This window comes from Acartia tonsa, chromosome 10 (genome assembly GCF_053477335.1).
Source record: "Acartia tonsa isolate MP-2025a chromosome 10, ASM5347733v1, whole genome shotgun sequence".
Classification (NCBI taxonomy): domain Eukaryota; kingdom Metazoa; phylum Arthropoda; class Copepoda; order Calanoida; family Acartiidae; genus Acartia; species Acartia tonsa.
In genome coordinates, this window is record NC_137269.1 from 8,382,938 (window position 1) to 8,501,058 (window position 118,121).

Sequence of the window (118,121 nt, forward strand, 5' to 3'; positions counted from 1 at the left end):
ACCCAGTAATAGTGTCGGACTGATTATGACGTAAAAAAATAGCCAATGAGAGGCCATTATTGACCAATGGTAAAATTTATAGTGGCCTCTCATTGGCTAATTATTTTTTTTACGTCATAATCAGTCCGACACTTTTACTGGGTTCGCAATTCATACTCGTTTAACTGCAATTATTTCTTATCTACCCTACTAGAAAATCTTGAATTATATGAATATAATGCTTTTCTTATAAGATAGGAAATGCGCTTTTCGCAAAAAGAACTTCTACAATGGATGTTTTTTTTAAGCAAACATTTTACATTTTGGAGTTTTAAAACCAAAACAAGTTTATAATTGTTGTCAAAAATGAGTTTGGATTAAAAGAATAAAATAGCCTAAAACTATCGGGTGACTTAAGTGAATCTGCCCTAAAAAGAAAACTCAGGAGAATCAGTTTAGTAGTTATTGAAAACTAACTAACACAGACAGACACATATCCTGTTAAAGAGGTAGTTAGAAAAAAAAATTACCTCTGGTGCTGCAACCACTAATTTTAAATTAACTGCCTTAAAAAAATGGGGAAAGATTGTTTTTTTTTTTTTTTGGGGGGGGGGTGTGCCCCCCAAGAAAATAGCCTAAACTACCACAGGACCAATATGAATATACCCTGATGAGTAGAATCCAATCGGTTCAGTGGTTACCGAGATCTTAAGGGACGGACGGACTGGCAGACAGACGGATAGACATCAAGCTACTTTGTATTAAATATATCAAAATGAATTTAAATAAACCAATGAATCAACAGGTCTTTAAAAAAAACAAGGATGACAACATCCATAAATGCGAAGCTCTAAAACAGTAGGACAAACTGACATTAACATTCGTAGAGTGTCAAACTTATTAATTAAAAATTAAATGTATTAAAGTCAAAAAAATGTAAGTAAATTTGTTGGAAACTGTTTAAATACAGGATAATAAAAAAGGACATAATTTTTTTTGAAATTAGATCATATAAAAATTTGTTGTTAAAAAGTAAAAAAATCAGCATGTTGAAAATGGACGTTCGGACATTCTGGTATTGATTTTAGAGTTGCTACGCTTTCTAAATCGTACCTAACTACTACAGGAATCACCATGTAAAGTTTGAAATCGATAGGATAATTCTAACATGCCTAAATTAACGAAAAAAGCTATCCGTTCTATACGGACGATTGGATAGATCGACCCTAATTATAGAAAAGCTTCGCTTTTAAAAATTAATAATAGATATGTAACTCCACAAACTTTTATACATATATGTATTTGTCAATGATTAAAAAGGGCTTGGTAACTGGGAGGGAGGCGACATTGGGCTGTTTTATTCAACTGGTCCCAAAAGTTATATAAAATCGTTTTCTTATTCGTTGGATCAACAACTTTTGGGACTTTAATTAGATTTTGATTGGTTGGTTTTCAAACGTTTCAACCACTATCTCTAATCTACAGAAAGGGTACTTTTGTGTATCATCATAGGGGATGTATATCAATTTATTGGCCATTGTCTTATCCCTTTATAGATCCCTGGAATGGTAATGTGTAAATGAATGTGCTGTGTTTGTATGTGTGTGCGTTCGTGTGTATGTGTGTGCGTGTGTGTATTTCTGTATGTGTGTGTGTATGTATGTGTATGTGTGTATGTAGGAATTTCTGTGTATGTATGTGTATACATATGTGTGTGTGTGTTTATGTGTGTGTATGTGCGTATGTTCTGTGTGTGTGTGTATGCAAGTGTGTATGTCTGTGCATGTGTGTGTGTTTGTGTGTGTGTGTGTAGGTTTGAGTATGTGTACGGAAAATACATTACTAGGCAACCAAAAACCCACAATTGCACCCTGCACAGTCTTTAAGTATGGAGTTAAAATACTATGTATACAATACATTGTACAGGGTGTCACAAATATTATTCAATAAAAATTTTAATTGAAAATACTATTTATATATAGTTAAGGTTTAGATTATTAATAATTGGAATAATATCAAATGTTGATAAAATTAGGAAATCTAAATTAAAAATGTGTATGGTAATAAAATTTGTATAAAAAAAGGACAAATTTTGATGAAGCTAAAGTGAAAGTAATTTTTTTAAAGAATTGAAAATTAACTGCTGAAACAAATATTAATGGTAGTTTTTAGAAATATTTTATTCTTAAATTTCTTGATTTTTTTGGGTGGTAACCCTGTATTTTAATATATAAAAATGGTATTTACAAACAGTATTATAAAAGCCACAATACATAAATGATCAACTTTATGTGTAGCGGGACAAAGTGTCTCAAATATCAGCTAAGCTACGTCATAATAATGACGGAGATGAGAGGAGAAATGGGAAAGAAAACCTCCCAAAAAAAGATGGAAAATCCCTCATTTTTATGACGTCACATGGCTGATTTCTGAGACACTTTGTTCCGCTATCTTTATGTACAAAATTTATAGATGTAGGTGCTAAAATCGCGAATATTTTATTTGTACCATAAAATTTTTTATGGATAACCCTGTACTTTTTATATAGAATATATGGGTACACACAAACAGTATTATAGAAGCCACAATACATAAATGTATACTTGTAGTTCAGAGTCGATATTTACGATCATGGTTCCTCAGGATATACAGTAAGATACATGTTTGGATTTTTATATTAAGGGAGTGCTAGTGAACTATAACAAAGATATGCAGTAAGATACATGTTTGGATTTTTATATTACGGGAGTAATAGTGTTCTAAACCGCGACCGTGGCTCAACACGTAGCGCATCAGCTCGTCGTCGGGAAGGTGATAGGTTCGAACTCGGTCCGACACCGCGTCATGACTAAAGACGTTAAAAATGGTTCCCACTGCTACTATGTCAGATGTGTGACGTAAATAGTTAGAGTGGGGGGAATGCCTTGGCCAAAAACAGGCGCAACTCGCTATCATGCACAGTTGGGACTTCTCAGACAAAGGTCGTGCATCTCAGAGAGTTGGTTGTCTGATGGGTGAATGGACGCTTTACAACGCAATCATAAGTATTGCATGTATGTTTCAAGGTGCGAGGAGGTCTAGTACCCGAAGCGACACCTAGCCCCTAGAGTCTGAACAATAGTGTACTAAAACAAAGATATACAGTATGATATATGTTTGGATTTTTATATTTCGGGAGTGCTAGTGAACTATAACAAAGATATAAAGTATGATACGTGTTTGGATTTTTATATTTCGGGAGTAATAGTGTACTAAAACAAAGATATAAAGTATGATACGTGTTTGGATTTTTATATTTCGGGAGTAATAGTGTACTAAAACAAAGATATACAGTATGATATATGTTTAGATTTTTATATTTTGGGAGTGCTAGTGAACTATAACAAAGATATACAGTATGATATATGTTTGGATTTTTATATTAAGGAAGTGCTAGTGTACTAAAACAAAGATATACAGTATGATATATGTTTGGATTTTTATATTTTGGGAGTGCTAGTGAACTATAACAAAGATATACAGTATGATATATGTTTGGATTTTTATATTAAGGGAGTGCTAGTGTACTAAAACAAAGATATACAGTATGATACATGTTTGGATTATATATTTGTGTAGTGCTAGTAAACAAAAACAATGATATACAGTATGATACATGTTTGGATTTTTATTTTAAGGGAGTTTAATTGAACTAAAACAAAGATATACAGTATGATACATGTTTGGATTATATATATGTGTATTGCTAGTAAACAAAAACAAAGATATACAGTATTATACATGTTTGGATTTTTATATTACGAAAGTGCTAGTGTACTAAAACATCTTAAAACCTCATTAGTTTTTCATTATCTTTTTTATCAGTCTAGAAATAAGAATCTCATCTACTTGAATCTACATTGATTTAATACCTATATTCAAGACAACTTTTGTTTAACAGAATCTTCCAATTTTCAACATGTACGAAAGGCCTTGCCTCGTTGCTTCAAAATCCCTGTCCTTTTTATGTAGGTAATAATCGTATATGGTTGAGCTCGAGTTTTCCAACTGTAGTTTGTTTAAACCCGTATTGGATGGTTTTAGGCTGTTTAATATCTGTATATAAGTTTGGTTTTAGACTATTTTCCTACTTTCCTTACTCCTTCGATTACAGAGCTCCTAGATGCTAGGAGAGCCCCTGCCAGTACATTATAATCCATTTATGTTCTTGTATAGCAATGCATTCACATGTGTATAGTTTTATATTTACACATTTAGATGCAAGCCAGTAAATTAAGACATTGAAGATGTGTTATATAAATTTGTGTGTAATAGTACAGTTTATTAACAAGCAAGGCTGGTTGAAAACATCAAGATAATCTAAATTTTAAAAATCAGATTGTTCATAAAGGACTTCATTACAAAAAGTGTATAGAAATAGTTATTTCTTAGTATTATAGACAGCTTTCCACGGATATAAAAATTAAAAATTATGAGATTATAAGATGTGTTATATAAATTTGTGTGTAATAGTACAGTTTATTAACAAGCAAGGCTGGTTGAAAACATCAAGATAATCTAAATTTTAAAAATCAGATTGTTCATAAAGGACTTCATTACAAAAAGTGTATAGAAATAGTTATTTCTTAGTATTATAGACAGCTTTCCACGGATATAAAAATTAAAAATTATGAGATTATAACCAGTTTGTTGGCCCTAAGAAGCCAAATGCTTGGGCTAACAAAACTGGTATTTATTATATAATTTTTAATTTTCGTGGAAAATTGTCTCTAATACAATGCTATAAATGATTTTTCAGTATGGCTGATTTTAATTGGGTTCAAAGCCATACTGGAAAAAAATTATTCTTGCTCTCTTTAAGTTGTCCCAACTTACCCTTATCAAAAAAAATTTGCAATATGCAATGCATGCCAACCTTATTGAGTGGTGGTAATGGCAACATTTTTTAAAGCGAAGCTTTTCTATAATTAGGGTCGGTCCATACGTCCGTCCGTCCATCCGTACATAACGGATAGCTCTTTTCATTAATTTAGGCATGTTAGAACTGTCCTATCGATTTCAAACTTTGCATGATGATTCCTATAGGAGTTAGGTACGAGTTAGAAAGCGAAGCAACTCTATAATCGTTACCAGAAAGTCCGTACGTAAACGTCCATTTTAAACATGTTGTTTTTTTATAACTTATTCAACATCAAATTCTTATGTGATAAGATTATCCGATTGGTCTGATTTTTGGAATAATGATTCCTAGGACAACAAAGTACATTGTTATAAGCGAAGCATCTCTTTAATCAAGTCCATAAAATGTAAGTATAGTCCTTAAATAATATCCAGTATTAAGCAGTTTTTCAACATATTTACTTATTTTGTTTCGTTCGACTTTTATACATTTTTATTCTGATTTTTCAGTTATGACACTCTATTAATGTTAATGTTTGTTTGTCCTACCGCTTCAGAGCTTCGCTTTTATGGATGTTGTCATCCTTGTTCCCCTCACAACAATCATTATTACACTCTCTTTCTTGTCTTTCTTGCACATTGAATACTAATTTCAGATGAATATGTAGCCCAATTTTATAACAGGGTTATGTTATTATACATAACAATAGAGAATGTGGATCAACTATAAATTGATTACCCAGATAACCCAACTATTGCAAAAGCTATTTTCAGCTACTCCGGTCAAAGGGAAAAGCGATATAATGTATAAACGATTTATACATTATACATTCAAAATTTTAATTTTTCTTTTGGAAATTTGAAGCTTTTTCTAGCTAGTAGTAAATATTGAGATATTATGAGGGTGCTATGTACACAATCGGAAACTAGAATTCAGCTGACCAGAATGTGGCCATAGCATCTACAGGGAGAGGGAGAAAGCAGAAAAGTAGCCTTAAACCATCAAATTAAACCAATCAGTCCAAAAATTACTAGTTTTTCAAAAAATCAAAAAATCTAATACCTTATGTATATGTTATGATTATGTCTTATGGTACATAAAAAAAAGGAATAGTCCTTTTCGTGGCAACGCCCCTTAAGGGGCGATTCGTTGTATTTTGAAAATGGCTTTTGATATTTTATTTTAAGTTAGGTTAGGTTATGCTGGGTTAGGTGATAGCCCCACAGGTTTAGGTAATTGGCCCCGCAGGAGCTAGAAATAGGAGAAAAGCTACTGTGAAAATACAAAGAAACGCCCCTAAAGGGGCGTTGCAGCGAAAGAGACTATACCAAAAAAATCATACATCGATTAACAAAATTAATTGACGGTTACGTGATGGAGTGTTTAACTGGAATTCCTATTTATAATTTAAATTTTGAAACAACTCAATATAAAGAAGTCTACCCAAGCCCTCATTAAAGGGGATATTTCAATATAATTCAAAAATGCAACTTTTATAAAAATGAATCATTTTTCATTGATCAAATTTTTATAATCCAATAAATTGATACTCATGGCGCGAGTGAACAACCTACCCCCCCTCCCCCCCCCCCCACTCAGATATTTTTCAATGGTAAAATTTCAAACATGATAATAAAGTCAGGGGGTAAATTTATTGTTCATTATCCATTCCCTGTAACCCTTGTTATTGTTGCAGTATAAACAAGGATGATAACATCCATAAAAGCAAACATCTGAAACGGTAGAACAAACGAACATTAACACTTGTCGAGTACCCAGAACTTAATCATTAGAATATAAATGTATAAAAGTAGAAAATAATTGTAAGTATATTTGTTGAAAAACTATAGGATGATAAATAAGGACATACTTACATTTTTTGGAGTTGATTATAGAGATGCTTCGCTTATAACATTGTACTTCGTTTTCCTAAGAATAAATATTCCAAAAATCAGATAAATAGGATAATTACATCAGATAAAAATGATGTTAAAATTTTAAAAAATTAGCATTTTTTAAAGGACGTACGTAAGGATTCTGGTAAGAATTAAAGAGTTGCTACGCTTTCTAAATCGTACCTAACTACTATAGGAATGCAAAGTTTTAAATCGATATTACAACTATAACATGGCTAAATTAACGTAAAAAGCTATACATTCCAAACGAACGAATGGACGGACAGACGGATATCATAGAAAAGCTTCGCTTTTAAATAGTGTTGGATAAATAGTTTCATTATGATTTAATCCCATCGGTTAGAGTTAGCTAGTCAAAAAGAACATACCTGAAATATTTTTGTACCAGGCCAGGCCATCTTCTTATCTATATATCTTATTAATTTTACAGATGTAAGAAATTCAATGAATTGTTGTTTTGACTCGGCATGCTAGCATAGATTTAGCTCCCAAAGCCTTTTTTATTACTGCAATTTAGGATTAAAAAGCAACCTAAAAATAAATCCATTTACTTTCCCATTTTTTTTAAAAATCCACAGAATTTATTGAGGTCATAGATTTAATGAAGGCTTGTTTTGCATCTGTTTTAGTTTTATTTAATGGTGAGGTACTTTCCCACAAGTGGCTGGTTGAGCACTCATGACTCCTCCCCCTCCTTTTAATAAAAAAAGAAAATAAGGGGATAGTTTTTTTCCATTGACTTATTCCTTCGGGGTGCCCTAACCCTGCTGGGGTAACCAGTGCCCAATATAACATTACCTTCAAGACATAGTACACACCTTAACAGCTACCTGTCCAGACTGGATCAGCAAATCTCTGACCGCTGCCCAGACTGCAATGTACGAGGCCACACCACCAAACATCTTTTTAGATGTAAAAACCGTCCAACACACATACTTAAGTAATATACAAATAAATAAAAAAAACTCCTCCCCTCCCTCCATTATTTCAAAATAAGGGAGGGTGGGGAATGGAGGTTACCAGTGTTTAAATGGGTACTTTTAGAGAAAGCGCCAGTTGTAATGTCGATATTTTGGTTTTATGTCATTTCTAATCCCCGTAATATATTGGTGGCGAGTATAACAACCTTTACTTTTTTTTACTATTTTTATTATCTATTTCTTAATCTAAAAGAATTTAAGGCTTTAACTTCAGTCAAAAATGTCAATTCAAACTTTAACATATGGCCCCTAACGCTGGCCAAATTAGCAGGAGGATAAAATATAGAAATTTTTTTTTATATTATTCCATGAGTAAAATATACATTTTTTTAAATTCAGATTTAGGCATATTTGTGACCAATAAGGCCTCCAAGCTTCATATAGGTCCCTGGTGGTTTTTTTCTAGTTTGCAGGAGGGTACTTTTCCACCCTCTCAAGAAATGTTTATAAGACCTGGGGTCAACCATTAGGGGTAAGTGGCCCTAGAGGCTCTTAGTGGCGTAGCAAACTGTTAATGTTCCAAAAAAGAAACAGCTTGATTTTATTAAATTATGGTTTGCAAACTTTATTAGTTGGTCAATAATGAATTAAAGGGAAGCTACCAAATTTCTATTTCATAAATGCATAGCGTGAAATTTCCAATACAGTAATACATCTATCTATCAAAAATACCACACCTCTCTAGAACAAAATCTTTGTTTATCCTTATAATAAAGTAACAGGGTGTGTGTTTGTCTGTGTGTCTGTACCGAAGGATCTCACTAACCGCTCAACCGATCGGGTTCTCCTTAACAGGGTAGCTTCTCATAGGTCCCGGGAAGGTTTATAACTATTTTGGGGGAGGGTATCATCACTCTCCCTAGAGAAATCAACAAAAAGAAAAAGAAAAAACTGCCCTTCGGACAAATCTTGCAATCTGCTAAAAACATAACTAACACCATCTATCGGCGAAACAATATTTTAGGTAAATAGTTAATTTAAAAATAGAAACAATTTTACGTGTCACTAGAGGCCTCTAGGGGCCTATCCGCTAGTTTATAATATTACTAGTGGCTTCGCCCCTAGCCTCTAGGGGCTTTGCCCCAAGAGGTGATAAAAAAATTAAGGCGAAATTCGTTAAAGGACCAAGGAAATCTTCTACAAAACATAAAGGACCAAGGAAATCTTCTACAAAACATAAAAGACCAAGGAAATTTTCAGCAAAAAAAAAAAATAAATAAAAAAAAAAAAAAAAAAATGGGGGTGGGATTTTTTTGTTTTTTGGGGGGTTGGGGGTGTCCCACCCCCCAAGAAAATAGCTTAAAACCACCACAGGACCAATAGGTATATACCCTGAAGAGTAGAATCCGATCGGTTGAGTGGTTACCGAGATCTTAAGCTTCAGACGGACGGACAGATGGACGGACAAACAGACGGACGGACGGACAGACATTAAGCTACTTTGTATTATAGATATTAAAATGTTGAATTTTGCTTATAAAATAGTGCCTGCAAGATTTTATGCTGGATTTTTCTATATGTATACTAGTAATCAATTGTTTCCAATTGGACAAATTTAGTGGACAATTCTCATAATAGTGCTTTTACTTTATATATTTAGTTTATGAAAGGTGTGATCCTATAGTGTAATTAAAATGCAAAACTGGTCAAGCTTTATTAATGTGCAGCTAGTATTATTATTTGGCTGGGATAAAACAAAATTTTATATGAATTTGTTGCAAATTTTTAGGGATATACTTATATTTTAAGGACTTGATTCTTGATGTTTCGTTTATATGTATAATTGTATCTTGTATCAATATACAATTTAATTTAAGTAGGTTTGACGTTAGCAAAACATTTGATAAAAAAATCCAATTCAGACTATAATTGTCAGTTAACAGAAGTTAACAGAAAAATAAAATGAAGAAAAAGAAAGCTACCCTTTTGTAGATTACAAGCGGCTTCTTCACCTTGAGTCCTTTAGGGGCACTTAAGGGGGGGGGGGGGATTTGAATTACCCAATTTCTAAATTTAGATGTAAAAACAAATAGTAAAAAAAATTGGTTTTATTTTGGGTTAGGGGTGGTACTTTTTCTTTGGGTGATTTCTCTTGGGAGGGTTGTTGTACCCTCGCCCAAAATAGTTATAAACTTGTGTGCTTGATCATTTGGTACAAACAGACATACAGACATACATTCTGTTACTTTATTACAAGGATAATTATTGATTGAAAAGTTTATACTAATCAATCAAATTCAATAAAAGTTTTTTAAGCCAACAAGTAAGTTAAAGAGGAAACCCACAACATAACGTATCCGCTCGTCGTCGGGGAGTAGTATGTTTGAATCTCGTCATGACTAAAGACGTTAAAAATGATTCCTACTGCTGGTATGACAGGTTTGTAAAAATATGAATTTAATTGCTTTGACCAAAACAGGCTCAACTCATTACCATGCACAGTTCTACAATTACAGACAAAGGTATTGTTATCAAAGGGTTGGTTGTCTGCTGGATGTTACTTCACCTAATACATGTGTGTTTGGACAGAAAAGGAAAGAATTGGCTCCTTTTAGTTATCCTTGGTTGTTGAACCTAACGTTAAAGTGTCAAACACAGCCTCTTTGCCCGTATGAGGTATTTGATGGTAAGAAAATGAGGTTATGAAACTTTGGGTACCAGTCTAATTTACAATCCTTGATTATTGTCCACAATGGGTCCACTAACACCAAACTAACAACATATAGATTCAAAATAACAGTAAACTAAACTACAGTAAAAGTTTAAAGATTTTTGTTCAAAATTAAGCTAGATGAATATACATGTGTGTGTGTATACTGTATATGCATATGATATGACTTATTGGTAAAATATTAAACTTTAATTTATATGAAATCAAATTTATAGACTTAATTACTTGTTTTAATTAGGAACTGACATTGCTGTTAATATAAAACTCTATTTTCAGAAAATTTAAATGATTTACTGAATAATTATTACTGGTTGAAAACGTAGAAAAAAATGTACAGCGACTCACCACCAAAATATGATGAGGGATCTAATGCTCCTCCAGGTAACTAGTCTGATTATGAAATTGTCCTACTTATTTAAAACCTAAATTTTTAGACTGACACACTGATACTAAAAGAAATTATAAAAGCAAAGCTTTTCAATAATTAGGGTAGGTCCATCCGGAACAGTTAATCTTTTTGAGTTAATCTAAACATGTTTAAATTGTCCTATCAATTTCAAACTTTGAATTATGATTCCTACAATAATTAGATAAGATTAAGGAAGCGTAGCAACTCTATAATCGTTACCAGAAAGTAAATACATCCATTTTAAACATGCTAACTTTTTACTTTTTTGACAACAATTTTTGTATGTTAAAATTATCCTATACATCTGATTTTTGGAATACTGATTTCGTATTGTCCAGCTGTTTCGGAGCTTTGCTTTTATGGATGTTGTCATCCTTGTTTATGTGTTTATTTAGGTATGGTGCCTCTGGAACTGTACACCCCCGCACAACACCCCACAATTCTTGTTTTTTTAGGTATGGTGCTAGTGGAACCATACACCCCATCACAACCCCCCTCAATTCTTGTTTATTTAGGTATGGTGCCAGTGGAACCATACACCCCAGCACAAACCCCAACAACTCTTGTTTATTTAGGTATGTTGCCAGTGGAACCATACACCCCAGCATAACCTCCAAAAATCTTGTTTATTTAGGTATGGTGCCAGTGGAACCATACACCCCATACAACCTCCCATAGTTCTTGTTTATTTAGGTATGGTACCAGTGGAACCATACACCCCAGCACAACCTACCAAAATTCTTGTTTATTTAGGTATGGTGCCAGTGGAACCATACACCCCAGCACAACCTACCAAAATTTTTGTTTATTTAGGTATGGTGCCAGTGGAACCATACACCCCAGCACAATCTCTCAAAATTCTTGTATATTTAGGTATGGTGCCAGTGGAACCGTACACCCCCGCACAACCCCCCACAATTCTTGTTGTCAACAAGGTAAATCAGATACAAGATAGTTATACTTATTTTATACAATACTTATTTGGGAAGCTCTTTATAATGTCTATAAAAAAATGACATCATATAGTTCAGATGACGAGTGTTAGGCCAATACACAGAATAAATTACCAATGGCAGGCCAGTATACATTTTAATTGACCAATGGTATGCAGGTATGACGTCATTTTTTATAGGCACTATAAAAACTTCTTATTTTTGAGATATAACTATAAACCAAATTTTAACACAAGACGGATTTCTAGAATTGAAAGCTACTTCAAGCTATTATCTTGAAGTCCTAACTTTGCAAATGAAAATTTGATCTCACTGTTCATGCACAATGACATTCTATATAATCTGACTATTGAAAACACTCATTATGCAATTTATTGACAACATTTGCCAAAATCAAACTTTAATGTTCTTTTTTAAAGATAGTTTAGTTAATGTAACTTAAAACTTATACATTTATATTTTTACATAAGCAGTAAACAAAATATAAAGATTTTTTAAAAGTTTGGTTTTCACTGTCAAAACTTATTGAAAGTCAAGTAAGAGTACACAAATATAGATTTATATTACATTTTTGTTTTTACAAAAAAAATACATTTCAAAAAAAACATCATGCACTTTATGTTTCGGAGCCAAAAATTCAAAAATAAAAAGGCATGAGAGGTAAGTGGTACATATTTATTGCAACATAACTCTACAAAGTGTCTCAAAAATCATCCACTTGACGTCATAAAAAAAGGAAGATGAGAGGAGAAGTGAGAAAGAAAACCCCTAAAATGGTTGTATAATCCCTCATTTTTATGACGTCATATGGCTGATTTCTAAGACACTTTGTATAGGTACATTGCATTGAATATGTATCCAACCCAGCATCTACTGAAGTGGTTTTGTTTCTTTAGAAAGGTTGCATTGACATGTCGTTAATTTTCAATACCTCTTTTTTGTGACGTATTAAAAGAAAATGACTTATTAATATGGCCTTAATTGTTTTTTATTTGACATTATTTTTCTTAAAAAAAGAAATTACAAATTAATGCCTGATTAAATATAAAAATTAAGGTTGTTTCAATACATCATATTCTATTTTTTCCACATATTAATATATGTTATAGAATTACATATTAATGTCACAGAAAATAAAATAAATAATGTGGAATCAAAACGTCCTTTATTTGTAATAAGTCATCTTTATTAATTAAACAATTTAAATGACATATTGATAAATAAGGACGCATTAAAATGATCTTATATAAATTTAAAAAGGAAATGGATCAAATAGTTACTGATTTTGACACCAGATGGCAGTTGAAATCACTAATTGTTTAGCTTTGTTTTCTCAATGTTTTGACCTTATTTTTAGTTTGACAATTATTATTTTGTAATGAAATGAAGGATTTTAATACTACAGACACCACTATGAATTTATATTTTAGTTCCTTTGTGCATGTATATTATGAAAACTAATTTTTTTGGTGAGACCTTCTAGTAAGAATAGAACCATATATATAGGTCATGAAACTTTTCAGTAAGCAATAAAATAATAGAAACATATTATGTGTTTGATTCAAAATTGTTAGATTAATTTTAACCCTGAATTATTTATACTATTTTGTTTGTAAGTAAATAATACATTACCTAATTTGGTAGCCATCTTGTTTTTCTGGACGTTTTAAAGGAAAAATTGACGTGTCAATGTGTCTTTATTTAAGATAAAATGTCATTAAATTCAAAATATTGTTATTATTTATAATTTTTGTTACGTTTTTTTAAAGATAACGACGTGTTTTTGGTACACAATACGGCCTTAAAAAAATATGAAACGTCATTTGTATAATAATAAAAAAGTTACGTCATTAAGGACGTATTAATGCAACATGTTTCTTAAAATAATGCGATAAAAGTATATGCTGGAAAAGCAACTCTGGCATAATATGTGTTTGGGTTACCACGCTATTGCATCAATGCTTGCTAGAGAACATTCAATGCTTATCCTAAATCTTTATGTTTCTAGACTGCCACTCCATTGTATTCGAGATCAATGCTGGGAACCTATTCAATGCAACTCTTGCATGATATGTGGTTATGTTACCATGCTATTGTATCAATGCTTGTAAAAGAACATTCAATGCAACTCTTATATGTTAATGTTTCTAGGCTGCCACACCATTGTATTCAAGATCAATGCTGGGAACCTATTCAATGCAAAAATTGGATAATATGTATTTAGATTACCTCCCCATTGTATCAATGCTTGTTAGAGAACATTCAATGCAACTCTTATATGTTAATGTTTCTAGGCTGCCACACCATTGTATTCAAGATCAATGCTGGGAACCCATTCAATGCAACTCAGTTGTCCCCATTGCAGCAGACAGGTAAAAACTAGACCTAGTGTCTCAGCTGGAGTTTCTCAGCTGTTATGTCAAATAGATATTTATTCTTAGAAAAAAATTTAAATCAAAATTGCTTTTACTAATAATTATACTAGCGGCTTCGCCCGAAAAAGTTGGATAAAATTTTTTTTGTATTTTAGAAAGAAAAATTAAAAAAGATTTTTTTTTACTCTTGGGGGGGGGGGGAATTTTTTTTTTGGGGGATGGTTTAAGTCGACCCCACTATTTTAATTTTAGTTTTAAAAAGAAATTTTTATTTGGCTGGGGGGTATTTTTCATTTTTTGGGGTGGTTGGGGGTGTCCTACCCCCCAAGAAAATAGGGAATAGTCCCTTTCGTAACATCGCCCCATAAGGGACGATTCGTCGTATTTTTAAAATGGCTTTTTATAGGTTATTTTAGGTTAGGTTATATTGGGTTAGGTGATTGCCCCACAGGGTTAGGTAATTGGCTCCGCAGGGTTAGAGCCCCCGCAGGGGCTAGAAATAGGAGAAAAGCTACTGTGAAAAATACGAAGAATCGCCCCATAAGGTGCGATGTTACGAAAGGGACTATACCCGAAAATAGTTTTAAACCTTCCTTGAGAAGCTGCCCTGTTAAGGAGAACCATATCGGTTCAGTGGTTAGCGAGATCCTTCGTTACAAACAGAAAAACAAACAAACAGACAGACATACATCGTTCTACTTTGTATTATAGATTACAGATAGCAACCGCAGTTGACGACAATCTAAGCATAACTAGATGGATAGCCTCACTTCGTAACTGGACACAGTGTATAAAAAATCAGCCATGTTACGTCATAAAAATGAGGGATATGAGAGGAGAAGTGGAAAAGAAAACCCCTAAAAAAGAGATGGATAATCCTTCATTTTTATGACGTCACATGGCTGATTTTTGAGACACTTTGTCCAGCTACCTCACTTCTTTTTTTTTCTGTCTTGCATAAGTCTTATTCAACACTTCCCTGACAAGAACCTTTTGTGTTTAGATAACTACACGAGTGGATGACAATTTGAGTATTGTTGGATGGGTTAGCTCCCTTGTCCTATGTCTTTTCACGTAAGTCTATTAAGGGGCTCGTAAAATGTTTTATTTTCAATCTATGTTGAGATGGGGCTAGCTATGTTTTATGTCTATCCTGCAATTTTTCTTGGGAGGTTGGTTATACACTCCCTAAAAATATCTATAAACCTTCTAAGGACCTATGAAAAGCTTCACTCTAAAGGAGAACCATATTTGTTAAGCAGTTGGCGAGATCCTACTATTCACAACGACAGATATCCTGTTACTTTATTATATGGATTTAATGGTAAAAAGCATAACTAACTAACTAACTTTAATTGTTATTAATATTAAGATAAATATTTATTTGCCTCGCTTCTTATGAATGTTGTCATCCTCGTTTTCTATTTTCAGTGGATGCTGTTGCTGTATCCCCTGCTGTATGGACTCCTGCAAGGATTTTGAACATACCTGTCCTGAGTGCAACTGTCTTATTGGCACTAAAAAGGCTTTTAACTAATAAATGCTTTTATTTCACAGAGAGAAAGGGGACATTGTGCTGTTTATTACAATAATGTTTTCTTATATTCGATGGCTTAACAAATTTGGGGACTTTATTGAATTAAGTGTCCAAACCTTTTAGCAACTAATTGTTATATACAATTACAGAAGGGGTAATTTTGTGTATTAACATTATGGATGTAAATCAATTTATCGGCCCTTGTCCTATCCCTTTAGATCCCAGATAAAGAATAATCATTAAATCTCAGGGATCTTAAGGGATAAGACAATGGACGATAAATTGATATACAATACATCCCCAATAATGATAAACAAAATCAAACATGTAGATCCAATTTTTGGTTGAAATGTTACGATACTATTAGTTTGAAATCTGTTTATAGTGCCTATAAAAAAATGACCAATGATAGGCCAATACAAAAACTAAATTTCCTATGACAGGTCAGTATACTTTTCTATTGACCAATGGAAGGACAGTATAGCGTCTTTTTTTATAGGCACAATAAAAAGCTTCTTATTTATTTTTTTTGTACCTTAAAATTAAATATTTCTACCACTTCAAACCTTTATCAATTATCGATCTTGCTATAAGCTCTAATTAATTAAACAACTAAATAAACATTAACATCGATTTTTATAGAATAAACACAACATAAAATTGGAAAATATATAAGAGTTTATTTTTTTATTCTAAATTATTTTTTCTATATATTTGTATTATAATGTTATTTTTTTTGCATAAGTTCATAGACAGTTGTCATCGTATATAGGCTCTTTAAAAGACCGCAAAACATAGGATTTTTTACTATTAAGGTCAATCGCGATGTATTTTTTGTCCAATTTTCAGCCAAATTTAAATAATTTTTATCTGCGAAAACTAAAACCATACAAGAAATGTGTATTATAAATGAAATCCCTAAAATGAATATTTTAGGACTAAAAATCAAAATTTGCAAATTTTTTACAATTTTACACTAAATTAAAAATTCGGATGCTAAAAATCATGTTATTCAAAAAATATTTTTGTGTCAATTTATTAAAATAAATGTTTTAAATTTTTCATTAATCAACACTCTGTTCGAAATTGATTAAATTGCATTGATTTTAAGGAACCCTGCAAAAAAAACACCGCTTTAATTTGGGGGAATTGGGTATACTTCTACTTTAGCAGTTAGGGCGGTGCATTTCTTCCAGGCTTCCTTTAAAACCTGTGGCGTGCACAGGAAACGTCACCCGAAACCCCCCTTAAAACAAGGATTAAGGGAAAGTGTAAGGGGGGGGGAGTATGTTATTGACAGGTGGATTGATTCAACCCCTACAGAATTCATGTATACTCAGTCCAAAAAGCGTCCTTTGATTTGAATATTTAGTCTAATTGGGGGTGTCGGTAATTTTTTTTAACTCGCCTTCCATTTTGCTATTTATTGCCAAACCTGCCCCTCCTCTACCCCTTTCATGAATACACAAAAAATGCCTCCTTTTCCTCCCGTTGAAAAACAAAAATGCTCCTGGTAATAATTATAGAATTGCTACGCTTTCTAAATAGATATAATCATGCAAAGTATCAAATCAATAGAAAATTTTTAACATATCTTATTTAACGAAAAGGGCTAATCGTTCCGGACGTACAGGCTTACGGACCGACCATGATTATAAGAAAGCTTTTTTCCTTCCTGTCCCCTTATTTAAAATACACAGGGTCCCATTTCCTTATATCAACTTTCTCTAAATGTTCGTTTACTAAAAGCCGAAGTAAACAAAAATCGTGGCAGACGGTCAATTTCTACTGCGTCAAAACTTCCTTTTATTTCAGATAAAAAATATGCTGTTTTGGGCTAAAATATTCCGTCGAATTTTCAAAAATAAAAGAAGAAACAATTTCTTATTGTTGTATAAAAGATATTCACATTTTTAAATTCTAATGATAAAACTTTATAATTAAACTTAAAAAAGGTGAAAAAAACAAGAAAATAATTGTATCTAATTGGGAAATGTGCTTATATTGAGTTGCCATGCATTTAATATGCTTTTTAATGCATTTAAAAAAAACTTCAGCATTTATGAATTATACTTATTTCAATTTATAAGAACTATTTGAAAACTTAGGATTGTTTTTTTTTGCTATTTAGGGCTATAAATTAAACAAAAATATATCCCTTTTCTATAATATTACAATTTTTTGCTATATATGAATAGATTAAATGATGCAGTATATGAGTATACAATAGGGTTTTTATAATTTATAATATTTTTTAGTGGTTTAATACAATTTACATACTATTAATTTGCCGAAAATTGCTAAAAATACATTATTTGAAGAAAGCAGTGTTATTAATATTCGAATTCGACAACGCTGTTTGTATATTATAAAGAATGCCACGTAAAATTATTTGCCATATGTTTATTCCCCTCCTCTCTCTCTCTCTCTCCTCTATCTCCCTCTCTCTCTCTCTCTCTCTGTGTCTCTCCTTCTATTCCACCTCGTTGCAAGCAATGCATGTTTGCTAGGGGGAAACAGGGTAGAATGTGGAATTTCACTGTTTTACTCTAATTTTATGAATTTTTTAAAAGTGAACTTGTGAAGTTTATTTATAATTAACGTTAATTTAGGCTTGATAAAATTGTCTTATCAATTTCAAACTTGTAAAGAATCAAAGATTTTTAATGTAAATCACCATGGTGGTTATATTTTTTTTAGTTTGATGGCTTTATGTTATTTTTTTATTCCTTAAAATTATGTTTTAAATCACCTTCTGGATGTTTTTTCTGAACAGCCTCCTAAAACACCATTTATCCCCCCACCCCTCATCGATCAACAAAATCTATCTTAAAATAAAGTTTTTTTATTAGTAATTAAAGATTTTTTATGTGTATTTTAAAAATATCCTTTTATACATTAATTTCTAGAAATCATTCGTTACTTAAAAAAATAAATCACCTAATTTATCAAAGATTTTTAAGTTTAAAACCTTTCTGTAATTTCAGAATAATCTCTATATTAAAATATAACAAAATGACCACCTGGGTAAATGTAAGTGTAGATGAGTCTGAAGAACCTGTTGAGGTCCCAGCCGAGGACGACGGAACCATCAACCTCTCCTCAATCCTAGCCCAGTTCCCCAACACCATCGGGCTAAAATACCGCAACCCTGAGACCCAAAAATGGCGCGGTGTGCGTATTCAGGAAAATGTGCTGTATCCTCCATCGGATGTAAGCGGCTGGGGACAGGAGACGTATGTTTGTGTCCGAAACAAGGCGGCAGAGTCGCCCAAACGGGATGAGTCCGGGCTGAAGCGTAAGACAGACAGCGAGGGTGAAATGTACAGCAAGAATATCCGCTACGATGAATCGGAAGAGGACAGCGAACCCTCGGATTTGATTATTCTCGGCCTTCCGTACAAGACTACAGAAGAAGGGGTCAAAGAATTCTTCAGCCAATTTGGCGAATTGGCTCTGTGTGCCCTGAAAACGAAGCCCAGCGGAGAATCTAGAGGTTTTGCGTTCATTAGATTTGCAGACAAAGCAGTGGAGCGCAAGGTTACAATGCAGAAGCATTTGATTGACGGACGTTGGTGTGATGTTCGAATTCCTGAAAGCAAGGATGGCACAAAGTCGGGGGAAAGTGAGAAGGCGGCCAGTAAAATTTTTGTTGGTAGAATTACAGAAGATATTACTGAACAAGATCTGAGGGAACATTTTGAAGAATTTGGCCAGGTTCGCGATGTTTACATACCCACACCATTCAGGCATTTTGCTTTTGTACAGTTTACAGATTCCAAGACAGCTAAAAGCCTACGCGGTAAAGAACATGAAATTAAGGGTGTGTCAATTAGAATTGGGCAGGCGACACCAAAGGGCAAAAACGAGGATAACAATCAGGGCGGCGGCTATGGCGGCGGTTGGGGCGGTGGATTCGGCGGCGCAGGGCCCATGGGACCGCAGTCGGGATTTAGCGGCGGCGGAAGCGGTGCCCCACCCAATATTGACTTTGCCGACATTGCCCGTTGGGCCATTGAGATGCAGTATAGTGGGGCACGGCCCCCTATGGGAGGAGGGCCAAGCTCTGGCTGGGGACAGCAGCCTGGGCATAGTGGGCATAGAATGATGGGCGGTGGTGGCGGCAGCCACCACAATCACCACCACCGAGGACATCATAGCGGTGGCCACCATAGTGGAGGCAACCATGGGTATTACGGCGGCGGTGGTAACAGGTCATCTAGAGACAGAGGATATAACATGTAACATGTATGTGAGATGAAATATGAAAAACAATGAGTTCTGATGTGCTGCGCTTCTGTGGCTGCTTGTTGGGGCTGGATGTTTTCATATTATCATGTGTGGCATACATAAAAAATATTTACACTATTGTATATAATTATCTACAATGAATGTCTGTGCGTAATTCTTAATGGTATGATCGGATCCTGTCTGAACGAACTGAACAAATGGAAGAATTTTCGTGTTTTTGAAAATTTGAATGTCTAATTTATTTTGTTTACCTTGGAAGTATCTGAAAATTATAACTTTAACTACTTTTTCTTTGAGACAACAAATCATTACTGAATACCTAGGTACCAAATCATTTCTTATTTTAATTCCCATGTGAAAAAAATAATTTTTTTTGAAGTGTGGCCAAGTAAATTGTTTGTGCGACTCCCCAAGTTTTAACTTATTAATTTTTATGTGTGTTTATAATATTGTAATAATATTACCCTATTTGTTTGTGTTCGTGTTATCATATTTGTTTTATTTCGTGAATAGTATATCGTGATTAAAAACCTGCATATATTGATTGCTTTATATGATCCTTTGTGCGAATTTTGATAAATGAATGGTTGGAAATTTTTGGGACGTCAAATTGAAGTGTTGTCTTTTATGAGAAAAATATGTATTGCTTATGTTTTATGTCAAGTATAAGAACGTATGTAAGATTTGTATCTATAGTGTGTCTCAATTTCAAATTTTAATTCAGGTTCAGGTAAGTATTCTCATTCAAATATATTTTTACTAAAAAAATACTCCAAAAGGGACTTTCTATGAAAGGGTGTTACTGTTAAGCTTTATTACCGAAAACGATATTTTTTCCATATCAATAATCGACCATTTATTCCCCTTCATGAATGTCCTTTTTATACCTAGTGTTAGATTTTAAAATAAATTTTAAAATATTTACTCTTAGCATTTAATCACGATATTTTAATATGTTAATTTGGCGCAAAAAAAATAAAATTCACAGAAGAGGCATTTTGTGGAAAAAATCTCAAATATTCAACAACATAAAATAATGCAACTTTGCAGGGAGAGAGAGAGGAAGGCAAAGATTCAGATAAAAAACGTTAACTGTGTTTCAGAGTAGAACATCAGGCTATTAGAATGGTATTTACTCGGCGCAGATCCGCCGTCGTTCAGGAGGATGTTAACGCCGCCATGGAAGCGATGGATGCCGCTGCACCGCCAAGGCGCGCCAAACGCCTTTCTGAGGTAATCCATGTTTTTTTTTCTAGCACTTTTTAAGTTTAGCTTTTCTTAATTTAGGATATGTTCGACGTAATATTAGTGTTGCTTCAGAGAGATGGGACAATGGGTTGTTAATTATTAAGTCCCCAAAGTTTTATAGTGTTTTTTATTCGTTGGCTTAACAGCTTTGGTGAATTTTGATAAGTTGATTTATTAAATTGAGTGTTCAAACGTTTCAACTACTAATTGTAATTTAAAGAAGGGACAATTTTGTGTATTAACATTTTATCAATTTATCGGACATTGTCTTATCCCTTATAAACGTTCCCGGGAAGCTTCACTGTAAAGGACAATCTTATCGGTTCAGCGGTTTGCGAGTTCCTTAGCTACAGCCAACAATCTCACTACTTCTTATAATTGTATTTAATCTTTTAATAAAACTTTTATCATTAGGTAACCCAACTTAAGGAATCTTTTCTTAAACATTTATAATTTAATTTAGGTTGGTTCAGAATCTTCTGTAACCTCCAGAACTCGGAGTCCCAGAGTGTCTACTTCCAGTAGTACCTCGAAAACCAGGTAGAAAGGGAAAATCAGCTGTTTATTAAACTAGTCCCCAAAGTTTTTAAAGACGTTCTCGGTATTATCCTCTTAGGATTTTTTTTTATTTTGAAAAATTTTATTGATATGTCGGATGGGGAGGGGGGAGGGGGTTGTGCTATAATTCCGTAAAGGTGCGAGTTTTAAGGCTTAAAAGCAGTAGCTAGTATAACGATAATATCAATGTTAACTTTGACAACAAATTTCTTTGTCTATAGTTCTGTTTAATAAGGAACACACATGTGAATATTATCGTTCTACTACCTACTGTTTTTAAGCCTAAAACTCACACTTTTACGGAATTTTAGCACAATATACCTCCCCTTTTCTAAGAGAACAGCGCCATGTTTTCTACGTTGCTTTAACAACTTTGGGGACTTTTAATGAATTTTGATTGGTTGATTTATTAAGTCGAGTGTCCTAACGTTTCAACCAATAATTGTAATCTGCTTAAGAAAAATTTTTGTGTACTCATTGGGGAGTTACTTCGTTTCATCGACCATTGTCTTATCCCTTTAGATCCCTGGGTAGGTTTTCTTTAATGTTATCGATTAAATGAATTTTTAGCAGTGAAGCTACTCTATAATTCATTGTTTCCATCCATCAGGCAGTCCGTAAATTAATTATATAATTTACTTTGTCCGTTGGTCCGTAAGATATGCTACAAAAAGTAAATATTAGATCATAATAGCATAGGTATTTTAAAAGTTTCGTGATTATTTTCTTATTTTATTCTTGATTTATAAAGCAGATCTTAGTATAGATGCATATTTAGATAACTGCCTGTCTCCCTTACCTAAGGACCTTTTTCGTCTGCTAGCAAAATGTTTTCTGCTACTTGGCTGTGATAATATTCCCAAAATTATTTTTGATCTACAAAGACCCAATAAAGAGTCGGCATAATGTCCTTCTTAAAAAATCTTAAATCTGGGGAAAGTTCATCATATAAGAAAGATTTTATCTCTAATAACCTATCCTCTCAGTCCAAAGATAAAGCCTATACACCAGGTTTACGCAAATGTGTCAAAATCCCCCCCCCCCTGATGAAATGTAAAACTAAAATTTTTTAATGCAACAAGAAATTTATCAATTGTAAACTTGCTCTTCTTTCTTATTTTTTTTAACTAGTTGAAAAAAAGTAATATTATACTAATAAAAACTAAGAAATATTTAGCAATATCCAGTTTCTCAAGTACTTTTTCCAAACTTTGGCTTTAAAAATCTCGGCTGTTAATTGATGTAAAAAAAATATTTTGATATCCTTTGATGTGAAAATTTATAGAGATTTATATACTGTATTTTGTTAATTATTGATAATTTTAAAGACATACTATTGATTTCAGGTACATATAAATATTCCCAAAATCATACATAAGATTTAATATAATCTTAAGGGGGGAGGCGGATGTGCCACTTTTTGAAACCAAAACTAAAAGTCAAAGGAACTCAACTAAAAAAAGAGTTACAGGTCTGAGATTTTGCATGGCAGTTGCTTTATAGGGTTACAATATGGAACAGTGAAGAAACGGCGGTGCAACCGACGAAAACCGCCGAGAAATTGCAAAAAAAATTCGGCGGGAAACGGCGGTTTTCGGCGGTTGCGCCGCCGTTTCTTCACAGTTCCATATTGTACCCCTATAAAGCAACTGCCATGCAAAATCTCAGACCTGTAACTCTTTTTTTAGTCGAGTTCATTTGTTGTCTTTTAGTTTTGGTTTCAAAAAGTGGCACATCCGCCTCCCCCCTTTTTATAACCCCTAATTTTTGTGTTTTCATTTTAGCACAGAGAACAAGCATTTAGCGGCTGCTCTGTCTAGCGAATTGGGACTTTCAGCTGCGTCTCCCGCGGCTAGAATCCGCAGTCCGAGAACGTCCGCCTCTTCAAAGGCATCAGAAGCCGTTGCTCCGGATTCGCGGCCGTCAACCCCTACTCGTGGGGTAGCTGCTAGGTGAGATTATTATTGATTGTTAATAAAAACAAAATCTTAAAAGCAAAGCTCATCAAATCATAATGTCATAGGGGTGTATAAAAAAATCTAGCCTTTACAGTGGCCATTACTTACTTATCCTAACCTAACCTAAAATAAGCATGAAAAGCTACTGTGAAAATAAAATACAAAAAAAACTGGATGCTACCCACCATTTTATATGAATTTAATATTCAATAATATCCTTTTTTGTTTTGTTTTCTGCCACATTTTAGATATTTTTTAAAAGTTCAACAAAGGGGGGGGGGTTTTAATGCAACCATCTCGTAATCAGTGAGCAAATGGCACTTAGAATTCGAATTTCCATCTATAATTTTGCATGAGTAATCCTTGGTAGGTCTATTTTCCCTAAATCGAACAAAAAGTTGGAAAAGTAACGGCTAACGGCTGGCGGCTCATCTGTTTTGCCATTTGTTTGATATCTATATTGCAAATTAGTCACGAAACCTTTCTCAACATAATACTCTTTTCTACTCCAAAACGCTATCAAACGGTTCTAGACGGTAGCTGTTGGTACTAGAAGTTTTAAAATTGGTTATTGCTATCATTTAACATGAATTAAATCAAAAATATGTTTTAAAAAGTTGATTCCTACGTAATTGATGATGGATTTACCCTGAAAATAGGCAAAAAACGGCTGAGCCGCTAGCCGTTACTTTTCCAACTTTTTGTTCGATTTAGGGAAAATAGACCTACCAAGGATTACTCATGCAAAAGTTCAGATCGAAATTCGAATTCTAAGTGTCATTTGCTCACTGATTACGAGATGGTTGCATTAAAAAACCCCCCCTTATATAAAAATTAACAATCCGAATCCGCAATTTTAAATAGCGAATACGGAATCGGATGTTAGGTCTAAAATGTGTCCAAAAATTTTACGGATTTCGGATACTGATTGCCAACCCTACCCATTAGTTTTCTGCATATAAACAGACACACACACATATACATCCAGCTACTTTCTTTGGTTGTATATTTTAACTATCAAAATAATTCTTTTCAAGGTTGACAGAAGGTGGAAGGCCCGGCACCCCGACAAGACTAAAGAGATTGAGCGAGAGTATGAGTGTAACTCCAACTAGGAAGAGTAGAAGACTAAGTGGAAGCGCCCCTGAAGAGGTATTTTAGTTTTTGTCCGGCAACAAAATTTCTCAAATTTCTTCTGTGATAAAAACCGAAATAAATCTTGGATTTAGAGTAGTTGTCTATTGGCTATGCCCCTAGAGGCCTCTAGGGCCATTTTCAATTGTAGTTTTAAATAAATTTTTTTTTTTAATTTTGGGGGTAATTTTTTCTATGGGTGATTTCTCTTTGGCGGGTGGTATCCTCTCCCAAAATAGTTTAAAACCTTTCTAGGGATTACATGAAGCTACCCTGTAAATGAGAACCATGTCAGTTTTTTGGTTAGCGAGCTCCTTCGGTACACACTAGACCGACTCAAAATACAAATTTTTTACTGTCACACACACATACAGACACAGACACCATTTACTTTATTATTATAAGGTTCGAACATGCTTTAAAAAATGTTTACTCAATTTTCGACTGAGGGTAGAAAAAAGCTGTTTTCCACTCAAACTTTAAAAAATATGGCTTAACTGATTTGTAGCTCTAAAAAGCTAATAAAGAGTAAAAATATAGCTAGGGGGGTTAAACATTTTATGCACCTGGGTAAAAAATGAATTTTGTGCAGAATATACATTATACATCCTTGCTTTCCAATAAGTTGAACTTGCTTTAAATATTTGTATTTTTTAGGTTGATAATACGGTCGTTTTACCGTTAAAGAAACGCAGGGCTTCCATTGGTCTCGCTGAAGAAAACACAAGGTATTATTATTGATAAGTTGAAGATGGGGGGGGGGGGGGGCGCGCTATTAAAATATCCTGTAAAACAAATGTATTGAATCTTTTTGTTTAACATGAATGCTTGTAATAGCAATACTTGTATTACTCGATTTAGACTTAACTTGTATGCATGGGATCCCCCCCCCCCCCCGTAATAAAAATATTTAGTAGGGGGAAAATATGAACAAATAAACAGACATGAAAATATATTTTCCATTTTTCGCACTCCTTGTGGGGGGGGGGGGGGACAAGAAAAATATGTGGGAGAGGGAAAAGGTGAATTAAGTTAAGAGTACTAAGTTCTTTGGAGCTAAAACTGGGAGGGAGGGGGGGGGGGAGGGTTAGGAAATATTTTGCAGCGGAAAAAATCTTGTGCAGAATATACACCCGTGAGTTTTCAAGAAGGAGTGCTGAAATTGACCTATGTCACTTTACTCTATTTTTTAATATTACAGGGAGAACGAACCAACCGAAAGTGAGCCCACTAATGACACTGAACTAACCACCCTGGAATCAAATCTTGAAGTTATCGACGAAAAAGAAGAAGATGAAATTAGTCCAAAAAAGAAACATACAACTCCCGCCAAAACTCCATCAAAAACGCCCGAAAATAAATCCTCAAAAAAAACATCAGCTTCGTCCAGACAAACTCCTAAAGAATCCACAAAGCCCACCCCAGATAAATCCCCCAAAAAGGAATCCGAAAAATCCTCCAAAACCCCAACAAAAGCAACCACCCCCAAAAAGACTGGTGCCAGTCCTAAAGTTGTTGTTGAAGAGTCTAGTGGCGACGAATATGAAACTGCTAAGGAGTCGCTAGCGAGCAGTGTCGATGAAAATGATCAAACTATTCAAGCTGAACAAGCCAGCATAGAAGTCGATGAAACAGAACAGGAGGTTTTTGCAGAGGGTAAAGACAGTAAGCAAGTTGAAGAAATGGCAACTGAAATGGTTGAAAAGTTAGAAAAGGCTGTTGATAAAGAGAACGAACCTACTATTATGACAGAAGAAGAGATTTTAAGAAGAATTGCTTTGAGTCTTGTCAAAACGGTAATTTTAATTTTTCATAAAGATTAAAACAAAGCAGTGTTGTATTTAGTACATAATTGTCATTGTATTTACAATTTGTTCTACTAAAAGTATTAGAAAATAATGTTTTATTCAGTAACTAGCGGCTACGCCCCTAGAGGCCTCTAATGGCACTTAAGTTTTTAAAAAAATAATACGTAACATGTCTATTTTACTCACCATTTTTCTTGTATTTAAGAAACAAAATACTTTTTTGGAATTTGTCAGTCACTTTTTAAATAAAAAATTTAAGCGCTACGAAAGTCATAAAAATTAACAATCCGAATCCGTTAATTAAATTGCGGATTCGGATTCTGGGTTCAAAAATTGTCCAAGAATGGGACGAATTGTTGATTTCGGATTCCGGATTCGGATCTCTATATCAATTCCTGGAATGTAATTTTCCAGCAAATTTACTTACAATTTTGCTTCGACTTTTATACATTTATGTTCTGATTATTCAGTTTTCACACTCTACAAGTGTTAATCTTCTTTTGTCCTACCGTTCCGAGCTTTGCTTTTATGAATGTTCTCATCCTTGTTTATTGATAGGATAACTAATCTTAATTATTTTAGATTCCCAGACAGAAGTGTAAGTCTGGAAGGTTTTGGAAATCTGAAAGATCACATTTTGGTAGTTTAAAGAAAGATGCAGGGAAAAAGTAAGTTCATTGATTCTCTTGGCGTTCAATGCCCCTAGAGGCTTCTAGAGACACGATTTATCTTTTAAATCTATCTTAAAAATCATCTCTTTACAAAGAAATATTTTTTTCGCCGTTAGATGGTGTTAGTTGTGTTTTTTTGTGTTTTTTTTGGCTATTTTCTTAGGTTGGTGTACTGCCACCGGTGGTGGTAACCAGCCCCAAAATAGCTATGAACCTTCCCAGGACCTATGAGAAGCTACACTGTAAAGGAGCACCATATCGGTTCAGCTGTTAGCGATATCCTTCGATACAAACAGACAGACAAAAAGACATCCTGTTACTTTAATATAAGAATTGCTTTACAGAAATTCAACACAAGAATTTCAAGAAGAAACTTAGTTTATCTCAAATGATTAAAAATGGTTTAATTTAGTGTGAAAACGCAAGAAATTAATATCTTATTTCCAGTTCTACATTATACCTCATTAAAACAAAGCAACTGCCATGCCAAAGTCTTTGCAGTAACGCTTTATTTTTTGGTTGAGTTCCTTTGAGTTTTTGGTTTGATTACAAAACATAAGAAATGCCTATCCTAAATTGGAAATTAACTTAAAAGGGAATAAAACATGCGGATGCCTGAAATGAAGATAGATAAACTCTCATCCTATTATTTGAAATTAAAACATAATTTTTTATTCTAGGTTGGATCTTGATAGAAAGCTAAAATTGAAAGAGGAGAAGGAAAGAAACAGAGACGAAGCTAATGCCTTAATCATTGCTAAAAATAAGAAGAAAGAGGTAACTTAGTTAAAGAACGAAGCTCCTCTACAACTCGTTGTGTATGTCAGTCTGTCAGGAATAACCGGTATAGAAAAAAAAGAATGAGATTTACCAAAGACGAAATTAATTCGAAAAGAAAAATCAGGGAATCTGCGTAATTTTCATCTGCCGTTGGGTGTCAACAGATAGTATAATTGACGACCTTCTTATCTGCCCCCCAAATATTATTTCAGATTTATTTCGCTTGTTGGTTATTTATACCCTGTTCCGTTGTAGAGGCTCTATATTTGAAAGTAGAGGAAGGGGGCAGAAAAAAAGGCCTAAAACAATCTCGGTAGCTTTGTGAACCTTTCCCATAATAAAGAGCTTAATTGTTATAGTTGTTAGCTAGCTCCTAACGAGTTTTTTTTTAACTTTTATCAATCAAATTATTTGTAGGAGTTCCGGCTAAAAATCGAGGAGGCTAAAAAGCGAAAAGCAGAAAACCGGCGCCGGGCTGAGGTGGTTCAAATTGTTAAGAATCCCAACAAAATCAAGAAAATGAAAAAGAAAGACCTGGTTCGCAGAGACATACTTACCAAATAAGCATGCTCAACATTTTTTTTTATTATTTGGGAGATTTTTTCTAAATCTGGAAGACATTTTGTTCATTCAAATTTTGAAGATTTCATCTAAAAAAAATTAAATTACATTCTGGCATTTTTTTTATTCAGATATTTAAAAAAAAAAAAATGCCGAGAACAGTATTTTTAGATCCTGGTGTCAATTTGGAAAATATTGAAGGTACTACCAGAAATTTTTGATCATGGAAAGAAAACGAAGTAGCGGGTTACGTCGTAATTTCACAGTAGCTTTTGATAGGTTATTTTAGGTAAGTTAGGGTAAGTAAATGATAATGATTGTCCCGCAGGGTTAGGCAATAGGTCCCACAGGGGCTAGAATAGGAAAAATGTACTTTGAAAATATGTCGAAACCAACTATTCAGTTTTCTTTCCATGATCCGGATTTTTTGTTATATTGCTCCGAATTCGATTAATTTTCGTTGGATTAAAACCGGTTCTGACCATAAACTAAAAAATAGTGTAATTTTTTTTGGAGGTACTTTAAAAAATAAAATAAAGCTAAATAAAAAAATAGGTTTTTGGGATTCAACAACCCCATCCTCAAGTGCCCCTAGAGGCCTCTAGGGGCTTAGCCGCTAGAATTACAATAAATTGCTCCCTTTTTATTTGCCAGGGCCTTCGGATCCTCTAGGCCAACAAACCGCAAATTAATCTCAGTTTTATTTTACCTTACGCGTGAAGCTGTCTATAATACGAAGCAATTCATAACTATAAATTGATAATATTTTAAATTAAAGGTACTGGCGCACTTATTGGAGGGTATCTCCCCGCACATGTTCTTGGAGTGTACGCTGCCCCTACCCCTGTGGAGGAGGGGGATGACGGGGCGGATCAAGTTGCAGGTATTAAAGGGATAGTTGCATGTAGTGCATTTAAAAAGTTTGATTGCAAGCATAAGTTACAGGAATAGCTAGCATCTAACATATGTAATTTTGTATGACAATGAATAGCTATTAATTAGGCAACACTAGAATAGTCATCATGCTGTTTTTGTGAAAACAGGACGGCCATTTATGTTGCATATATCCAAAAAATATGATTTTCAAGTCATGATATTTTTAAAACTACCTGGTAGAAAATATATGTGAGAGGGGAAAAACAGAAAAAATACAGAGTTCTGATAATGGTTTTTCAATGTTTTTCCTCTCCTTGGGGGAAAAAAACTCGAAAAAAGATGTGGGAGGGGAAAAAAATGAACGAAAAAAAGGGGGGGGGGGGGGTAATGCAACCATCTCGTAATCAATGTATAAATGGCACTTAAAATTTGAATTTCGATCTAAAATTTTGCATGAGTAATCCTTGGTAGGTATATTTTCCCTAAATCGAACAAAATGTGAAATGATACAAAAACATTTTTTAGATTTCTAGTACCAGCAACTACCGGCTAGAATCGTTTGAATATGTTTTGGAGCAGCAAAAAGTATTATGTGGAGATAGGTTACGTGATGGATTTGCATAGAAAAAAGCAAAAAAATGGCTAAACGGCTGAGACGCCAGCCGATAGCCGTTACTTTTCTAACTTTTTGTTCGATTTAGGGAAAATAGACCTACCAAGGATTACACATGCAAAATTTCAGATCGAAATTCGAATTCTAAGTGCCATTTATACATTGATTACGAGATGTTTGCATTATAACACCCCCTCCCCTCCCCTTAAGAGTACTTAAAATATATTTTGATTGTTTCCCTCCTTGGTGTAAAAACAAGGGAGGGGGGGGGGGGGGTTAAATATTTTGCGGCCGTGGTAATAAATGAGTCTTGTGCAGAACATACAGTACACCCCTGTTAGTATTTCAGAAAGAAGGCGTCTTTAAGAATATTTGTAAATTTTTTTTCAGGCGAAGGACCACCAAAATTAGACGTTCCCTGGATGATTGAACATTATAAACAAGTTTTAAGATTGCTTCCAGGTAGTATTATCACAATTAGGGTTGGCAATCCGAATCCGGGATCCGTCCAATTATTGGAAATTTTTAACCCAGTGCAGAATCCGCAATTTTGATAACGGATTCGGATTGTTAATTTTTATGACTTTTGTAGCAATTACAAATTATAAAAACCAATAAAGTATTTTATTGTTTTCTAACTACAAATAAAATGGTGGGTAGCATCCAAATTTATTTGTATTTTATTTTTACAGTAGCTTTTGGTGATTGGTTTAGGTTAAATGTCCTCTGTAGGGACTAGATTTTTTTCATTTATAAAAAGACCTTTTAAAATATTATATTAAAGGGAATATACCTACTGGTCCTGCAATGGATTTAAGCTATTTTCTTTGGGGCTGGGACAACCCCCCCCCCCCCCCTCAAAAAAAAGATACCCGTTTCCCTCCAAATTAAAAAAAAACTAATTAAAAAGGAGTAGGCCGACTAACCCCCCTCCTACCTCCCCAAAAAATATTCCCCCCTCAAAAAAAAGAAAAATATTTTTACTCCTTAAATCTAAAATATAAAAAATCTGGTTCATCAGACCCCATTGAATTTCAAGAGGCTATGGGCGAAGCTACAATTTTTATACAATAGAATATTCATCTGTTTGTCAAAAGGCATGCGGAAAATTTATCGCGGCCTTTTATCTTTTTTGCCTTGTTTAAAGTTTTAATTTTATGTCAATTCAGCTATCCTTTGACATAGTCCAACTTCCTATTAAAACATTAACTTTTGTTGTATGTTGTCTCAAGTTTAATTTATTGTCAAAAGGGTAGCTTTTCTGTATTTATAGTCTATACGTCAGACATAGTAAGGTCTGACGTAAAATGACGTTTTCCTAACATTGGAATGTTAGTTACAGTGGTTCCCAAATATAAACTGGTGCTTTTATATAACTTTGATTGGTTGGTTCAAAACCAGTAGTGTCCAAACTATTCAGCCAATATTTTTTTGACTTAGCGTTTGATGTTGAAAAAATGTAGGTATAGAAAACAACAAATAACGATAAATTGCGTTATTTGAACGGTCAATTTATTTTTCCTATGGTTTTTGTTATTCTTGTTATGAAAATCTCAATTATACCCTTCACATACAAACATACAAGTCTGGCTTATTCAAAAAAACTAATTAAGTTTTCAAGGTCCTTGATCTATTTTTAATTATTTTTTTAAAAAGCAGATAATAATTTCAGGTATCAAAAGGACAAGATAATGGCCGATAAATTGATACACATCCCCAATTAATGATGATACACAAAATTTTCCCTTCTGTTGGTTGTTGGTTAAAACGTTAGGACATTAAACTTAATGAACCAATCAAAATGCACTGAAGTCTTCAAAGTTGTAAAGCCAACGAAAAAGAAAACGTTATTATAAAACTTTGGGGACTAGTGTTATACCGAATACCTGCCTATATAAAACAATCGATCATTATTATCAGTTTACTAGAGTTATTTAAAAACATTGCCAGTTTTCCTATTGTTATAATTCATCCCTAAGCAGATGAATAGTTATTAATTACATCGTATTATAAACAGCTACCATAAGATATAAAAATGTACAATTATAAGATTAAAACTAGTTTTGTAAGCCCCGAGATACAGAATGCACTGCACAGTCTAACAAAACTTGTGTTTAGCTTATGATTGTTCATTTTTATAATATTCGTAGAAAACTGGATATCATACGATACATGATTTTTCAGTATTGCTTAGAACCGGTTCTAATCTAGCGGATATTAAACGGTTTCGAAGCCATAATGGAATATTTTATTCCACACCTTGACATATTAAACTTCAGGTGGCCTTCATGTGGTCGGTTTTATCATTAATGCAACATCAGAAAGTGTTTCTTCCAAATATGAATCTAAAATTAGAAAACTATTGACAAGTAAGTTTTTATTTTCAAAGAAGCGCAGCTACTTAGTAGTTGACGTTGAATCAACTGTCACGTTACGTCGCACTCTAAATTAATTGTATTCGTTTCTGTAAAACAGCCTACCTACTTATTTTTTTTTATTTAAATTAATCTACAGCCAATAAACAACTAACAATGAGTACTGAAAACATATTTTCATTTTTCACTCACTCTGGAGGGCAAAAAAGTTAAAAAATGTGTGGGAGGGGTAAAAAAAAAACTTAAAATATTTTTCAATTCCCCCACTGCCACCACATAAGGAAAAAAAAAATAGGGAGGGAGGGGGATAAAATATTCATTAGCTGTACAGTTGCTCTCATCGTAGTTCTGTCCATATGCCTTTATTTTCAGCTTTTTTAGAAAATCATTTGACTGTTCTTATTACATGCTTTTTCATGCTCCTCATTTACAATTTATTATTATTTTCCGTATTATAAACTATATTCTTTTATGTTTACAGGTATTCGAACTTATGACCCCCTTGTAGAAGAACCATTCCTTTTGTATACCAAGTCTATGAAAACCAGTTCTTTGGTGACAGAAAATACAATCTCAAGTCTCGAAGTAAAGGTAAAAAAAGAGCAGGAGGTTTTCACCCCACATAAAATAGCCTAAAACCGTCGCAGGATATGGAAAGACATATAACTGAAGCCAGCACTGCTCTTAAATCTGTTCTGTACCTATCAAGTTTCCATCGGCGAATTTTAAGTTTAACAATTTTCTTACTGATTGCTTAAAAGCAACAGAATTAGTTTCTTTATTATATATGCTCCTAGCAACTACAAAATTGAAAAAAATTGAAAAAAAAATTTCTAAGAGGATAACGCCAAAAGGAGAACTCAACCAGTTCAGTAGTGAAAAATCGAACTTCAGATAATGAAATCTTTCTACTTTATATAATTTAAATAGGATGTATAATTAAATCAACAAGTATTTTTCTTTATATGTCCCATTGAATGTACAACAACTAGCAATCTTTAAATCTTGTAGGTATACGACAGCAAGTTAGAATTTATCCAGCTGGATACAAAGCTGATACTAGATTGTCCTGTCGCATTGAAATGCGGAGAAAATTCTGATAGAATGCTGTTAGCCCATGCTGAAAAAGGTAGAGTAATTACTATTTTCTTTACAGTTTCATATTGTACCCCTTTAAAGCAACTGCCATGTCAAATCTCAGAGCTGTAACTCTTTATTTTGTTCAGTTCCTTTGACTTTTAGTTTTGGTTTTAAAAAGTGTCACTTCCGCCTCCCGCCTTTGTTGTTAAAAAAGTAAAAAATCAACATGAATAAAATGGACTTACGGACATGCTGGTAACGATTATAGAGATGCTACGCTTTCTAAATCGTACCTAACTACTACAGAAATCACCATGCAAAGTTTGAAATCGATAGGATAATTCTAATATGCCTAAATTAACAAAAAAAAGCTCTCCTTTCCAGGCGGACGGACGGAGGCTTTTAAAAATATAAAATAAACAAAATCATATAATATTACAGGTATAGAAAAATTGGAGCGCTCAATGTCAACCAGCCTCTGTCTGTTTAACAATCAAATTTTACAACCTGACCAACCTATCTGCCCTCCACAAATCAAGGATTCAGCCAAAAAAGGAGGAAAAGGTAAAATAGTTTGATAGTTGAATTATAGACTACTTCATAGAAAGGGCGGAGAAAATAAAAAATATGTATAAGGGGGAGGGGGAATAATATAGAAGGTACTGAAAACTTTTTTCTATTTTTTCCCTCTACTTTGATGAAAAACTATGGGGGGGGGGGGGGGTGATGAAATATTTTGCAGCCCGGCAAGAAAAATGAATCTTGTGTAGAATATACTGAAGAACTTTCCTGAATGGGAGCGCAGTGGCAGAAATGACAGGTGTCCCAACTATTGATAGAATAACATTAACACACACATCTCTTCTGAAATATAAACAGACTTGATGTAATTTACAACCACAGAGTAAGCTATAACCCCAGAATCTTAATTTTAGAAAGTGGAATGAATATAAAGAATAAATAAAAAAACACAAATAAACAATACAAAAATATATTAACTTGGTGTATTTTTAACTATAACAACTTGGTGTTTCCAGCTTGATGTAGATCTTGGCTTGGTGTAGATTAACCTAAACAGGTCACAGATTAATCATATTAATCTTAACATATACACCCCGGGACTTTTTTTTGGATTAAATTATCGTGTAATACTTTGTCTTATAATTATATATGAACCTACCCATCCCCCCACTCATACAAACACACATTAAATAGCCTAAAACCTGCTTTGCTACACTTGGCCAATTCTTAGTGAGCACAAGAAAGGAAGAAACCCAGAAAATACATCTAGTTTCGCAGATTTTTATAAATCTTCAAAATGTTTATTTTAGGAAAATCTACCAAAGCTAATCTTGACGATACCATTGAGTCCGAAGATGGCGAGATTGTGCAATATAAAGTTACTGTTCTGACAAAGGTTACTTTTTTAGTTTTATTCATTTATATTAAGGGATAAGACAATGGACGATAAACTATTGTACATTGTACATCCTCAATAATGATAATCAAAATTCCCCTTCTGTACATTAAAATTTTGGGTTTGGTAAGTTTTTGAGTACGGATGATATAGCGGAATTTTAAAATGTAGTTTTGTTTATCAGTGTAATTGACACCCCTCCCTCCATGGGAATTTGGTTGATATTTCGTAATCCCAGTAATAGACAGGTGTAATGAAACAAAGAGGGGGGGCGGATGTGCCACTTTTTGAAACCAAAAATAAAACGCGCATGATCTCATCCCCTAAAAGAGTTACAGCTCTAAAATTCGGCACAGCAGTTGCTTTTGTGGAGAACAATATGGAACTGTGAAGAAACGGCCGCGAAACCGCCACTCCCGCCGAAAGCTGCCGTTCCCCGCCAAAATTTTTATGCCTTTTTTTCGCCAAATTAGACATTTCTCAATTATCTGAGATAAACTTTTTTTTCCCATAAAAATTTCCCTTATAGTTTCACGTGACACTTAATATTTCAAACATGTTTTTATGAAAAAAAAGGTTATCTCAGATGGTTAAAAATTGTCTATTATGTCGAGAAAAGGTAAAAAAAATTCGGCGGCTTTTGGCGGGAGCGGCAGTTCCACCGCCGTTTCTACACAGTTCCATATTGTTCTCCACATAAGCAACTGCTGTGCCGAATTTTAGAGCTGTAACTCTTTTATGGGCTGAGATCATGCGCGTTTTTCTTTTGGTTTCAAAAAGTGGCACATCCGCCTCTTCCCTTTGAAATTATTATATCCTATCCTATTATATAAAGTAGTAAGCGTTTTTAGTTTGTCCCGAAGGATCTCGCTAACCGCTGAACCGATATTATTCTCCTTTACACTTATAGGTCCTGGGAAGGTTTTAAACTATTTTTAGGGAGGGTGTCTTCAACTCCCCACCCCCCCCCCTAAAAAATATTTTTTTACTCTTATAAAACTCAAATTTAAAATGGGATGAGGTCGACTTTTCCCCCTCCTACCTTAAGTGCCCCTAGAGGCTTCTAGGGGGCGTAGCCGCTAGTTTATTATAAGATAATTTTAATTATGAAACATATTTTAGGATGACTTAAATGTTCCCGAAGATGTTGTTATTGAAGATAACAATGTTAGACTTAAATTGTTAGGTAATTGTGTTTTTTTTAATAGAAAATATTTTTTTTAACCAATTAATTATTGCCTGAAATTAATAATTAATATCTTATTTTCATGGGCGTGGGGAGATTTGTACCAGAAAAAAATATTTAACAGTTTTCAACAAATGAAATCATGCCTCAAACGACAGGCATCAATTCATTGGACTGGCGCAGCAGACCAAAATGCGCGACATTAAAAAGTTATGAACCATTGAGTTCTCCTTATTCACATAGATCCCTGGATGGGTTAAGGCCATTTTCATACTGGACTGTTAAATATACAAACAATATCTGTGGTAAAACAAAGGTACTGGGTGCCAAAAAGGTAATAGTTGCTTTCGCAATATTCCATAAAATTGTGAGCATGCTCAGTCAAATGCGCTTATTAAGTCTAGCTGTTCTTAATGCGCATAGTATAATTAAACGCACATTAAACAGTTTGACATAACAAGCGCATTTGACTGGAATCTTACTCACAACTTTACTGAATTTTGCGAAAGCTATTATTAACTTTGTAACATTCAGTACCTTTTTTACCCCAGATATTGTTTGTACATAGTCCAGTATGAAAATGGCCTAAACCCATCCCGGGATCTATGTGAATGAGGAGTACTCAGTGGTTCATAACTTATCGAGCGATAAATTATCGAGCATTTTAGTCTGTTGCGCTATTTCTAACTATTATGTCGACCAGGTGAAATGAAGAGTAGATGTTATGTGCCTGCTGGAACCAGCATCAAAGCTTGCAGGGAATATATTATCCAAGATGTTAGCAGAACAATCAGGTAGATTACTTTTTTTTTAGATTAGTGTGCCTACCAGGATTGTTAACCCGTTTTTTTAAATCAAAACCCACAACCCAACCCGTAAAAAAACCGGTTTTTTTTTCTCAATAAACCAATTATGTATTTTGTTGGTTAATTATAATTTTAGAAAAAAATAAGTAGTAATTTAAATTGGGTTTTTAGGCGTGTTACCCTATTCCCTCCCCCTAAAATATTATTGGGTGAGGTAAAAACTACCATCTTTTGTGTTATAATGAAAATGAGAAAAAATATTTAACTAAATGTAAATAATTGTAGGTATACATCATCATTTACTCCTAATTATCATAGATTGAAAAAAAAACATGGGTTTTAAATAACCATCTATTTTTATTAAAGCTTATTTGAGTAAATTTTATGACACTAGTGGCTGCGTCCCTTGTATCTAAGGGGACTCTTGTCTTCCAAGGGGTAAGGAGGCAGCAGAAAAATAGCCTAAAACCATCCCGGAACCTAAGTGAGGCTTGGCTGTAAAGGAGAACCATATCAGTTCAGCGGTTAGTGAGATCCTTCAATGTAAAGGAGGACCATATCGTTTTAGCGGTTAGCGAGATCCTTCGCCACAGACAAAAAAAATCTTACTACTTTATATGATAGGATGTGTCAATGATTTTTACCAAGTTTGCGTACTATTTTATATTTAACAAAAATTGGGTCATGGAAAGAAAAAAAAATGCGGGATTCATCGTAGTTTTACAGTAGCTTTTGAAGGGTTATTTTAGGTTAGGTTATAATTAATCAATGCCTCGCAGGTGCTAGCAATAAGAGAATAGCAGTGTGAAAAATGTGACGAAACCTGATACTTCGTGTTCTTTTCATGATTCCAAAATTGTTTTTTTTTAGGGGAAGAATACAATTGCACTGTGACGTGCTTGTTGGTGAAGAGGTGGAGGCGAGCCACATTCCGGTTATCCATGAACCTCCGCGCAGGGTCTTCACACGTCTACCTGCTACAGCTGGCCTTGCTGTCTCGGACTACCTCTACCCGGGGGAAGGTAGGAAGATCTTAGTATCATAGACAGCTTTCCGCGGATATTAAAAATGTAAGGTTAAAACCCGTTTTGTAAGACCCGAGGGGCCTAAGGCCCTTGCTAACAAAGCTGGTACTAATATTATGAGTTTCAATTTGATATTCGTGGAAATTTGTCTGTAATACAATTTGATACATAATTTTGTAATACGGCTGAGAACCGGTTCTAATTCAGCGGATATTAATCGGTTTCAAAGCCATACTGGAATATTTCATAAAGTAGCGTAGCAAATACAAAATGTAAAGTTCCACATGAAAACAATAATTTTGGTAATGTTAAATATTTTTTTTCTGATATTAAATGAATAAAATCGATCTCTTGCATTCTAATAATCAAAGCAACTCTTATATTTGCTTAAATTCACCAAATCAACAAGACGAAATTATCATTTCCATTTCCATTTATTTTCAAAATGAAGATTCTAGGTATTGTAAATGACTTCTATCTATTATTGAACTTTTTAGAACAACTTAAAGTTAAAAACAAAGTCAATCTGTTACTTTAGCTATTCTATCTGATAAGTATAATACAACTTTAGTGAAAATACCCCTATTATCGTAGGTCCCGAAGATAGTATTGAGTCGATCAAAGAGATATTTGGTTTCACACCTACAGAGGATGAGATAGAAGATGATCTGGAGATAGTTGCTGCTGTGGGCGACGTCAAACCAGACGTAGATTCCAAGAAGGAGGATAAGAAGAAATCTTTCTTAGGTATACCTAAGTAAAATCCGCAATTTTTTACTAAAGTGATAGTTGCATCAAGTGCATTTAACAAGTTTGATTGCAAGCATAAATTACAAGAATACCATATGATCTAACATATGTAATTTTTTATTACAATAAATAGCAATCAATTTGGCACCAACAAAATAGTTAGTATGATGTTTTGTGAAAACAGGACAGCCATTTTTTTATGATGCATATAACCAAAAAATATGCAGTTCACTAAATTCAATTTTAAATGCTTTTTGTGCAACTACCCCTTGTTAACACACCCGCTTTTTGAAAAGATAATTTAATTGATTCTAAACAGGGTTGTCGAATTGGGCACTTTTTTTGATATTGGGCGGCCTAATTGCCTAAAAGGGTTTTAGGCGGGTTTTGGGCGCCCAAAAGTGGTTTTGGGCACCCTTTTTGGGCAAATGTCGTAAAAAGCATATAAAAAGGATATAAAAAGGATATAAAATAGCCTAAAACCATACCTAGACTTATTATTATAAATAAAATAGCCTAAAACCACCTCAGGACCTATAAAGGCTCCACTGGAAAGGAGAACCATATCGGTTCAGCAGTTAGCGAAATCCTTCTCTAGATACAAAAAATTTATATAGTTAACTAGCGGCTACGGCCCTAGAGGCCTCTAGGGGCACTTGAGGAGGGGAGAGTCAAATTTGATAATCCAATTATTATATTAGATTTAAAAAGAAAAAGTAAAAAACATTGGGGGGGGGGAATAATTTTTTTTGGGGGGGGAGTGTAATTTTTTTTTCTAGGGGCAATCTCTTTTAGGGTGGTGGTACCCTCCCTCAAAATAGTTATAAATCTTCCCAGAACCTATGAGAAGCTACCCTGTTAAGGAGAACCCGATCGGTTCAGCGGTTAGCGAGATCCTTCGGTACAAACACACAGACACACAAACAAACAGACACACATCCTGTTACTTTAGTGTAAGGATATCACCCAAAAAATAGGCCCGCCCCCCCTCTTTTTTAACCCCCTTCCCTTTTCCTCTTCCCATAAAAGGGGGGTGCCCAAAACTGCTCAAAAGGACCTTATATTGGGCGGCCCAAAACCGCCCGCCTAAAACTGCCCGCCCAAAAGCGCCCGCTCAATATGACAACCCTGATTCTAAACCGTTCCGAAGGTGTTTCACACTAAATCAACCTAGCGAATATTCCCGTCATTTTATTAGTTAGCTTAAAGACTTTGGGTACTTTTATTGAATTCGGGTTATTTTTTGTTCCGAACTAAAGTATCCAAACTTTTCAACCAATAATTTTTATTTACAGGAAGTAGTCATTATATTTTTCTCCTACTTCTAGCCCCTCTTGGGGTTTTTAACCATGCGGTGCAAATTTCCTAACCTAACCTAACCTAAAATAACAAATCAAAAGCTACTGTGAAAATACGACAAAACTTATTAGTTCATTTTCTTCAGCACAGTTATGGAATCTCGACCACAAAGATTTTTTTATCCAATCTTGACAAGTGAGGTATTTTTGGAAAGAGGAATATATACAGAAAATGTTTATGTAAATTAGAAAATCCGCAGAAATCATATTTGCAAGTTATTTGCAAAAATCTGCAATGTTAATTTGCAAATTTAATTTCATGCCTTAAATGACAGATTTAGAAAAAAATCTTTTTATGAATCATGTTTATTTATAAGTTTAGAACATAATTAAGGCAAAACAATTTTCTTTAGTGTTACTTTTTTCACCCTATATCAGAAAAAAGCAGTTTCTCACATTTTATGATAAAAAAAAGGTGTAGGAACAAAAAATATGTTTTTTCTTGATGTAAACACAATTATTGGCATAAAATCTATCATCCTAAATGTAAAAATCAGATATAGAATCCTTTTTAGAGGAAATATAGTGCAAAAAGTAACTAAGACATTTTTGCAAAGTATGAAAATCTAAAGAAAATAGTTCTTTTTGCTTTTGATATACATATTAGATAAATGTATATAGAATTAGTGATCAAAAACTATAAAACATGTTATAAGTTTTTTCAACACTGTCATTGATTAAATTGCACTTTTAGGTTTAAGAATTACCAAAGTAGTGCATAAAAACTCTTTTTATGAAGTAATAAAACAAAATAAATGCCAAAAAACCAACTACATAATGGCCTACTGCATTATAAAAAACGCCTAATTGTTGATTTGAATTTATTTTGTTTAATAACTTAATAAAAAGAGTTTTTATGTGCAACTTTGGTAATGAGTAAACCTAAAAGTGCATTTTAATCAATGATAGGGCTAAAAAACTTATAACATGTTTTATAGTTTTTGATCACTAATTCTATATACATTTATCTGATATATATATCAAAAGCAAAAAGAACTATTTTCTTTATATTTTCATACTTTGCAAAAATGTCTTAGTTACTTTTTGCACTATATTTCCTCTAAAAAGGATTCTTTATCTGATTTTTACATTTAGGATGATAGATTTTATGCCAATAATTGTGTTTACACCGAGAAAAAACATATTTTTTTGTTCCTATACCTTTTTTTTATAATAAAATGTGAGAAACTGTTTTTTTCATATATAGGGTGAAAAAAGTAACACTAAAGAAAATTTTTTTGCCTTAAGTATGTTCTAAACTTATAGATAAACATATTTCATAAAAGATTTATTTATAAATAAGTCATTTAAGGCAAGAAATTAATTTTGCAAATAACCATTGCAGATTTTTGCAAATAACTTGCAAATATGATTTCTGCGGATTTCTAATTTACATAGGCGTTTTCTATGTATATTCCTCTTTCCAAAAATACCTCACTTGTCAAGATTGGATAAAAAAATCTTTGTGGTCGAGATTCCATAACTGTGTCAGGAAGGGAACGGACATTGGGCTGTTAAATACACTAGCCCCCAAAGTTTTATAATAACGTTTTATTATTCGTTGACTTAACAACTATAGGGACTTTAATTAAATTTTGAATGCTTGGTTTATTAAGTTCAGTGTTCAAACGTTTCAACCACGTATTGTAATCTACGAAAGGGACAATTTTATTTATTATCATTGTGGATGTACATCAATTTATCGGCCATTGTCTTATCCCTTTCAATTCCTGATAAGTTATACTTTTTAGGATCTTCTCGTCAAGTACTGCTGTCCGTCGGTGTAGCAGCTATCAGCGCTGGTCTGGCCTGGTTTAGATTCAAACAATCGGCGGAAGACGGCGAAGGAGAAAAAGAATAATATCAGTATCGCTTCAAAACCGATTAATATCCGCTGGATGAGAACTGGTTTTCAGAAATTTTGTGTAGTATCGTATTATATCCAGTTTTCAACGAATATAGAAATGAACAATCATAGGATTGAAGCCTGTTTTTCTAGCCGGTGCCTTCGGCATCACGGGGCTAAAAAAAACATTGATACGTCGAAGCTAGGTACTCAAAAAAAATTCTTCAAACTTATACATTTCCAGCTGTTCTAAAACAAAAATTTAATTTTTATCTAAATTTTTCTACATGAATTCTTATTGTAAATGTATGTATATTACTTTTTTTATACCAATAATTTTCACGAAGAGCGTGGTTTATTCGGGCGACAAACTTTCTAAAAACATCACAAATATATTATTATTATATATTTCTTTTCAAATTTTCTTTTCATTTCAAATTCTTTTGAAAACTATGTTTATGTAATTTTTCATAAGTTCAGTCAATAATCAAGTTATTAATTTCATAACATATACTTATCTTTGATCACAAAATTAAAAAGCATTTAAAACTATCTATAAAAAGTCAAGAATCTCATAGAGTTCATAGAAAAAAATTATCTAATATAACAGAAATATTTTATTAAAAGTTACCATTTAATAATTTGAATAGTAATATCACATGTTTTAAATGAATTATAGATTTTTACAACTTACCTCTCCCTGCACCCATGCTACATCCAGGGAGGGAGGGGACATTGGGCTATTTGTTAGCCGAGTCCCCAAAGGTTTATTATTACTTTTTCTTATTTACTGAATTTTAATTGGTTATTTCATTAAGATATGTGTCCAAACGTTTTAACCTCAAACAGAAAGTACAAAAGGGCTATTTATGTGTATCATCATTGGGGATGTATATCAATTTCTCTGCTATTGTCTTATCCCTTTAGGTCCCTGACTAATATCCCATAATTATACAGAATTCAATTTGTATATTTAGCTGTGCGATCAATGCCGCTTTTTTTCAACAGCTTAAGCAACCAGGGATCTAAAGGGATAAGACAATGACCGATATATTGATGTACATTACAAATGATAAAACACAAAATTACGCCTTCTTTAGATTGTTATTATTGGTTGAAACGTTTGGACACTCAACTTAATGAATCTACCAATAAAAATTCATTAAAAGTTCCCAAAGTTGTTAGGCCAACAAATAAGGAAACGTTGTAATAAAACTTCTGGGACTATGCTAATAAATAGTCCATTGTCCCCTCTCTAAATGAACAAAGAGACAGGGTGACCGAAAAAATTTTGTTTTTCGGCTTTGTTTAGGTATACCTTAAGATTTAGAACCGTTTTTTCGCATAGGTGAATTGTAAATTTATAAATCTGGTGTTTATTTGGAAATGATGCGACACCATATATTTAAAACTTCTTTAAAAAGCTCCAAAGTTAATTAAGTTTGCTCAGAAAAAGTTTGAAAACAAACTTTTTATTATCGAAGCTTCTCTATTAGTTTAATATTGTCCCTAAAGTAGTAAGTTTTTTTTGTCTGAAGCTTAAGATCTTAATATCTACTGAATCGTATGGATTCTCTATTTTAGATAAGCATCATATAGATCCTTTAACGGTTTTAGGCTATTTTATTATCAGATTTAATTCTTGTGAAGGTTTTCAGCTATTTAAAAGCTCCAAGTTGCCCATTTGAATGCAGAGCCTCTAGATGCTAGGGGCGTAACCGCTTGTATAAAAATATTTAAGTATAAAAACAATTTGCTTGGCAGCTGTCAAAGAAAGATGTCTTGGTTTTCTTTAGAATATTCCCATAAATATTGATGATCTTCTTAACTAACTTTGTCCATGTGTCCTCCATTCCTCTGTGATAAAAATGATAATTCTATGTAAGGAATGTGATTTTCTCCAATGCTATTTAAGATATTGGTCTTTTTGAGATTATTGTTACCAATAACTATACTCAATTTGTTGTGTCTTTGTAATATTTTTTAAAAAAATTTTCTATCCTCGCTATTTATAGTTGTTTTCGTACTTGTTTTCTGCATAATTTATATTTTATAAATTCTAGTTAATTACTTCTTCTTTTCTTTTAAACTTTGTAAAACATTTTATATTATTTTTTATCAAAATTTGAGGTTTCTCGTATTTATTCGAAACCGATAAATATCCGGTGGATTAGAACCCGTTCTCATCCATATGTCTAGCATCGTATTACATCCAGTTTTCTACAAATATAAAAATATACAATCATAAGATTAAAACCAGTTTTTTGATTCTTACCCAAGATATTGTACATGTTATATCCGCGGAAAGCTGTTTATAATACGATGAAAGAAACAACTTTTATTAAAAAAAAAAGATACAACATTTTTTATCCATTTACAGAGGAGCTGCTTATATTTATATTTATTATCTTTTTTTGTATTGAAAAAATTTTATACTTTTATATAATATTGTAATTAATATACCTAGATCTATGTAAGAAATTCTTAAGCATTTATTTTTATATGACCCACTTTATTTGTTTATTTGTCATAGTTTTCAATTGTTAAATGTTTATCTAATGAAATAAATATTTATTTTTGTTATTTTCTTTAAAAATGTGAAGTTTTAAAAGCGAAGTTTTTGTATAAAAGGGTCAGTCCGTACTTCTGGAATGGATATAGCTTTTTAAGGTGCGAGTTTTAAGGCTTAAAAACAGTAGTAGAACGATTAAATGTATGTTAACTGGACAATTTTTTTTTCTTTCAATAAGCAATATTTAATTTAGTGAATATTATCGTTCTATTGTTGTTTTTAAGCCTTAAAACTCACACCATTATGGAATTTTAACACAACCTACCTCCACCTTTTTCCTCCAGTAATTTTCATCTTTAGATACAGGGATGCGGAGCCGTTTGATTTTTGTTGCGGCTCCGGCTTCTACTTACATAAAATCATGAAAAATTCAAACAATAGCCTATTTTTTACTTTTGAAGGTTATAAAGTTCAATTTTTGAGAAAAATGGACTTGAGACAATGGTTTCCAAATTATAAAATTTAAGCATTATGTTTAATCAAGGTATTTTTTCAGATAATTTTATAGCTACCCCCGGAGCCACTTTGAAAATAACTGCTTCAGCAAAATATGGTGGCTCTGGCTTGTTTTACACAATGCATTTTATCCATTGTCTCATCCCTTCAGGTTCTATCATAAAAGTTATATTTTGTGAAGATAAGATAACATTCATTGAAACAATATGTAGTTGTATTTTATTATGAGCTAAGCTATTCTATAATGTAATCTAGTATGGGGGCTAAGTTTACTTATAAAGTATTCTGGATTTCTATCCGTAATAGATGGTGCGGTGAGGTTGAAACAATCTTTTCCATTTTGGCTTCGAACAACGAATAATCTCCGCTAGATTATAATCAGTTTTCAGCCGTACTAAAAAAATACTGTATAGCATCGTATTACAGACAATTTCCCACGAGTATTATAATTAAAAAAACATAACTTAACTAGGATCAGAGTGAGCAAGATGCTCCAAATATTGAGCTAGATTCTTGAAACTTGGTACACAAGCCTAGTCTCATAGGTACTACATCTAAATGGCAAAAAAATACAAAAAAAGTTTTAGGTTAGGTTAGGCAAGAAAAACCCTGCGGAAATGGGGTGTTTAGGCCTTTTTGGGTCTATTTTGATGTAGGGGTTTAGTCCATTTTTTCTAAAGTCTGTGTTAGTTATAGTTTTTTTTTTGAGTTTCCTTCCCCAACTTGATGAATCATCTTAAATAATGTCCTTATGAATATGAATATATAATCAAGGAAAAACTTAAGAAAAAAACAATAAAAGTAAATTTTCAAAATAGACCAAAAAGGTCTAAAAATCCCGTTTCCGCAAGGTTTTCTTACCTGACCTAAAAAAAAAAAAAATTTGCATTTTTTTCATTTTGATGTAGTACCTATTGGACTAGGCTTATGTACCAAGTTTGAAGAATCTAGCTCAATATTTAGACCATTTTGCTCACTGTTTAAGTAAAGATGTCATTAAGCCCCCCCCCCCCTCTTTTTATGCCTTTTATGAAGGAAAGCATGTAGTTTTCACTTCTTTAATGAATTAAAAAAAATACCTAGTCCTTTCTCGTTATTAAGTTTTAATACTTAAAACGAGAATGATGTGTAGATAGAGCGTGTGATGGATTTGCCCTGAAAATAGTAAAAAAAAAATGGCAAAACGGCTGAGCCGTTACTTTTCTAACTTTTTGTTTGATAGAAAATAGACCTACCAAGGATTTCTCATGCAAAGTTTCATAAAGAAATTCGGACTCTAAGTGCCATTTGCGCATTGATTACGAGATGGTTGCATTACCCCCCCGCCCCCCCCCCCTATTAAAAAATCAGAGGAACTTCGGTTTATGGTTTATTCTGTCCTTATTTAGAAAACGTATTTACCTGTGTTTAGTTAAATGTATTTTTTTCAGATGCATAGAATGATATAAGAAATTTAAAGAGTAAAACTGCAATCAAATAGTCTTGGTTTATTTAGAAAATGTCTGGTTAATTATTTAAGGTAAATAAAAATGAATCAAACTAAAATGTTCTTGTAGACTTTTTTTTATTTTATTTATTTTAACAAAAATGTACAGTTTGCTTAAAATAAGCTACCGGAAGATAATCATAATCATGTTTATTTGATATATAATAATTTTATTTTCAGACTTGCGGTAGAAAAGTATATTGAAGTGGAGTAAGCAAACAAAAAGTACCTAAGGAAATTGATAGAAATAATGGATAATATTGAAAAAGAACATTCTTGTCTGATATGTTTTAAAACATTTGCTACTGCTTACAGAAGAGACAGACATATGCGAACACATACCAGAGAGAAGCCATATTCATGTGGAATATGTGGAAAATCATTCTCTCATTCTGGTGATAAAAACAGACATATGATAACACATACTGAAGAGAAGCCATATTCATGTGGAATATGTGGTAAATCATTCTCTCATTCTGGTGATAAAAACAGACATATGATAACACATACTGGTGAGAAACCATATTCATGTGGAATATGTGGTAAATCATTCTCACATAAAAGTAATAAAGATGTTCATATGAGAACACATACAGGTGAGAAACTATATTCATGTGAAATATGTGGTAAATCATTCTCTCAGTCTAAAAATAAAAACAGACATATGATAACACATACTGAAGAGAAGCCATATTCATGTGGAATATGTGGTAAATCATTCTCACATAAAAGTAATAAAGATGTTCATATGAGAACACATACAGGTGAGAAACATATATGTAATATATGTAATAAATCATTTAGTCGTTCTCAGCATAAAAATGTACATATGAAAACACATACTGGTGAGAAACCATATTCATGTGGAATATGTGGTAAAACATTCTCTCTGTCTGGTGAGAAAAACAGACATATGAGAACACACACAGGCGAGAACCCAAATCCATGTGATGTTTGTGGTCAATCATTCACCACTTTAATTTCGAAAATTATACACATGAATGCACACAAGAAAATTAATGATAACTTACTATCAACAATGAAACCTGTTTGTGTAAAGATAAAGAATCTTTCTTCAACAGAAATAAGATCATTGTCTGAACCAAACATTGTTGATTTTATTAGTGAAGAAGAAACTGATATAAAAGATCCTCTCACAGTTCAGATAGATGAGGATTGTATGGTTGTAAATGAAGATAAAGATTCACCTGCCTACTTCTCAAACACTGTAACCATAAAAGAAGATAATATCAAGGAGGAATATATAGAAACAAACATGGAAGATAAGGATGCTACAGTTATAAATATTGAAGATGAGGAATTTGTAGAAACCAATATTGATGATCCTATCTCAATAAAAGTGAAACCTGTCTTGAGTGATATAACTTCTCAAGTTGTAAACATGACTGAAGTGATAAAAGAAGAATCTGATGATTATTCTTCTGAAAGTATTAACAAAGATTGTGATGATATTAATATTAAAGAATAATCTCTGATTATGAAAATATTTATGATTCAGAGATTTATGACAAAATTGATATACAAGAATTTAAACTTGAAGAACCCGACGTCTGAGATTAAAATTCTAAATTAAACTTAAGACATTTTTTTCAATTCAAAGCTCAAAAATAGAAATTTTATATCAATTTAAATGTTATTGATCACTGTTTGTAATTTTTGGATGACTTTGATTCTGCACATATATATATGCAGGGGTGTATATTCTGCATGGGATCCCCGGCTAAAGGGGGGGGGGGGGGGGGAAATAAAAAATAAGTGGTTGGAGGGAAAAAAAATGTAAAAATTAAGAAAACTGAAAACATTTTGTCCATTTCCCCCCCTCCTTGGAGAAAAAAACTAAAAAAATGTGTGGTAGGAAGGATAAAATAAATAAAATATAGAGTTCTTTAAATATTTTTTCATTTTCCCCCTACTTGGAGAGAAAAAACTAGGGGGGAAAAAAATAAAAAACTTTGTAGCTGGGGAAAAAAAAAAATCTTGTGCAGAATATACACCCCTGTATATATGTCTAGGTATTCTTTTCATTTATTGTCTTAAACTTTGGGTTTTCAATTTATATCAATATACCTAAATATGTTATTTACTATTGATTCTTATTTTCAATGAATATTAGAATTAATCTAACTTTTTGTTTTATCAGTTTTTAAAAATCTAACAGATCATTATGAATTAATTTCATTTTTTTTAAAAGTCTTCATTCTACAGGCTAGGCAGGCAAGGGGGCCGAGCGCTGCGGCTAGGCAGGCTAGGGAGCCGAGCGCAGCGGCCAGAGTTCATAGATCGCTGTCGGGGGGGGGGGGGGGGGGGACTCAAATTTTCAAAATTTTACTTTGCTCTTTAATGCCAGTATAACATGTGTAATTTCGAAGCTGTACCTCATTTCAGCTGACTTTTTCATGATTTTGGGGGACAATGTTTCTTAGTAAAGACGACCTTTTTATCTGCCCCCCAAATATCATTACATAAATTTCACTTTTTGGCTATACCTAATTCTCTGTAATTTTAGTTTATGATCTAGCTATGCTGTATTAATTTACCCGTATATATTTCATGTATTTTTTTTCAGATGCATAGAATGCAAAATATGTCCTTTTGAATAGACAGTGTCTATTAGACGCAGTGTATTTAAGAAAAAAACCTAAGAAAGAACAATTTAAGGTAAGTTTCTACATCAAAATAGTCCAAAAAAAAGGTCTAAAAACCTCATTTCCGCAGGGTTTTTCTTGCCCAACCTAACCTAAAAATGAAAATGACTAGGCTAATGTTCCAAGTTTCAAGAATCTAGCTCAATATTTAGACATTTTGATCACTGTTTAACGTAGAGGTCATTGCGCACCCTACCCCCCCCCCTTCTTACAACCAGTTTTATTAGAACGGTTCTTCGGCCCACTTGGGTCTAACAAAACTGGTTTTAATCTTATGATTGTAAAATTTTATATATGTAGAAAACGGGATACAATACGTTTCTATTGTACGCCTCAGAACTGGTTTTAATCCACCGAATATTATTTCGAATGAATACGAGAAATAAAGGGAGGGGTTTTAATGCAACCATCTCGTAATCAATGCGCAAATGGCATTTAGAATCCGAATTTCAGAATTAAATTTGGTATGAGTGATCCTTGGTAGGTTTCCTAAATCGAATAAAAAGTTAGAAAAAGTAACGGCTGGCGGCTCAGCTGTTAAGCCGGATTTTGGCTATTTTCAGGGCAAATCAATCATTAATTACAGAGGAATCAACTTTTGAATGATAGTTTTACATTATTCAGTCTAAAAATGATACTCTTGGCATTTTATAGCTTCTACCAGCCTTTTTCAGTCGATTCTAGCGGTTAAACAGCTGGTACTAGAAATTTTTAAAAAGTTTATTGGTATCATTATCGATAATTTTGCCCTAAAAAAAGTCCTAAAATGGCTAAACGGCTGAACCGGAAGGCCGTTAGCCTTTACTTTTCCAAATTTTTATTTGATTAAGGGAAAATAGACCTATTAAGGATTACTCATACCAAAGGGAACTATTCATGAACGAGAGCAAGGGATTCTAAGCACCTTCCAGCATTGATCCATAGTATTTTTTAGTAAATATACTAGTTTTATTTTTAATATTTGGTTTACCGACTAAAAAGTTCACCATGGTTTTTTATGAAAAAAATCTTTGAAATTAAAAGCATCTTTTGATGCAATATCTTCAAATGCTTTGATGAGTTTAAAGGACAAAATAAAATAACACGGCAGAAAAGCATCAAATGCTGTAAATTGCAAAAGTAAATTAATTTAACTGTTTACAATATTACAAGTTACCAACCATTTTTCTAAATATACTTTTTAAATCTAAATAATATTTATTTTGTGTCAAACTTTTAAACAACAGTTTGCACTCATCAAAACAATTGAAGAATGATGAAATTGCACAAATAAATGCTTAACATTTCAAAGTTTTTTTCATATAAAACCATGGTGAAAACTTACTTTTTAGTCGATAAACCAAATACTAAACTACGAAATACTATGGATCAATGCTAGAAGGTGCTTAGAATCACTTGCTTTTGTTCGTGGATAGTTTCCCCTTCATTCTGAAATTCGGATTCTAAGTGCCATTTGCACATTGATTACGAGATGGTTGCATTGACCCCCCCCCCCCTTTCCGAGGTTGCTTTTCGAGAAAGAGTTAAATATGTTTTCTATATGTACGGGTTTAAGTAAGATTTTTTTGACAATTTTAAATAATTTCCTTATTTTATTTGTTTAGCTATCTATTGATGTTGCTATACTTGTTAAGAATCTTAATTTTTATTTGAGATAAGAGTTTTCTTGCAAGTTTAAACAGCTGGGAGAAATAAGACAAAGCTATTTGTTAACTTGCTATAGCTTTTCAAAATAGAATAAAGTAAATGGATGGCTGTGTGCAGATAGAGATTAGTAAACCTTCAATTTTATAAGTTTGTAATATAGAATTAGATAGTTCAACTGTGCAATACAAGATATAGTTTGTACGCTTTTTCTATAGAGAGAAGAGGGTATTAGGCTGTTGTTGTTTTTTTCAAAAATTGAGGGTAACATGCATCTATAATACAAAGTCAAATTATGTCTGTCTGTCTGTCTGTTTGTTTGTTTGTTTGTTTGTAGCAAAGGATCTCGCTAACAGGGTAGTCTCATAGGTCCCGGGAAGGTTTATAACTATTTTGGGGGAGGGTAACACCACCCTCCCAAGAGAAATCGCCCCGAGAAGCAAACAAAATTCCCCCCCCCCAAAAAAAAAAAAATATTTAAATTTTTTTTTGAACTTAAATAATGGGATAGAGGGGAGTAACCCCTATAACTCCCCCCCCCCCCCTAATTTTTTATTTTATTTTTTAAAATTTTGATATTAAAAATCTTAATTTAAAAGTGGGTTTTGGGATTCAATTCCCAATATCCAATATGGTTCTCCTTTACTGCCAAGCTTTTTACAGGTCCTGAGATGGTTTTAGGCTATTTTATTTTTATAAATAAGTCTGGATATGGTTTTAGGCTATTTTTCTGCCCTTAATTATTCATTCGAATATAGAGCCCCTAGATGCTAGGGACGCATTCACTAGTGTGTAAAATGCTAAATAATAAAATACTATGGAGAATTTAGTGAGAAATACTTGTACTTGTTAAGACTAAAGTAGTAACTAGGCTGTTTTGTCGTGTCGGGTCATAAAAAAAGTTGAAAATTCAATTTAAGTTCTTGTTTTCTGCTCAGACTGTTAACATGTGTTTTTTACATTTTTTTGTTTGAATATTGAATTTTTATTTTCAAGTGATTGTTATAAATCAACAAGGATGATAATGTCTATAGAAGCTAATAAATATAGTTTTGGAGTATCTGCGCTGAGATCAAGTCTGGACAATACCTCATCATACTAAAGACTTTAAAATCTTGCACATGACACTAATAGTGAGAATATCAGGAATGTCTCGACCAATAAACAGGCGCAACGCATTGCAATGCATTACACAGCACAGTTAGGACTAAGGTTAAGGTCGTGCAATTTAAAGGGTTGATTGTCTGTTGGATGTTAATATTAGCCTAACATCCTATGGTGAGCGTTAGTGTAATGCATCCTATTACAAGGGGATGATGTGTTGGGTTAAGATTTTCACTTGAAATCGAAGTTGAACCCTGCGTTTATGAGGTTATTAATAGGAAGGTAGCGGCGTTATGAAGAATATTTTTGTAGGTGAAGACCAGATGGAAATGTTAACTTTACCAGTAGCAGCGCAACCTAATAACTACAATATTTAAATTACAGAATGTATGCTCTTGTACGCTACTACATAGTACCTCCGATATTTGTCGTCCTGTTCACAGTGGCCACCCAGGTTCTGGTACACCTCGGTAATTCTACCAGGTATAAATATTTACAGTAGGGCTTACAAACCGGTTGAAATCCGCTGGATTTTAACTGGTTCTCAGCCATATTGAAAAATAATTTATAGCATTGTATAACAGACAATTGTCCATTTAATTAATAACAGTTAATTATGCGTCATAAATAAAGATGATAATATGGGTTTTTTTACTGTTGATACATTTCTTCTAGAAAGGGAAGGCATACCTCTTTTAAAAGCCGTAACTCATTAAAAGGGATTTATTGACTTTCCAAAAATATACATGCATTTAGTCGAAGCTTACTTTTTATCCAATCTTTTAAACAGTGTTGTGGAGCGGGAGCCGTGGAGCCGCCATATTTTGCCGGAGCCGTAATTTTCGTTAAAAACGGCTCCGGACTAGATAAATAAAGAGATTTTTTTATAAATTATAATTTGGTAACTCTGTTTTGTCATGTGCAAATGCGCCTTTTAAGTTTTTCAAGTCCATTTTTATCAAAAATTTAACTTTTAAACCTTCAAAAGTCAAAAATAGACGCGGGGGAAAAAATATGTCGAGTTTTTCTTGATGTTAGGTCGGAGCCGGAGCCGCCATCATCACAGACGGCTCCGCGGAGCCAGAACCGGAGCCGCACTAAAATCAAACGGCTCCGCAACGCTGCTTTAAAATAATATTGTTAGTTTGAGTTTGATGTCATTTACCTTATATAATATGTTATTTTAGTGAAATATATTTTGAAACATTTCTGAATGTTGGAACTGCCTATTCCTGGACTGTTGTTGGCATTTTTATGGTGACTTTTTATAATGCGTAGCAATTCTTATAGGGCATGTCTATACGTCCATCAACTCTAGTATAGGTAAAGTTAATGTGTATGGAGTCTTTAAAATTCTTTTCTATCCCCTCCATTGTTGGTATAGATTAACTAGCTCTTTCCATCATGTTAGAATTGTTCTATTGATATAAAACTTAACATGAAGATTCCTATAACTAACAGTTAGGTACGATTTAGGAACCGTAGCAACTTTATAATAGTAACCAGATAGTCAGTACGTCCATTTAAAACATGCTGATTTTTAAACTTTTTTCAATTTTTCATGGGATATAATTATCTTATTTATCTGATTTTTGTATTACTGATTCCTTAAACTACAAGGTACAATTATATTATAAGTGATGCATCTTTACAATCATGACCTAAAAATGTACTTACATTCTTAAACAGTATCCTATTTTTATTCAGTTTTGCAACAAATTTACTAACAATTTTGTTTTGACTTATACATTTATATTATGCTTATTCAGTTTTGACACTCTACAAGTGTTAATGTTTGTTTGTCTTAATGTTTCAGAGCATCGCTTTTTGTCTTAGTCAAATTTCAATCTTTTCCCAAACGATCATTTTTATGGTAGACAATTTCCAGCTTTAAATTCATTTGAAAGTATGTCAAACAGCTATTATTTTCTTTACTTAAAACTTTTTAACGGTTGGCTGCACAGCCTGTGTCTGACTGCAAACCAGACAAACTGAAACAGTCAAAAAGCAGTTATAATGTAAATTGCGCATGGCTTACAAATGAAAAATTCACGTTTCGAGACATGTCTTTTATCAGGTCTCAGCTATTTAATACATTAAACTATATTATTGTTAGCTATGGGCGTACTTGTCCTTGATTGTACCATCCAAAGTATTTCTGGGCCCCACAACACCTGCTGGTTATATCCCAAGGTAATGATATTAACACCAAGTACCTTATGGAACAGGTTCTTTATACGCTGCCAACGCCAATACTTTATTCTCTCATCTTTAAGCACTCTCAAGTATAATCTGTAATATGACAATAAATTAAAACCCCAAACAAGTTGGTTTCACTTCTGCAATATGTATATGTGTAATAATAATCAATCAAATCATAGATAAATATAATTTTATTAAACATAAAATTACACAGCACATATATAAATTAAACATTGACAATCAGCATTCTTGTGATCACAAAGACCTAAACATAATAAAAACATATCAATATACAAAATACAAGCATTAACTACCACTCCTCCTGTTTCTTTCTTCTCCTCCTCTTTCTACTCCATCTTCTCCAGCCTCTCCTTCTTGCTCAACCTCTCCTTCTTACTCTCAAACTGCTTACCATGCATGACCTCCAACATCTCCATAAAACTCTTCCTCTCAGACCTCCATTCTTCTCTCTGCCTCTTCCACTCTTCAGTATCAAGCCACTGCTGTTCTCTCTCTCGCCTAATAGCCCGGGAATCATCCCTAGCCCTCGCCTCAAACACCGACACCATACTCTCTTTACGCCGCACATCATCTCTGGCCAACTCAAGCTCCTTCTTGACATTGTCACGCTCCTTACGGACACGTGCCAAGTCCGCCTCCACCTGCTGCACCTGCGATTTCAGGCTTGAAATCTGCAGCACCATAGACCTGGCAGTCCCAGCCTCCAGCTCAACAGTGGTTATTAAATTACCGCTGGAGTCTCTAGGCGCACGTCCTCTGCCCCGGCCTCTACCCTTCGCCGGCCTCGCAGAAACTGCCGCCTCCGCCTTGTCCTTTCCACACGACATGGAACGGCCCCTCTTGGCACCTCTACCCGCCTTCACAACAGGCGCCACAGCCGTCTGGGCAACAGACACACCGCCCCCGTTGACCACCGCACTCTCCTGCACCTCCTGGACATCCTCCACGGCCTTCACCACCTTCTTTGCCTTCTTGGGAACAGACATGGTGTACCCCAAGGATTCCAAGAGTTCACAGCTGCTACGGCTCTGGCAATAAGCCGCCGTAGCCCATAGTGGCAACGGCATCACGTCCTGGAAAGGAACGGATGGCGTGTGCTCCACGTCGAAGCCGCCAGCATGTAAACGCAGAAGTCTACCTTCATAACGTTTCATGCCCTCAACCGACATCTGCGCCCCTAGGCCCGCGTCCGCGGAAAATTCCGCATAGCAGGGACCATAGACCACCCACTGACGGGATTGGCGCACCATAAAGGTACGGTGCAAATTAAGTACACCGTACCCATGGGAGACCGATTGAGTCCAGATGTGGCTGTTGACGGCCTGGACGTGTTCCCAGTACATAAAGCTGGCGGGTATAAACCTCAAGGTTGGTATTACAACCTGATGTTTAGTCCCCAAGAACAGCTTCAGACTGGCCAGAGTGTACGTTTTGTACGTTTTGTACGTTACGCATCGAATCTGTGTACGTTCTGGACGTTATTTTGATATGTGTACGTAACGTATTTTGAAATTTGTATTTTTGTACGTTTTACGTTTTTTTTAAAAATAATAAGAATCAAATATTAGCAGAAAAGTAATTTGTATGTTTTGTTAGAAAATTTTTGCAAAAACAATAGGTGTATTATTTAAATAAATTCAATAATATCTTCAATTTTCATAGAACAAAAATATGTATGTTATTAGAACTTACAGTTTAAATTTATGGATTTGAAATATATGTCCTATAGATATAGTTTAAACTAATGAACAGAAAGAGATATGCAGTTGACTAAATTCAAGTTTAAATGCATTTCATGCTACTACCCCTTTAATAGATTTTACGATAATTTTTTTCAAATTCTTTATATACTTGGGTAAATTTTCCGAGATATCATATGGTGCACAGTGTAGGATTAAGAAGTCTTATTTTTTGGTATCTTCAGTTTTTAAAGAATAAGAATCAAATACAAGTATAAAAGTATTTGTATATTTATTGTATTTGTACAAAAAGTATTACAAAAATAGTATATTATCTATAATGCAAAGTAGAATGATGTCTGTCCGTCTGCTTGTCCGTCTGTATATCAGAAGCTTAATATCTCAGTAACCACTGAACCTATTGTGCTCTACTCTTCATGGAATATACCTAATAGTCCTGTGATGGTTTTTGCTATCTTCTTTAGGGGAGGGACACTTAAAGCTTTTTACTTTCTACTAGGATTAGAGGCTTCGTATCCCTCTTTTATAGAATCGTTTGTTGGAAATTTGTCAAAAAAAAAATATAAAAAAAGATTGTGATTATTTTTTTCATTTAGGCTTCGCCCCAGGTTGCGGTGGGGGTTCCCCCACCCCGCTGATTTGCATTAGTTTACAAAAATAAATTGAGGGGTGGTTGATTTTTTTTGAGGGGGGGGGGGGTGGGTTTCCCACACTCTAAGAAAATAGCCTAAAACTACCACAGGACTAGTAGATATATTCCCTGAAGATTAGAATTTAGAACCCAATCTGTTCAGCGGTTACCAAGATCTTAAGCTTTAGACAGACAGGCATTGATTTACTTTGTATTAAAGACTAGTATTTTCTGAGATCTTTAGCAATAGACAAAATAACCCTATATCCTATTATATGTTTATCCTATAAATCCTTTTTTTTTCTGTAACAAAGAATCTCGCTAACTGCTGAACCGACATGATCTTTGTGAGGTTGTAGGCTATTTTCTCTGTCCTTCCATATCCCTTCAAGAACCTGTATTCAAAATGGTAGAAAAATAGCCTAAAACCATCTCGGTAACTGTGTGAAGTAGTTATGAAAATCTTAAGCATCAGACAAAAAACTTACTACTTTATTTAATAGAATATACTTAGTACGTAATAACAGGATGTATGTCTCTCTGTCAGTTTATTTGTACCGAAGGTTCTCGCTAACCGCTAAACCGATATGGTTCTCTTTTACAGGTTAGCTTCTCATAGGTCCTGGGAGAGGGTACAACCACCCTCCCAAGAAAAAAATCACAACCCTTCCACTATTTTTTCTTTCTTTTTAAAATTGATATCAGAAATGGGGGTGGTCTACTCCCCCTTCCCTCACTAAAAAAATTATTAGCGAAGCTACTCTATAATCACTTAGTCAGTCCGTTATGCTATCGGAGAAACGTGATTTTCTTGGCTCCTGTTTTTTGATTGAGTAAGTTCACATTCTACATATTTTCATTGAGATTTGCCTTTTGGTTGGGTGCTAGATCTATTCCTAGATTTTCTTTTTTTCATGGTTTTCTCGACTTCTATTCAAGATAGACGGCTGAAATTTTCAGGGAATAAATAAATTCACATTCTACATATTTTCAAAAAGTTTCTTTAAGGTTTGTCTATTTGTTGCAGTGCTAGATCGATTCCTAGATGTATAGGTTTTTGTGATTTTCACAACTCATATTCCTGATAGACGGTTGTAATTTTCAGGGATTGTATTAGTTTTCATTCTTAATACTTCCACTAAATTTCATTGAGATTTGCTTATTGGTTGGGGGGATGAATTTATTCCTAGATTTTCACGTTATTATATATTTTTAAAAGGTTTTGTGATTTATTTAAATAAGTTAAATGCTTATTTTTTACGACACTACTCTATAGTTTATATAGTTCCCAGATTTCCATCCATAACTTTTGAGCTTCGCTACTTAAGGATGTTGTCATCCTTGTTTTTTACTTTTTATTTTTAAATAAAAAAATGGGTTTTTGAATTCAACTCCGATATGGTTCTCCTTAACAGGATAGCTTCTCATAGGTTTTTGGAAGTTTTATAACTATTTTGGGGAAGAGTATCACCATCCACCCTCCCAAGAGAAATTGACTTTAGAAAAAAAACTACCTCCTCCCCCCAAAAATGAATTTTAATTGCGATTTTAAGTTAATTTTTTTCCAGATGTCTATAAATAACTTTTGAGCTTCGCTACTTATGTATGTTGTCATCCATGTTTTTTTTATTGAATTCAACTCTCCCCTCCTTAAGTGCCCCTAGAGGCCTTTAGGAGCGTAGACGCTAGTTCTTTTGAATAGAGTAATAGGATATCTTGTGTGTCAGTTTGCTATGGTTCTCCTTTACAGGTAGCTGCTAGTAGACTTAAATGTATTGATAATAGGTAACTAGGATATTATTTAACTTATTTTTATTAGGAATGTACGTTTTTGTACGTTTTTTTACTTTTTTTTATGTACGTAACGTATTTTTTTTGTGTACGTTATGTACGTTTTTTATTTTCAAAATTGGCTGGCCAGTCTGCAGCTTTATGACCTTGTCGACAAGACCACAGATCTTGTCGACGGGAAGCACTCCAATTAGATATTGGACGCCAGGTATAGACACCCGCTGGGGTGTACTTCTACCAACTATGGACTGAACTAAGTCCAGTAACTGAGACTCGGACCGCTCACAACATGTGATCCATGTGACGTCCACCGGCCAGCCAAACCCCTCTTCGACGTCGCTGATGGTTGTGTGCGTGGTGCCCTCCATCAATTGCACCTCTCTTTGAATCATAGAATCCATGGCGAGCTAAAAATTAGAATAACACTATTTAATGTGTCACAAAAATAAAGATTCTCGTCCGATGGTATGAGTCTTAAAAACTGAGTTATGCTTGTAGAAAAAAATTAAGTTAGATTTAAAAACAAAACTTAAAACACAAGAAATGATAGTAAATTCGTCGTGAAACTATGGTTTTTAATTACTTTAATTACTAAAAGATAAAATAAAAACACATATAAAGTCATTTTTAAAGAAACTATTTCACTTTTACGAAATAAAATAAATTTACCAATTGTGTATTTATAAAAGCAAGTATTTAACATTGCTCGTAAACAAAAAATCATGATATTAGAACTTATATTTAAAAAGTCGATAAAATTGCAGTTTATTACCTTAGAACAGTCAAGAAAAGACTAGTGAATTATTCTAGTGTGTAAACTGGAATGATTTATTATTGAAAAAATACACAAAAAGTAAAATATTCTATTTAATTCACATTTTTAAAAGAATTTTAACTGTTTCCGTAATTTTTAATACACGTAAACTGATTTTTACGCGCTTCATGCCGCGTTCATTTTTTATGCGTATTTGAGCATAAAGATACAGACATTCTTGCATCTATTTATTTGATAAGAATGAAAGTTGTCGCCTAATATTTGTTGAGCCTTAAAAATAAAATACGTTTCTAAACACATATTCGTAAAACGAAAATTGTTAATGTATTAAATAACAAAATATTCATAAAATGGATTTTTATTTACAACAAAAGAAATACTTTTATGTACTTTAGGCTTAAAAAGAAACTTGACATGCATTCAGTGACTTTTTAGAGTCCCTTGATTGCATTGAAGATTTCTTTTGGAATCTTCCCACTTTGCATAGATTCTACCAGATTCTGACTGTTAGCTCCAAGCTTTGTCAGCGGATCTGCAATCTGATATTTTCCTTCAAGCCAAATCAATTGCTTCAACTCATTTGCTTTCAACATCTGCTTGATCACACCAATCTCTCTCCTCAACTTTCTCTCTTGCACATCTGTAGTAGAATGCACACTCTCAAAAGTGTCCTTGTTGTCTATGATAGCTCTAACTGGTATGATACCTTCCTTGCCCAACAACTGCTCTAGGGTCCATTTAAAAGCAATTGCAGCATCAAGACCTTTTGTCAGACTGATGGCTTCTGCTGCCAATGTGGATGTGACCACTCTATCAATCTTGTTTGCCCTCCAGTCAATAGGAGCACATCTTCCATCTTCTGGTCTCACTAGGAATAACACATATCCTTGTGTGCTATCAGTGCCTCCATTCAAGTTTCCATATGATGCGTCTGTAAACAACCAGATCTCTGATTTGCTTATATCCTCCATGTTTGAGAAACGAAGTACTGCCTCATTCTTTTTCAAATTAACTAATGAGGTCTTTGCATACTTCAGATCAGCAACAGTGCCTCCTTTAAAATGAGTAGAGCATGCAATCATGTTGAAAGAAAGATCTGGACGTGTGGAACGCACAGTCCAGTTTAGTTGACCTGTCATCTTTCTCAGCAAAGACAGTTCATCAAAAGTCATGTCTGCCTTTGTCTGCTTCATTCTCTGTGGATCAAACACTGGAATTGTTATTCCTTCTACATAATCAGACTGGTCTAAGGTTACACCATTCTTGTCTTGATTAAGCTGAAAACCTGTGTACATGAAACTTCCACGCTCAGATTTGCCAACCATAAAGGTGTTCAGAATTTGTGGCAATATAGTGGTGTGAAAATATTCACCTCCAGCGTTCAAAAAATCATCCACGTGAAGACCAACCAAAGCTTCCAGTTCTCCATCTTTCATTAGAAAGAATAGTCCTGAATCATAAGTACACTTCTGGAAACCTAATTTCGTAAGTACATCTTCTACTCTTGTGTACCATTGTCTGCTTGCATCTCTCAAACCATACAGACATTTGTTTAGGAGCCACAAAATGTCAATTGCATTTGCTTCTTTTGGAGGTTTAACATACACTTTTCTTTCCAATCGTGTACCTTGAAGGAAAGCACTTTTCACATCAACAGTTTCTATAGTCCAACCTTTAGCTGAAGCAATGGTTAGAAGAATCCTCAAAGAATATTTCTGCATTGTTGGCGATTCCTTGGGATGCTCATCTTCCTCTTGAAATCCCCTAGCTGTCAGCCTGGCTTTGACCTCCTTGCCTTTCATGGTCAATACCCATGTGGTGGTAATCCTATTTTGACCTTCATCCTTGACCTCTTGATAAGTGTCAAAATCTTTTAGCTTTTGCAGTTCTAAGTCTTTAGCTGCTATGCATTCCGGAGAATCTTTCATCTCCTTTGGCATCATTACTGCTAAAACTTCTTCATGCACCCAAGTTGCAAGCACTTGTTCTTCATTTAGACTGACTAAGTTATCATTGGCTTCTGCAGTTATCTCTTTTCCATTATCAAGTCTTATATCATAAGCCTCTTCTTGTTCTTCTGGTGGATTCTGCGTTTCTTTGCGCACTTCTTGTCTTGCAAAATCAGCTGAGAACTGCTTGCCTGAATCCAGTTTTACATTGTACCAATGCTTATATTTACCTACTCTCTTGCCAGCTTGTCCCAGAACAATGCCTCTTTCCCATTTACCATTTTCCTTAAACTCAATCCTTTGATTGGTTTTAAACTTTTCTGGACTTGCTAGGGCTTGGCTAGGTTCACTACCACTTGTTGAATTAGTTGGGTCATTTGCAACTGTTGTTGTTGTATTTTCTGTAGCAACTTCGTTACTATTATCCTCTGTAACGTTTTCTGCTTCGTTTTCTGCTTCATTTTCAGCTTCCTCACTAGCTTCCTCCCTTGCTTCTTGAAAGTTCTCATTATCTTCATCAGATGATTCCTCCATTTTGAATTGTTCTCTCTGATCTTTCAATGGTGATTTCTGCTCTGATATCTCACCCCTCTTGATCTTCTCAAGTTGCTCTTCCTCATCCTTAAGCCTTTCAGACAGGGTCTGTCCTGCTGGCCAAAGCCTGTTTGCACTAACTCTGACATAACTTGATGATGTCCTGATTCCAATTACCTTTCCATCCTGGAAGATAACTTTAGCTGGTCCCAGCCACTTGTCATCCTTGTCTCTTCTGTAATATACTAGCTCTCCAGGCTTGTAATCTCTGTTCACTGCTCTCATTTTTAGCCTCAATGCCAGTTTCAACTTTTCACACTTCTCTGCCTTAGCAAAAGCAGCTCTTGTAGCATGTAGTGCTTTTATGTTTTCTATCAAAGCTCTACTTGTTGGCTCAACCTGAGATGCTGGGATGGGATCTGTCATAATACTAGGCAGTCTTGGTGCTCTTCCAAATGTTAGTTCAAAGGCTGTATAGCCATAAACATTTGTCAACGAGTTCTTTACTGCACATGCCCAAGCAATCACTTGCTCCAATGGCATTTCCGGATGATCTCTTTCTAGACATTCACCCACATTGTCAACAGTTGAGTGTGCCTTTTCCTGATGCCCGTTTTGCCAGGGGCTGCAAGCGGCTGTGGTTGCATGATATATGTTCATCATTGCACATGCTTCTTGTACTGCTTCATTTACAAATTCGCCTCCATTATCCGTTAGAATTATATCAGGTGCAGTAAAATACCTGATCCAATCCGTAAACAATTTGTCAACAATTGTTTCAGGTTTCTTGTTTCTAATTACTGAGCCCACTGTATACCTTGTAAACATGTCCACAAAGTATAGCACATAATGCTTGTCATCCCATTTCTTCAAATCCATTGTGAGAATGTGATTGAAATCCTTTGCCATAGGAAGGCTAACTGCTGGCCTGTCTGGATTGCGTTTTCTCAATATACAACCCTCACATCCATCTATTATTTTGTCAATCATTGCACTGAATTTTGGATCCCATTGCTCTGCTGACTTCAACAGATTCACAAATACTCTCTTCGGCCTGTGGCCAAACTGCTTATGCAGTTTCTGCAAAAGTTTCAGCTGGCTTTCTGTATTCTCTTTCAACATATTAACCGCGTATATCTCCTGCATTAGCATTGTATCATGATGTTCATTGTCTCCAAACAAATTGAGAATGAAATGCCCTGCTGATGTTGTATCTACTCTTATGGGCTTGCCGTTGACTGTGGCTGTATCATCTGCCATGTTCAGTGAGATACCCAACTGTTTCATGTGAGTCTTGGACATGAGCAATGGTATATCGGAGTCAATTATATCAACTGAGATGAGATGACGTTCTCCTGCCACTATGATAGGGATTGTGTAAGCTTGCATTGTTGGAAGTATTCCTTGGTTTCCAAATTGAAAAGTTTTCTTACTTTTATAAGGACCTTGGATTTGATTCTTGAGCTCACTGGGAACTGACGACAGAAATATGTCCATCCACTTCTTTCCAGCCACGGATGCCGTGCAACAGGAGTCTAATGCAGCACAATTAATGGATTCTGCTGTAAACCTGCTTAGCTCTTCTTTGTTCGTTGTGAACAGCACTTTTTCAATCTGATCTGGTTGACTGTCGTCATTATCATCCTCTGGTTCTTGCACAACTTTCTCAAATTGCGATAAAAGTGCGTCTTCTTCGTCTGAATTTTGTGTTTGTATTAAAAACACCCTTCCCTTTTTACGGTTCGTGTTATTTGCGCTATTTTGTCCGCTGTTTCCGCTATTTTGTCCATTTAACGATTTCTTATAATCTGGACAATCCCTCTGAAAGTGCCTGAATGAACCACAATATTTACATTTAAGTGGTTTACCAGTAGCGGGATTTAGCTGATTAACGTTGGCATCCCTGTTATTGGGAACATTGCGCGCGCCATTTTGAGCTGTATTGGACGACGACTTTCGCGTATTATTATTATAATTGTTATTATTATAATTGCTTGTGTAATTCTTTTTATATGAATTATTCTTTTGCCAAGCGGCGAAAGCTTCCTGGTGGTCCGCAATAAACGCATCGGCGTTTGACTGCACTGGCTCACCCGTACAAATATTGCCAAGGCTATCTGACAACATTTCCTTTATCTTTTTCTTAACTGCGTTGTACATTGTCCCTTTTCCAGCTTCTTTTTCGATATCCATCACGGCTTTAACTAACGTAGCCTGTGTATGATCGAGTTTAGCTGCTACCGCTACGATAAATGCGCTACACGTATCCGTAAAAGTTATTCCAGATTGCTTACATTTATTGTAGTATCTCTCATGTTCTTTCAAATAATCCAAAATTGTCTGTCCTGGACGTCTTCTGTAGTTAAAAATCTTTTCAAACGCTTCAAGTTCGTCTATCCTTGCCTCTTTACCTATGTGCCCATCGAGAAAGGCAATGACCTTGTCTACACCCTGCGGATCTCCTATTAGAGACTCAACAGGGTGGACGTTAAAAAGGTCAGTCTGAATCAAATTACCGAAAGTAATTGATTCATCAGGGACTGCGTATGCCAACATCGCCCCTTGCTTCTCGGGCTTATAGTCCGTTATCCCCTTCCATAGTATCACATTATTCTTGTACGCCTGGTAGGTTTGAAAATTATTCAGATTCGGCGCCTCCGCCCCTACCTTACAGTTTTCCGCCATTTTTGCTTCCCTGCTTGGGGTTTTTGCACACCTTTTTACAGGCTAGTTAACACAATCCTTATTAGCACACTACTTTTTATTGTAGTTGTTATTGTTGCGCTACTTACACCTAGCTATACACCTTTATTTAGTAAGGATAGATAGGCTATTATTATTGTTGCGCTATTTATAGCATCAATCTGATAAAAGAAACAAACACTAGTTTACTAGCTGCGCTACCTATTCTTTATTATAGGCTTGTTAACAATATTAAAAACACACTCTTTGCGAGCTCTAATAAGGATTTATTATACTTAATAACACTATTATCTTTATTCAATAGTTTAGCTCACTGGACAAAAGACATAAAGTATGGTTCATAAAATACTTGGAGTAGTTCAAATAGTGCCGTAGATCTTTTTCTTATAATTCTCCCTTTATAGAAAATTATAAAAATAAAACGCTCTGCTACTACTGATATTAACACCAAGTACCTTATGGAACAGGTTCTTTATACGCTGCCAACGCCAATACTTTATTCTCTCATCTTTAAGCACTCTCAAGTATAATCTGTAATATGACAATAAATTAAAACCCCAAACAAGTTGGTTTCACTTCTGCAATATGTATATGTGTAATAATAATCAATCAAATCATAGATAAATATAATTTTATTAAACATAAAATTACACAGCACATATATAAATTAAACATTGACAATCAGCATTCTTGTGATCACAAAGACCTAAACATAATAAAAACATATCAATATACAAAATACAAGCAGGTAATGATAGATAGATAGATGGATGGATTGATATACATTAGACTATAAAAGTTTTAAAGATTTTTAATCAATATAATAGATTTGAAATCTGCATAAAAATTTAAGGATTTTTTATAAAATTCGTTTTTTATATAATTCTTTATTTAAAGGCGCAAATACGATTTAAGTTAATAAATTTTGACCAATAGGATAGCTGGATTGGAAACTACCTACGCTCTAATTGGTTGAATGATGTACGTCACTTAAGCTTCTCCAATCAGAGCGCAGATAGTTTTCAATCCACCAATCACAGATCTCAAAATTATTTAACTTAATTTGTATTTGCGCCTTTAAATAAAGAATTATATAAAAAACTAATTTTATAAAAAATCCTTAAAATTTTATGCAGATTTCAAATCTATTATATTGATTAAAAATCTTTAAAACTTTTATAGTCTAATATACATACATACAGACAGACTGAAATAGAGTAGCTAAAAAAAAGATAAATAGCACTAGTTTCTCGTTAAAGTTAAGTTGAAGGGGGGGGGGGTTCTATGGAACCACTTTCCTCATGTTCATTCGATACCGATTAATATCCGGTTCTTAGCCATACGGAAAGATTATGTCTAGCATTGTATTATATCCAGTTTTTTTTACAAATATAAAAATAAATAACCATTTTTTAGCCCGTGCCTTTAGCATCTCTAGGCTAAAAAAAACTCGTTTTAATCTTACAATTGTACATTTTATATCCGCGGAAAGCTGTTTATATAAAACGATGCGAAGTCACCACTTATAGCCCCCCCCCCCCCCTGTTGGTTCAAAACCCCGTAAATAAACCTGATAAAATAATACATCATGCATTTGGATAAAAAAATGCAGGTAAAAGAAAAGTACTAATAACAATATTTTCATTACTTAGGTATTCTGCAAATGGAACTCAATACTACCTCATCTCCTTACTTGTGTACCTGATTATAGGTCAGTTGTTGTACAGCAGCTACGCTTCATTAAGGGGGGGGGGGGTGTTCTGACACTTTTGCGTTAACAGTGATTATAGGCTTTGTCTTTGGAGTGGTGAGAGGATAGGTTATTTCACAAAAAAAGTTTCCTTGTGTGAAGTAGTTTCCCTATATTTACAAAGAATTTTGGATTTGGCCTCCAGGTTCAGGTGCTGCAGGCAAAAACAACAAAAAAAATTTAGAGTTAGAGTTAAACAAAATCAAAATATGCATCTTTTATATTCAAATATGTAAATAACATTCAAAAAGATGCATATTTTTTTTATAAGTTGACCTCTAACTAGGCATAGTTTCTTAGGGTTTGGACCTAAGTCGTCATGGAGTAGGTTGAGGCATTTTTGTAAAGCCACTTGGGCCAACTCAAGCTTCACGTTCAAGCATATTATTACTTGACCCGCTATCTCATGAGAACAATATTACCTCACCCTTGCTGAGTATGGCGGCAGGTGTCCCATATTAAGTCACCGTAATCATGAATGACGCTCTCAGTTGGGATTAAGGGATGTGCTGGTAATATACACTTGATTATTTGGCCTCCCAAACTACCTAACAATCTACCTTCTACCGCAACTAGGGGAGGCTGCTTGAATTGATAGGAGAATTTGAGACAACAGTGCTATTGTAATAGCAACACATTGGGTTTGAACTCGAATTCTCATCACCGTAACTCAGTGCGTTACCTCAAAGCTACATTGCGTCTCTACGCCTTGCCTTCAAATAGGTTGCATCGCAGTCCTATAAATGAGATTGAAAACACTTGGCCAACCAAACAAAAATATAATATTATTGCTTTATCCAGAGATATAGGCTGGGGACAATTCGTTGTTAATTACACTAGTATCCAAAGTTTTATAATAACGTTTTCTTATTCGTTAACTTAACTATTTTAGAGACTGTTACTGAATTTTGATTGGTTGCATTATTAAGTTGAGTGTCCAGACATCAATTTATCTGCCATTGTCTGATCCCTTTAGATCCCTCGTTGGTTTCATCCCATCTCTAGAAACGAGAAAATATTAAAAATTATTCAAACTTTATTTGTTTTAGTGTATTTGAAACCAACGCTTCCTGTGGAGATATTTGAAAATTTTGGCGACATTATTGCAACACTCAATATTTTTTCATTGGTCTTCTGTATGTTTCTCATTTTTAAAGGTAATTAATCAGTAAAAAAAGCGGTGGATTCTGAAAAAGAAATTTTGGTCGATGCTAGCTGGTGAGGCAAAATTGTTTTTGTGAAAAATCTTTCAAAATCACATAAAAATCTAAAAAAATCAAATAAAATCTTATGGTAATAGGCCTACTATGATTTTATTTGATTTCTATAGATTTTTTATGTGATTTTGGAGGATTTTTCACAAAAACAATTTTGCCTCACCAGCAAATTTTTAAAAAAAGAATCCACCTCAGTTTATGTTCGAAATAAGACACTTTTTAAATTTCATAGCAGCTCGCTCAGCTCAGGGCGGGGAGGTGGACTTTTTGCTGTTTATTACACTGGTCCCCAAAGTTTTTTAATAACGTTTTTTTTATTCATTAGATTAACAACCATTGGGACTTTTATTGAATTTTGATTGGTTGATTCATTTAGTTGAGTGTCCAAACGTTTCAACCACAAATTGTAATCTACATAATTTTGTGTATCATTATTAGGGAGGTACATCAATTAATCGGCCATTGTCTTATCCCTTTAGATCACTGAGCTCAGCTACTGTGTAACTAAAGCATGTAAGTACGTCCTATTGACTGTACGTAACTAGGAGATTCTAAGAAATCTAGTTTTTATATACAGTTTTTTTTTTTTTAAGCGAAGCTTTTCTATGATTAGGGTCGGTCCGTCATTAAGTCCGACCATCCGTTCGTCTGAAACAGATAGCTAGGTACAAATTAGAAAGCTTAGAACCTTATAAACGTTAACAGAATGTCCGTACGCCCATTTTAAAATTTTTTAACAACAAATTTTATTGTGATATAAAAATCCGATTGATCTGATTTTTGAAGTAGTGATTCCTATTACAACAAGGTACACTATTATAATCATTATGTAATTTAAGAAGTTTTGTCAATCTTTTATATTCATATCTTGCATATTCAGTTTTCTGATTAATTACAAGTTTGTTTTTTCAAAGCTCGCTTTTATGGATATTGTCATCCTTGTTCTCTGAGCTCTTAATCCTAGTCCTTATGGCTTTAAGTTTATGCCAGAACATTTTAGGGTCCTGATAAAAAGACAAAACTTTTACAAATAAATATTTTAAATGTTTCTTAATTAGATATTAATTTTAATGTTTAGGTTATACATTTCCTGAAGTGAAAGAGGGAGCATTGGACAAACCCCTCCCCTACCAATTCTATGCTGGCATTGAACTTCATCCCAGGTATTAAAAAAAAATTAAAATCATGAAATCAATTAAGCATTGTTATTTATTACAGCTTTCCGCGGATATAAAAATGTACAATTATAAGATTTAAATAAGTTTTGTTAGCCCCGAGATGCCGAAAGCACGGACTAACAAAACTGGTTTTAATAATATAGGTTTACATTTTTATATTCGTGGAAAACTATATATAATACATTATTATACATTATATTTCAGTGTGGCTGAGAACCGGTTCTTTTCCACCGGATATTAACCGGTTTCGGAGCCATATTGGAAATTGTTTTTAGAACATTTTTTTTGGAAGTTTTTAATTACCTAATGTACTTTCGACTTTATAAAAGTATTTTAATTGCAATATAAAGTGTAATGAAGAATACATGGTACCAGCAATTTTTGTTGTTGTTGTTTCTTTCATAGTTTAAAGACAAAATAGCCTAAAACTTGGCGATCGACAGCCACGTCGAAGCCTTAAATTAAAACCCATTTGGATGCATCAAAAAATATAAATATTGTTTAGACTTCCTGCTCATTTTTAAAAGGTTATTTTCCCTAAGGCTTATATGTGGCTGACGCGCGGCTGCAGAGCCCCGCAAAAACGCATGTGATAATATTTTTTGAAAAATTTACTCTATTTCTAAAAGTGGTAGATATTAATAAAGCTTCCACAATATTCCGTAAAATTGTGAGCAAGCTTCCAGTCAAATGCGCCCATTAAGTCTAACTGTTCTTAATGTTGACCAAACGCATTTTATAATTTAACACAGATTTAAAAACAGTTTGACCTAATAAGTGCATTTGTCTGGAATCTTACTAACAACTTTACTGAATTTTGAGCAAGCTACTATTCCCTTTTTAGTCTTCTAGGTGTTGATGTTAAACAGTGGACTAACTGCAGGTTAAGAAATAACAAGGATGACAACATCCATAAAAGCGAAGCTCTGAAATGGTATGACAGAGTGTCAGAACTAAATATACAAAATTAAAATATATAAGTTTTGACCTTAAAAAACAGAATACTGTTAAGGGACATACTGACATTTTTAGAACTTGATTATAAATCTTCTTTGCTTATAAACGGTGGGAGCGGCGGGGACCGATAATTTCAAAAGTTACTTTGGCCCTATAAAAGCTTAGGTAAATCCGAAGTTAGCACAATTTTGGTCAAAGAATTCTCGAGAAAAAAAACGTCACTTATACTATTTTCAAGGGTTGGGCTGGATACCGGATATCCGGCTGATTTCTAATGCCGGATGCCAACGCCGGATATATGACTAATTACCGGATATCCGGCCGGATAATCTGATATCCGGTATTATAAATCCGCCGGTATCCGGATAGTTTCAATATCCGGTATCCGGTCGGATATTGAAAATGGCCGGATATTTGGCCAAACCCTACTATTGTCTCACAAATTTCCTTAACTATTTATCCTTTTTATTTAATGAAATATTTTCTATCTAGAGTTGGTATGCTGGGTTGGGCCCTGCTTGTGTTGAACTTCAGTATTGCCGCTGTGTCCCTCAATGACTTCTCCTTCGCCCCCTTCACTAACTCACTTCTCATCAATATTTATCTTCTAAAGTTAGTATTTTTTTCCAAGTATCATGGCTTTGAAACCGATTAATATCCGCTGGATTGGAACCGGTTGTCAGTCATACGGAAATATTATGTATATTACCGTATTACAGACAATTTTCTACGAATATTAAAATAAAAATCATAAAATTAGAATAAATAAATAAATTTAATCTTATGATTTTGCATTTTAATGTCCGCGGAAAGATGTCTATAATACGATGCGATAAATAACTGTTATAAACGCTGCTATTCTACAACGAGGGTATACCCGTAAGTACATCTGTACATCCATCTGTTCGTGAAATTAATGAGACTGCATGATTTTACAATTAACAAGGATGATAACATCCATAAAAGCAAAGCACTGAAACGGTAGGACAAACAGACAATAACACTTATATAGTGTCAGAACTGAATAATCAGAATACAAATGTTTAAGAAGAAAAATTGTAAGTAAATTTGTTGAGAATCTGCTTGATACAGGATAATGTTTATGGACATACTTACATTTTTAGGACTTGATTATAGAGTTGCTTCGCTTATAATATTGTACTTTGTTGTCCCAGGAATCTATATACCAAAAATCAGATCAAACGGATAATTAGATCACATAAAAATTTGTTGTTAAAAAAGTAGAAAAATCAACATGTTTAAAATGGACGTACGGACACTCTGGTAATGATTATAGAGTTGCTACGCTTTCTTAATCGTACCAAACTACTACAAGAATGACCATGTAATGTTTGAAATCGATAGGACAATTCTAACATGCCTAAATTAACGAAAAAGAGATATCTATCTCGGACGGACGGACGGACCGACCCTAATTATAGAAAAGCTTCGCTTTTACAAAGATACTAAATTGAAGAACACAATGACGTATATTATTTCTAAGATATATCTAAAGAATTTTTAAAAACGTGTTTTTAATATATAAAATGTAGTTATTGTTGCTTTCCTTTACGATATAACCGTTTTTGTAAGCATAAAATGAAAAAAAAATTATTTGAAAGGATATGTAAGGGCAGGAAAAATAGCCTGAAACCATATCCAGACTTATTTAAAAAATAAAATAACCTAAAGTCATCTCAGAACCTATTAGAAGCTTCACTGTATATTGGTTCAGCTGTTCGCGAGATCCTTCGCTACAGACAAACAAAGCTTACTATTTTATATAATTGGACTACCGTTTAGGTTTTTCTACTGGGAGACAGGCTACTTCAACACTCTCGACATAACTCTAGACAGGGCGGGATATTATCTCTGCTGGGGGTGCTTAACCTGGGTCCAGGTGAGAGATAGATAGATAGATAGATAGATAGATAGATAGATAGATAGATAGATAGATAGATAGATAGATAGATAGATAGATAGATAGATAGATAGATAGATAGATAGATAGATAGATAGATAGATAGATAGATAGATAGATAGATAGATAGATAGATAGATAGATAGATAGATAGATAGATAGATAGATAGATAGATAGATAGATAGATAGATAGATAGATAGATAGATAGATAGATAGATAGATAGATAGATAGATAGATAGATAGATAGATAGATAGATAGATAGATAGACAGATAGACAGATAGACAGATAGACAGATAGACAGATAGACAGATAGACAGATAGACAGATAGACAGATAGACAGATAGACAGATAGACAGATAGACAGATAGACAGATAGACAGATAGACAGATAGACAGATAGACAGATAGACAGATAGACAGATAGACAGATAGACAGATAGACAGATAGACAGATAGACAGATAGACAGATAGACAGATAGACAGATAGACAGATAGACAGATAGACAGATAGACAGATAGACAGATAGACAGATAGACAGATAGACAGATAGACAGATAGACAGATAGACAGATAGACAGATAGACAGATAGACAGATAGACAGATAGACAGATAGACAGATAGACAGATAGACAGATAGACAGATAGACAGATAGACAGATAGACAGATAGACAGATAGACAGATAGACAGATAGACAGATAGACAGATAGACAGATAGACAGATAGACAGATAGACAGATAGACAGATAGACAGATAGACAGATAGACAGATAGACAGATAGACAGATAGACAGATAGACAGATAGACAGATAGACAGATAGACAGATAGACAGATAGACAGATAAACAGATAGACAGATAGACAGATAGACAGATAGACAGATAGACAGATAGATAGACAGATAGACAGATAGACAGATAGACAGATAGACAGATAGACAGATAGACAGATAGACAGATAGACAGATAGACAGACAGACAGACAGACAGACAGACAGACAGACAGACAGACAGACAGACAGACAGACAGACAGACAGACAGACAGACAGACAGACAGACAGACAGATAGGCAGGCAGACAGGCAGACATTTGTATGTATAACAGACAAATAAATATAATCAAGCTTAGATGGATTGGATAGTTTTTTCGTTTTTATTGGATTTTGGAGCATATGTTTTTCTACTGGGAGTCAGGGTACTTCAACACCTTGGATATAACTTTAGACAGGGCGGGATATTATCTTTGCTGGGGTTGCTTAACCTGGGTCCAGGTGAAAGATAAATAGATAGATAGACAGACAGACATACAACCCTAGATATAACTCTAGAAAGGGCGGGATATTAAATATCTTTGCTGGGGGTGCTTAACTTGGGTTTAGGTGAGAGATAGGTAGATAGGTAGACAGACAGATAAACAGACAGACAACCCTGGATATAACTTTAGACAGGGCGGGATATGATCTCTGCTGGGGGTGCTTAACCTAGGTCCAGGTGAGAGATAGATAGATAGATAGATAGATAGATAGATAGATAGATAGATAGATAGATAGATAGATAGATAGATAGATAGATAGACAGACAGACAGACAGACAGACATACAACCCTAGATATAACTCTAGACATACAGATAGTTGGATACACAGACAAATAGATAATAGTCCTGAAATCGGGCTAAAGCTGAAACTGATGGCCTTATATTAGATTAATATTGTATTTTAGTGCATTTGTCACATGTGTATATATGATTTGTGTTTTTAGATTTTCTACACATTTTCTGCTTACTACCTCGTTGATCATCCGTCAAAGGTAATTTTAGAAGCAGAGTTACTATACAACTCTCTTGTTCTTGTATGTTTAGTTTTTTAACAACTCATACAATCATATGTGAAATAATAGATTTGAAAATCCTTTAATATAAAGTATTAAGGATTTGTTTTGTCTGAAGCTTACGATTTCCATAACTAATGAACTGATTGAGTTCTGTTTTTCATCAAAAAATCACATAGGTCTAGGGGTGGTTTTAGGCTTTTTCACCCGCCAATTTTTCTTGGACAGATCAAAAGAAGAATAATAATTTTTTATTTAAATAAATATCTATACCTACTTATTTCTTTTCTGTAAAAAAACGGCGTTTTATTATTGAAGGCTGTTAAAAAAAACGTTAACTAATAGTTATTTAACGCTTTGTATTATAAACCAGGGAGTAAGGGAGGGGACAATGGATCGAATATTCAATCTTTAGGAGTCTCAGACTTTGGGGACTGGCTTAAAGGGAATGTGCAAGAATTTAGCAGTTTCTGACTGAGTTTGGGGACTTGCGCAAGAAATGCCGTTACTCGCTATGTTAATTTAAAATATACATAGTTTTGCAGACAGAGAGTAGTTCAAATATAAATACACGGCCTTCCTCCCATACTATATTTCACTCCCTTCATCCCCACCTCCTTTTTAAAAGTAGACAAGAAAGGGAAATGGAGAAGGGAGGTGGGGGAAATAAACAGGATAAAAAGGGGCAGGAAGGCGTGCGGGTCATATACTTGCCCATCCAGCTACACGCCTGCCTGCCCCTTTTTGCCGTGTTCACATCACTTGCCCCCAAATCTCTTTTCTCTTTCCCTGTCATCTGAAGAGATCCAGGGAGATATTTCTAGTAATTAATTACAGAATGGTTATGTCAGTCTGTAATACTGGTAATCTTATTTTCAAATGATTGCTTTTTTCTTGGAACTTTTTTCTTAGTTTATGGTTTTCTAGATTTAATCAACAATCACTTTACAATTTCCACCATATTTTCGGGATTATTCTGGTTTTCATGGCCTTTCTTCAAAAACTCTTAAATTGAATTAATTGCCCATTGTCCCCTCCCTTACTTCCTGATTATAAACAGCTTTCCGCTGATATAAAAATGTACAATTATAGAATTAAAAATAGTTTTGTCAATCTTGAGATGCCAAAGTTACGGGCTAACAAAACTGGTTTTAATATTATGATTATAAATGTTTATATTCATAGAGAAATGGATATAATACAAGAAGATACATAATTTTTCCAGCGGATATCAATCGGTTTCAAAGCCATACTGGGAAAAAATGACCCTTCTTAATAAGTAAAACAATATAAAGGGGGAGGTAGGTTGTGCTAAAATTCCGTAAAGGTGTGAGTTTGAAGGCTTAAAAACAGTAGTAAAACTATAATATTCACTAATATATGAGAAATGAATTAGTGAATATTATCGTTCTACTACTGTTTTTAAGCTTTAAATCTCACACCTTCACGGATTTTTAGCACAACCTACCTCCCACTTTATTAGGTTTCTAACTCCGGAGCTGGGGTCATCTTTATCTTTGGTTTAATATCTCTTGTTCTTAACTACACAGTGGACTATCAGAAAGAAAAATTTAAGGTATTTTTAGTAGCGAAGCTACTCTATAATTCGAAATGTCCATCCATCTGTCCGTCCGTTAGAGACAGAAAGGGCGAAAAGTGATTTTTCAAAGATAGAAGGCTGATCTTTTCAGGGATTAAATATGTTACAATTCTCCATATTTTCACCAAGTTTCATGAAGATTCGTCGATTAAATGGGTTGCTAGATCGATTCCGAGACTTTTTAAGTTTTTATGATTTGTAGTGCCCTGTATTACAATTAGTCTAGGTTTGGGCCGGATATTCGGTTTTGCATGAAATCCGGCCATTTTTAATATCCGGCCGGATACCAGATAATGAAACTATCCGGATATCCGGTAATTTGCCGGATATCTGATCATATTTAGTATCCGACCCAACCCTAATTTAGGCTTCAAATGGTGAATGTTACATATGGGGGAAGAAAGCCAAGTTTATCTCTGTAGAATATAAAAATCATGTTGGTAAAGTGAAGAAAAGCAAACTATTAATCAGGTTAATATATGTTTTTTTTAGAAGCGCAGCTACTCTAAGTTAATGGCATGTCTGTACAATTACATACGCGAGGATCTAAAAGGATAAGACAATGGCCGATAAATTGATGTACAAACCCTATGATAATACCAAAGATGGCATAAAAAAAAACCACTTAGTTTAAACCAAGTGGTTTAAACAAAAAAAAACAAGCTTAAAAAAACAAAAAAAAACAAGGTGGGGATGGTCTTTTAAAAAATATTTATACAAAGGCCTATCTTTCCAGTTACATCTTTTCATAACGTAATAAATACAGTAAATAACTGTCAAAAACCTAAATTACCGTATCAGCAAGGGTTGTCAAATCGGGCGTTCGGTTTCGGGCTGCCTTTTTCGGGTCCTTTTGGGCAGATTTGGGCACCCCCCGTTTGGGGGATAAGAAAAACGGGGAGGGGGTGAAAAAAGCCTATAATTTGGATATTATTATAAAAACAAAAAAAACCTGGTTTTTATAAAAAAAAAACGGTTTAAACCAAAAAAAAACTGGTTTGTTCTTTTTTTTAAAAAAAACCTGTTTTTTACCATCTCCTGGATGATACACAAAATTACCCCTCAAGTAGGTCAATCAAAATTTAATAAAAGTCCGCAAAGTTGTTGAACCAATGAATAAGAAATCGGTGTTATAAAACTTTGTGGACTAGTGTAATAAACACTGGTAAATACGCCATTATTAATAAACCGATGAGCAAGTGATAGGTTATTTGTAGTATGTTTTTTTGGTAGCGAAGCTACTCTATAATTATAAATGTCCGTCTATCCGTGTGAAACTTTTTTTGAGGAAACGTGATTTTCTCAGCTCCTTTTCAAGATAGATGGCTGAAATTTTAGGGATTAATTAAGTTCAATTTCTGAATACTTCTATAAAGTTTCATTAAGATTTGCTTATTGATTGATTCCTTAGTTTGTTTTTAATTGTTCAAGGTTTTATTCAACTCGTAGTCCAGATAGCTGAAATTTTCAGCGATTAAATAAGTTCACATTTTACATATTTTCACAAAGTTTCTTTAAGTTTTACTTCTTTGTTGTGGTGCTAGATCGATTCCTAGATTTTCTCATTATAAATCATAAAAGGTTTCGTGATTTATTCTATTTTTATGTTTAATTGTATTGAACTGATCTATAGTTTATTTTTTCCGTTTGTCCATCCATAATTTTTAAGCTACGCTTCTTATGGATGATGTCATCCTTGTTTTGGATATAAATATTCTTTTTATGTGGATTTTTTATATAGTGGATTTTGGGGCATAGCAAGACACACAAACTACGTGTTTGAACTTATGCTCGCACTGTCTTGGAGTTTGCCTGGCCTGGGACAGGTACATTCTTGTTTTTTAATTATTTATCTCATCGTATTATAAACAGCTTTCTGCAGATATAGAAATGTACAATTATAAGATTAAAACCATTATTTTAGCCCTGTGATGCCAAAAGCTCGGGTCAACAAAACCGGTTTTAATATTATGATTGTACATTTTTATATTCATAGAAAACTGGATATAATGCAACACGACACATGATTTTTCAGTGTGGCTGAGAACCGGTTCTTATCCACCGAATATTAATCGGTTTTAAAACATATCTGAATATTATTTTATTCTGTAGTACAGCTTCTCTATAATCATTGCATTGGGTAAGTCCGTATGTCTCTTAATAATAAATAACAATGTCGTTGACAATATATACTCTTGGATGCAATATGATAATATGAATGATTGCTCATATCCTTATACTAAAGTAACAGGATGTCTTTTTTTTCTGTGTGTTTGTACCGAAGGATCTCGCTAATCGCTTAACCGATCGGGTTCTCTTTAACAGGGTAGCTTCTCATAGGTCCCGGGAAGGTTTATAACTATTTTAGGGAAGGGTACCACTACCCTCCCAAGAGAATTTTTTTTTAACAGTCTCGCCCTTGCGAAGAGACTTGAACGCCACATAGATGATTTTTTAAATTAGATATTTGAAATAGACAAAAAGTGCCACGGATTGATATCCATCGGATTAGAAAAAATATATAATTACTACTAGCGGTTACGCCCCCACATAAGGGGGATTTTAGATTTAATAAAAATTTATTTTTGGGTGGGGGGGTAGATTTTTTTTCTTTTGACGATTTCTCTTGGGAGGGTTGTGATACCCTCCCCCAATATAGCTATAAACCTTCCTTAGACCTATGATGAGAAGCTAACCTGGAAAGGAGAATCATATCGGTTCTGCGATAAGCGAGATCTTTCGGTACAGACAGACATCCTGTTACTTTATTATAAGGATTTTCGTATTATGGACACTGACAGCGTTCCGCAGATAGCAAAAAGAAAAATTATATTAAATGTTGTCTATAATACTATACGATATATGATTTTTCAGCTAGGGTCAGAATCGGTTCTCATCCAGCTGATTCAAAGCCATACTGGAAAAATTATGTTATTTAATTAAATTCATACTAGCGGCTTCGCCCCTAGCCTCTAGGGAGCGGTCAAACATTCATAACACCACTTTTCTCAGATGGTCATTGATATCTAAGTATTCACCAAAAAAATTTTAGGTTTCTACCTTATACACAAAAGTCATGTAGAAATTAAGATTTATTTAGAATTTTTTCTAATTTTTTTTTGCTACCCAACCGACTTTGACCTGACACCACGACCGACACAGACCAGATATCCTAATAAAATCAACTCTTGCCGACGTATAATTACTAAACTTGAAAGTCATGAAGTTACAGCTCTCCATCTTACCTACCCCCCCCCCTCCCGATCTGTAAGGGTTAATTTAAGTTTTAATAAGAAATTTTTTTGGGGGGGTGGGTATTTTTCATTTTTTGGGGAGTTGGGGGTGTCCCACCCCCCAAGAAAATAGTTATAAACCTTTCCGGGACCTTTGAGAAGCTACCCTGTAAAGGAGAACCCGATCTTTTCAGCGGTTAGCGAGATCCTTCGCTACAAACAAATAGAGAGACATCGTTCTACTTTGTATTATAGATTGATAAAATACCCAAATTGACCTATCCTAACCTAACCTATTCTTATTATTTAGGGCATTTGGACGTTTATGTATTTCATCTTCTTGTTGGTTCTTTTGGTGCACAGGTCAGCTTTTTGTTATTACCTAATTGGGGAAGGGTTCCCCTTCCAATTTCAAGTTATCACCTAAAGAACCCAAGGGCATCATCCGCTTGTAATGGGATGAAATACACCAACGCCCATTAATGGATAATAGACTAGGTAACATCCAACAGACAACCAACCTTTTGATTACACGACCTTTGTCCAAGAAGTCCTAACTGTGCATGGCAATGAGTTGTGACTGTTTATGGACCAAGGCATTCCTCCAACTATATTTATCAATGTCGCGCACTTGACATAGCAGCAGTATGAACCATTTTTAATGTCTTTAATTAGGATTCTAAGTGCCATTGATTAAGAGATTGTTGCATTACTAGTTATTTCTCGCATCGTATTAAAAACAGCTTTCCGCGGATATCGAATGTACAATTATAAGATTAAGACCAGTTTTTTTAGACCCGAGGTGCCGAAGGCACCAACTAAAAAAACTGGTTTTAATCTAATAATTTTATACATTTTTATATTCGTAGAAAGCTGGATATAATACGATGCTAGACATAGTTTTTTTGTATGGATGAAAACCGGTTCCTACCCACCGGATTCGAATGAATACGAGAAAAAAACCTCCCTTAGCTTATTTGTCGTACAAAAGTACGTTGCTAAACATTGACTTTCAAGAAAGAATTTCAGTTCTTAAACAAATCTTACTAAAGGGTGAGCAAAATTAAAATTGCGCGGCTAGTGTTAATAGTAGAAAAAAAGGTATTAATACCGTTATAATCCAGGGAGGAAGCGAGGGGACAACGGATCGAATATTCAATATTTTAGGGTCTCAAACCTTGGGGACCAGCTTAAAGTGTTCGTGAAGTATTTAGACTAAATTTGGGGACTTTGGGGACTTGCGCATAATTGCCGCGGAATTTGTTATGAATCCAGCAGACAAAAATAAAAAACAAACAATTAACACATTATCTAGCAGACAAAACATTTATATCAAAATATTTCGGCTGGTTCTAACAAATATTTTTTTCCTTATGAAAATGTCATTTCATGTCTAGAACAATCTTAGAACCCTTCGTTTTATCCTGAATTTTGGTTGAAGATAATAATAAGGAGAAGGGATACAGACGTTGAAAAGAGCGATTTTTCTAGTGAACAATTACAGAATGTTTACTCCATTGTGATATACTGGTAACCTAATTTATAAGTAGATGTTTTTTTTCTTAGATCCCTCTAATCATTTTGAGTTTCCTATTTTTAATAACCATAAACACTTTACAAAGAAGGTGTATCAACTTTTTTTTTATAGCTAGCCAGTTCTTTAAGTAAGTAGTAGATGTAAAATTTCTCATAGAATTCAGATATGCAATCGGTTTTTTTGTAGACCTCTTATTTTTTAAGTAATTTAAGTTTTAAAAAAAAAAATTAAGTCGATTTTAAGGTACTAAAATGCAACAAAAAAAAAGAAAAAAATGGCCATTATGAACAAAAATAGTAAGATCTTTAATTTGACACCTTACTTTTTCAATTCTGTCAGGTAATTATTGAAAAAATCGATTTTTTTAAACCCACGAGAATAAAAACTTTGACATTAATTTTATTATTTTACAGGTAAAAAAATATGGGTTCATATATACCTTTAGAATCAGAAAAATATTACGAATTCATTGTAAGCAAAATTGAAAAAAAAAGTTTACAATATAGTATATAAACTACAATAAAAGGAATTATATGAAAATATCATATTATATTGTACAGGCAACGTCTTAATTCTTGAATTGAGTATAAAAATGAGAAGGGGGTAAAGAGGGGGTAAAAAAGGGAAGACGATAGTGTTGCCTGAACAAAAAATACAATTAGCCATTTGTTTAATTTTTAATTTTTTTACTTTTTTTCAATTTTGCTTACAATGGATTCGTAATATTTTTCTGATTCTAAAGGTATATATGAACCCATGTTTTTTATGTCTGTTTGAGAAAATATTTAGGTCTAAAGTTTTGGTGCTTGCTTACATGTGAAGACCGGAGCACCGAAACCCCCCCCCCCCCCCGCTTAGTTTTGACAAAAATCAAAAATAAGGGGGGGGTAGTTTTTTAACCCCCCGCTTAGTTTTGACAAAAATCAAAAATAAGGGGGGGGTAGTTTTTAACCCCCCCCCTTAATTTTGAAGAAAATCAAAAATAAGGGGGGGGTAGTTTTTTCACTGTGCAACACGCCAGAAAGTTGAGTGAGGTAAATCAAGTAAATCCAGTATACCAGAGGGGAAACCTTATTACAGGGATATTCATGTTTTGGGGCATAATTTCCTTATCTATTGACTGATTTTAGTAATTGATGTATCCCTGAACAGAAAATGAAAATAAGGAGGAGGGGGGCCAGTAAAAGGTTTTAATTTTGCGCAAAATTAAAACCTTTTACTGGCCCCCCTCCTCCTTATTTTCATTTTCTGTTCAGGGATACATCAATTACTAAAATCAGTCAATAAATAAGGAAATTATGCCCCAAAACATGAATGTCCCTGTAATAAGGTTTCCCCTCTGGTATACTGGATTTTCTTGATTTACCTCACTCAACTTTCTTGCATGTTGTACAGTGAAAAAACTACCCCCCCCCCCCCTTATTTTTGATTTTCTTCAAAATTAAGGGGGGGGTTAAGTCTTTGCCTTGCTGAGCTTTTTTCCTCCTTGCCGTTTTCCAGACATTAAAAAACTACCCCCCCCCTTATTTTTGATTTTTGTCAAAACTAAGCGGGGGGGGGGGGGGGTTTTCGGTGCTCCAGTCTACCACATGTAAGCAAGTACCAAAGTTTTTATTAAACTGAGGTTAAAAAAATAGATTTTTTCAATAATTACTCAACAGAATTTTAAAAGTAAGGTGTCAAATTAAAGATCTTACTATTTTTGTTCTTACTGGCCATTTTCTTCTTTTATTTTGTTGCGTTTTAGTACCTTAAAACCGACTTAATTATTTTTTTTAAAAACTTAAATTACTTAAAAAATAAGAGGTCTACAAAAAAAACCGATTGCATATCTGAATTCTATGAAAAATTTTACATCTACTACTTACTAAAAGAACCGGCTAGCTATAAAAAAAAAGTTGATACACCTTCTTTCTGGATATTTTCAGGATAAATCTGGTTTTCATGGTAATTCAGGGAAAACTCTTAAATGGAATTAATTGCCCATTGTCCCCTCCCTTCCTCCCTGGTTATAATCGCTATGAACTCTATTTTTTAAATATAAGAACCATTCCTGTGCTGCCCATTGTATACGAGCTGCGTGTTAAAATCTCCAAACTAACCCAAAACTTTAAGTTGCAAAAAAAATTCGTACTTTTTTAAAATTTTAATTGCGCGGCTTGTGTTAATAGAACAACCTGAACATATTAAGATTTTATATTAACAATTAAACTTTTTAGAACACTTAGAGACGAAGAAAAATGCTCCGCCAAGTACGGGGATGGTTGGAAAAAATACTGCCAACAAGTACCTTACAGAATGATTCCCTATGTTTTCTAATTTTAACTTGACATGACTTAATGACAGATTCAGGGCGACCACTGCATACTATATATACTATTTATACTATATAGGATGAATTTGGATACTATATCATACTATATGACTAAAATTTACTATATATACTATATATTTTAACCTTTACTTGACCAAAATTTACTATATATACTATTTATATAATATTACATTTATATAACAAAAAACTAATATTGCCAGTTTTGTGACAACGCCTCTTAAAGGAGCGTTTTGTCTTATTTTCACAATAGGTTTTCTCTTTTTTCTAGCCCCTGCGGGGGGCTCAAAAGATACTGTGATTCGACTAAAATGCATAAAGATGAAGAAAATCCTTTAAAATATATTTTTGTTTGTGATTATGATATAAATATCAGTTATTTTTCATAGAGTTAACTTAAGTTTAAGGGTGAGGGGTAAGTTTTACCACTTTCGCTTACTCAGTGATTATTAGGCTAGGTATTAATGTGAGACTATAGGGTATTTGGGACAAAAATTTACTTTTGGGTAGTAGTTCACATATATTTAATATTTTTTGGATAAGTTTCCTGGTTCAGGTAGGAAAAAGGTGGTTTCTGGACAGGTAAAAAAATTATAAAATTTAGAGATCAACTTATTAAACAAAATATGCATCTTTCAGGATGTTATTAACATATATGAAGAAAAAAATTAAAATTGGCCTCAAAATTCTGGTCCTGCAGGCCACCAGGTCAACTCTGGACTGGTAAAAAAATTTTTGTTTGATCAGTTAGAGGTCAACCTATAAAACAATATGCATCTTTTTGGATGTTATTAACATATCTGAAAAAAATTGAAAATTAGCCCTTAGGGTCAAGCCGTGCAGACCTCCAGGTCCATTCTGGACAAGTAAAAAATCAATTTCTTATTCTAAGAGTTAGAGGTCAACTTATAAAACAGAACATGTATTTTTTTTTGGATCTTATTAACATATCTGAAGAAAATATATAAATCGGCCTCCTAGTTCAGGTCCTGCAGGCCTTTAGGTCCACTCTGAACAGGTAAACAATCGAATTTCTTATACGAAGAGTTAGAGGTCTATTTATATAACATAATATGCATTTATTTGGATAATATTAACATATCAGGATCTAAGTTCAGGTTCATTCAGGACAGGTAAAAGACTCAAATTTTTAATTTGAAGAGTTCAAGTTCAGGCCTCCAGGTTTTCTCTGGACAGAGTCTACATGGAAGCCTGCAGCACCTTGACCTGGAGGTCAAGGGGGGAGGGGAGTTCTGACGCATTTGCGTAAACCTGGTATATAGGCTTTATCTTTGGGCTGAGAGGATAGGTTATTAAAGATAAAATCATTCTTATATGATTAATTTTTCCAAGTTTCAAGATTTTTTGGATAGGCCTCCAGGATCCGGAGCTCCAGGCCTCCAGGTGGTCTCTGTACAGGTAAAAATGAAAAAAAAAATTTTAAGAGTAAGAGGTCAACTTATAAAACAAAATATGCTTCTTTTTTTAATGTTATTCACATATTTGAAGAAAAAAAACATGCAATCTAACTTTAAAATTTTTTTTTTCATTTACCTGTACAGAGACCACCTGGAGGCCTGGAGCTCCGGAACCTGGAGGCCTATCCAAAAAATCTTAAAACTTGGGAAAATTCATCATATAAGAATGATTTTATCTTTAATAACCTATCCTCTCAGACCAAAGATAAAGCCAAAATACCAGGTTTACGCAAATTTGTCAGAACTCCCCCCGGGCCCCCCCCCCCCTTGTATTTTTTCTTCAGATATGTAAATAACATCTAAAAAGATGCTTATGGTGTTTTATAAACTAACCTCTAACTACATAAATAAGAAATTTTGATTTTTTCCTGTCCAGAGTCCATCTGGAGGCCTGCAGCATCAAACCTGGAGGTCGATTGTCATTTTTTCTTTAAACATATAAATAGCATCTATAGAAATGCTTATGTTGTTTAATAAACCTCTAACTCCTTAAATTTAAAATTTTTATTTTATTCATGTCCAGAGTCCACCTGGAGGCCTGCAGCTCCTAAACCTGAAGGTCAATTTTATTTTTTTCTTTCAAATATATAAAGAACATCCAAATATAAGCTCATTTTGTTTAATAAATTTACCATTAACTGTTCAATTAGGGAAGTTTTATTTTTACCTGTCCAGAGTCTGCAGGACCAGAACTTAGAGGTCGATTTTAATTTTTTTCTTCGGTTATGTTAATAACATCCAAAAAGATGTATATTCTTTTTTATAAGTTGACCTCTAATTCTTCAAAGAAGAAATTTTAATTTTTTACCCGTCCAGAGTGGACATGGAGGCCTACAGGACCAGAACTTGGGGGCCGATTAATAGCATTCAAAAAGATGCATATTCTATTTTATTAGTTGGCCTCTAACTCTTCAAATAAAAAAATATCTATAACTTGTCCAGAGTGGACCTGGAGGCCTGCAAGACCAGAACTTGGAGACTATTTTAATTTTTTCTTCATTTATGTTAATAACATCCAAAAAGATGCATATTTTGTTTTATAACTTGATCTCTAACTAACTCTTCAAACAGAAATCTAAGACCTATCCAAAAAATGATTAAATATATGTGAAATACTAACCAAAAGTAAACTTTTATCCTAAATAACCTATAATCTCACATTGATACCTTGCCTAATAATCACAGAGTAAGCCCCTTATATGTGAAATTGCTTTGATAACAGCTATGCTTTGAGTTATTATTGATTATTGATGATGTATATACTATGTATTACTAAATAATTGTAAGTCCGATACTATATCATACTATATGAGTTTTAAAAAATATACTATATATACTATATGGATTGAAAAAATATACTATAAAAATACTATATTTTTTTGGTTTCGGAGTGGTCGCCCTGCCTGAGATTTAATAAAACCAAGATATTTTATAATCTTCTACATACAAAAAATTGGACCTTTAATAGTTATTCATCGGCTCGTATTATTGACAGCTTTCTGCGGATATCAAAATAACAAAGTTAAAACTAGATTTGTTAGCCCCAAGGACCCGGGTTAACAAAACTGGTATTATTTTTAATATTCGTGGAAAATTGTCTCTAATACTCTAGTGCTATAAATGATTTTTCAGTTGGGCTGAGAACCGGTTCTAATCCAGCGGATATTAATAGGTTTCGAAGCCATAATGGATAAAAATATTTTTGTTGTTGTTAAATATAATTCCAAAATAAAACTACTTGTGTTTTAGTCATCTGTAAATGTAAACTATTTTTGTCAGCACGTCGTACAATAACCCAGGAATGGCAGTGCCTGTTGTGAAAGCATTATTTTCATCTAATTTAAAACAAGGATTACAACATCCATAAAAGCGAAACGTTAGAACAAACGAACATTAATATTTGTAGAGTGTCAGAACTCAATAATCAGAATATAAATGTATAAAAGTCAAAACAAAATTCAAAGAAAATTGGTTGAAAAATTGCTAAATACAGGATAATTTTTAAGGACAAACTTACATTTTTAGGACTTGATTATAGAGGTACTTCACTAATAACATTGTACTTAGTTGTCTTAGAAATCAGTATTCTAAAAATCAGATATATAAGATATGAATAACACTCAAAATGGGGGGTAAAGTCAAAGGAACTCAACTAAAAAAAAAGAGTTACAGGTCTGACATTTTGCATGGCAGTTGCTTTACAGGGGTACAATATGGAACTGTGAAGAAACGGCGGCGCAACCGCCGAAAACCGCCAAGAAAAGGCAAAAAAAATTTCGGCTGGAAACGGCGGTTTTCGGCGGTTGCGTTTCTTCACAGTTCCATATTGTACCCCTTTAAAGCAACTGCCATGCAAAATCTCAGACCTGTAACTCTTTTTAGTTGAGTTCCTTTGTTGACTTTTAGTTTTGGTTTCAAAAAGTGTCACTTTGGCCCCCCCCCCCTTTTTTTGTCAAAAATCTTTAAAGATAAGCATGTTTCTGCATGTTGATACGCTTTCTAAATTGTGTTGTTATAGGAATCAGCATGCAAAGTTTGAAGTAGACAGGACAATTCTAACCTGCCTAAATTAACGAAAAGAGCTAACCATTACGGACTGACACTATATTAAGGAAATCTTCGCTTTTAAAAATACAACAATAATCAAAAATATAATATACATTTAATAAATAAGGATAAAAGTAAAACTATAATTATTTCAAAAAGTTATCACAAGACGAAGTTAGTTCTTCCAATTTCTTCAAATCTTCCCACCCTTCTACGGTGAACTAGAAAAAAAACATTAATTTCTCGGCTGCTATTTAAGATATCCAGTAAAATTTTTGTTTTGAAGATACCCTTTACTAAAGAACCTAAAGTATAAAACGTACTTAGGTCTGTCAGTCCGTCGGGTATGCTACAAATTGTTAGTTACCTATCTGTCAGTTTGTTTGTCTTATCTGTCTATTTGTCTGTCTGTATTTCTGTATATATATCTATCTATCCTAACCTGTTCTTCCTCTTTTCCATAATATCAGGGACAAGGGAAGGCCATTCTGGCAAACAATGCTTTAGAGCTGATTTCATAGATTTCCAGTTAAAACTAGATGATGAGATTATGCAACTTTTGGCAGAATTTGATAAGAATCTCAAGCATTATTATTTTAGTTTTTGCTCACTTTACTACAAGCCATGCAAAAATGATAATCAGAGATTAGTTCCATGTTCAGTTTTGAGATGAACGAGTTGAATAATGCTTTTTACATATTTTATATATTTTATCTAAATCATAGACTACTCGTAAATTATATGTTTAATAGTGAATAAAATTTATTGAAAATCCCAAAGAGTGGATAGCTGTAATATTTTCAAAAATATTTAAGATTGTTTAGATATTTATCTCATCTAAAAATTTTACATAAAAAAAGTTTTTACGACACCTATCAATAAAATTCTGAACTACATAACTATTCTTTTCCAAATCCTAAATTTTATAATATATGTTGTGGTTTAATTTGGTATTTCTTGACAACTTCTTGCCTCTAATTGTGAAACAAGTTGGAGGGAAGTGACGAAATGGGTAATGTAAATTAGAAGCTTCCCTGAAATCATGATTTATTATGTACTGCAATACTAAAAACAACCAATCTTCTACGAATATTAACATTTACAAACTTTTCACAGAATTTAAAATATGGAGAATTTCCCCAATAGTGCCTTGTAGAGCACAGAATCCCCACTTTCCCGACCATTAATTTAAAACAAATTGTAAACGACCAAAGGGGAGGGAGTCTTGGTATAGCATTAAAGAAACCAAAAGATATAATTCAAATAAGGAGGGGGATCAGTGCTTGATAGGCAACTTTGTGGTAAGGCACCAATATATGTTTTTATGATTTTTATTAAATTAAGTTGATCGTCAAATAGAATTTAGTTCTTTATGTTTCTAGGTCATTTATTTTTTTAAAGCGAAGCTTTTCTATAATTAGGGTCGGTCCGTAAGTCCGTCCGTACGTCCATCCGTTACAGTTAGCTTTTTTCGTTAATCTAAAAAGGTTAGGATTGTCCTTTCGATTTCAAACTTCACATGCTAATTCCTATAGCAGTTAGGTACAAATTGATAAGCGCAGCAACTCTATAATCATTACTAGAAAGTCCGTACGTCTATTTAAAACAAGCTGATTTTTTACTTTTTTTACAAAAAATCTTTATATGTTCAAATTATCCTAGTCATCTGATTTTTTTTAATACTAATTCCTATTACAACAAGGTATAGTGTTATAAGCGAAGCTTCTCTATAACTAGTCTTAAAAACGTTAGTATGTCCTTAAACAGTAACATGTATTTAATAAGTTTTGCAACAAATTTACTTACAATTTTGCATAGACATATGTTTAGTTTATTCAGTTCTGTCACTCTATGAGTGTTAATGTTCGATTTCCTTCCAATTCAGAGCTTCCCTTTATAGATGTTGTCATCCTTGTTTTAATAAGTAATGAGCAAAGGATTTTATTTTTGAGCTTTAATGTAAGATGTTTTTAAGTTATTGAATCAATTTGAAACTTTTACTTTAACTTGCTCTAAAGGGTTAATTAGGAAGTGTTTGAAAATGAGCCAAAGTAAATATTTGTCAAAATATTTTGTTTTTCGTCTTTAAACAGTTACAAATTTTATGGGTAGGAAAAATATTTAAAGATATTATTTTTAGGAAGTATTTAAAAATGTTTTTTTAATCTCCCTACTGTGTTATTTTTTTTAAATCGGTCTGCTAATAACATTAATAATCAGGGTTCGGCAGCCGCGCCTCAGCCTCACTTTTAAACCTGCTTGTGAGCAGAAAAAGAAATTTCAGAAAGAAGGATTGTCTGCTAAAGAGCAGTTTTATACATCCAGCTGAATATTATAGTATTAAAATGACAATATCACTGAGGCTTACACGCGGCTTACGTGCGGCTGCCGATCCCTGTTAATAATCTACAAACATTTGATGAGGTTTAGTGAATTTATACTCAGACATAATTACTACAAGCCCCTTTTAATAATAGTTGAATCATCAATAATATTACACACTCATAAAGGTTTCGTGATTAGATTGCGTGATTTTAATAGACTTTTTGGTCAGAGAATACTTCCCTTGTCCCTGCATAATATATATATCTATCTATCCTAACCTGTTCCCCCTCTTTTCCATAATATTTCTGTCTATCTATCTATCCTAACCTGTTCTCCCGCTTTTCCATAATATTTCTGTGTGCTAACTAGTTTGTAGTTCTATGTGTCTCTCTATCTTTCTATCTATCTATCCTAACCTGTTCCCCCTCTTTTCCATAATATTTCTGAGTGCTAACTAGTTTGTATTTCTGTCTGTCTATCTAGTTAACTATCTATCTATTTATCTAACTATCTATCTATCTATCCTAACCTGTTCCCCCTCTTTTCCATAATATTTCTGAGTGCTAACTAGTTTGTATTTCTGTCTGTCTGTCTTATCTGTCTATTTCTATCCTAACCTGTTCCCCCTCTTTTCCATAATATTTCTGTGTGCTAACTAGTTTGTATTTCTGTCTGTCTATCTATCTATCGATGAAGGAAGATCTTGATCATAACTATTTTCGGATAGATTCACCCCCTCTCTTTCTCCATTCCCTTTGAACTGGATAGTTCTGGATTGTCTATTCCAAAACTTGTTAGCGATACGGTGTTTATACAAGTGCGCCAATGTTTTTTTTTATAAAATTGTTAAAAAATGACATCTGTTTGGTTTTCCTTTGCAATTAAGCTTTTTTTAAGGTACAGGGAAGGTTTTTAACTATTTTGGGAGAGCGTATCTCCACCCTCCCAATTTAAAATCACACCCCCAAATTTTTTTTCTGAATATTTCTTATTAAAACTCAAATTAAAAAGTAGAAGGGCAGTTGACTTATCCCCCTCCCACCTTAAGAACACCTAGAGGCTTCTTGGGGGCGTCCGTTGCCCCTAGTCTTTCTTAAAATAAAAGCTATGTCTTGCATTTTTTTTCAATTAGGTGTTTGATCACGAATTTCATATGGTAAAAATATTTTTCTTATTTAATTGTTATCCTAATAATATAAAAGTTATGCTTGAAAATTGTTTTAATAGCTATTATTATATGTTGCATTTTTAGATAAACGTCAGAATTTGCGTCATTTGCGTCATTTCTATTTCAGATTTTTATTACCCGTCATCCTATCTATCTATCTATCCTAACCTGTTCCCCCTCTTTTCCATAATATTTCTAAGTGCTAACTAGTTTGTATTTCTATCTATCTATCTAACTATCTGTCATTCTATCCTAACCTGTTCCCCCTCTTTTCCTTAATATTTCTGTGTGCTAACTAGTTTGTATTTCTGTCTGTCTCTCTATCTATCTAACTATCTATCTATCTATCCTAACCTGTTCCCCTTCTTTTCCATAATCTTTATGGTCATGCGTAGATTTTGCATTTGTGTAGATTTTCTGAATAGTAGTATTTCTGAAAAGGTCTAATCATAATCTATTCATAACAGTTCTAATAATATGCTATGCAAACCGATCATAATTCTAAAGAAATTTTATTGTATTAAATACAACTTTTTTCTCATTTTAAGAGTAAATGTATTTTTAAAGGTAAAAACAGATATTTTAAAAATAATTTAAATTTTTTTTTAAATTTAATTTTTGCAAATATTTATTTTTTTTATTTTTTTTTAAACGTGATAGTATCTTGGAGTACTATAAACAATTATAGGTCATTAAATGATAACATAATAAACCTTTACATTACAAGAAAACTTTGTTTGTAAAGATTTAAATAATTTTAGTGGAAACAATTTATTTTTGATTTACTTATCCCTGTATCCCTGAGTAAAGATGAAATTACAAGAAACAGGTGCAGACTGCAGTTTTCAATAATTTATACCATCAGGTTAAAAATTAAAGTCATACCTTTCATGCAAACTCAGCACTTTTAATTATAGTGCTTTAGAATTAGTTTTTTAGTAGAGTGTTTTTTAATTAGGTTTAAAAAAAGATTTAAAAAATAAAAACAATTTGGGATATTTTCCCTCACATGGACCAAAAATGTTTCTGGTACTTTCAATAGGGCATTTACCCTGCAGGACCCTATGCGTTATTTAGTGTTCACATTTAATGCTATTAACTTTTAAAACTTGTTTGTTAGTTATCCTTGACAGAAAAATTTTGGACAATAAAACACTTCCTGTATGAAAATTAGAGTTGGGGAGTTAATGTAATTAGGAAAAGCAGATGAATTTCAAATAAACATATATATTACCATACTAGCATATTAGCATAAACAAGCTAAAGATAATTTTTTTCTTATACCTTTTTAAAAAATTATTATTTTATGAAAATCATATCGAATTATAATTCAATTCAAGTTTTAGCTAAGATTTTCTAAATCTACGGATCGACTTTTCTATGAAAATATCTAAAAAAAAGCAGTGGCGTGCACAGTGATTCACCAGGAGTTGGTGCAACCGTTAGCGATTGAAAAAAGTGAAAGACAGGCCTTCCCAATATTAGTTTTAAGGGGGGCGTTGACACCCTTCTACACAATCCTAACACATGCCACTGATATCGCGTATTTTCCACATTTTTACGACAAATTAAAATTAAATTTATGTTCAGATCCTTAACTTTACGAGGGGGAGGAGTAATGTAATTAATAATGAGGAGAATACCAAGATGTTATGTTAAGTTGGCAGCGCAGCTACATTATAAAAATGATCTTCAAACAACATAACATTTAAAAGTAAAATAGGAGAAATTTTGATTTTAAAACTTTTACAACAAAAAAAAAGATCTCTGCCTCTTGAGCCATATTTTAGTACATAAATTATCTTAAAAATTGTGTATTATTTATGTGATTTAACATCTCATCACACAAATTATTATCTACGTCCATGAATCAGGAATGTCCTTGTTAATTTGTCTCATTTTACTCTGCACGTCTATTGACATTTGTAAAAGCGAAGCTTTTCTATAATTAGGGTCGGTCCGTCCTTAACGGATAGCTTTTTTGTTAATTTAAACATGTTATAATTTTTTTAACAGATATCAAACCTTGTATGATTATTTCTATAACAATTAGGTATGATTTAGGAAACGTAGCATTTCTATAATCGTTAACAGAAAGTCAGTACGTCCATTTTAACATGCTATTTTTTTTAAAATTTTGACAGCAAATTTTACTATATGATATAATTATCCTGATTTTTACCTATTACAACAAGGTACAATGATATAAGCAATTCATCTCTATAATCAAGTCCTAAGAATGTAAACATGGCCTTACACATTATCCTGTATTTAAGCATTTTTGCCAAAAATATACTTACAATTTTATTTAGACATATACATTTATATTAAATTTATTTAGTTTTGATACTCTACAAGTGTTAATGTTTGTTTGTCCTATTGTTTCAGAGCTTCACTTTTATGGATGTTGTAATCCTTGTTAGAATATAAACTTGAGATAACTAAACAAGTTGAGTTTCTAATTAAACAAGGATAACAACATTCATAAAAGCATAGCTCAATAAATCAAATACACTCACATAAACACATGTAGAGTAATAGGACATTAAATGTCAAGTTCGGACAAAAATTAATTAATTAAAGGATAATTATTATGGATATACCAATCTTTTAAGACTTGCTTGTAAATATGCTTCGCTTAGAACATTAAAAAAACGACGGGAGGGGACATTGTGCTGTTTTTAAATTAGTCTCCAATATAATAATGTTTTATTCAGTTTTGGAGACTTCTATTGAATTTGATTGGTTGGTGCATTAAATTAAATGTCCGAATGTTTCAACCACTAATTGTGATCTACAGAAGGGGTAATTTTGTGTTTAATTATTGCATTTTTATAAAAATTTATATTTCATTGTCTTATCCCTTTAGATCCCTGACAAAAAAGTAGGAGTTACATTATAAATGGCGGGAGAAAACAACCCATACAGATTATATATTTTGGGGCGAAGCTACTTTAAAAATAAGATTTTAAATTACAGTAATCAATGATATGTATTAATACCCTTATAAATAAATTTTATCCTATGCAAATATGGACGATAGATTGACGTACATTCCAGATGATGATTAAACAAGGATGACAACATCCATTAAAGCGAAGCTCTAAAATGGTACGACAAACGAACATTAAAACAAGTAGAGTGTCATGATAATTTAATATAAGAATCATCATGAAAAGTTTGAAATTGATTGGACAATTTACACCTGTTTATATTAACGAAAAGAGCTAACTGTCCCAGACAAACGGACGGTCAGACTGACTCTGAATTAAGAATTAATGAAAGTACTCAACATTTCAGATTAAAGATATTTATGAATCTTCATGAAATTTTGAAATAAATAGGACACTTCTAACATGCCAAAAAAAATCATAGAATTGTTATATCATAAAAAGAAATGTTGCTAGAAAGATAATTAGGGTCGGCCGGTCCGTCCGTCCGTAACAGGTAACTCTTATCGTTAGTTTAGGCATGTTAGAGTTGTCCTATCAATTTCAAACATTGTGTGGTGATTCCCGTATTAGTTGGGTACGATTTAGAAAGGAAATAATCGTTTTCATAATGTCCGTACGTCCATTTAAAACATGATGATTTTTTACAACAATTTTTCATGAGATATTATTATCCTTTTCGTCTAAATAAAGAGGTCCTACGTTTTCTGAAACATACCCAAATGTTAAAGAAATCAGCATAGAAAGTTGGAAATCAATAAGAAAATTATAATATGCCTAAATAAACAATAAGAGTTACGCATAGAAGACTTACCAACCAAACCTAATTTTTAAAAGCGAAGCTTTTCTATAATTAGGGTCGGTCCGTCCGTACGTCCGTCCGTCCGTACGTCCGTCCGTCCGTCCGTAACGGATAGCTTTTTTCGTTAATTTAGACATGTTAGAATTGTCCTATCGATTTCAAATTTTGCATGGTGATTCCTGTAATAGTTAGGTACGAGTTAGAAAGCGTAGCAACTCTATAATCATTACCAAAATGTACGTACGTCCATTTTAAACATGTTGATTTTTTTTACTTTTTTAAATAGCTTTTTTTGTTAATTTAGGCATGTTAGAATTGTCCTATCGATTCCAAATTTTGCATGGTGATTCCTGTAATAGTTAGGTACGAGTTACAAAGCGTAGCAACTCTATAATCATTACCAGAATGTCCGTACGTCCATTTTCAACATGTTGATTTTTTTAACATTTTTAACAACCAATTTGTATATGACCTAATTATCCGATTGGTCTAATTTTTGGTATACTGATTCCTGGGACAACAAAGTACAATATTATAAGCGAAGCAACTCTATAATCAAGTCCTAAAAATGTAAGTATGTCCATAATCATTATCCTGTATCAAGCAGTTTTTCAAAAAATTTACTTACAATTTTCCTTTGACTCTTATACATTCGCATTCTGATTATTCAGTTCTGACATTATACAAGTGTTAATGTCCGTTTGTCCTACCGTTTCAGAGCTTCGCTTTTATGGATGTTGTCATCCTTGTTAAAAAGAAACTTGGATTATCATATTATACGTAACAAAAAGTTAAAAAAAACAGCATGCTGTAAGGTGACGCATAGACTATAAAAGCTATCCGTTATTGACTGGTAGACTGAAGGAACGACTTACTCAAATAAAAGAAATCTTTGTTTAAATCCATTCATAACAAGTATATTCAAATATTTATAGTGGTTACGTATTACGTAATGATTAAAGTTTCTAATTTAATAACAAGGATAACAACATCCATATAAAATTGGCCAAATAAATCAGACGGATTCATATATAAAAACATTAAATATTAATAATTTATAGAAGTCCGGACAAAAATTGATTAATTAAAGGGCGTTTTATTTTGACGTACTTTTTAAAAAGCGAATCTTTTCTATAATTAGGGTCGGTCCGTCCGTAACGGATAGCTTTTTTACGTTAATTTAGGCATGTTAGAATTTTCCTATCGATTTCAAACTTTGCATGGTGATTCCTGTAGTAGTTAGGTACGATTTAGAAAGCGTAGCAACTCTATAATCATTACTAGAACGTCCGTACGTCCATTTTAAACATATTGAATTTTTTACTTTTTTAACGAGCGGATGCGCTTTGTTTTGAGCAACGGTCGTGAGTTAAATTGAAAACTACTAGCAGAGAAAAACCTTTCCTATTTACCGACGGAATGATCGACAATCAAATTATTGAGTAGCTTCACTCAAAGAGAGAGAGAGTGGGGGGGGGGCAATGGGCTATTTATTACACTAGTCAAAAAACCAAAAGTTTTATAATAATGTTTTCTTATTCGTTGGCTTAACATCTTTGGGATCTTTTTATAACTTTGTTAAGTTGAGTGTTCAAACGTTTCAACCACTAATTATAACCTAAAAGAGGGTTAATTTTGGGTATTTATGTTGGGGATGTACACTAATTTATTGGCCATTGTCTTATTCCTTTAAATCCCTGAGCTTTCTCAGACAGGTGAGAAATGTTTCTTATAGTGTTTTATTATGGTGTTTTATTCTTAAAACAAAATAAATGTTCTTTGAATTAAAAGAAACAAAGTATATAGTTCTATGAGAACTTGTGACTAGCAGTTATAGAAAAATTAAAAAGTAAAGAAAGACAGCACAAAATGATTAGGTAAATGCATTAAAATTCAGCAATAAGACCTATAACATATTGGTAAGAAATTACTAATTTTGTAAAACAATAATACATGAATATTTGCTGTAGTGTTTATTTGTCGCTGTGTATGAAACCCATATCAAGTTACTACTATTATTGGACATTTAGTGTGAATTCGAAACAGTCAAGAAAAACGTTACTGGATAATATAGACTTAGAGTTGACTAAATTTTTAAAAGTCTTTTATACTTTATATAAGAAACAAAACATTGAAAATAATAACTTTTCATTTTGGTATTCCCTAAATTCATTGGAGACGCTTCAATATTTTGACTAAAAGATTAGAAGCAATCTTTTCTAATTATTGAGTATTGTAAGATAATTTTGTCTCTTTTTTACACAATTATATTTATTATCATTTGCCAATCAAAAAGAATTGAAATTGTATAAACACCATGTAATATCATATTACTTCCGTTCACTATTGTCGATTAGGAAGGGTGTTTACATGGGGCGTAGAAGGGGATTAGAGACCACCTTTTTTTAAAATTCAGGATTGGTTTAACTTCCAGAATACAACCAAATTGAATCTTAAAAATTTTTAATATCTCAGAAAACATTGACAAGAAATTTTATTGTAAGGTATTTTTCAAAGGTTTTACCCTTTTGGCACTTAAAGGAGAGAGTATATTCGATAAAAAAAATATCCTAAATTTGAAGAGAATACCAAAAAAAGGAAACTTTGCCATTTTTTATCTATTTAGCTTAGATCTGAACTTCTTGATATCATTTTAGAATTTTTTTAGTTAATAAGTGATCTTATCAAATAGCCCCACTTTTTTTGGATTTTGAATATTCCCCTGCCCCCACGCAGTCTATTCGTTTTTTCTATACTTATGTCCATTCAGAAAATCTATTTCAGAAAGTCTATAGTCAATCATATTTATGTGTGCTAACAAGTTTGTATTTCTGTCTGTCTATCTAGTTAACAATCCATCTATTTATCTAACTATCTATCTATCCTAACCTGTTCCCCCTCTTTTCCTTAATATTTCTGAGTGCTAACTAGTTTGTATTTCTGTCTGTCTATCTAGTTAACTATCTATCTATTTATCTAACTATCTATCTATCTATCTATCCTAACCTGTTCTCCCTCTTTTCCATAATATTTCTGTGTGCTAACTAGTTCGCCGTTTTTCCATTTCTCAAGATCTCTAAAAAAAAAACAAGGATGACAACATCCATAATTACGAAGCTCAGAAATGGTAGAACAAACAAACACTAACACTTGTATAGCTTGTGTATAAACTCAATAAGCAGAATATAAAGACATGAGGAGTAAACCGTAATCGTGGCTCAACACGTAGCGCATCCGCTCGTCGCCGGGGAGGTGATAGGTTAGAATCTCAGGCCGACACCGCCTCATAACTAAAGCCGTTAAAAATGGCTCCTACTGCTACTATGCCAGGTGCATGACATTAATAGTAAGAGTAGGGGGAATGCCTTAGCCCATAAACAGGTGCAACTAATTACCATACACAGTTAGGACTTCTCAGACAAAGGTCGTGCGATCAAAGGGTTTGTTGTCAAATTGATGTTACTTAACCTAATATCCTTGGGTGTTAGAGTATTGCATCCCATTAATCGCGGATGATGCTCTCGATTCTCTAGATGATCACTTAAAAATTGAAGGATAATCCCGCCCTTACGGGGTAATAGTAATTAAGACATATGTATAAACAAAATTGTATGTAAATTTGTTGCATAGGATACTAATTAAGAAATTTTTAGGACCTAATCATAGTAATGCTTCGCTTATAACATTGTACCTTGTTGTAATAGAAATCATCATTTCAAGAAATCAGATTAAAATGATAATTATAACACAAAATTTATTGTGAAAAAAGTATAAAACATACATATTAACCTTTACCTTGCTATTAAAAAATATATAAAAGCGAAGCTCTAAAATCAGAAGGAAGAACAAACAAACAAAAAATCTTGTGGAGTGTCAGAACATAAAATATTTTAATACAGATGCCTCGCTTTAGATATATACCTTGCTGTTCTAGCGATCATTATTCAAAAAAAAGGTAAAAAGGATACTAGGAGGTTTTAGGCTATTTTGTTTCGCTATTTAAAGTTGAAACTTACTTCTTTCCTGCTCTTGGTCCCTCAACAAATGTGTATAGACAATCTCCATCCCATGCCCCATTCTTCTTCAGACCTTCTCTAAACATGGATATTTATGTCAATCTATCTATCTGGGTCTCCATCCCAAGCCCCATTCTTCTTCAGACCTTCCCTAAACATGAATGATTATGTTCATCTATCATCTGTCTTTCTATCTATCCATTGGACCATGTTAACTTTCCAGGTCCAGTGGTTAATCAGAAATCACACAGACAGATAGACATCCTGTTACTTTGCTTATAAGTAGGATACCTTGTAGCTCCATTGGGCCAGGTAAACTTTCCAGGTCCAGTGGTTAGTCAGATTTTACGTACACATACATACAGACAGACATCCTGTTACTTTTTTATAAGATAGATACCTTGTAGCTACATTGGGCCTGGTTAATTTTCCAGGTCCAGTGGTTAGTCAGATCTTACATACACACACAGACAGACATCCTGTTACTTTGTTATAAGATGGATACCTTGTAGCTACATTAGGCCAGGTAAACTTTCCAGGGCCAGTGGTTAGTCAGATCTTACACACAGATAGACATCCTGTTACTTTGTTTATAAGATGGATACCTTGTGGCTCCATTGGGCCAGGTTAATTTTGCAGGTCCAGTTTGATCTCCATTCTTATACACACTCAACTTAAATTAAATCTAAATATAATGGTTGAAAAGTTTAGACACTTTTAGTCTAAAGATTTTGGTATTGTATCAGAATTTAAAAAGCAAAAAAATTAATTGTGCGTAAATTTGTTGTAAAATTAGGCAAAGACATGATACCTTTTAAGGACATACCTACTTATTTAGGACTTATGTAAGGATGCTTTGCTTAAAATATTGCACTTGGTTGGTTTAGGAACCATTTAAAAAATGAGATGAATGGGATAATTATAAAATCGTTGCCAAAATGTTTTAAATGAATGTACCACAGTGAGTATGAAGGTGCTTTGACTTTTGTGTCAGAACCTAAATTGGGACATAGTGCATTTCATTACCCTAGGTTAGGTAACTTCATTTTACTTTTCAATCAAATTTAAAATGCAGCCGTTTTTTGCTTTTATAAAGTCTTTCATAAAACCTCTCTATATATGATTTATCTAAGGCTGAATTTCCGTGACCTTAGCAAAGCAACTGTTAAAAATGGCCATGAATCAACTCACTTCAGGAGTGGTTTTATGAAGAACTTTATAAAAGCAAACTTGTTCAAAATTTTCAAATCTAATTTTCTCAATAACGGCTGCATTTTAGATTTAATTGAAAATTAAAATGAAGTTACCTAACCTAGGATAATGAAATGCACTATGTCCCAATTTAGGTTCTGACACAAAAGTCAAAGCACATTCGAACGCACTGTGGTACAATTAGATAGTTGTTAATCTTTCCATCAACTATTTCAGGAATCATCAAGAAAAGTTTGAAATCTTAAGGACAATTCTATATGACAACAATAACGAATACGGTTGATATACAAACCCCTCTCAAACTTTAAAACCACTCATTTTACCCTCCTCAAGTATTTTAAAAATACATTAGATTAACCCCTTCAAACCTTAAAACCACCTCAAAATGAAAAGCTTGTACGTTCATTATAAATGTTTCTTGCATGTAAAGACAAACAAAAAATTTATAGTTACAGAATAGCTTTTGATTTGTAACAAAAACCTCTATAGAGCCATCACTAAATCTAGAAGTAGCATGTCTATCTATCTATCTATCTATCTATCTATCTATCTATCTATCTATCTATCTGTATATCTGTCTATCAATCTAACAAACCTCTATAGAGCCATCACTAAATCTACAAGTAGCATGTCTATCTATCTATCTGTATATCTGTCTATCAATCTAACAAACCTTTTTAGTGCCAGGTCTATCTATCTATTTATCTGTCTAGATGTCCATGTGTCTATCTAAAATCTATCAATCTATCTATCTATCTAACAAACCTTTATAGAGCCATCACTAAATCTATAAGTAACAGGTCTATCTATCTGTCTACCTATCTATACGTTCATCTGTCTATTTATTTATCTGTCTATCTATCTAACAAACCTCTATAGAGCCATCACTAAATCTATAAGTAGTAGGTCTATCTATATGTCTATTTATTTATCTGTCTATATGTACATGTGTCTATCTAAAATCTGTCAATCTATTTATTTATCTAAATAACAGACAAACCTCTATAGAGCCATCACTAAATCTATAAGTAGCAGGTCCATTTTTAAAACCATTAACATATGTAAACTCTAAACAATCTCCGTTAGCACCTTAAGAAAATATTAACAGAATGTTTGTTCGTTTGTTTGTCTAGTAATATTAAAACCTTTTAATCTTTAATAAAGTCTGTGTCTGTAACCACTGAACCGATATGGTCTTCATTTATAGTTAAGCTTCTCATTCAAGGTCCTGGTAGGGTTTATAACTATTTTGTGGAGAGAGTAACGCAAGAGAAAAATATAAACCCCCATTTAAAAAATATACCTTATCTTTAGGAAACTAATATTTAAATTTGTTTAAAAATTTATTTCTTTACAAGACGACATTTTAAAGTAATATACACTCAACTCAAGTTCACAAAAATGCAGCAACACATTAATGATATGTCCGACCAACAGTATGATTTGAAAGCTTCGTTCGGACAGACAAACGGATAGATGAACGGACGGAAAGACGTACAGACAGTTAAATGGAAAGACAGAAAACCTCGTTCTGCTTTAAATATCAAATATATTCAAAATATAATAGTGTGCATTGGTCTGATTGTCTGTCTATCTGTATTTCTGAAATGCTCTGTCTGTCTATAATGCTATGTATGTCTTCAATGCTCTGTCTGTATGTTTGTTTGTCAGTCTGCCAATCTGTCTGTCTGTATTTAATGCTTTGTTTGTCTGTCTGTCTATATTTCTGTAATACTCTATTTGTCTGTATGTCTGTAATGCTATGTCTATTGTCTGTAATGCTCTGTCTGTCTTTCTGTAATGCAGTCTATAATGCTCTGTCTTTATGTTTGTTTGTCTGTGTATCTGTCTATTTGCTGTTTGTCTGTCTGTCTTTCTGTAATGCCTTGTCTGTCTATAATGGTCTCTGTGTCTGACAATACTGCCGACTGTAATGCTTTGTCTTTCTGTCTATCTGTATGTAATGGTCTGTCTGTCTGTATGTAATGGTCTGTCTGTCTCTTTGTCTTACTTTCTGTCTGTCTGTATGTAATGGTCTGTCTGTCTCTTTGTCTCTCTTTCTGTCTGTCTGTATGTAATGGTCTGTCTGTCTCTTTGTCTCTCTTTCTGTCTGTCTGTATGTAATGGTCTGTCTGTCTCTTTGTCTCTCTTTCTGTCTGTCTGTATGTAATGGTCTGTCTGTCTCTTTGTCTCTCTTTCTGTCTGTCTGTATGTAATAGTCTGTCTGTATCTTTGTCTCTCTTTCTGACTGTCTGTATGTAATGGTCTGTCTATATCTTTGTCTCTCTTTTTGTCTGTCTGTAGTTATACCTGTCAACTTTGCTGGACCTTCTAAAATTCCTGCGACCCATATTCTCTCCTCTCTAAAATAGAAATAAAGTAACAGGATGTTTGTCTGTTTGTACCAAAGGATCTCGCTAACCGCTAAATCGATCGGGTTCCCCTTAACAGGTTAGCTTCTCATAAGTCCTAGGAAGGTTTATAACTATTTTGGGGGAAATTGACAAAAATAAAAAACGCCGCCCTGAGGACATTTTTGCAATTAGCTAAAAACATAACCAACACCATCTATCGGCGAAAAAAATAACTAGTTTTGACTGCGGACGGCGGCTGCTGAACACAAAATAAAGCTAACCTCTCGCCATTGAGTCCAACTTCTAAACCTGGGCCATGTTTTAGGCCATTTTCAAATGTTGCCTCCTCACATCTACAACAAAAAAACTAATACTAAAGTAACAGTATGTTTGTATGTCTTTTTGTTTGTCTGTTTGTTTGTCTGTCCGTTTGTCTGTCTGTTTGTCTGTCTGTTTGACTGTCTGTTTGTATGTCTGTCTGTTTGTCTGTCTGTCTGTTTGTCTGTCTGTTTGTCTGTCTGTTTTTCTGTCTGTCTGTTTGTCTGTCTGTTTGTCTGTCTGTTTGTCTGTCTGTTTGTTTGTCTGTCTGTCTGTATGTCTGTCTTTTTATCTATCTGTTTGTCTGTCTGTTTGTCTGTTTTTCTGTCTGTTTGTCTGTCTGTTTGTCTGTCTGTTTGTCTGTCTATTTGTATGTCTGTTTGTCTGTCTGTTTGTCTGTCTGTTTGTGTCTCTGTTTGTCTGTCTGTTTTTCTGTCTGTTTGTCTGTCTGTTTTTCTGTCTGTTTGTCTGTCTGTTTGTTTGTCTGTTTAAACCAACGGATCTCGCTAACCGATATGGTTCTCCTTTACAGTGAAGCTTCTTATAGGTTATGGGAAGGTATACAGCTAAACTATGGGAGGGTAATATCACCCTCCTAAAATGAAATAAATATTACTGTCCATTCGTGTACAGACATACAAGCCCAATTGACCGTCTAGAAATTATTTTGCAGTATGGCTTGGAAAACGATTGATATCCTCTGGATTAGAACCGGTTCTCAGCCATACGGAGAAATAATGTATAGCATCGTATTACAGAACTTTTCTACGAATTAGCAAAAATAGTTTAAATTTTTTTATTTTAATATCTGCGGAAAGCTGTCTATAATACGATGCAGTGAATAAATTACCGTCCGTCAGCCCAGGTAAACTTGGAAGGTCCATGAAGTTGATTATCCTGAAATATATTGAATATATAAATACGTTGTTATTGTGAGAGGGGAATATTTGTTGTCAATTTAGGTTGCTTACATAGTAGTCCTCAGATATTGGTCAATCTGTTCCTCCATTGTCATGGGAGGGGATGGAATAAAGTCATGAAGGGGGGGGGGTATCGTCCCACTGGGAAATACGTTTTATCAGGGTATGCGAAAATTTCTCACATTATCCACGTATTCAATATCCATTGTTATCCTAAAATTTTTTAACTAGATTTATATAAAAAATATTGAATTTTGTAAAAAATATTTATCCATCTCTTAATTTATTTATTTATTTTATCTGTCCGTACAACCATCCTTTAACAAGAATGACAACATAAATTAGTAGCGAAGTTTAAAAATTATGAATGGATATTGGGCAAAAATTTATTGTAGAGAAGTATAAGCAATAAACATTTAACATGATAAAATAGGTAAAACAGGAAACCTTTAAAATCACGCAACCTTTAAAATCACGAAAACTTGAAAATCCAGGAATCGATCTAGCACCACAATTAATAGACAAATCTTAATGAAACTTTATGGAAATATGTAGAATATGAGCATATTTAATCCCTGATGATTTCAGTCGTCAATCCTGAATAGGATTAGAGAAAACCACGAAAACTTAAAAATCTAGAAATCGATCTAGCACCCCAATTAATAGACAAATCTTAATAAAACTTGGTGAATGTAATATTGATTAATCCCTGAAAATTTCAGCCCTCTATCTTGAAAAGGTATTGAGAAAATCACGAAAAGCACCCCAAACAAAAGACAGATGGACAAAACAATGTATAGATTAGATGAGCATATGTCATAGGAATCTACACTAAAATTTTCAGCTATCTATCTTGAATAGGAGCCGAGAAAATCACGTTTCCCCCAAACTAAGACAGACATTTCAAATTATAGAGTAGCTTCGCTACTAAAAAGTCTAAATATTGATTTTCATAAAAAATCTATATATCCATCTATTTATTTATCCATTTATCTGTCTATCTATCTAACTATTTATCTCTTTTTCTATCCATCTATATTTCCATCTATTTATTTGTATATCTATATATCTATCAAACCATATAACTATCTATTTATTCACCTATTTATTTGTATATCTATCTATCTACAAAATCATATAGCTATCTATCTATTCATCCATCTATCTCTCTATCTATCTACCTTATAATTAAATTTAAACAAATCTCCATTAGCTCCATTATACGTGGCCTCTCCATTTTTTACTCCATCCGAATATGTTCTGTCCTCATAGCTGCCATCTGAGATAGATAGATAGTCTCCAAAGTTTTATAATAACTATTTCTCATTCGTTGCCTTAACAATTTTAGGGATTGTAATTGAATTTTGATTGGTCGATTCATTTAGTTGAGTATCCAAACGTTTCAACCACTAATACAAATCTACAGGAGAGTTAATTTTGTGTATCATCATTGAAGATGGACATCAATTTATCGACCAATGTAATTTCCCTTTAGATCCCTGTTTTATAGTGCCTATAAAAAATGACGTCATACTGGCCTACCATTGGTCAATTTGTATGTATACTGGCCTGCCATTGGTTATTTACCTGGATACATTAATTTACTTGGACCCTTGGGGTCTCCCTCCCAGAACATTAACTCTTCTGTAGTTTCATCTTCAGCTGAGATGTACTTAGATCTAGATAGATAGGTAGATAGATAGACAGACAGACAGATAGATAATAGATAGATATACAGATGTTTAAATAGATAGATATTTAGATAGATAGATAGATAGATAGATAGATAGATAGATAGATAGATAGATAGATAGATAGATAGATAGATAGATAGATAGATAGATAGATAGATAGATAGATAGATAGATAGATAGATAGATAGATAGATAGATAGATAGATAGATAGATAGATAGATAGATAGATAGATAGATAGATAGATAGATAGATAGATAGATAGATAGATAGATAGATAGATAGATAGATAGATAGATAGATAGATAGATAGATAGATAGATAGATAGATAGATAGATAGATAGATAGATAGATAGATAGATAGATAGATAGATAGATAGATAGATAGATAGATAGATAGATAGATAGATAGATATATAGATAGATAGATAGATAGATAGATAGATAGACAGACAGACAGACAGACAGACAGACAGACAGACAGACAGACAGACAGACAGACAGACAGACAGACAGATAGATAATAGATAGATAGACAGATGTATAAATAGATAGATATTTAGATAGATAGAAAGACAGAAAGACATCCACTTACTTGCCATGCCTGGTCCCATTCCCATGACAACCTGCTCTGTGTCTCCGTTGGGGTAGGTGAACACTCCTTCACCGTGGGGTATAGATATATAGATAGATAGATACTCAGAAAGACATCCACTTACTTGCCATGCCTGGTCCCATTGTCCATGACAACCAGCTCTGTGTCTCCGTTGGGGTAGGTGAACACTCCCTCCCCATGGGGTATCCCGTTCTCAAACTCCCCAGAAAAACTTTCACCTAGAAAATAATATGATTTTTTTAGAGTGGGGGGGGGGGATTGAATGTTTGTTAGAATGAATAGATTTTCATGGTTCTGAGCCCTTGGTTTTTAAAAATCAGGTAAATTTGGGTCATTTTACAATCATTTATCTGTTTTCTTGACCTACTACTCCTCTCCCCCCAATAACAAAAAATAGAAATGAATTAAATAGAAAAGTAGTGAAACATGTAAAGATTAATACAATGTGTAATAAACATAGAAAAATAGATAGAAAGATTGATAAATGGATCAGATAAATAGATAGAAAGATGTAAGAAAAATAGATATAAGATAGATAAACAGATAAAAAGAAAGATAGTTAGAAAGATAGATAGAAATACAGTAAGATATATAGCAAATTGATAGATAGACGGACATGCAGATAGATAGATAGAAAGATGGGTAGACAGATATATAGTTAAAAGATAGATAGGTCAGAGAGGGAAGGAATATCGGGCTGTTTATTACACTAGTCCCCAAAGTTTTATAACATTATTTTCTTATTCGTTGGATTAACAACTTCAGAGACTATCATTAAATTTTGATTGGTTGGTTCATTAGTAGATAGATCAAATAAAGTGTTGAAACGTTTAAACCACTAATTGTAATCTTGAGAAGGGTTAATTTTTAGTATCATCTTTGGGGACGTAGTTCAAATTATCGGCCATTGTCTTATCCCTTTAGATCACTGTAGATAGATAGATAGATATACTGACCTGAAACAAATTTGACCATGCCCGCCCCGTGTTGCCGCCCCTCAAACCACTCCCCATCATATCTTATTCTTCCTGATGGGTCATTTTCTAACGTATTCAACAATTATTGATTTATATAAACAAGTATGACAACATCCATAAAAGTGAGGCTCTAAAAAAGTAGGACAAACAAACATTAACAGTAGAGTGTCAGAACTTAAAAAGATAAAAAAGGAGGGATTGAGCTAGAAAAAGCAACATATGGATAAAAAAGGTAGAAACTTTGATTGGTAATTTTTTTTTAGGAGGGGAGAAAAATGTAAATTGATTTTTTTCGGGTACAAATTAGCTAAAATATATCTTTGATCAAAGCGTAAGCGCCATGAATGAATTATATTGATTTAATTTTAGAATATAAATAAATTTTTCCTTTGTAAACAATGCAGCCTTTGCCGTGAGGTAAGCCATCTTTTTTCTCTCCTAAATTTGAACAAAAAATATATATTTGGTAATCATGAAACTTTTATATTTAAGATCTTTTGTACAGAGAGAGAGAGAGAGAAAAAAAGAGAGAGAGAGAGGGGGGGGGGAGAAAGAGAGAAGGAGGACAATTAGCTGTTTATTACACTAGTCCTCGAAGTTCTAGAATAACGTTTTCTTATTTTTTGGCTTAACAACTTTGAGGACTTTAGATAATTTTGATTGAATAATTACAACTAATTTTAATCTACAGAAGGGATAATTTTGTGTATCATGATTTTGGATATACATCAAATTATATACTACTTTATATTAGTAAGACTTCTAACTTTATTCTTATGGCTTCGCCTTAAGAGGCCGTAAAAAGTAACCCCACCCTCCCTCCTATAGGCATAGTTTTTTTGTGGGGGTTGGGTGAGGGTCATTTTGCAAGAAAATAGCTTAAAAACATCGCATGACATATATATGTATATTCCCTGAGGTGAGGTAACTGAGATCTTTAGCTGCAGACAGACTTGTATACAACAATGATATATAACCTGTATATTCTCCTATCTCAAATAAACTATCTTCCTCGCTCATTTTTCTTCTTGATCTACAAAATAAAATAAATCTATGTTCAATAATATCTCATGAACGGCAACACTGATTGGTCCCTGTAATCCTCTGGGATATTTATATTGTTCGATAGCAGGTTTTGGGCTATTTCTTAGGGAATTTATGTAGCCCCTTTAGAAGTTATTGATTTAACAAGGATGACAACATCTATAAGTCGCAAAGCTAAAATTATGGATGGGAAATCGGATAAAGTGAGTTATAGTGCAGATGTTCAGTGGTCATAAAAAGGGAGGGGGGGGGGTGTAAAAGAAACAAGGATGACAACATCCATAAGTAGAAAAGCTCAAAAAATAATAAAGGGATATCGGGAAAAAACTTATTAAGAGCAGTGTCATACAATAAACATTAAACTTTATTAAATAGGGAAATCACAAAACCTTTAAAATCACGCAACCTTTAAAATTATGAAAACTTAAAAATCTAGGAATCGATCTAGCACCTCAATTTACAGACAAATCTTAATGAAACTTGATGATAAATGTAGAATATGACCATATTCAATCCATGATAATTTCGGCAGTCAATCCTGAATTGGAATAGTAAACGTAAAAATCTAGAAACCGATCTAGCACCCCAAATAACAGACATACGGACAAAACAATGTATATATTAGATGGGCTTATATAATAGGAAACTTCACTAAAAATTTCAGCTGTGTATCTTGAATAGGAGCCGAGAAAATCACGTCTCCCCCCCCCCCCCCATAGCGAAGTCTAGGAATTTTTACTAAAATTTGATTGGTAAAAATTACATTTCCCCTATAACTTTATGCATTAGGCAAAACTAGAAGTATTCCTTTTTTCATTTTTCTATCCGCTGAAAGCTGTCTAAAAATACGATGTGATAAAAAACAAAATGTTACAAAATATTTTCCGAATTTAATTGGCTTAAAAATTATTTCGAAATTTTAAAGGTTAGACTTTGTTTCAGGGATATAAAGGAACAAGACAATGATAAAAATGATTTGCATCCCCATTGATGATACACAAAATTACCCCTTCTGTAGATTATAAGTGCTTGTTAAAACGTTTGAACCAACCAATCAAAAACCAAGTCCCCAAAGTTGTTAAATCTTGTTATTATAAAACTTTGGGGACTAGTGTAAAAAATATCCAATGTCCCCTCCCTCCCTGCTTTGTTATGATTTCTTTTCAAAACACTTCAATTAATTCTTTATTTACAAAAACTGCCCCCTTTGTCCCAAGCTTTTGTAAAAACTATATTCTATGTGTAAGGACAATCCGTCCGTCCATAACGGATAGCCATGTTAGAACAGTTAGAAAATATGACAGAGATTCGGAGAGTGTAATGTTAGACGTCATAAAAATACGTCTAAAAATCAATCTTTTTTTTTAGGTGTTTCTTTTCCCACTTCTCCTCTCATCCCTCCGTTTTAGACGTATTTTTATGACGTCACACATGACACTTTCCGTATCTCCAAATATGACCCCCTCCAAAAAAATACTTTTTTACTTTCTCTTTTTAAAACTAAAATAGAAAATGGGCGGGGTCGACTACTATCACCCCCCCCCCCCCCCCCACCATCTCAATTCCCTCTAGAGGCCTCTATGGGAGTATCCGCTAGTTATGGATTAATTAAAAATAAATTGTCACATTGTTTCATAGACAACTTTCCACGGATAGAAAATTAAAAATATAAGATTATTTCCAGTTTTGAAAGCCCCGAGGGGCCGAAGTCTCTGGTCAACAAAACTGGTAATGATATTGTAAATTTTCATTTCATTATTTGTAGACAATTGTCTACAGTACGTTACAATACATGGCTCAGTATGGCTCAGAACCGGTTATAATCGAGCGGATATTAATCGGTTTCAAAGCCATACCGGAAATGAAAAAAACATGTCCTTGCAAGAGAGGGGGAACAGTGGGCTATTTAATACATTAGTCCCCAAAGTATTATAACAGCGTTTTCTTATTCGTTAGCTAAAGCTTACCAAACTTTTATTAGATTTGATTGGTTGGTTCATTGAGGTAAGTGTCCAAACTTTTCAACCACTAATTTTAACCTACAAAAGGGGTAATTTTGTGCATCATCATTGGAGATGAACCTAAATACATTAGCCAATGAGAGGCCAGTATAAAATATAATTGAACAATGTTAAAATTTATAGTGGCCTCTCATTGGCTAATTTTTTTTACGTCATAATCAGAGTCAGACACTTTTACTAGGTTCTTGGGGATGCACAACATTTTATCGGTCATTGACTTATCCCTTTTAGATCTTTGAATAAGTTCTAGATAAAGAAGGCATTGAGTAAAAATTTCAAATATTTACAAAACTAGAAAACATATACATTTCAGGGATCTTAAGGGATAAGACAATGGACGATTAATCGATGTACATTGCTAAGGAAATAAACAAAATTACCCGATCATAAATTCATATAAATGGATAACGAGTTTTATTATAGCTAGTTTGTACAACCCAATTAAAACTTAACCAAGTACTTTGTATGATTTACAGTTCATTTTTTTCTTAGAGTTGCTTCTCTTGAGAAAAGTTTGAAAATTATTTTGTGTATTCCTGATCTAACCTTTCCCCTAAGGTAACTTAAGCTAACCAATGGCAAAACACGTTCATAAAGTGGGTGAAGGAAGGATTCATTCAGAGATGATTCCATTTTGATTGTTTATATAGTCAGACATTTTTTTCATACATTTTTTATGATATTTGATCCCTGGAAGAACAAAGACAATTTTAGAAATAACATTTATTGATTTAAAAATTAAATTAACAAGGATGACAACATCCATAAAAGCGAAGCTCTGAAACGTTAAGACAAACGGACATTAACACTTGTATAATGTCAGAACTGAATAATCAGAATGTATATGTATAAGAGTCAAAGCAAAATTGTAAGTAAATTTGTTGAAAAACTGCTTGATACAGGATAATGTTTATGGAAATACTTACATTTGTAGGACTTGATTATAGAGTAGCTTCGCTTATAATATTATACTTTGTTGTCCTAGGAATCAGTATACCAAAAATCAGATCAATCGGATAATTAGGTCACACACAAATTTGGTGTTAAAAATATAAAAAATCAACATGTTTAAATGGACGTACGGACATTCTGGTAATAATTATAGAGTTGCTACGCTTTCTAACTCCTACCTAACTTCTACATGAATCACCATGCAGAGTTTGAAATCGATAAGACAATTCTAACATGCCTAAATTAACGAAAAAAGCTATTCGTTACGGACGGACGGACGGACCGACCCTAATTATAGAAAAGCTTCGCTTTTAAAAAGATCTAAATTTTGAATTAAAATCGAGGTTTCACAATTTACAATTCACAAACTTTTGCTTAATTTAGATATGATATAATATACAGTAAAACACTTATTTTTTTCTTTTTATTCTTGTTGATTTTGGAGCTACTTTATAATTTACTTTGTCTATTTGTCATTAAGTCAGTTTGTAACACTATGAGTGAAATGGGATTTTCTTATTTATATAGGAAGTCTGTTTTTTTAAAAGATTCATTTATCCAATTTGCATCCAGTGCATAAATTGCTTAGTCAGTATGTCTGTCTGTTTCCAAGATGCTAAAATTTTACTTGATTGTCCCATACCTCAGCATTCTGCGGGGCTCTTTTAACCTTTACCTAATCTAACATAACCTTAAAGAAGGATCCAAAAATTAATTTCTAGTCTTTATGCTATAAGGAAGCATTTCTTAGCACATCTTAAATGGACATATTTTATTGTTATATAATTAATGGGCTTTCTCAATCGTACCTAACTATTAAAGGAATCATCATGTAAAGTTTGAAATCGATAGGGCAATTATAACGTGGCTAACTTAACGAAAATATATTTTCGATACGGCCGTACGTACAAACTGACGGACATACCCTAATTATAGAAAAGCTTCGCTTCTAAAAGCAACAACAATGTAACTGCAGTTACTGTGCGCCCTTGAACTTGAAAGCGCTCATGTGTCACTCTACGCTCACGGAAAAATAGTCCGGTCATTCCACAGGGATCTAAAGGGATAAGACAATAGCTGATAAATTTATGTACGTCACCTATGATGATAAACAAAATTACCCTTTCTATAGATTACAATTATATAAATCAAAAAGTTTAAAAACTCAACTTGATAAACCAACAATAATTTTTTTTAATAAAAGTCCCCATAGTTATTAAGCGCTCTAAAAATGTTATTATAAAACTTTGGGAACTGTTGCAACAAACAGACCATTGTCCTCTCCCACCCTGGGTCATTCTACAATTAACTCACAGATAAATTATAGATTATGAGTCAGTCAATTAAAATGAGATAATGGACGATAAATATATATATGCACATACATCCCAAATGATGATTTACAAAATTACCCCTTCTATAGATTACAATTTTAGGAGTTAGACAATAAAAAATCAAAGACTTAAGGGGATAAGATGAACACAGTAATAGTGTCTGACTGATTATGACGTAACAAAAAAAATTAGCCAATGAGAGGCCACTATAAATTTTACAATTGGTCAATAACGGCCTCTCATTGGCTAATTTTTTTTTGTTACGTCATAATCAGTCAGACACTATTACTGTGTTCGGATAAGATAATGAACGATAAATTGATGTACACCCAAAATGATGATACACAAAATTACCCCTTTTCTATAGATTACAATTATAGGAGTCAGACAATAAAAATTCATAGACCTAAAGGGATAAGATAATGAACGATAAATTGATGTACACCCAAAATGATGATACACAAAATTACCCCTTTTCTATAGATTACAATTATAGGAGTCAGACAATAAAAATTCATAGACCTAAAGGGATAAGATAATGAACGATAAATTGATGTACACCCAAAATGATGATTCACAAAATTACCCCTTCTATAGATTACAATTATAGGAATCAGACAATAAAAATTCATAGACCTAAAGGGATAAGATAATAGACGATAAATTCATGTACATCCCAAATGATGATACACAAACTTACCCCTTCTATAGATTACAATTATAGGAATCAGTCAATAAAAATCAGAGACTTAAAGGGATAAGATAATGAACGATAAATTGATGTACATCCCAATGATAATTCACAAAATTACCCCTTCTATAAATTACAATTATAGGAGTCAGACAATAAAAATTCATAGACCTAAAGGGATAAGATAATGAACGATAAATTGATGTACATCCCCAATGATGATACACAAAATTACCCCTTCTATAAATTTATACTATTAATGGAATGTCTTAAACACTTCTAGTCTGTGCAACCCAATCAACATTAAATAAAAGTACTCAAAGTTTAAGGCTAACAAATATAAAAAATAATATGAAAAACTTTGGGGACTTGCAAAGAAAAGAAAACTACATTATATCACTATAACTTTCAGGGATAGATAAATGAAAGATGTATGAGAGAAAGTGTTTATATCATCTATCTATCTATTTATCCCTTAGTACATAATAACGTAAGACAGGCGGGGATGTGTGAGTTGACCCTCCGCTAGCCTCGCTTCTTAGAGGCTGACTGACTCTACATATAGGGATATAGAGATTATGGATATATTATTACCTGGATGTTGCACCAGATTTTCATATACTCTGATAAACCAATACTCGCAATACCTGCCCACCATCCCATTATACCAAATCCCCTCCCCTCCTACTAGATAAACGAAATGGCCAATAAATGAGGTCAATATTGGCAAGCGAACAAATATTCCCCTGTCAATATATCCACATATATCATATATCCATTATAGAAAGCGAAATCACGGGTGAGCTTACAGTTAAGCTAAAAAATTTCATTTAAAAATTAGCAAATGAAGCCATCAAACTTGAAGTAGCTTATAAAAAATGGCGTCATACAATACAAATAACCAATGATAGGCCAGTACACAAATTACCATTTTTCAATTATAAGTATACCTGTCCTAAAATTACATAAAGACTTTGTTAACCACTGAACCGAATAATTTATCCATTTTAAGGAAGCTTCACATAGCACAAGGAATGGTTTTAAGCTATTTTATTAAAGGAGTCTATTAGCTTTCCTTAACGTCATAAATTACAGGCATAAGACAATGGCCGATAAATTGATGCATATCGCCAATATTGATACACAATATTACCCTATCTGTAGAATACAATTAGTGGTAGTAACGTTTGGACATTCAACTTAATAAACACACCAATCACAATTCAATAAAAGTCCCCAAAGTTGTTAACCTAACGAATACGAAACGAATAAAACTTTGGGGACTAGTGTAATTGCGAAAATGCGGGAGCACCGAAAGTGAAAAGAAAAAAAATTACACAGTCTTGAAGAATTAAAAAAAAACAAGGCTGACAACATCCATAAATGTGAAGCTCTAAACTCTGATAATAGAGAAGCATTAGCTTATAGTATTATACCTTGTTGTTCTAGGAATCTGTTTTCCAAACATCAATAGAATAATTTATATTATATGAAAAAATTGTCTTTCAAGTTAAAAAATCAAGATGTGTTAAATGGACGTACAGAATTTTTGGAAAATCAAGGACAATTATGTTTATATGTAGTCCTGCATTGTAGCTAAATAAGTAAATAAGGATGACAACATCCATAAAAGCAAAGCTCTGAAACAGTAGGACAACTGAACATTAACACTTGTAGAGGGGGAAGGTGGGATTGAGTGTTTGTGTTCCACCTTAGGTTAGGTTATATTGGGTACAGAAGATAGAGTTCAGCTGTGATTAATGGCTCAAAATTTGAAAAGTACTAGGGCGTGTGTCTGTTTATCTGTGAGTAAATACACTGTACTGTTGCTTAATGTCTCTTAAAAGACCGACACATTTTTTTTGCAACATAATTTCAGATCAATACAGATTTTAGCAAAGAGAGAAAGGGACAATCGACTGTTAATTACACTAGTCCCCAACCTTATATATTTGTTAGCTTAACAATTTTGGGCCTTTAGTTAATTTTGATTGGTTGGTTCTTTTAGTTAAGATTTCAAAACGTTTGAACCACTACTACAGAAGGGATAATTTTGTGTATCATCATTGGGAATGTACATCCATTTATTGGCCATTGTCTTATCCCTGGATTTTAGGAAATTTAATGTCCTCCAAAAAATTTGGCAACGCTGATTTTGCGTCGAAATGAAAACAAAATTTAGATTTAAGTTTCAGCAATAGACATAAAATATCTAGATTGTCCATCTGACCAAAAAACTGTCATTTTTAATTTTTTGTTATATACGAGATAGGGGCGACGAATTTTTAGAAAGCTAACTTTATACTGAGATATTGAACTATCTTTTTATATATGTTTTGTCATATGCTTCACATTATACGAGGGAAGATATTTTTCACGAAATAATTTACCCAAGAAAAGCTAAATCTGTACATAGTTTCAACCAATGACATGTCTGGAATGTACCCTCACTGTTATTCTATTGGCTGATTAAGAGAGTATGTCTCTAGATTATCTCTATTGATTTATCTTTAAACAAAATTTTGATCAACTGAAAATTGATTGCCTATTTCTTCTCTAATTTCCGAAGTTGTACAGCAGATAACCCACATATTGCAAAACCTATTTTTAGCAACTCCGGTCAAAGGGAAAAGCGATATAATGTATAAACGAGTTATATATTATACTTTCAAAATTTAAATTTTTTAAATTTAGATTTTTTTGGGAGTTTGAAGCTTTTTTACCTAGTAGTAGATATTGAGATAGGATGAGGAAACACCGAGGAAACTGTGTACACAATCAGCCACTCAAATTCAGCTGACCAAATTTCCCTTTAGAAGTGTTTACCCAATAATGTAGAATTTAGGGGGGAGGATTTTAGATCTTTACCCACAACTATACATTTACAGGATTTCTGTTTGTCTCTAACGAGGGATCTCGCTAACCGCTGAACAGATATGGTTCTCCTTTACAGTATAGCTACTCATAAGTCCCGGGAAGGTTTATAACTATTTTGGGGTAGGTTAAAAATAAACTATAATTTATATGTAAAAAAAATGATTTTGCCACCAGCAGGGATTTTAAGGGATAAGACAATGGACGATAAACAAATGTATATTCCTTATTTATTTATGATAAACTATATAATCCATTCTTTTGGATTGGTATAAAGGTTTGAACACTTCTAGTTTACTTAACCTAATTAAGATTCCAAAAATTAAAGCTAACGAATTATGAGTCAATTTCCAGGACGGAAAATTAGTGGATTTTTTGACAGTTTTGTAGAAACTTTTTTGAAATCAGTTGAAAGTCATCGCGAAAGCATCGCAAGTTTTAATATCAAGGTCACCAGGAAGGGAGGGGACAATTGGCTGTTTATTAAGCTAGTCCCCAAAGTTTTATAATTACATTTCCTTGGAAAACTTTGAATTTTGATTGGTTGATTCAAGATATCATATCAAAGCAGGGAGTTAGGTGACTTTGAGCGGTTTATTACGCCTGTCCCCAAAGTTTTATATTAACATTTTCTTATTAGTTGGCTTAACAACTGAGGGGACTTTGAATTTGGTTGGTTGATTCAAGATATCATAACAAAGCAGGTAGAGAGGGGGCAACGGGCTGTTTATTACACTATTTCCCAAAGTTTAATAATAAAATATTTTATTTGTTGGTTCTACAACTGTGGGGACCTGGATTTTTATGGATGATTTATTAAGTTGAGTGTCCAAACGTTTCAACCACTAAATGATATCTACAGAAGTGATAATTTTGTGTAAATTCATTGGGGATGTACATTTATATATCAGCCATGGTCTAATCTTATGGGATTTTATGCAGATTAAAATTATTAATGAATTCAGGCACATTAGAATTGTCCTATTGATTTGAATGGGGTATTCATTCCTAAAAAAACTGGATAGGAATATCATTATCATTTAAACAAAAACTCATTTTTATGCTAAAATGTGGTTCAGTTTTGGTTATTAATTTTCATTTTTTTCCCCAAGGTAGTAATTTTTCCCCCCGAGGTAGTCATTTTTCCCCCCGAGGTAATTATGCTTTCTTTTAGTAATTAATAAAAAATCTAAAATCTTCCAAAAAAAAATTTCAAATCTTCAAAAAAATTCAAAAATCTTCTAAAAATATTTTCTCAGATTTTCATATAAATATGACTGTATAGACATGGGAACTTCAGTCGTGCGAGGCTTGTGGTGCAGAACTGAGATTCTGTTCACCGGTTGCCATGCTCGGGGAAAAAAATGACAACCTTAGGGAAAAAAAATTACTACCTCAGGGGAAAAAATGACTACCTTGGGGAAATAAATGACTACCTCAGGGAGAAAAAAAGAATATTTACATCCACTATTTAAAGGGTCGTTTATGTGAGAATGCTGATTCCTGTAAAATTGAGGTAATATTTAGTCCAATCAGAACATTTTGATATATTTAACTATTCTATCTGTTTTTTTTTTTTGGGGGGGGGGCGGGGGGGAAGGGTATTCCAAGGACAACAAGATACAACGTTATGAGTGAAACATCTCAATAATCTAGTCCTAAAAATGCAAGTATTTCCTTAAATATTATCCTGTAGTTAATCAATTTTGCAAAAATTAATATACAATTTGATTAAGTGTTAATGTTTGTTAGGATGTTATTATTCTTGTTTCACTAAAGTTATTTTACGGAGCTATTTATTGGGCATTTATTCGGTAGGTCCGTTTGTCCCCTTCAGTACAACACACTTATTGGTTGAAAAGTTTAGACACTACAAGTACCCAAAGTTTTTGTGCCAATCAACAGGATAATATGGTTGTAAAAAACTTTTGGTGCCATTGTAATTTACAGTCCAATATCCCCTCCCTCCCTGGGTATTTCTACACTACATTTTTATTAGATAAATGTTCTGTAATCAAAGGGTTAGTTGTCTGTAGGATTTTATCACTGCCAATTGATTATTTTGAGGCTTGGAGTTCTCTCCTCTACTAATGAAAATAGCCCAAAACCTTTTTTAAAAGCGAAGTTTTTCTACAGCTTAGAATTTTAATTTAACAATGAACCAATTGAGTATTCTCTTCACAGGATGGTCTTAGCCTATTTTGTTTTTAAATTATTTGTTTTTATTCTGAAATATATTCTTACAAGCTAAATTATAGAGAAACAATTTATTAGCACAAAAATATTGTTATCTTATTATTGTTGATTACAAACAATACTAGCTGCTTTGGCCCTATCCTATAGTGGTTGGCCTAAAACAAACCAAAGATATTAATAAATATTCCCTGAAAAGTATAACAAATTAGGACCAGCATTTCCCAAGAACTTAACTTCAGACAAAAAAAGCTTGCTACTTTTTCTTATAGTATAAATAAATCTATACTTTTATTCTCAAATCTCACATACAAGATAAATTAGAGATGCATAAAAATATAAATCAAAAATTGATAATAATTAATATTTATTATAATAGATTAAATGTATTTATACATTATTATTTAAAATATGACATAAAAATATTTTCTTTGAAATAGAAGGAGTAAATATGAAACACTGCACTATGTGTTTTTATTGATTTGATAGATCAGTGTTTGTTACAGGTATGTGGTCATGTAGATTTCATCCTCAATTAGGTTAAGAGCTCCTTTAAGACTGAATGTTTTAAAATTGCCATCATGTACAACTATAGCAAACTTTGGTTTGGATGACAATATTAAATTTGTACAATATGTATTATATTCATTTATTTTCTTCTTACTCCAATAAACATCAATGCTTGTCTCATCATCTGAATAGTTTACTGAAAATTCACCTCCCCAAGCTGCAAATTCATGTTTATGATCAATATTTTCATCAGAAAACAGAATGATATTCTTGAATTTACTGATTGCATCAATATCTGGTGCATAATCTATTTTGATGTAATTAATATGTCTCGGATTGTTTATTAGATTTAAATTTGCTCCAATACCTTCAAAATAGCTCCATGTTACATCATTTTTAGAAATGTTTCTTTCTACATCTTCATATAATTCTTTGTTTTCTGAGTTAATTTTCTTCTCAATTTTACCCTCTTTCTCTTTTGGAGGTAAACTAAGAAACTCCTTTGTATTTTTTGCCTCTCTGATAATATCTTTAGAAATTCTAGAGTTTATTATGATTGCAATACTCTCATCCTGGTCTAACAATTTGTGTTTATCTAATATTGCCATAGTTAAGGCACTAATATCATGTTTATATTCATTATGATAGAGATAACACTCTGGAGTTTTTTCATCAGGATAAATATATGCATGCAGATTTGTATCTTCAATTGCTCCAGTACTACTTAGTTTATCATTATCTTTATCCAAAATAATAATTGCTAAGGACATTGTTCTAAGTACTATATTCCTCATATAGTCAGCCCAGACTTTGAAATCTTTCACACATATGATAGTGTTCCTTGCTTGAGCACCCTGGAATTCCTGTATACTTGTTACCAATATTCCTTCAGGTTTTTCCATGTATTCTTTAAAATCTCTGACAACTGATGTAGGTGAGGAAAAGTGTTTGTGTAACAATTGAAATAAATTATCAATATAACTTATATGTTGTGTTAATATAACAACACTTTCTTTAGGCTTATGTATGAAATATTTGTTTACAGCAGCAACAACTAATAAACTCAGATCAATGTCATAAATATTTCTGTAGTAAAAATTATGGTTACCCATAATATTAGTAAATGGACTAAAAGACATTTGTTGAGTAGATTCTTGTGTTCGAGTTAGATTGATTATTTGTTGAGAATTTCTCATATTTTTGGTGAGATTTACATGTAGTACAGCATTATGATTCACTTTCATAGTTTCTAACCACTTTGCTTTCTTATTTTTAAAATTCTGTCCATCTACTACTTTTAGGTTAACAC

General features: G+C 33.3%; 7 protein-coding genes across 8 annotated transcripts; 6 read left to right on the forward strand and 1 right to left on the reverse strand.

The window, feature by feature from the left end:
• The first annotated feature begins 10,719 nt into the window (after positions 1–10,719).
• Positions 10,720–16,792, forward strand: LOC145330512 (lipopolysaccharide-induced tumor necrosis factor-alpha factor homolog). The gene is made up of 5 exons (XM_080175141.1): positions 10,720–10,827; positions 11,729–11,790; positions 14,103–14,180; positions 15,187–15,257; positions 15,615–16,792. Exons 1-5 carry the CDS (start codon positions 10,776–10,778, stop codon positions 15,718–15,720), a joined length of 369 nt encoding a protein of 122 aa, XP_080031267.1. The 5' UTR covers positions 10,720–10,775; the 3' UTR covers positions 15,721–16,792.
• A 1,400-nt stretch (positions 16,793–18,192) lies between these two features.
• Positions 18,193–21,075, forward strand: LOC145329320 (TAR DNA-binding protein 43-like). Its single transcript, XM_080173380.1, has 2 exons — positions 18,193–20,483; positions 20,903–21,075. The coding sequence occupies exon 1, from the start codon at positions 18,589–18,591 to the stop codon at positions 19,963–19,965; it is 1,377 nt and encodes a 458-aa protein (XP_080029506.1). The 5' UTR covers positions 18,193–18,588; the 3' UTR covers positions 19,966–20,483; positions 20,903–21,075.
• On the forward strand, positions 21,072–28,700 carry LOC145329318 (uncharacterized). The gene is made up of 9 exons (XM_080173377.1): positions 21,072–21,204; positions 21,683–21,759; positions 23,562–23,729; positions 24,773–24,887; positions 25,527–25,597; positions 26,071–26,665; positions 27,260–27,345; positions 28,029–28,125; positions 28,546–28,700. Exons 1-9 carry the CDS (start codon positions 21,097–21,099, stop codon positions 28,690–28,692), a joined length of 1,464 nt encoding a protein of 487 aa, XP_080029503.1. The 5' UTR covers positions 21,072–21,096; the 3' UTR covers positions 28,693–28,700.
• An 88-nt stretch (positions 28,701–28,788) lies between these two features.
• Positions 28,789–44,604, forward strand: LOC145329321 (protein odr-4 homolog). The gene is made up of 13 exons (XM_080173381.1): positions 28,789–28,890; positions 29,468–29,572; positions 30,569–30,640; positions 32,458–32,547; positions 33,035–33,144; positions 33,565–33,682; positions 34,075–34,197; positions 34,965–35,050; positions 36,173–36,236; positions 36,940–37,030; positions 37,913–38,064; positions 38,662–38,814; positions 41,927–44,604. The coding sequence occupies exons 1-13, from the start codon at positions 28,839–28,841 to the stop codon at positions 42,034–42,036; spliced, it is 1,326 nt and encodes a 441-aa protein (XP_080029507.1). The 5' UTR covers positions 28,789–28,838; the 3' UTR covers positions 42,037–44,604.
• A 1,873-nt stretch (positions 44,605–46,477) lies between these two features.
• LOC145329322 (uncharacterized) lies at positions 46,478–48,250 on the forward strand. The gene is made up of 2 exons (XM_080173382.1): positions 46,478–46,568; positions 46,716–48,250. Exon 2 carries the CDS (start codon positions 46,786–46,788, stop codon positions 48,022–48,024), a length of 1,239 nt encoding a protein of 412 aa, XP_080029508.1. The 5' UTR covers positions 46,478–46,568; positions 46,716–46,785; the 3' UTR covers positions 48,025–48,250.
• Positions 48,251–49,119: 869 nt separating this feature from the next.
• LOC145329323 (uncharacterized) lies at positions 49,120–85,028 on the forward strand. 2 transcript variants are annotated; one of them, XM_080173383.1, is made up of 17 exons: positions 49,120–49,214; positions 52,334–52,432; positions 53,137–53,206; positions 54,066–54,142; positions 65,908–65,966; positions 67,055–67,162; positions 68,301–68,385; positions 69,245–69,283; positions 69,850–69,969; positions 71,161–71,257; positions 73,046–73,093; positions 74,598–74,690; positions 75,082–75,185; positions 76,456–76,540; positions 78,258–78,310; positions 81,704–84,776; positions 84,907–85,028. In XM_080173383.1, exons 2-16 carry the CDS (start codon positions 52,335–52,337, stop codon positions 81,801–81,803), a joined length of 1,236 nt encoding a protein of 411 aa, XP_080029509.1. In that variant the 5' UTR covers positions 49,120–49,214; position 52,334; the 3' UTR covers positions 81,804–84,776; positions 84,907–85,028. The 2 variants fall into 2 exon arrangements, with proteins under 2 accessions (XP_080029509.1, XP_080029510.1); XM_080173384.1 differs by lacking the exon at positions 49,120–49,214 and having other exon boundaries at positions 52,311–52,432.
• A 916-nt stretch (positions 85,029–85,944) lies between these two features.
• LOC145330513 (uncharacterized) lies at positions 85,945–106,233 on the reverse strand. Its single transcript, XM_080175142.1, has 14 exons — positions 106,172–106,233; positions 105,582–105,632; positions 105,174–105,260; positions 104,321–104,435; positions 103,495–103,586; positions 103,089–103,186; positions 101,838–101,884; positions 100,951–101,022; positions 100,626–100,678; positions 99,316–99,404; positions 97,709–97,776; positions 97,104–97,181; positions 96,094–96,163; positions 85,945–86,062 (listed from the first exon to the last, which is right to left on the reverse strand). Exons 1-14 carry the CDS (start codon positions 106,212–106,214, stop codon positions 85,988–85,990), a joined length of 1,038 nt encoding a protein of 345 aa, XP_080031268.1. The 5' UTR covers positions 106,215–106,233; the 3' UTR covers positions 85,945–85,987.
• Between the last annotated feature and the right edge of the window lie 11,888 nt (positions 106,234–118,121).

Excerpts from the sequence above, each read along its gene's own strand:
- LOC145329318 (XM_080173377.1), top strand. The coding sequence starts at position 21,097 with ATGGTATTTACTCGGCGCAGATCCGCCGTCGTTCAGGAGGATGTTAAC. Across the intron at positions 21,205-21,682 it reads GCGCCAAACGCCTTTCTGAG|GTTGGTTCAGAATCTTCTGT; the intron begins GTAATCCATGTT and ends AATTTAATTTAG. Across the intron at positions 21,760-23,561 it reads AGTAGTACCTCGAAAACCAG|CACAGAGAACAAGCATTTAG; the intron begins GTAGAAAGGGAA and ends TTTTCATTTTAG.
- LOC145330512 (XM_080175141.1), top strand. The coding sequence starts at position 10,776 with ATGTACAGCGACTCACCACCAAAATATGATGAGGGATCTAATGCTCCT. Across the intron at positions 10,828-11,728 it reads GGGATCTAATGCTCCTCCAG|GTATGGTGCCAGTGGAACCG; the intron begins GTAACTAGTCTG and ends TTGTATATTTAG. Across the intron at positions 11,791-14,102 it reads CAATTCTTGTTGTCAACAAG|GCTGCCACACCATTGTATTC; the intron begins GTAAATCAGATA and ends TAATGTTTCTAG.
- LOC145329321 (XM_080173381.1), top strand. The coding sequence starts at position 28,839 with ATGCCGAGAACAGTATTTTTAGATCCTGGTGTCAATTTGGAAAATATT. Across the intron at positions 33,683-34,074 it reads GTTAGCCCATGCTGAAAAAG|GTATAGAAAAATTGGAGCGC; the intron begins GTAGAGTAATTA and ends ATAATATTACAG. Across the intron at positions 34,198-34,964 it reads AGCCAAAAAAGGAGGAAAAG|GAAAATCTACCAAAGCTAAT; the intron begins GTAAAATAGTTT and ends TGTTTATTTTAG.
- LOC145329323 (XM_080173383.1), top strand. The coding sequence starts at position 52,335 with ATGTATGCTCTTGTACGCTACTACATAGTACCTCCGATATTTGTCGTC. Across the intron at positions 52,433-53,136 it reads CACCTCGGTAATTCTACCAG|TGAAATATATTTTGAAACAT; the intron begins GTATAAATATTT and ends ATGTTATTTTAG. Across the intron at positions 69,970-71,160 it reads ATCAATATTTATCTTCTAAA|GTTTTTCTACTGGGAGACAG; the intron begins GTTAGTATTTTT and ends ACTACCGTTTAG.
- LOC145329320 (XM_080173380.1), top strand. The coding sequence starts at position 18,589 with ATGTGTATTTTAAAAATATCCTTTTATACATTAATTTCTAGAAATCAT.
- LOC145329322 (XM_080173382.1), top strand. The coding sequence starts at position 46,786 with ATGGATAATATTGAAAAAGAACATTCTTGTCTGATATGTTTTAAAACA.
- LOC145330513 (XM_080175142.1), bottom strand. The coding sequence starts at position 106,214 with ATGAGCGAGGAAGATAGTTTATTTGAGATAGGAGAATATACAG. Across the intron at positions 105,261-105,581 it reads AGGCTGCATTGTTTACAAAG|AAAATGACCCATCAGGAAGA; the intron begins GAAAAATTTATT and ends TGAATACGTTAG. Across the intron at positions 99,405-100,625 it reads AGGTCCAGCAAAGTTGACAG|GTGCTAACGGAGATTGTTTA; the intron begins GTATAACTACAG and ends TATTTTCTTAAG.